General features: G+C 43.9%; 1 protein-coding gene across 5 annotated transcripts; it reads left to right on the top strand.

Annotated features, from left to right (window-relative positions):
• The first annotated feature begins 67,587 nt into the window (after positions 1-67,587).
• On the top strand, positions 67,588-141,995 carry LOC147417797 (uncharacterized). 5 transcript variants are annotated; one of them, XR_015187306.1, is made up of 5 exons: positions 67,597-67,817; positions 67,940-67,997; positions 118,590-118,649; positions 141,445-141,526; positions 141,646-141,995. XR_015187306.1 is itself a non-coding variant. In XM_086507167.1 (3 exons), the coding sequence occupies exon 3, from the start codon at positions 110,559-110,561 to the stop codon at positions 111,429-111,431; it is 873 nt and encodes a 290-aa protein (XP_086363293.1). In that variant the 5' UTR covers positions 67,588-67,817; positions 67,940-67,997; positions 109,113-110,558; the 3' UTR covers positions 111,432-118,583. The 5 variants fall into 5 exon arrangements, 1 of the variants encoding a protein (XP_086363293.1); XR_015187307.1 differs by lacking the exon at positions 118,590-118,649 and having other exon boundaries at positions 67,599-67,817; XR_015187305.1 differs by lacking the exons at positions 141,445-141,526; positions 141,646-141,995 and adding an exon at positions 120,627-121,175 and having other exon boundaries at positions 67,601-67,817.
• Positions 141,996-144,179: the final 2,184 nt, after the last annotated feature.

Below are 144,179 nucleotides of genomic sequence, written 5' to 3'. Positions count from 1 at the left end.
TGTGCAACAGGATCAAGGAACTCATGGAGTTAGATTTAGCTAGTGTGGAGCAAGCTTCATGAGGGTCCTTCTCACTCATGTTTCTTAGTGTTTACAGTTACCTCCATACACATGTAGATCTCGTACATGATGGATTTCATATTTTTTAACATCATTATATGAGACATATTCCACATGTGGAGAATATGTGTCTCTTGGACTAACAATGGACCCTGTTATTCCAACTATGTGTCAAGAGACAGTCCCTAGGTGTTGGTCAAATCCCATTTTGAGCACGTAGTATGAGGAACAATTTAAGTGGCCAAAAATGTGGGATACTTAGAAAGGATTGTTAAGGTTATAATTACTCTTGAACAACATTAGCGGATGGTTGTTAACACATATAGGTTATGTATTGTTAATGAATATGTTTCATTATTGGTACCTAGATGAGCGATTAATTTTCATATTCTACTATGGTCCAAATGTGTTATTAAGGCTTTCAAGTAATTAGAGTGGGAAGTATTTAGTTCTTTTGATGTGTGCTATGAACATAACATTTGCCATAAGAATTGGCAATTATAGTCATGAAAATGCCGGCTCAGGTCAGTTTTTGATAAATGCCTACACACTATGTAGGCCCTAGTGTTTAGCAAAATCAAATTTGGAGCGGCATACAAATTCATGAAATTGATAGCACGTGTGCAATATCTCCATGAGATTATTTGTGGGTCTACCAATCAGCATAAGAAGTTATGGCTTGGTTTGGTGGATGTTTGTAGATAAGTTGACTAAACTTTGTAAAGTTTATATAGACCAATATTCCATCTCTAAAGTTAACCAAGTTGGTTGTTCTTAACATTTTTTATTACTTAACAATGTTCCCAAGTCATTATGCCTCAATTTATGAGTTATTTTTGGAGGATTGTCTATAAACAATTGGCCGGGAAACACAACTTAGTAGTACTGTCAATCATCTAGAGACATATAGGTAGTCTAAGAGTTTTCATCTTGTGCTAGAGAATATGGTAAGAGGGTAGATTATCTAAAATCAATCCAATCTCCTACTATTGGATATGCTAAGAGTGTACGTTAGCAAAAAGAAATCCAATTGGAAGGGTTATACCTCTAGTTGGAGTTTTTTTACCATGATGCAAAGCATGTTGTGACTAGGTTTAGTCCCTTCATGTTTAGGTCAGGTTGTCAACCTTGATCATTACGGTGGGTTGCCTACTGATGAGAAATGCAAGTCAATGATTTAATCTTTGTTAATGACATATGTCATCACGTCACTTTCATGGAAATTTGCGAAGAGATATTCTTGCATGTTCCAGTACCTTCAAAAAGTCTGAAACCTGGTTATTCAAAATATATCTCTTAGTTGTGGTAACTCATTAAAAATACTCACGGAGTTATAAATAAAATTCTATAAACTAATTTAGATACAAGTCGGTCACACCAACGGTTGCAAAGGGACAACAATGTGGAAAATCAAGATGTCTTTTCTTGGTTTCATTGAACCCTCCTACTGAACCGTGTATCAGCTACATGAACAACTAGATCTGTAGGGATGCCACTGTGGAAAACATTAGTCTTTTACAAAGATATCACCACTTTTGTTTTTTAAGGATGAAAATGCTTCTCCAAGGTGGGAGTAATGTAGGCCTAAGATAGGACTGGGTGGCCAAGGGCCGGGATGCACATGTACTTTAGAGGGCTATATTTAACAGGGCAAGGGTCTACATATGACATGGATGGTTGGGAAAGAGCATGCACCGGTTCCCAATCCCTTATATGCTCACTATGGTTCAAACAATATGTGGGTGTGTGGGTGCAATGCTATAAAACTAGTTGAAATGTGAAGCATCGGATTGCAAGAGAAAAAAAATGTCATAAAAATATACTTATAGTCACTAAATCGTATAAAAATGAGATTTAATCTTGGGTTCACGTTTCTCATCAAAAGCTTTTGCTTGCCACCAATACATCAAGTTACATCAATAGCTACCCCATTTTCTCATTGTTCTTTGTATGCATCTTCCACTAGCTAAAGTTATTTAGGTGGAATTTCATTGGCCAATGGCACAAACAAGCACGCATTAGGATTAAGTATTTCAACTTGATAGAACCCTAGCCAAGGCAATTCAGGGATTGAAAAAATGCAAGTCAAACATCTTTTGGTTTAGTCTCCACAGATCATCGATAGCAATTACAAGGAAATCTGGGATGCCCTCCCATTACCACAAGACTACAAAACCCCCGAACCAAGGTAAGAATTTCTCCCTTCCATGGAAAGAGGTGCCTGCTACCAAACCCTACAACCCATCAAAGTAGAAAACAAAGCATCACAGCTAGGGTTCATCACGACATTAAACATCTATACTTTATCTTCAACATCTACAATTGTATCATTCAGTATTAGGTGATTTTGGTGTTGGGTGTGTGTGTGTGTGTGTGTGTGTGTGTGTGTGTGTGTGTGAGATCATCAAATCTTTTTTATTTTTTGCAATACTCTGAAAGAGTGAGTGTTAGTAGTATATTAAAACTCCAAAAAAAATTACATGGGAGATGTGCTCATAGCTAAGCCATCAGGGGGGTCACTATGTAAATTGTGTAAATTGCCTGAGTTCAAGGGTTATTTTTCAAGACTCCTTGTCTGTGATTTTTTGACAAATAAAATACGTCCTTTTTCTATTCAATCTATAAAATAAATTTCCCGTTCCTATTTATGGTATCCTTATGTATGTGAAAATATGAGGAAAAACAAAGCTTAATAACCCCTTTTGCTGCACTCACGTGATAGTCACATAAATATTAAGTGACCCCCCCGACGATAAGCCAAGGTATCAACAATACTAAAGAACATCACACCCAGGTTTCCATACATTGATTGATCAAGGAGCCACCCTGAGCATCAACTGTGACAAAATTGGGAGATCATCAAATCTTACACACACCCAACATGCATGTAAGATATTGGGTGTGTGTAAAATCATCAAACCCTATAGACACCCAATATCATGTTGGAATTAGGGTTGCAGAGAAACACACACAGCTTGGAGAAGACGAGGGAAGCTCAAGGCACACAATAGAGAGTGTATTACTTAGTGTGCAATGGAAATATAGATAGCCCTAGAGTGATGGGCGTATATACAATGCATGGAGGAAAAAACCTAAAGAGGGAAAACATGCCCCGGCGGTCCTAATGTGTTCACACACATCACTACCACATGTATATGGTAACAAATCCCCCCTGGAGTGATGCGGTGAACGAGAGCTAGCACATGAGTAAAGGGAAGTGCCATGCCCTGAGAACAGGATCAGTCCACAAAGGGGAGTAAGACCAAAGCTTTGCGGAAAGCTTCAAGCTTCTCACGAGACAATGCCTTTGTGAAAAGATCTGCAAGGTTGTCATATGTTGGCACATAATCCAAGCTGATCTGTCCTGCTGAGAGCCTCTACCTGACATAGTGGTAATGCACCTCAATGTGCTTTGTGCGAGCATGAAAAATTGGGTTCCTCGCAACTGCCAATGCGCTCTGCCTGTCAGTGTAGATAGTGTTGGCAGTGTCCTGTCCAACACCCAAATCAGCCATAAGGCATCTAAGCTATACAGACTCAACCGTAGCTGTGAAGACTGCCCTATACTCGGCCTCACAACTCGAAGTGGCCATAGTAGGTTGCTTCTTGCTCAACCATGATATACATGAACTGCCAAGCATGAAACAAAAACCACTTGTGGACACTCACGTGTCAAAACAACCAGCCCAATCTGAGTCCGAAAAAGCATGTAAGTCTAGCGGCAATGATCCCCCCTTGGGATAAAACAAGCCAAGATGTAAAGTGCCACTAAGGTAGCGAAAAATCCTCTTGACAGCCTGCCAATGCTTAGACCGTGGGCTATGCATAAATCTGATGACCTGTGAGATTGCAAACTGAATATCTGGCCTCGTGTTGCATACATAAATGAGGCAGCCAAGAGCAGTTTGGTAAAGAGTGACATCAGCAGGATCACCAGCATCATGTAGACTCAACTTCAAACCTGTTTCCATGGGAGTGGCAATAGTTTTGCAACCCTCAAGTCCAAACTTACATAGCAATGTCTCTATGTAACTTTTCTGACACAAGGCAATACCACCATCACATTGCTTAAACTGTATACCCAAGTAATGATGCAACAGCCCCAAATCTTTCATCTTGAAAGTAGCATTCAAATCAGCCTTAAATTCAGCAATATGTCTCTCATTTGGTCCAGTGATTAGCAAATCATCAACATAAAGAATCACAATGAGAAGTACATCACCCTCATGCTTTACATACAATGTGCTTTCTGTTGGACTGTTACGAAATCCTCGTTTAACCAAATGAGTGTCAGCTTTCTCATACCAAGCACGAGGAGATTTCTTCAACCCATACAAAGCCTTCTTACATCTGCACACTTTGTCCTCTTGTCCTTTTATGAAAAAACTGTGAGGCTGCGTTACATAAACTTCCTCAAATATGTCACGATGCAAGAAAGCGGTAACAATGTCTGATTGATGTACATCCCAACCAAAATGAGCTGCCAATGCACATAGAAAACGTACAGTAGTCATACGACAAGTGGGAGCAAAAGTCTCTTCATAATCTATGCCTTTTTGTTGTGCATAACCTTTTGCAACAAGTCGAGCCTTATGGCGATCGATCTCACCATCCGGCTTGCGTTTCAACTTGTAAACCCACTTCGTACCAATGGCCTTTTTTCCAGGAGGCAAATCACATAAAGTCCATGTGTCATTTTCTATAAGTGCATCATATTCTGATTGCATGGCAGCCATCCAATTTTCTGAATTCTGTGCTTCATCAAAAGACAGAGGCTCCTCAACATCATGTAAGCTAGACACAGCCAAAGCATAACAATCTGATGCATAAGATGCATGGCGAGAGCCTGAACGAGTACAACTAGACAAACGTGCATCCAATTTACTGTCACGCAAAGTGTGCATCAGCCATTTTGGCATACTTCTAGCCTGCTCATTTTCAGCCCTTTCCTCATCAAGTACATCATGTACATATGCATCAGTAATAGGCTGATCTAAAACATTTTCAGAAACCCCCATAGGCTGTACATTTGCCTCATTGGAATTTACATTTGTATTTCCACCACTGAAAAGAGGCAAGAAAGTGTCATAAATGTCCTGTGAGCTTACTTTACTGTCTCTAGTACATGACAGCAAGGGTTGAACAGAATCTTCCACAAACACTACATCCCGAGAAACCAGAATACGTTTTTTTTGTGGATGATACAACCTGTAACCTTTGCTTTTAGCACTATAACCAACAAAAATACATTTGACAGCCTTATCATCCAATTTTCTGCGTTGCACTTGTGGCACCAAAGCATATGCCAAACAGCCAAAAACACGCATGTGCTCAATAGAAGGCTTTCTATCATGCCATGCTTCATATGGAGTAATAGACTGCAAAGCTTTCGTAGGACACCTATTAAGTACATAAGTGGCACACATGATGGCCTCAAGCCAAAAAGAATGCGGCAAAGCTTTACTTTTGACCATACATCGTGCCATTTCCGTCAGTGACCTATTTTTCCTCTCAGCAACACCATTTTGCTGAGGTGTATAAGGCACTGTACATTGGTGTTTTATCCCACGACTAGCCAGAAATGCATTAAATTCATGAGACATATACTCCCCCCCTCGATCGGAAGGGAGGGTGCCCATAGTACATTTCGAGACATTTTCAGGCATAGCCAGAAATTGTTTGAAGCACATAAAAACTTCGGACTTCGCTTTAAGCCAAAATACCCATGCATGCCTGGAGTAATCATCAATCAAAGTCACGAAGTACAGGTAATTGCCCAAGGACAGAGTTTGCATGGGCCCACAAACATCACTATGCACAAGCTGCAACCTGCATGTGGCCCGAACTGAACCATCCTTTGGAAATTTAGAACGCTGCATCTTACCCAAAATACAGCCTTCACAAACATGTTTGACAGGTGCTTCAAGAGGCGGCAAAGAAGCAACCATATCAGATTTCTGCAAACGCAGCAAACTAGCAAAATTCAGATGACCAAAACGTGCATGCCAAAGTTTTGCATCTGAAATAGCCCTTGGATCTACAACAGCATTTGCAAAAGTTTGTCCACACTTGTCATACAAAGTGAGCTTATACAGCCCACGGCACAAAAGGCCAGATGCAACAATTTCATCACCAAAACTGAGATCATGAACTGTACATCTGTCATCCACAAATTTGACTACAAGTCCAAGTTTAGCAAGTGCGGATACAAATAAGAGATTCTTCTTGATCCCAGGTACATAAAGTGCATCAACAAGTGTGAAGGAACTGCCATTAGCAGCAGTGAGCACAATCTTTCCAACTCCCTGAACTGGATAAGAGGCGTTGTTGGCACAAATGACTGAATTCCCATGAGGGACAGACTCGAGAGAGGTAAACAATTCACGATGTGACGTAATGTGCTTTGTAGCACCTTTGTCGAAATACCACACATGTGAATCTGTAGCAACTGACAAGCATGCATCATGGACAGCAGGATTGTAAGTGCACTCTGCACTGAAAGCCCATTCTGCATCAACATCAGCAACACAGTCTCCTTTCATAGAAGACTCAACAATGGCTGAATTTGTAGTGGAACCAGCATTTGCAGTGGAACTACCCTCTTTCTTCTTGGCCTCTCTAGCCTTCAACTTAGGACACGACTTGATCAAGTGATCATTGGCTTTACAATAATGGCAACGCATTTTCTTTTTTCCCTTATCACCAGAATTTCCAAACGAATTGCTACCAGCAGAAGCATTAGGAACAGAATTTTTGCCACTCGCAGCAGAACCATAAGAAGTGGCTGCATTGTTGTTACCACCCTTTCTTTGAGAAGCAATAAAAGCATGTTCAACTGCACGCTGTCTAGGGTCCTGTTTTTTCTAGAAAGTGACTTGCAACAGCAATGTGCATAATGCATCAAACTTGACAACTTCTGGATTTCCTTGGGTCATAAGTCTCCAAGTACTAGCAAAAGTCTGGTAAGAATCTGGTAAGGCATCAAGAACAGTCTGCACAAGGGAACTGTCTGAAATAACTTCACCTGCAGAAATAAGTTGCTCATTGATATCCTTGACACTAGCAAGGTAAGTGTCCATATCATCTTCCTCATGCATAATCTTCGACTCCAGCTCTTTACGCAGCAAAGCAATTTTAGCCTCATTGCGGCTTGCATAAAGACCTGCTAGAATATCCCAAGGCTGTTTTGCAGATTTTGCTGAACGGATGTGAGGAACAATGGTGCGCTTCACAGACAACGCAATCAATGCATGAGCCTACGCATCCTTAACATCCCAACGAGCTTGTTCTGCCGTAGGCAAAACAACTCAAACAGCTGCAATCCTTGCAGCAAGACCTGCAACATCCTCAACATCACCTACATCCTCAGAACCAGGACGTACATCAATGCCCTGCACAATGTTCCAGACACCCTTTGACACAAGAACATTTTGCATCATATAAGCCCACATAGGGTAGTTGTCCCCATCCAGCCTGTCCTCAGTAGCAAACATCTTGAACACATCTGTGTTGTTGTTGTCAACCATGGTAAATGTTGCAGCTGATGTGAAAACTACCCGAAAATAGGAGAAACGGAGCGAGAACAACCTGCGCTATATAGCACAAACCGTAGAAGACTATAAGGCACCTGTTATGCAGAAAACGGCACTCGCAGAAATTCTGCACAAAATGAAGAAATAGCCTGTGCAGTACTGCCTGTAGTGGAAACAGAGGCCGAAATGAGCCCAAATCAAAATTCTGAGCAAACATATCAAACTCATCCCACGGATACCTTTGTGGACTCATGTTAATATTGTAGATACTTTAAGAATTTGTGTGCTAATACGGAGGGCTAGGCATTGGCAATTATGCTAAGGGAAATGACTGGGATTGCTAAAGTCTTCTCTCAAGAAGGCCAATGGAAAGGCATGGAGGTACATGACAAGTTGACGACCCCTAGCTAGTCCAACCTTAAGCTGGGAGGATTAACGGGCGATCTTGTTCAAAGATGCTCTAAGAGAGTAGAGACAATAGAATGGGGAGAACTCAACAATAGATAATTCTAGATCTCCATCAATCATTGGTCCCCTTGGAACTCTAAAGTTGGTAACATTCCATTGATCCCTCTTTGGAGGGACACATCCAGAAAGACAAACAATAAAGGTCTAAGTCATGTGGCCCATTTTTGGGATAGAAATAACAAGAGATGGAAAGGTGTTGATCAAATTGGCTCCTCGTTCAAGCTAAGCAGGCCAAAAAGGTTACTGACAGTCAAAGTTTTGGAAGAGTTGGAAAAATGTTGTATGCCAGTGTGCAATTTTGAGCTCAAATGGAAAGCGTGGTGATGGCCCAAAAATAGGCTTTTCAATAAACCAAGAACTAAGGATGTTTATCGTGCTCTGATGGTCTCTATTGATTGGTTCTCTCCCCTAAACAAGGAATGGGGAAAGCATTGGCAAGAAGTAAGATGGAAGGTGGTGGAGGTGAATAACATTTGGACCCCCCAATGACCCATGGCAATGAAGTTCTTTGTATGGAAAGTACTAGTGGGAGCTCTACAGACAGGAGTGAAAGTTCAGGCCTGAGGAAATGAAGTGGCTGCAATTTGGCGTGTTAGGACCTCTCTCACCTCTTCGAGGATTGTCCGGTGTTAGTCTTTTGGAAGAAGTGATTGCACATATGTACATACAGATGCATTGTGCATCAGATAAAGAATTGCCCATTCTCTAGAGCCAGGTGGTTATGTGGGGCCCACATGTGTACAGGTAGGATAGCGTATACATAGTACATCGATTTTCATTATCACTAGTGTTAGTGTGTTTTTTTACAATAATGAGGAGTTGGTGGAGCGTAAAACTTCTCAAGGAAGCTATCAGCAAGTGGATGCCATGAGGTAAGCAGGTGTGAGAGATGGCATCCAGTGGCATCAAGAGATCGAATGGGGTTAATACTTGCACGTGGTAAGCGAGGACACAATGGGGGTGTTTTCTTGTGATGAATTATGCAAAAAAGATCATCATGAGAACTGTATTTGGGGGCCACTTCACATGATTGCGGGATGCATTATTGGAAAAAGTTGAGTGTCAGGTGTGCGGATGGATGTAGAAGGGTAACAAAAACGCACTGCGTGGCCATTTTTTGGCCTGTTCGGGGTCCGTTTGAGGTCAATCAAAAGGCCAAAGGTGACCAAGGGATAAAATGAATTGTGGATACTTAAAAACCTCAAAAAAGACCCAGCAAAATATGGAGAGAAGAGGAGGAACAGTCACAACTTAATTTTTGCTATTTTTGGAGCTTATTTTGGCCATAAATTGCTCATCCGAGGTCGGATTTGAGCACTTTAATATTGTAGAGTGGGGTTTTGGGCCGTTCTGGACGCAATGGAACTATCCTTTTGCCAAATTTCTCATTGTTTGGTTGTTGTTATCATTGTGTAAGTTTCTCTTGTGAGCGAAGCCTCTGCTCAAATTTATAATTGTATCTGGCATATTTCATCCATATTGTGTGAGCTATTTGCCCCATTGGTGTTGGCCCAAGCTTAATTGTATCTTTCCAAGACAATGGCAAGGCCAGGGATTCATGGACGGGCCAAGGGCCGAACTAGGCAATGTGCAAAGGGAATCCTGCTAGGGCAAAGGGGCTAGGAGCTTGGTCTATATAGTGGGAGGTTGGGAGGTGGATTCCAAGCACTAGTCTCCCCTAGTCTTTACACTGGTATCAAGAGCCAAGTTTCTTTTTTGGGGGAAAGGAGGGAGTGGTGTTTCTAAGCCACAAAAGACCTTTGCATGATTGCATGCCGTGGAGCTTGTCTCTTGCTATGGGAAGACGACGAGGTCAAAGGGCGTGTGCAGACTTGGCAAGGGGAGCCGCCGAGTGAAGGTGCACCAAAGCGGTTGCGGGCTGGCTCAATGTGAGCACCCAGGGACCCTGAGAAACTCTCGACACAAGGGCAAGGCCCGCTTCGCATCATCTTCCTCCCCCTCAACCTCCCACTGCTCTCGTGATGTCTGCTCGACGGCTATGGATTTTTGAAGCCTTGTGTTCACATACAAACGCCTAAGGCCCTTGGCCTTAGGACTTAAATTTACCTAAGGGTGATTACGCACACTGCATTTAGCAACAAGCATCGCAGCTTCGAACCCGAACATCGTGACCACAGATTCGGGTTTGCTCGACAAAGGGGTGGCAAGTACATATTTTCCCTGCGTGCTTGTTGCAGAAAATCAGTAAGTCGATAAATTTTCTCAAAAGGATTCATTGGCGACCGTATTTATCAAGTCAACTGCATTTGAAAACAATAACAATCACACCCAATTCGGCTACGACGTGTCCAAGTAGAGTACTTGCACGGCTGGAATTCCGGATTGATTTCAACTTGGACAACTGATGTTGGTGCAGCCAAAGTTGGTCTATGCTAGGAAGTGTGCAATGCAATGATGTGTATGCTGGTAGGCGCATGGCAAAGGGCTAAAGCAGAAATGAAGGCCTTGGGAGAGCATGTCGTGGCAGAAGTGTATGTCTAACGCGGTTTTTTAGGCCAAAAATGGCCCCAGAATGGTCTAGGTGGAAAAGCAGGTAAAGGTGGTCCGGACTAATGTCAGTGCATACATGTGTGAAGCTCGAATTACAGAGCATGCATGTCTTCTTGGATTGCGAATCGGAGCTATGGATAGAAAGTTATGGTTGTTTGAAGATTTTTCAGGGGCCGGGGCTGAGCCCACTTGGCCGCATTGGAGGATGTGTCCTTTTGCATATTTGGGCCTCGTCAAGGTTCTAGTAATAGTGTGCGCTATGTGGAGTCATCACGAGTCGACTGCACGTCAATCGGATACTCGGTCGGTCAAATACAGCGAGATGAAGTTGGGAGCCGTGGGCAGTGAAAGGCCACAGATGATTTTTTTCGTTTTGGGTTGCCACAAATTGCGAGCCTGGAAGAGTCGAGAAGCGATGGTGATTGTGTTGAAGCAAGTCGGCGATGCAAACTTCCATCCGGGCTTTGCGGCTTGGCAGTAGGATATTGCGGCAGGGATAAACTCAATTTTTTTTCTTTTTTGGACGTGTTGTCCGAGGCTAGCGTGACATTGAGTGGTGGACGAGAGCTGGAGTGGAAATTAGTCGGTGAAGTTTCCATGTGGCATGGCCAGAAAAACTCATTTGCTAAATTCAAGCACATAAAAGCACCGATAGCGTGGGAATAAGTGTTAAAATACCCACTTGGTTGTAAATGCAAAGGCTGGAAGGTGACATTAAAAACAAGGGAAAAAAAGGATGGCTGGAGTTTGGGAAAGCAAAAGAGCAAGGTCAAAAGCTAAGGAAAAGAAAAGAGAAAAGGTTTTTTGGTGGAGAGCCAAGGAGCAATAGCTCGCAACGCTATTGCTTGGAGGGGAGATTTTTGGGGAAAAAAAAAAGGAAGGATATAAAAGAAGGGGTTTTCGCCTTCTGAGAGGAGGGTTTTCTCTTTGGGCTTGGAAAAGAAGGAAAAAGAGAGAGCTTCGTGCGCTCGCGATCGGAGGCTGGTATGCGTTGTCTGCGAGGAGGCTCGGAAGGGCGAAAGCTCTATACAAAAGGTAGCCAGCAAGGGCTGTCAAGGGAAGTAGCTGTTCTCGGTATGAAGCGACGATGGCCATGGTGTAGCCTTAAGCATAATTCATGAAGTTTGTATATGGTGTTTTCTTTTGAAGAAGAAGCTTTCACTACTGGTTTTGCAGTCATCCCCCCCCCCCCCCCCCCCCTCCCCCTTTCCCCCCTTTTTTCTTTGCTCGTCTCTAGGTTGTATGGTGCCTGTGTGTGTGAGCATATGCGTCCCCCGGGGCCCCTGTGTGTGTGAGAGAGAAAGAGAGAGAGGTGTTGAGTTGTGGAAGTGCGGAGAGCGGACCAAATCGGTGTGATTGTTGTCCGAGGATTGTGTAGAGTGTTTGTGCGTTGGGCGAAGTACATGCGAGGCCCTATTAGTTTGAGTCGCTTTCTTTGAAGGTGTTTTCGAGAGGACAGGGGTGCTGTGAATACCCTGAGCTATATAGCGGTCATTGCGTGTGTGTCGGGTGTGTTCCCCATTCCCCCTCTCCATCTTCTGGTGCCCCCACTAAGGAGCACACTAATGCTCCTGTTTGAAGACAAAGCGATGATTGAAGGTGTTTTCGAGAGGACAGGGGTGCTGTGAATACCCTGAGCTATATAGGGGTCATTGCGTGTGTGTCGGGTGTGTTCCCCATTCCCCCTCTCCATCTTCTGGTGCCCCCACTAAGGAGCACACTAATGCTCCTGTTTGAAGACAAAGCGATGATTTTGGTGATGCCAAAGTTGCGGCCTTTGAAGAGCAGGTGCTGCTAGAGAAGTAATGGTTTGTACGGGATTTCCCATTTTCACTGGGGTCGAAGATGGAGGAACCTGGCTCCAAGACTATGGGTTGTTCGTGCTGGAAAGTGGTTTGTCGAGGGAAGCAGGTGTGGTACAGGTTTTTCCTCTCCTGGTTCGTGGTAAAGCGAGGCTATGGTTTGATGGCATGCCTAATGAGAAAAAGGTGGATCATGAAGCACTGGAAGCGGCTTTTCGAAGCAAATATGTTGCGGATGCGCAGCTAGATGAAGTAAAGGGAAAGCTGGACACGTTAAGACAGAGCTTGGAAGGGGATTTTCAAGCATTTTTATGGAAATTCGAAGTCCTTTGGGGAAAGTTGATAAAGGTAACTACTGTTGAGAATGTTGGGTTCTTAAAATTGAGCAAGTTTTTGGATTGCCTGAATGAAGAAGTAAAAGACAAGGTGGAGATTGATGGCCCGGTGTCATACAAAGAAGTGGTGGCTCTAGCGAAAGGGCGAACCAAGAAGATTCTCAAGAAGCGTGAAGCTAGACAGGGTTTGCCAGGTGTTGTGATCCCAAAGCAGGTTGATGGAGTGGTAGCTGAGCCAAGGATGGTGCAAAGAGAAGCGCATGTGCGAGAGGAACCGAGGGTTCTTTGGCTACAGAAAGACAGGGTGGTTCCTATGCCGAGGATGCCAGCTAGAGCGCCTCCAATTGTGGAAGATATGCAGGTTGTTCCCGATCATGCAAAGGATGTGCTACCAAGCTCAAGTATGACTGTAAAAGCTCCATCAGAGGGTGGTAAAGGTCAAAGGGTTCGGTTTGTAGATGAGATCGAAACAATGAAGCTAGGGGATATTCCCGAGCTTGAGACAGAGGGTGAGGTTGATCCAAGTGAAAGTAGCTCTTTGGATGTTGACACAAGTTGGGAGACCGACTCGTCTCAGTCAAGGTATGATGAGTTCGATCTCTTGCATGTGAGTAGAGATACGAGGGATGTGTGTGAGGAGCAAGGAGTAGTGCATACCATTATGCTTGATGGAGACCAAATGGAGGAGCCCGAGCCTACATGTGATGATATGCAGATGAAGGTGATGTGCGGTGCCATGTTAATGGCCATGCTGATGAAAGTGGCAGTGGAGTATGCCATGGTAGTGCAATACGTGCAGAGTTTTGCAAAGAAGGATGGAGAAACCTTGCCTATGGGAGAGGACGAGGATAATGCGATAGAGAACGAGTTTCTTTCTTCCTTGATGGAGCATGATGCAACAGTAGAGGAGATGCTTGAAGAGCAGGTGATGAAAGCCGACAAGCAAGTGGTGCTTATCGACCTTGAAGGGCTAGTAGATGAGGAAGAGCTCGACAATGTTGGAATTGAGTGCATGGCAAATGACAAGGGTAGTGCGGAGTCAAAGTTAGAGGTGCTTCCTACGCAGTCAGCGCCCTCTATGACACGTGATGTGGATTCCAAGGCCGTGTCCAAGCTTTCTAAGGAGGTCTGTGAGTGGTGGTTGAAGGGGATGCTGATAAAAGCGGTTGTGCAGTGGGCTGTTGAGCAAGTACAAGATTTGCTGGATGAAGATCTAGCTTTACATGGATGGGAGGGGGGTCAAGTATGTTAGGTCTGTTTGGTACGAGTGATGATGCAAGTATGCGGAGAGTGTTGGTTGAGCACGATAGTGCTCTATTTGATGCGTTTGTAAGTGCTTTGTTGCGAGTGGGCAGTATGCCGTTGGGTGCATGGAGTGGTAGAGTATGTTACTGGCAATTTGGGTATGCAGTTGGCTATGTGCCCTTGTATGGCACTATGCAAGGGTGTTACAGGTGGACGGAAGAGACCAATACAAGGTGTTTAATCCAAGTGGATGGTGGCAGTTAAAGCAGGGGGTTGGGCAACCCGCAGGAGCAAATGTGGCGGGTGACAAATGCCAGGTTTTGTACCTAACTTAGGTGGTTTTGTGGTGTGCAAAGAGTTTGTTTTGGTGTGGCAGTTTTTTAGTGCAATAAGCCTGTTTATGGTTGAACATGAATGTTCAATGAGGGGGTGGCCAATGATGGTGCAGCCAAAGTTGGTCTATGCTAGGAAGTGTGCAATGCAATGATGTGTATTCTGGTAGGCGCATGGCAAAGGGCTAAAGCAGAAATGAAGGCCTTGGGAGAGCATTTCGTGGCAGAAGTGTATGTCTAACGCGGTTTTTTAGGCCAAAAATGGCCCCAAAATGGTATAGGTGGAAAAGCAGGTAAAGGTGGCCCGGACTGATGTCAATGCATACATGTGTACAACTCGAATTACGGAACATGCATGTCTTCTCAGATTGCGAATCGGAGCTATGGATAGAAAGTTATGACCGTTTGAAGATTTTCTGGGGGCCGGGTCTGATCCCACTTGGCCGCATTGGAGGATGTGTCGTTTTGCATATTTTGGGCCTCGCCAAGGTTCTCGGTAATAGTGTGCGCTATGTGGAGTCAGCACGAGTCGACTGCACGTCAATCGGATACTCGGTCGATCAAATACAGCGAGATGAAGTTGGGAGCCGTGGGCAGTGAAAGGCCACAGATGATTTTTTCCATTTTGGGTTGCCACAGATTGTGAGCCTGGAAGAGTCGAGAAGCGATGGTGATTGTGCTGAAGCAAGTCGGCGATGCAAACTTCCATCCGGGCTTTGCGGCTTGGCAGCAGGATATTGCGGCAGGGGTAAACTCAGTTTTTTTTCTTTTTTTGGATGTGTTGTCCGAGGGTAACGTGACATTGAGTGGTGGACGAGAGCTGGAGTGGAAATTAGTTAGTGAAGTTCCCATGCAGTGTGGCCGGAAAAACTCATTTGGTGAATTTAAGCACATAAAAGCACCGATAGCGTGGGAATAAGTGTTAAAATACCCACTTGGTTGTAAATGCAAAGACTGGAAGGTGACATTAAAAACAAGGGAAAAAAAGGATGGTTGGAGTTTGGGAAAGCAAAAGAGCAAGGTCAAAAGCTAAGGAAAAGAAAAGAGAAAAGGTTTTTCGGTGGAGAGCCAAGGAGCAATAGCGCCCTGAGATTTTTTGGAAAAAAAAAGGAAGGATATAAAAGAAGGGGTTTTCGTCCTCCTGGAGGAGGGTTTTCTCTTTGGGCTTGGGAAAGAAGGAAAGAGAGAGAGCTTCGTGCGCTCGCGATCGGAGGCCGGCACGCGTTGTCTGCGAGGAGGCTCGGAAGGGCGAAAGCTCTGTAGAAAAGCTAGCCAGCGAGGGTTGCTAAGGGAAGTAGCTGCTCTCGAAGTGAAGTGAGAGGTGAATTTTAACGTCGACGCGTGTGCCGACGGATTTGGTTTGTCAAAAGAGGTGTGTGCCCCTTTGTATGAAGCGACGATGGCCATGGTGTAGCCTTGAGCACAGTTCATGAAGTTTGTATATGGTGTTTTCTTTTGAAGAAGAAGCTTTCACTACTGGTTTTGGCGCCGTCTCCCCCCTCTTTCTCCCCTTTCTTCTTTGCTCGTCTCCAGGTTGTATGGTGTCGGTGTGTGTGAGCATGTGCGTCCCCCAGGGCCCCTGTGTGTGAGAGAGAGAAAGAGAGAGAGGTGTTGAGTTGTGGAAGTACGGAAAGCGGACCAAATCGGTGTGATCGTTGTCCGAGGATTGTGCAGAGTGTTTGTGCGTTGGGCGAAGTACAGGCGAGGCCCTGTTAGTTTGAGTCGCTTTCTTTGAAGGTGTTTTCGAGAGGACAGGGGTGCTGTGAATACCCTGAGCTATATAGGGGCCATTGCGTGTGTGTCGGGTGTGTTCCCCATTCCCCCTCTCCAACGTAATTAGCACGGCTAATTACCCTTGGCGGTGCCAATTACAACTACGGGATTAATTTTCCTCAACTCAAGATATTTTTTCTTATGTTCCTTCCACTGCATGGTTTGCCATGGATTTAGATATTAATATGACTTTTGATTTCGAGCATCAAACGCTTCATCCTGCCCGTGATGGCTCGCGGCTGGATGCTCTCACGGAGAGTGCTCGCGATGCTACGACGGGTGACAACGCTTATTCATTGCTTTATATTCAAGAATTTTGTGCACTTCAGACACGCATATCAGTCATGGAAGGAAATTTTGCATGTTTAAATGAAAATGTCACTAAATTATCCACGTTAGTGATACAATTTATGAAATAGCAGTCCAAGGGTCCTGCTGACACGCACATGCATGAGCACGTTGCTACACAGGGGCAAAGCCCTTCTTATCATGAACAAGGTCCATCTTTCAATGCTTTGCACACTCTCACTGCAAAAGAGGTGGATGAGTTGTTGAAAAACACCAAACCACCGACTTTTAAGGAAGAAGACTGAAATCGCAATAAGGATGCAGTGAATATCTTTCTCAGCAAGTGGATGGAATCCACGCCTTACGGCATACTCTAGATGCAGACAGAGCACTACAAAGAAGCTTAAATCTGGAAGGCAAGGCCTATAAATGGTGGATGTCTCTCAAGGAGAAGAATATCATACCACAGAGTTGGGCAACCTTTGAAACTATGTTTCGCAAAGAATTCTTGCCTAGAAATGAGGCAGATCGGAATTGGACGGCTTGGGATACATGCTCCATGTGCCAATACCCATCGTTACTTGAATATATATCTCATTATTGGGATTTATCCTCAAGTTGGAAGGACTAGACACCTTTCAGCAAGTACGTGGGTTTATCCGTGGTCTGACGCCAGAGCTTAAGAAGCACGTCAAGACTCAAGACCCTAAAACACTTGAGAAAGCCATAGTGAAAGCACATATTCACGATGATCCAGATGAAAAGAAATCGTATCATAATCACGTGCCTGCTAATACACATGGTAATCCACGTACATAGTACGGGCACAATAAAAGGAAATTTATAGTAGCCAATTCTAAAGCATCAAGAAAACCCAAGGGGTCCAGAGGTCCTCTTTCTCCTGAGGACTTTGATAAGGCTAAGAAAGAGAAATTATGTTTTCAATTCTTGGGAAGCGGTCATGGCAAAAAGGATTGTCCCAAGGAGAAATCTGCTACTCATGACAAGGAGAAAGCAGTGCACACGGTGCAACTACTGCCTCTTGAGTCTTCCTCACGATTCTCTACAGTGGTAGTAACACACACCGAAGTGGTTCATGAATGCTATCTCACATCTTCCATGTGGCAACAGACCTTCGGACCATATGAGTTAGTACATATGCACGGATCTCTGCAAGGGCACAAGGTGCGCATCTTGGTAGATGACGGTGCTACTCACAATTTTATCAATTATAGATTGGTGAAAAACTCACATTGCCTCAAACTCCGAGTACCCACCACTACAAGGTAGCAATGATGAATGGATGTGATGTCAAAGTGTGGGATACTCAAGTTCAAGCTGTACCGTTGAAAGTACAAGGCTACTCCACATCCTTGGATTTTCAGGTTATGAACATGGAGAGGGCAGATGTGGTCCTTGATAGGGAATGGTTGCATAGCCTAGGACATCACTGAAGCGTAGCTATGAGCACAACAGCTTGATGTTTGAATCCCATGGCGCACATGTGTTGTTGTTAGGAGAGAAGGATGTACCTTCTTCACCACTGATATGTACAGCTGATCTTATACATCTCGTTTTTTATAATGAAATAGATCAAGTTTTATTGTGTTACTTGTTGTCTCATTTTCTCTCTAACATTGAATCTGTTGAACATTCCTCAACGCCGCATGCTTCTCTCTCATCTCTTCCACCAATGGCTACTTCCCAACAAGCAAAAGTTGCTAGTGAGTTAAAGAAATTATTAAAGGAATTTCACGATGTTTTTTCTAATGATTTTTCACCAGGATTACTGCCGACACGATCGGTGCAGCATAGCATCGATGTGGTTGCAGGCAACAAACCTGTCAGTAAACCACCCTACTACATGAGTTACTCTGAAGCTGTTGAGGTGGAATGTCAGCTTGTTGACTACCTTAGCAGAGGGTTTATCCAACCCAGTTCTTCACCTTGGGCTTCTCCTATCCTATTAGTGAAGAGAAAAGACAGCAGTATGCGCATCTGCGTAGACTACCGTGGCTTAAATGCGGTTATTGTTAAGAACAAGTATCCATTGTCACGCGTGGATGAGTTGTTCGACAAACTCACTCATGCTCGTGTTTTTACGAGAATAGACTTGCGGTCAGGTTATCACCAAGTACGTATTCAACTTGCTGATATACCCAAAACTGCATTCCGAACAAGGTTTGGACACTACAAGTTTTTGGTTATGTCTTTTGGGTTAACCAATGCTCCGCAACATTCATGACACTTATGGATAGTGTTTTGAAGCCATACTTGGGCAAATTTGTCATCGTTTTTCTCAATGACATTCTGTATACAGTGCTTCTAAAGAAGAACACTTACAAACATCTGAGACAGGTGTTCGAATTGTTACGAACAAATAAATTATATGCCAAGGAATCTAAGTGTGATTTTCTGAAAGAAGAAATTCACTATCTTGGGCATGTTATTTCAGCTACTGGCCTACATATGGATCAACCCATAGTGGATACAATCCGGTAGTGGCCTTCTCCTAAAAATATGGAAGAGTTATATATTTTTTTAGGATTTGCAGGTTTTTTTCGACGGTTCATTAAAAACTATGCTAATATTGTTGTTCCCATGACGGACCAACTGAAAGGCAAAGGCAAAGCTTTTCAGTGGGGACCCACTCAACAGCATAGTTTCGATACACTCAAGGATGCATTATCTACAGCTCCAATACTAGCTATTGTAGATCCTTTGAAACCATTCGTTTTGGAAACGGATGCTAGTGACCATGCTATTGGAGCAGTCATGTTACAAGACGGGCGGCCAATTGCATTTGAAAGCAAGAAGCTTGATGCAGCACAACAGAACTACTCTGCTTATGAACGTAAACTCTATACAATAGTATCTGCCTTAAAAACATGGCGACATTATTTGTATGGTGCTCAGTTTGAGATTGTGTATTTGACGAAAGCATCAAATGGTTTACACAACAAATTGATTTGAAGGTTCGGAAAGCCAGGTGGACTGAGATTCTTCAGGAATATGACGCCAAGCTCCAATATCGTAAAGGACGATACAATGTGGTGGCTAATGCTCGTAGTCGTATGCCGAAGATCAATTCTCTTTTGTTTACGAAACTTCATAGTGAATTTTTGTATTCTCTAAAGGGCAAATATGAGCATGATGGCGCATATTCCAAAGTGTGGAGCCATGTACAAATGAGGGATCCTTCTCACTCCAATGATGTTAGGGTAGTGTTAACCTCCACACATAGTTCTCCTCTATTGAGTGATGAACTACAGGGATGGAAACATTTTACCATCAATAATGGGTACCTGCTCCATAAGGGGAGAGTTTGTGTAACACCGGACACAGACATTCGACGCCAAATTCTTTATGAATGTCATGATAGTCCAAGTGCAGGGCACCCGGGTATAAGAAAGACTTATGCTCTTGTACGATGATAGTTTTACTGGCCAGGTTACATGGCTTTGTTCAAGATTATGTCTTGCATTGCCAAAAATGTCAGGTTAATAAAGCAAAACGCCTGAAAGCGAGAGGACTGAGCACTGGATTTACATGGAGCCGGTCCCCCCTTCACGGTCCCCCCTCCAAAAGGCTTTGTATTATAGGGGAGACATTTTTCAATACAATACTTTGTGTTCCTTCAATAACTTGCTGGTGCAATGAAGATGGAAGCTTCAAGCACCAAGCTCATACTTGTAAAACACAACATCAATTCCCTCACGGTCTCAGACCCAAGACCTCACACACCTTTGAAGATGGTGAGAGCTAGCGGGTTATGAGAGTAGATTGAGAGGAAGAAGGAGTATTCTTACGAGAAATAAGTATATCTTCTCACATAATCACTCATAATAGCTTAGCACAGCTTAGTAACTAGCATGGTGGAGGAGATGAGCATGCATTGGAGCTTGGCTCTTGGTTGGATTTGCATCACAAAGCCAAGAGTTGTTGGTGTAGGCCTCCCTTCTCAGGAGCTTGGAGTAGATGATGAGCTTTCCATTAAAGCTTGAGAAGGAGAGAGAGTCTTCTTTAATTCACACATGAGCTTGTGTGAGTGTGTGTGATAATGCCTAGCCAAAATCAGCCCCCTCTGTCTCTTGGTCGACCCCTCTTGCTTTCTACTCATGTTGGCATCCCATTGGACCCTGAAAAGCTTAGCCAATGATAATTAATAAGCATAAGTGATAGCCTTGTGACATGTGTCCCTTTTCCCTTTTGTGAGAGCTTTAGGTAATTAAATAATGCAATTAAACTCTCATTGGACCCCTTAGTCTTCTGGCCAATAGGAATCAGGCAAGCCATTGGGCTACTTGGACCCCTTGGGAGACTATCCAATAGTCTTCTAGAGAGATTAATTTCTATTGGTTCTTTTATCAAGTGTTTTTTAAATGAATTAAATTAGATTTACTCTACCTAATTCTCATTGGTCCACCTCTATGGCCATCCAATAGGATTTGAATGCACCTTGGGGGCAACTAGGCTAGGGAGTTGACATGTGTCACCTATTCCCTTTGTGTAAAGGGAGCTTGCTAGAGTGTGTATGTTTTTCTCTCATCCCCTACTAAAAGGGCTCGCCCCCTCAAGGATAGGGATGTGGGAAGACTTTTGAGTCTTCCCACAAGCATCCAATTTACCTAGAGTTTGACCATTGAACATAACCTTTGAATTTTGAAACTTTAGCATTTTGGAAGTCTTAATGGGTTGAACCTTAGGGTCTTTGAAGCCCATTGTTGCACATTGCTCTTTTGCAGATGGCCCCCCCTTTGGATCCCTATTTTCCCACCTTTGGATCCCTATTGTCACCGGTCTGCCAGCCTAACCAATATTCTAGATTTTTTTCCCTTGGTACTTCCCCATATTAAATGATCAGTTTAACATGAGAAAATCATTTAGGAGAATTAGATATTAGTTATTATGACAAGTGGTGATACACTACTGTGTTCCACAGTGGCATCCTTCATGGATCCAACTGTTTAGTAGGAGGTTCAATGAAACCAAGACTAACATCTTGATGTTCCACATTGTTGTCCATTTGCAACCATCAAGTGTTACCATCTCCTATCCAATAGTGTGTAAACTCCATTTAGAACGCATACAAGCATGCTAGACAAGTTATCACAACAAAGATGTACCCAAAAGAGTACCTCTTTTCACTTTCCATGAAAGTAACTAGCTAACATAACTTATCAGCAAAATATAAGTCCTTGACTTGCTCTCAAATTTCATTAGTAAACAACCCCACTATAACTAGTGTTCAGGGTTGAGAACCTGACGTAAACATGACAAGACTAAACCTAGTCATAAACATGCTTTAACTTATGGTAAGAAAACACCAACTAGAGCAACTAATTGGATTGTGTGGTGCTAACATACGCACTTTGCATAACCTTTAGCACAAGATTACACTTTGTAATCTACCTATCCCCTTGGATAACAGACAGTATTGAGGTGTTTTTTCCCCACGATTTACAGACAGTCTTCCCAGATGACTGGTAAACGGGGATCATAGGGCCCATAATACCTAGTGTGCATGCATTTAGCAAAAACAGATCCGAACCTGTATATCCATGATCATACTTGCCAATACTTATGTGGAAAATGTGATGCTCCTAACACACATTAAAGAGGAGTGTAAATAGTTTTGAAAAGAAACTAAATACTTCTTGCTACAATCATGTGTAGGCCTTGCTAAAACGTTTGAACCATAATAGAAGGTGAAACAGAAGTCACTTCTAGGTACAAACAATGAAACTTTCTCATTAACAACTTATAGCGTTGCTATATGTAGAAACAACCATCTGTAATGTTGTTTAGCTAAACTTGTATCTTAACAAGTCATTCTAAGTATCTGACAATTGCTGGCCACCAAAGTTGCTCCTTATAAGTCATGCTAAAAATGGTTGAGAAAATAGATTGGACCAGCACGTAGGGACTTTTTTGTGACACATACTTGAAATAGTGGGTGCCAGTGTCAGTCCTAGAGATTCGTATTCTCCACATGTGGAATATGTCTCATGTAAGGATGTCGGAAAAAAAAGAACATCCTTGAAGTACAAAATGTACTTGTGCGTGAAGGTAACTACAAACACTCTACGACGAGAGTGAGAGGGACCCTCATTAGCCTTGCTCCACACTGGCTAAACCGAACTCCTTGAGTTCCTAGACCATGTTGTATCCCATGTGACAATGTGTGCCAAATAACCCTACAAGTGGGTCTATAACTGCATAATGCAGAAACTTATTTTGGACACTACAACCCAAATTTATTGGCTCTTACATGACCTTGTCAATTCTCTTAAGAGCAAAAATGGATGATAACATAGTTTATACATCCTACGTGGAAAAAGCAAACAAAAAGAAATAAAACCAAATCAAATGCGTACCTGAAGGTTGAGAAGAGTATTCATAATGAAAAGGCACCTGCCCAATTTCCCGCCTGCAAAGGCTTAGGAACACTAATTGAAAATGAGTGAATGCAAGTAGTATTGCACATGTAACCTTGGGTGTTGCCTCACATGTAACCTTGGGTGTTGTCAGTTCTCTCAAGAGAAAAAATGGATGATAACATAGTTTGTACATCCTACGTGGAAAAAGCAAACAAAAAGAAACAAAACCAAATCACATGCATACCTGAAGGTTGAACTGGGTGTTCGTAATGAAAAGGAACTTGCCCAAATTTCTTGCCTGCAAGGGCCTAGAAACACTAATTGAAAATGAGTGAATGCAAGTAGTATTGTACATGTAACTTTGGGTGTTGCCTTTGCAATCCACACCCCTTCATTAAAATCAACATTGTCAAACCCCTTGGTTAAACTTTGCAGGGGATAAATGCTCAACTAGCAACCAGACCTTGGCCTATGTCCGTGACCCCCCTTGGAGTTTACCCGTGGCATTACATTCCTTTGGAATTTGAAATTTTTCCACTATCCCTTAGCAGTCTGTGGACTTCTTTTCTTGAAAATGCAAGTGTGAAGGTTCCAAGAATTGACCATCAATCCTTACTAAGTGATTTAGTAATCACGAGCTAGGTCTTACCCCAAAATTGTACTCATATAGGCACTCTTAGTGCTAATCGGAATTCCACTCAAGTGGGAGTCATAATCACAATTGGAATTTTTTCTAAACCCAAAAATCCATAATCTTGGGTTTTTGTGAACAGTCGTGCTATTGAAATATTGGCTTCATCCATACACCTTGGTAGAGACAAGCCTTACGAGTTCAAGACATTCAAGAACTCAACTTGACTTTCACACTTAAAGTGTGTAGTGCTAAAATAATGCCCAAAAAATCAATAATGGATTGCTTGTCCATTATAATCGATGGGTACTCAATTGGATCAAATTGTTCGATCTTGAAATCAATCACTGATGGACTACAAACAGATGGCTTTTAGCCATGCCAAAATAGGTGGTAATAGATGGCTCTTAGCCCTTCCTGTTGGCTCATAAACCGTCCCGTTCACCGTATTGACATAGAAAGATTTCAATAAAACCATGCCTAGTTTCACCTTTCTCGCATAGAAGTTGGGGGGGGGGGGGGGGGGGGGGAGGAGAGAGAGAGAGAGAGAGAGAGAGAGAGAGAGAGAGAGAGAGAGAGAGAGAGAGAGAGAGAGAGAATGCTAGGCTAAAGAAAACCCCTTATTCAAATGTGTTGTATGCCCCTTGCATATAATCTAGTGCAGACCATGTTTGTGTTTTAGCTTATCCGATAAGCATACAACAGTGTACTCGAACCACACCCTCGTAGAGAGAGATACCATAGGCACATCTTGACCCACTTATCGTATATATGCTCTCGTCCTTAGCAGAGTAGCTAGTGCTATAGAGGAATCGTATGCAATGATGGATGTCGTACATTCATCATACTAGTATACCGTGCATACATTGCAAAAAAATGGAATGACAAGCCCTTGGCTTCAATGACAGTCTCAACCATGTGAGCCATTGGTATACGTGCCGTGCATAATTACACTAGCATGGATACATCACAGTGCACCATTGCAAAAACTGTGAGCTTATATCCACATATTGCCAAAGATGTGTACCATTATCATCGATCTGAAGTCAATCAATAATACCTTGGCACGTAAAAGAAGTCGTACTTCACCTGAAGACGGGCAAAGAACTTTTCTTTGTACAATGGCTTCTTATAGGGTCTACCCAAGCACTTTGCTTTGCACAACAGAGAGATCTTTTCCAAAATGAAAAGGAAAACATAAACAAAAACAAAAATAACTTGAAATTGACTAACCTTGTCGCCCACTTGTGGGTAGTTTTCTAGTAGTGCGCTCGCATCTGGCTGATAGCCATATGTTGTATGTCTTAGAGTGAAGCCTTGCTTCTAGATGTCTATCAGTTAAGAAGAGACAAAACTGAGACTAAATGTTCATAGCAAACAGGCACTCTTGTTGAAACACATGTGTCCAAGTAGAGAAGAATCGATCTTGTCAAAGTTTGGTAGAGAATCGGCCTTGTCAAATCATGCAGCGTATTGAGAATCATGGGATTTCCCAATACTGATAAAGATAGCATCTATAGATTAGCTATCAAGAGTCAACTATTGCCAAACACTATTGAGTGCCCTTGGCATCCAAAGTCATGACATCCCATATGTGTAGTGATCGCATTGGATTCAGCTCATAGGCTATGGGTGGATGTCAATGTGTTTACCACTGCTTTGTATACTTATGTTGCTTGCTCCTTGGCAAGCTACAACACCGTTGAAGTGATAGCTTTTTCTCCCATGGCACTTCCCCATATTAAATGATCAATTTAACATGAGAAAATCATTTAGGAGAATTAGATATTGGTTATTATGACATTACCTCTCTCTTGAAATCATAGTCATCCTCGACTATGGGGTAGAGAAGATAAAGCATATTCATTAGTCCTTTTATTAGCCGGTAAAGGATCTCTATGTTACCCTACGACATCGTTCCAGAATGGATGACTAGTCCATTTGGCACTTGAGAGCTAAGCTTCCGCAAGCATGTCTGCACATTAGTCCTATCAATCTTCCATAGTATAGTGACAAGCTCTCCTTGGTGTTTGGGAGATGTCGTCTCCGCAAACTTGATCTAAGCATGCATACTACATTTTTGTGCACAATAAAGAAAAAGAGAGTCGTATAAGACAAAAACTTTGTTCATTTTAAACATTTGTACATTTGCTTACTCTAGGGAAGCATTGTAAGCATTGACAAGGTTTAGGTTATCCTTTAATTGTATGCCTTGCATCCATCTAGCATCTTCAAAAGGATAATTCTTAAACTTAATAAGATATCATTGGATAGTCTTACCGCCTCTTAGTACCTTGTCTTCATGTCGGAGAATGGACATGGACTGCAACACCTCTTCTTGGTCCTCGATCCCCGGTGGGTCTTCAATTGTCGCTTCTTGTGGTGACTCTCCTTTGTAAGTCTTTAGTAGGGTCACATGGAAAGCATTGTGTATGAGCCAATGGTTGGGCAACTTGAGTTGATAGGCCATCTCATTGATTGGCCTAAGAATTTGGAAGGGACCATAGTACCTTTTTGCTAACCTAACATAGTACTTTTGATGTCCCATAGGATTCTTGCCCGTCGTGTGCCTTAATCGACCCTTGGGAAATTTGAGTAAGACCCAATAATATTCTTTAAAGGCTTGGGCTCTTTTGTGCTTGTCAACAACAACCTTTTGCCTTTGCTGTGAGATAGAGATAGCATCCTTAATCTTTTGGAAAGATTCTTGTAGGTCTCGGCTATACTCATCTGCAGCAAAGATCTTCCCATGTACCTTAAGTAGCAAGGGACTTTTTGATCTTCCCTCAATTACCTCAAAAGGTGCTTTTCCCGTGGAAGTATGTACAGTGCTATTGTAGGCATACTCCATTAAGGGTAAGTATTTCTCCCATTGGGATCTTTGATCTACTTCCGTTACATACGCTTTTAGTAGATCGAGAATTTTTAGGTTAGCTATTTCACTTTGGCCATCCGTTTGCGGGTGATAGGCCGAAGAGAAGTTTAGCCTTGTTCCTAAATTCTCAAAGAGATCCTTCCAGAAATTACTGGTCATTCTAGGATCTCTATCCGACACTATAGACATTGGCAAGCCATGGTACTTGAAGATTTGTGAAATGAAGAGGGTTGCCATTTGATGAGCTTTGATAGTCTTTTTGACAGGTATAAAATGAGCTTGTTTACTGAACCTGTCTACTATCGTCCCTATTCCCGTATTCCCATGGATAGACTTAGGCAATCCATGGATATGCTCTCCCATGGTGAATTAGGGATTGGCAAAGGTTGAAGCAATCCAAGTTGCTTCCCTCTATCAAACTTCGTCTTTTGGCATACCACACATTTAGAAACATACTCTTATATGTTTTCTTTCATGGTAGGCCAATAGAAATATGTTTCAATCCCCTTTAGGGTAGACTGAATCCCTCTATGCCCTGCGTAAGGAGGAGCATGAGATTCATACATTACTTTCTCACGTAGTGAGCTAGTAACCCATAGTCTATTGCCCTAGAGAAGATAACCATCTTGTAAAGTAAATGGTTCCTCGTTCTTCCCTAGTGCAAGGGCTGAAATCTCATCTCTAAAATCGGGATCAATAGCATACTCATCTATCATAGAAGATAGATCATTGTGAGTTGCTATGGAAACCGCATTCACTCTCGGCCGTCTTGAGAGTGCATCGGCTACTTGATTATGCTTGCCAGCAATGTGAGCAATATGAAAATGAAATTGCGAAAGGAAATTTTTCCACCTCATTTGTTTTTCGGAGAGCTTGGTCTGCGTCATGAAGTACTTAAGACTTTGGTGATCCGTTCGCAGAATGAAAGGAGTCCCCAATAAATAGTGCTTCCATGTGTCTAAGGCATGTAGAACTACGAGGAGTTCCTTTTCATATATGCCTAGAGCTTTCTCGACAGGGTCGAGCCTTCGACTTTCATAGCCTATGGCGTGCCCTTCTTGAAGCAAAACAGCTCCAACGCAATCACCACAAGCATCGCATTGGACCTCAAATGGCTTTGAGAGATCCGGTAGTTTAAGCACAGGTTGAGAGATAAGCTTTCTTTAAGCTTTTCAAAAGCATTGTTCTCCTTGGCAGACCATGTGTACCTAACATTTTTCTTTGTTAGGTCATGTAATGGTCTTGCTATTAGTGAGAATTTTTCTATGAAGCATCTATAGTATACGCACATTCCTATAAAGCTTCTTAACTCATGAAGATTCCTTGGTTTAGGCCATTACCTCTAACTTTGATGGATCCATTTGGATGCCATCTTGAGAGATAATGTGACCTAAATACTGAATCTCTTGCAAGAAAAATTCACTTTTCTTTTGATTAACATAAAGTTTATTCTCTCTTAAAACTTGAAATATTACCTAGAGGTGTCGCTTATGTTCGTCTAATGAATTAGAGTAGATGATGATATCATCAAAGAACACTCCAATAAAGGTTCGGTGAGGCCTGAATAGCTTCTCCATCAAGCGATCGAATGTGGCTGGTGCATTGGTCAAGCCAAAAGGCATGACAATGTATTCGTAAAGACCAAACGTAGTGCAAAATACGGTCTTTACAATGTCTTGATCAACTATCTTTATTTGATGATAGCCACTTTTTAGGTCAATCCTACTGAAGTAGGTGGACACTTGTAGCTTATCAAATATGTCTTCTACCTATTAAACGAGAAACCTATTTTTGATAGTGATCCTATTTAGTGCTCTATAGTCGACACACATACGATATGTGTCATCTTTATTTTGCTCTAGTAGCACAGGAGAACAAAATGGAGATGAGCTAGGCCTAACCATGCCCTTCTCAACTAGCTCATGCACTTGCCGCATAATCTCCTCTTGTTGAGCTTGAGAAACTCTGTAAGGAGGTTTGTTAGGCGATGAACTTCCTGGAAGAAGTTCAATTTCATGGTCATCATTACCTCGTTTAGGAGGTAGCTCACAAGGGATGTCATCAATAAAGATATCTTGAAACCCCTTGAGAAAATTGGTGTTAGAAGCTGGACACACCCTACGGAAAATGACTGCTCGGCAGATTATTATTTTTGTAATTATTCATTTATTAAGAAAAACCCGACATTTTACCTTGTAAATATTGGGGCTTACAGAAGTTTCCAGATTGTATCACAGTTTTGACATTTAGATTGAGTAGATGGTTAAATTAGAACATTAGGGTTTGAGAATTATAAGGTATTTATACCACTTTTTGACCTTAATGAAAAACCTTTTGTCATTTTTTTTAAAGTTTTGAAGTCTGTGAGTGAGCATACTGTGTACGAGAGAGAGTGAGAGCTTCATCTTGACGCTACGTGCACACCGATGGTCGGAATTGAGTGCGAAGAAGTGCAGCGTGTTGCCCCCAACGAGAGCTACGTGCCGATACCTACATTGCGCGTATACGGTCCGGTTTTGCGAGCTCCATCTACGAGCTTCATTTGGTGATTCGGTGAGCATACGTTGTCTGATTTTGTATTGCAGCATATCCACGCGTTCGCATTGAGTAGAGCTACACATTAGGCACTTTAGATTTCGGAAACGAAGAACTACAAATTTCGGCCAGACATCCTACGTGATTTTGCACCAGGTGTTTTGGGTTGGGGTTTTGGTTCATAGTCCTTAGGGAGAGCGACCTATTGGTGTTAGTAGGGTCTCCTTCAAGTTCTATGGTATTTCCAGATTGTTTGATGGGTATTCGGCTCTAGAAAGCGTTGTAGGAAGTTTCCTCTTATGCACTCTTGAAGGCTGTGACTTAGACATTGGGTAGAGACCTCTGTGGGAATTAGTTAGGAGTCGGTCGAGTGTAGGTTGACACCCTATGCTTGCTTCCATGCGCCTACGGGTCAAGCTTCATTCTTAGCTGACAAATCTTGTTAGGTGAGTTCTCGTTGTGCTGACGTCCATCGCGATGTATCCATCCAACATTGGCGCCGCTGTCGGGGACGAAAACCTTAGGTAGGTGACCGAGACTAGTCTTTGAGGATAGGGATTCTTTGACTTGCCAAGAGTCTCGTTTGTTTAACGGCATCAGGCACACAAAGCGTCAAATAGCTCTCGCGGCCAAACCGCATGTCCGTTTGCCACCAAAATTCACGACGAGCGGCTTTCTTAGACCATCAACAACCAAGTCCTATGGTGGTAGACCACCACAAGTCATCGAAGACATGTAAACGCAACCACGGGTGCTTCTAGAGCGACAAATTGCCAAATGGAGCTCCGGTGAAGCCAAAGTCGACAAAAACCATACGGCAAGGATCCCCAAGGGAACGGGAAGCTATGGAGACCAACATCAAGAAACTTCATCGCCGAAAAGCACACCAAAAGTCAGAAAACGGTCGGAGGCTCTGAAATCCACACAAGGAGTTACTTTCTATCCATTTGACTTTTTTGTTGAAATTAGGCTTAAAAGGGACTCATGGGGACTAAGGGCAGGCACCAGTAGCAGTTTCCATTAAAAAAATCATCAGGAGACATCCTACATGTAGGATGTATCAAGGCCATTTCTGGGCACAGAACCCAAGAACTCTCATCACACACAATTTCTGAATAGCCTTTACATGCTAGCCACCAAGTTTCATCACATTTGGACCAAAATTGACCTCATATGCATGAAAAAATGCAAAGTCAGGGCATAGAGGCAATAATGGGCAATAGACCTACCAAAACTTGTCCAAATCACATGAAACTTGCACACTACATTCATGAGCACATAGCCAACCAATCGGTGTGGTCACTTGCAAAAAAGGATGAAGTAGACATCCTACGTGTAGGATATCTATTTGACATTTTTGGCCTACAGAGGGGGTTTTCCCATTCCAGATATTTTTATATCACCTTCAAGAGCTCATATATCAAGTTAGAAGCCATTCTAATCATTTTTGACCCCCAACACCTTCAAAGTACACTTTTTGAGCCCAGAAACACTACACAGGGTCTTACCAACATCAAATCTTGTCCAAATCAAAATCCAAGAGCATGGCAATGTTCCACATGCCAAGGACTACCCACAGAACAAATCCCAAGCCATTTTGATGAATAGACATCCTACTATCTCCAGCATGTTTTTGAACTTATGTGCAAACAATGACATCATGGGAGCCATTACCATGGTGCAAGGAGCCCATATATCAATTTTCAACCCATTTGCATATCATTTGCCAGCTGTTGTGGACTTTCTACCCAATTGGTGAGCCTAAAGCCTGAATCTGTCCAAAAATCCACTTTCTGATGCCCAAACCCAATTCCAATCACATAGCCATGTTGCACAGGCCAAGGACCACCAACCAGCATGCCAAGTATCACCAAAATCTGATGAAAAAGACATCCTACGTGTAGGATGTCTAAATGAAAATTTTTGGCCAGAATTGTACTGTGAGCACATGCACAGTTTCCCAAGTTTCTTTTAAGTTTTATTTTCAATTTTCAAGTCATTTGGATAGTTAAAAATCAGTTTCTCAGCTGATATGGAAAAAAAACGCTAACTTCGGACTACTGAGTGCAACAGGATCTATGGCGGCCGCAAAGTCACCGGCAAATAAGAAGAGGATGACCATAAAAGATTATTTGGAAGAAGTAGAGCCCTTTGTCATCCTAGAAGGAACTCTAAAGCCAACCAGCATGTGGATCCAAGAGGACTTGCTCAAGTCCAATGATCTAAAGATCTACCAAGGCGTGTTCAAAGACACCAAAGGAAATGTGATAGAGCTACCCATGCTACCGCGGGAGCTCAATGAGTTTGTCAGAAGCAAGATGGCAGAGTACCTGGAGAAGATTGATCTCCACAATTATTTTGAAGCTGTGCCGGCAAGAATCGACATAAAAAGAGTATGGGAGTTTGTGACGACAATCAAAGAAGATGGAGTGGCCTGAGTTACGGATCTACAGAGCAAGCCACGGAGATCGTAATCACAGAGAGAGTAGTGGAAGCCGACTAGATCTCTCCAACAAAGGGGATAGTGTAACCAAAAGAAGAGACGAAGTAAAGGTGTACACGGAAAAGAAAGACAACTACACCTTTTAAGACATTGACAACCCTAAAGTGGCAATCATGACAATCAGTACTTCCATATGTGTACAAAGCGGCCACAAAAGTACAGAATGCCGCGTGGAGCAATTGCCACGACCTTCACTTGGGCAATGCAGAAGAGCAAGCCGAAAGTAATCAACTATGCAGCTTATATACATGACAATCTGGTGAAGATGGGCAACAAGAACCCCACATACATTGTGTCGGGTGAGCTAATCACGAAAGTGATTTATGGGGCATTGCATGCCAAGGGAAGATGGCCCGACCCTCCATCACAAAATGACTGGCTAAGGCTCAAGGAAGATAAGAAAGAGTAACAGCCCAAAGCACCAAGGGTTGCCACGAGGTTGAAATGCCGGTTAGAGATCGTGCAAGAAGAGCAGCCAAAATTGAAAAAAGGAAAGAAGGAATCTGTCCAAGTATCGGTCAAAGAGACGAAATCACAGAAAACGGCACGGCTAGAGCGGCTCATGGAAAGTTTCAGAGCAGAAAGAGCCCTCAGAGGAGATTTGAGCGAGCTTTGGAAGCCGTCTCTAGAAGCAATGTCGGGATCATCCCGAAGGGTGCACAGGGACAGATTTGAAGACTATATTAAGAATTTTGAAATTCTGGATGCCACGGCGGAAAATATCCCACATGTACCATTTACAGAAGCAGAAGTGGAGCAAGTGCGACAGCAACTTCTAGAGGAGCAGGAAGGCCAAGAGAGAGAGAGAGAGAGAGAGAGGAAGACAAAGGCGAATAGGGATTTCAAGAAAAAGCCGACAACTCCACCGTCCAGCCTTGAGTCCAGTCCACTGCCCTCCACAGACTCAACAGAAAGAGGAGCAAGACAAACTTGAAGATCAAGAAGAGTCAAGGCAAGAACAGAGCTAAGAACAAGAGCAAAAAGAAGAAGCTAAGCCCAAAAGTGAGCATCCAGAGCCAAATGAAGCAAGGTATAACACATTTCTAGACCTACTAGCTGCCGGATATTCAAAAGAAGAGGCTGCCATAGTCGCATTTGACTTGGCAAGCACAGGGCCCAAAGAACAATTGCAGAGCCTGCGACTAGTGGAGCTAAAGGAGATGGCCACTGATACAGTGGACTTGCACCCACCCACCAATGATTGGGATGTGGTGATGACCAAGCTAACCGGGCTAAGGGCACAATCATTGGCCACAAAAAGTGAAATGGCTAATCTCAAAGCCACTAAAGTGCATATCAAGCTTGAAGTCAACACTTTACAAAAACAAAGACAAAGGCAGATAGAGAGAGAATCAGAGCTGCAAGCCAGTCTGGCAAAGGCATTGAAAAGATGCCAAGAGGTGGAAAGAGAGAATCAGGAGGCATCTCAAAGACTGCAAGGAGCCGAAGAGGAATATAGAAAACTTAGCAAGTCATTGACAGATGCAGAGACGGAAAGGGATAACCTAACCCTACAACTTGCTGAGGAGTCCAAGGAAGTGGAAACCATGCGGAATGCCAAAGAGAAGGCAGAAATAGAGCAGGAGGCTAGCCAGGATGAGGTCATTGAGCTCAAGGACCAGCTTAAAGTTAAATATCAAACCATCCAGCGGCTACGGGCATCTCCTGCCAGAGTCAGAGCTACTAGCTCGACTCACACCACTTCAGAGCGCCAGCTATATGAGGAACAAATGAAAGAGCTCCAGAAGGAGTTGACTTTAGAGAAGAAGCAAAGGTGATGATGGCCGAGGGGTCAGTGGTCATGCAAACCCGCATGGAAGAAGAGCAAAAGGCAATGCAAGATGAGCTAGAAAACATCAAGAGAAAGATCGAGGTGGCGGAGAAGATCAATTTCGATTTGAACGACCTCCTCGTGAATATGGGAGAACAAGCAGAAGCAGAGAAACAGACATTCCAAAAGCAGATAGAAGAGCTGAGAGACCAGCAGGCAGAAGAGCAGGCAAGCACAGGGCCAGCAGCCATGGAAGGAATAAACATGGAAAATGTGGCAGATCCTGTGGACACACCAATGCAAGAGGACATCCTTGTAGGACCCTCTCAAGAGCCACAAGATCTGACACAAGAAGAAGAAGAGAAGCTGTGAAAGGCAATAGAAGCGGAAATCAGAGAAACGGCCTAAGAAGCCTTGGAATGGGAACAAAGGGTTTTTAAATCCATGACCATTCAGAAGATAGACGCCAGCAACCTTCGACGTGAATGGCTACAGCCCTCTCTCCCATATCCTTTTCTAAAGTACGAAGCCACTACAATCAACAAGAGAATCAGAGAAGAGCCAGCAATGCCACTGTACATAGCAGATATCTCCAAGCGTGAAGGGGTAAAGTTGATAGTCGACTCCCAGCCCAGGTGGAGAAAGGCATGGCTAACAAAGTATCCACAGTACCTAATCCATTTGGTAGAGGCACCCAAAGTCATCAGAGATAACCTAAGCTTCTGCCCTCTACCAAGGATCCGGACGTGGAAGGCCCATGAGCTACTGGAAAGAAGCCAACCCACTTGGCTAAACTATCCGAAGCTGCCAGGCTTGAAGGCAGGCGAGAGAATAAGTGTTCAATACATGGTGAAAAAGGCTAACGGGCGCCATCAAATTGTTCACCTATCTTGCATTATGATGAGGAAGATCTGCAAAACCCTTTTGGCAGTCTTCGAGACGTTCAAACCGGGCCAAGTGACAGACAGTATCTTCTTCTTTCAAGATACATACAGATGTGCATACGATCTGTCTGGTCAGCCTTCCAAGGAGGTGATACATGCATTGTATCAAAGGATCATGTTTTTGCCATCCTATCACCTTCAAGACTTTGAAGAAGCTTTCTACACCGGCTTCTTTACCATTAGCACCGACATATTCGACCCAACACTACTGGCTCAACATGCAAGATACGAGTCACTGCTCAAGATGCGAGAAACCCTAAGATGACGAAGCAGCTCAATAGCCATGTCGGGAACGACATGAGCAAGGTGGGGGGGAGTGTTAGAAGCTGGACACACCCTACGAAAAATGACTGCTCGGCATATTATTATTTTTTGTAATTATTCATTTATTGAGAAAAACCCGACATTTCACCTTGTAAATATTGGGGCTTACAGAAGTTTCCATATTGTATCCCAATTTTGACATTTAGATTGAGTAGATGGTTAAATTGGAACATTAGGGTTTGAGAATTGTAAGGTATTTATACCACTTTTTGACCTTAACAAAAAACCTTTTGTCATTTTTAAAAAAGTTTTGAAGTTTGTGAGTGAGCGTATTGTGTACGAGAGAGAGTGAGAGCTTCATCTTGACGCTATGCGCGCACCGGTGGTCAGAATCGAGTGCGGAGAAGTGCAATGTGTTGCCCCCGATGAGAGCTACGTGCCGATACCTACATTGCACGTGTACGGTCCGATTTTGCGAGCTCCATCTACGAGCTTCATCTGGTGATTCGGTGAGCATACGTTGTCCGATTTTGCATTGCAGCATATCCACGTGTTCACATTGAGTAGAGCTACACATTAGGCACTTTAGATTTTGGAAACGAAGACCTGCAAATTTCGGTCAGACATCCTACGTGATTTTGCCCCAGGTGTTTTGGGTTGGGGTTTTGGTTCATAGTCCTTAGGGAGAGCGACCTATTGGTGTTAGTAGGGTCTCCTTCAAGCTCTATGGTGTTTCGAGATTGTTTGATGGGTATTCGGCTCTAGAAAGCGTTGTAGGAAGTTTCCTCTTATGCACTCTTGAAGGCTGTGACTTAGACATTGGGTAGAGACCTCTGTAGGAATTAGTTAGGAGTCGGTCAAGTGTAGGTTGACACCCTATGCTTGCTTCCATGCGCCTGCGGGTCGAGCTTCGTCCTTAGCTGACAAATCTTGTTAGGTGAGTTCTCGTTGTGCTGACGTACTTTGCGGCGTATCCGTCCAACAATTGGATAACTCTAATTCCTTTTGATTGTGTATATTTTCTTTTGCTAAAACATTAGGTTCATCTTAACCATGGTGCCCTTAGGATTACATCCTCATGCTTGAGAGGAGAGATAAAGGAGTCCTCTTTGTCCACATAGCTTTGGACATGGAGCCTCAATTTCCCGATTAAGGGAGTGATTGAAGCACCATCTCCCATCTCATAGGCTTGTATACCTAGCTTGGTGGCCAACTCTATAGATATAAAAATTGTGAGTAGAACCAAGGTCAAGAGAATAAAAACATCATGTTCTCTTACCTTTCCCCAAGCATGGCATAGAGGAGATCCTTTGTGGTGAGTTTCCTCCTCTTGGATTTCGACCAAGGTAGCTCTAGGAGGATCATGGTGGTTGTTCTTTTGGAGACAAGCGCAGTACACATGCACTTGTTGGCTACACTTGAAACACCACTTATCCTTGCGATAACGCTCAAGCTCCTCAGGAGAGAGTTTATTTTTGCCTTTGTAAACTCCCTTCTCCTTAGCTTTGTTGGAATTGCCCTTAGGAGACTTTTGGACATTGTCCTTCTCCTTAGGCTCATTGGAACCCTTGTTTTCAAGGGGCTTAGAATTCCTTTTAGCCCCTGTTTGGAAATTGACTCGAGAGGCCACCATATTATGATGTATTACCGCCGATATGGTGCATGGCCTTTGGGAGTTGACATACTCTGCCATTTGTTCGGTTAAGCCCGCACAAAATTGCTGCTTTTGCTCTCCGAAATCCAACTTTTTGAAGAAAGTGGCTTTGAGTTGTAGGCCCCAAAACTTGTCTACATATTTGTGGATGGATTCATAGGGAGAGAGCTTCAAGCTTCGCCATTCGGTGAGTATTTTGTCTTTGCCATCGGTGGCCAAAAACTGCTTCATAATGGAAGCTCTTAAAGCTTTCCATGTTCGTGGAGCTTCACCGTTGGCCTGTAGGCTAGACCACCATTGTCTGGCGGACTTGTGAAAGTGCATAGCTACATGGTGTAGCTTAGAGGATTCCGTGAAGCCCTCATCTCCAAACGCCGCATCGAATTGTTGGATAAAGGCCAAGACTTTGTCCGTAGCACCAAAAGTGCCATTGTAGGTAAGGAAAGAGATGCTCTTCCCTCCCTCTTTGAACTTCTTGAGCTTGGATGACCTCTTCCACGCGGCATAGGATTTGCTATGGCCTCTTCTTTTTGATGGTTCAAAGGTTGCACCATCACTTTCTTCAGAACATAAAGAATTTGAGGAAGATGGAGAAGAGGGTGACCTCTTTCTCGCCTTTTTCTTGCCTTGATCTTTGTTGTCTTCACCATCACTTTCATAAGTGGAAGAGGATGAAGAAGATGGAGAAGAGGGTGTCCTCTTTCTCGCATTTTTCTTCTCTTGCTTTTTGTCATCCCTCTTTGAAGTATGGTGTAGAGAAGTATGCGATGATCTTCTCCTTTTTGGAGGTGATGGAGAGCGTTTAGCCCGCCGTCTTCGTGGAGCCATCTCCATCGAGGTGGCAGGAGACTCACTTATTTCTTGTTCTCCTTCGGTGGAGGCTCTTGAGTTCTCCTTTGAGAAGGAGAGGCGTCATCAAAGAGCAAATTTCTGAGCCCTTCATAGGGATCCTCTTCTTCTTCCCGCATCGGAGAGAGACCCCTTTTGGAAGTCTCGCAAGGAGGCTTCCTAGGTGTTCTCTCGTCATGGTGGGGAGCTTGAAGAATATCATGAGCACGAAGCTGCCATTGCACATCACTTTGGAGGGATGGATTGCCCATAGCTTGTTGAATCTTAGAAACAAGATAGTTAACAAGCATCGGGGTATCATTAGTAGCTTGCTCATTAGAAAAATTAAAGTTATCAACATTAATTTCACTCTCTTTACTATTGTCAGCCATTCTAACAACTTTTAGGTGTACTTTGGCACTTCAAGCCCTAGTTGCTACTCCTCTTTACCCCTTTAGAAAAAGCACTCAAGCTACTCTACCCGTGGCTTGGATACCATTAATTACAAGGAATAGAAGAGAGGGTCGTTCAACACCAAAACAGCACCGGCTCCTGTCAAGCTTCGAATAGCTCAATAGTGGTTAAGCCGTAGGCAAGCCCCGTAGGACTCCACTATTAAGACCATATCTCTCAACGGTGATGGCCCGTTAACTACACAAAGGCAGGCGCACTACAAGGCTAAAAAATCCCTATTCTACTTACTCACATGCAAGTAAAAGTACCAACCATTTATATCTAGCTTGAGGACCTCCCTTCTTGAGCAAGAAAAGAGAAACCCTGTGCTCTTATACCAATGTAACATTTAATGATCTAGTAACTTGTGTGTAGCGGAAAATAGCATGAACTTAGTGAGCATTTCATTAGAATAGATTCCTAATGAGAATAACAAGAGTGCTTGGGTGGAGAGAGCAACAAAAAGCATAACACCTAGTTAAATAGCATGAACAATACTTCAAAAGAGAGAGAAATTAAGCAACTCACAACAGTTGAGGACCAGATTTGCATGGAGCCGGTCCCCCCTCCAAAAGGCTTTGTATTATGGTTTCTCCCATCAAGAGAGACATTTTACGATACAATTTCTTGTGTTCCTTCAATACTAGCTAGTACAATGAAGATGGAAACTTCATGCACCAAGAAAAACACTTATCAAACACAACATCAATTCCCTCACGGTCTCCAACCCAAGACCTCACACACCTTCGGAGATGGTGAGAGCTAGCGGGGTATGAGAGTAGATTGAGAGGAAGAAGGAGTATTCTTACGAGAAAGATGTACATCTCCTCACATAATCACTCATATTAGCATAGCTTAGCTTAGTAATTAGCATGGTAGAGGAGATAAGCATGCATTGAAGCTTGGCTCTTGGTTGGATTTGCATCACAAAGCCAAGAATTGTTGGTGTAGGCCTCCCTTCTCACAAGCTTAGAGTAGGTGGTAAGCTTTCCATTAAAGCTTGAGAAGGAGAGAGAGTCTTCTTTACTTCACACATGAGATTGTGTGAGTGTGTGTGTGTGTGTGATAATGCCTTGCAAAAATCAGCCCCCTCTCTCTCTTGGTCAACCCCCCTTCCAATTTTCTCTTGCTACAGTCCTATTGGACCTCCCCAAGCCTAGCCAATGGGAATTAAGCAGTATAAGTGATAGCCTTCTGACATGTGTCCCCCTTTCCCCTTTTGTGAGAGCTTTAGGTAATTAATAAATGCAACTAAACTCTCATTGGGCCCCTTTTCCTCCTCGCCAATAGGAATCAGGCAAGCCATTGGGCTGATGAATGCTCATTGGTCCCCTTGGGAGACTGTCCCAATAGCCTTCTAGAGAGCTTAATTCTTATTGGTTCTTTTATTAAGTGTTTTTTAAATTAATTAAACTAGATTTACTCTAACTTAATTCTCATTGGTCCACCTCCAAGGCCATCCAATAGGAATTGGGTACACCTTGTGGGCATCTGGGCTATGGAGCTGACATGTGTCCCTCATTCCCTTTGTGTAAACGGAGCTTGTGTGTGTGTGTGTGTGTGTGTGTGTGTGTTTCTCTCTCATCCCCTACTTGCAAGGCTCGCCCCCTCCTATGTAGGGATTGACAAAGAGTTTTTGTGACACACACTAAGCATCCAATTTCCCTAGTGTTTGGCCTTTGGACACAACCTTTGAATTTTGGAACCTTAGCATTTTGGAAGTCTTAATGGGCTGAACCTTTAAGCCCATTGTTGCACATTGCTCTTTTGCAGATGGTCCCCCCTTTGGATCCCTATTGTAGCCGGTCTGCTAGCTTAACCAATATTCTAGCTTTTTCTCCCCTAGCAGTTCCCCATATTAAATGATCAGTTTAACATGAGAAAATCATTTAGGAGAATTAGATATTGATTATTATGACATTGATTTACTCTAGCTTAATTCTCATTGGTCCACCTCCAAGGCCATCCAATAGGAATTGGGTACACCTTGTGGGCATCTGGGCTAGGGAGCTGACATGTGTCCCTCATTCCCTTTGTGTAAAGGGAGCATGTGTGTGTGTGTGTGTGTTTCTCTCTCATCCCCTACTTGCAAGGCTCACCCCCTCCTATGTAGGGATTGACAAAGACTTTTTGTGACACACACTAAGCATCCAATTTCCCTATTGTTTGGCCTTTGGACACAAACTTTGAATTTTGGAACCTTGGCATTTTGGAAGTCTTAATGGGCTGAACCTTAGGGTCTTTTAAGCCCATTGTTGCACATTGCTCTTTTGCAGTTGGCCCCCCCTTTGGATCCCTATTTTCCCTCCTTTGGATCCCATTGTGGCCGGTCTGCTAGCTTAACCAATATTCTAGCTTTTTCTCCCCTGGCACTTCCCCATATTAAATGATCAGTTTAACATGAGAAAATCATTTAGGAGAATTAGATATTGATCATTATGACATTACCTCTCTCTTGAAATCATAGTCGTCCTCGATTACGGTGTAGAGAAGATAAAGCATATTTATTAGTCCTTTTCTTAGCGGGTAGAGGATCCCTATGCCCTACGACATCGTTCGAAAATGGATGACTAGTCCATTTGGCGCTTGAGAGCCTAAGCTGCTACAAGCATGTCTGCACATTAGTTCTATCAATCTTCCATAGTAGAGTGACAAGCTCTCCTTGGTGTTTGGGAGACGTCGTCTCCGCAAACTTGATCTAAGCATGCATACTACTTCATTTTTGTGCACAATAAAGAAAAAGAGAGTCTTATAAGACAAAAACTTTGTTCGTTTAAACATTTGTACATTTGCTTACTCTAGGGAAGCATTGTAAGCATTGACAAGGTTTAGGTTATCCTTTAATTGTATGCTTTACATCCATCTAGCATCTTCAAAAGGATAATTCTTAAACTTAATAAGATATCATCGCATAGTCTTACCACCTCTTAGTACCTTGTCTTCATCTGTTTGGCCTTTGGACACAACCTTTGAATTTTGGAACCTTAGCATTTTGAAAGTCTTAATGGGTTGAACCTTAGGGTCTTTAAAGCCCATTGTTGCACATTGCTCTTTTGCAAATGGACCCCCCTTTGGATCCCTATTTTCCCTCCTTTGGACCCCTACTATGGCCAGTGTGCTAGCTTAACCAATATTCTAGCTTTTTCTCCCCTGGCACTTCCCCATATTAAGTGATCAGTTTAACATGAGAAAATCGTTTAGGAGAATTAGATATTGATTATTATGACATCAATTTGCTTAGAGCTAGTTGCTTGGGGCTAGTTTATTAGGATTATCATTTTAGGTTTAGTGGTTTTTGGTTTGGCCGCTAATAGTTGGCCGTGTTTGGCCGCTTAGCGTTGGCAATGTAAAGCCGCTTAAGGTTGGCCATGTAAAGCCGCTTAAGTTTGGCCGCTCTAAATTGGGTCAGGGTAGCATTTTGCCATTTTTATAACCGCTTAGGGCTAGTTGCTTAGGGCTAGAAGCTTTTGGTTTGGCCACTAGGAGTTGGCGGATAAATCCGCTTAGGGTTGGCCATGTAAAGTCGCTTAACATTGGCCATCTTAGGGCCTTTTTGGTTTGGTTGTTTCAATCAGCTGAGAGCTAGCCTCTTAGGGCTAGCGGTTTATAGTTTGGCCACTAGCAGTTGCCCGTGTAAAGTTGCTTACAAAAATATTTTCTTACGGCCTAGCCGCTTAGGGCTAGCTACTTTTGGTTTGGCTAGTAGGAGTTGGCTGGGTAAAGCTGCTTAGGGTTGGCTCTGCAAAGCTGCTTAAGGTTGGCGAGCTTAGGGCCTCTTTGGTTTGGTTGTTTTATTTGACTGAGAACTAGCTGCTTAGGGCTAGCGTCTTATAGTTTGGCCACTAGAAGTTGGCCGTGTAAAGAAGCTTACAATAGAGATCACGGTTTACAAATAAATCAGAAGGAAAATTGGTTTTTCCCACTACATGCATTGTCATGTAGAAGTGGGTGTGCACGTATGTCGCACCCACAAATATAGGCATTGACTAATAAAGATGAGATGATAGCCAGTGGTCTTGATCTCTGTGAACCTATAGACCGAGGTATCCGGCAATCGAACATGGCTAGAGAATGTAAGGCAGTTTACACTATGTCAATGTAGAAGCTCTAAAGGTTTGCTGCTCTAAATCGGATTATGGATGCATTGGTTTTGTTGTTTCAGTATGTTTAGGGCTAGCCTCTTAGGGATACCGGCTTCTGGTTTGGATGCTAATAGATGGCGGTATTTGGCCACTTAGGTTTAGGTTTGGCCACTATAAATCAGTTCATCGAAATGCATTAAATTGTTATATATTGTTGTTAAACTTATCGTGTAATCTATAGATTAATAATGGACGATAGGATGGCATATTCTTGTCTGCTTTGTAAGCATCGAATCTTTCAAAAATAAAGGATCTGTGATCAACATATATACAAGAACGATCTTTTTCCCACATAGCAACTACAAAATCTGAGTTATCAATCTTATGGTTAGGAGACAATAGGTCAACCCCCACTCTTAGATATTGCTCCAATCTCATTACATGTAATGGAAATGGCCTATGAACTTTGAGAGTAGAGGAATTAGGAAATTAGATAAAGCACTTTTGTGAGATTACTTTGTGAGCATAGTGGATGAACTTAATTGATGGTAGCAACATAAACATGGTACTTAGTTAACTTGGCATGAACAATACTTTTGCAAGAGAGAGATTTTAGAGAACATGACAATAGTCTAGGACCGGATTCATACGGAGTGGGTCCCCCCTCCAATAGGCATTTGTATTATAGTTTCTCCCATCAAGAGAGACTTATTACAATACAATCTTTGTGTTCCTTGTGACCTAGGTGATGCAATGAAGATGGAAAGCTTCATGAGTCACAAACATAACATAAACTTTGTAGAGAGCATTAACTATCCCAAGCCTCAGTCCCAAGGCCTCAAAAACCTTCGAAGGTGGAGAGAGCTAGCGGGGAATGAGGGTAGGGAAGAGGAAGAAGAAACATTCCATAGGAGAAAGAAATAGTTCCTCACTTATCATCACTCTTCTTGCTAGCATACATAATAGCATAGTAATGAAGATGGAGAAGATAGCAAGCTTAAGCATTGAAGCATGGCTCTTGGTTGGATTTGCATTCCATAGCCAAGAGTGTTGGTGTAGGCTCTCACTTCTCACAAGCTTGGAGAAGGAGGTGGAGTTCCTCAACTTTCACCAAGTGAGAACGCCTCCACAAAATGAGTGTGTGTGTGTGTGTGGTGTATACCCCCCAACACCCCCCTTGCTTGCTTGGGGCGAGTTCTAGCCTTTCCACATGCTTCAATCTCATTGAACCCCTCTCCCCTTAGCCAATCACATGCAGCATGCATTCAAGTACATGGGTAGTCTTTGGACAAGTGTCCTCCTTACCCCTTATAGAGAGAGAGCTTGAAAATATCTAGATATTTGTTGGATGGAACTAGAAGCTCATTGGACCCCTCTTTAGCCCAACCAATAGCATTCAAGCACACCATGTGGCTAAGCATAGGGAGAGTCTGACATGTGTCCCATGTGCCCCTTGAGAAAAGGGGTGCCCCTTGGGTGAGTGGGAGGTTAAGTCAAAGCTTCCCCTAACTTTGGGACTTTCCCCTTCCTTTGTAGGATCTCTTTTTGACTCAAACACCTTACCCCCCATGCATGGGAAGCTTCTCAAGCACCTTCCTCATTAAGTTTGTAGGGTCTCTTTTTGACTCAAGCACCTTACCCCCCATGCATGAGAAGCTTCTCAAGCACCTTCCTCATTAAGTATGACAAGCACCTCAAGTACCTTAGTCATCAAGCACGACAAGCACCTCAAGCACCTTAGTCATCAAGCATGACAAGCACCTCAAGCTTAGGTTGGGTTCCCACCTCAAGCTCAGCCCTAGCGTACCTAAGGTGAAAGTACTTTTGACACTAACTATTGGAGGTCTTTTATGAAGCTAACCCTAAGGTCTTTTAAGCTCCATTAGATGCACGTTGCTCTTTGATAGACTACCTCCTTTTGGACCCATATTGAGATCTAACCATCTCTCCTCTTGGTCCCCTATTGAGATAAGTCTAGAAGCACTTATTGCACATTGCTCTTTGGTAGACTGTCTCCTTTTGGACCCTATTGAGATGCAACCATCTCTCCTTTTGGTCCCCTACTAAGATAGGTCTAGAAGCACATGTCTCTATTCTAACTCTTGGTTCCGCTTATTCTCCCACATTAAATGATCAATCCAATATGAGGAAATCATTTGGGTTAGTTAGGTATTAGATTTTATCAAATTACCTCTATCTTGAAATCACAGTTGTCCTTGGCTATGAGGTAGAGAAGATAAAGCGTAGTCATTAGTCCATGTTTCTTAGCGGGTAGAGGATCCCTTTTTACCTTACAACATCATTCCAAGATGGATGGCTAATCCATTTGGTGCTTGGGAGACATAGTTGCTGCAAGCATGTCTGCTCTTTAGTCCATATCATACTTCCAAAGTAGAGTGACAAGTTCTACTTGGTGTTTGGGAGACGTCATCACCACAAACATGATTCTAAGCATGCATATTTTTTAAATTTGTGCACAATAAAAAGAGAACTAGTCTTATAAGACAAAAATATTTTTCATTTAAAATGCATTTCCATATGCTTACTCTAGTGAAACATTGTAAGCCTTGACAAGGTTCATATTATCCTTAAGCTAGGTTCTTTGCATCCATCTAGCATCTTTATAAGAATAATTCTTAAAATTAATAAGATATCGTCAGATAATCTTACCGTTTCTCAATATCTTGTCTTCATGTCATAGGATGGACTCAAGTTGAAGTACTTCTTCTTGATCTTCGATTTTTAGAGGGTCTGCAACAACTATTTCTTCTTCTGGTGGCGCTCCTTTGTAAGGCTTATGTAGGTTCTCATGGAAAACATTGTGCATGAGCCAATGGTTGGGCAAATTCAATTGATAAGCCATCTCATTGACTGGCTTAAGAATTTTAAGGACCATAGTATCTTTTTGCTAGTTTAGCATCATACTCTTGGTGGTCCGTAGGAATCTTGCCCGTAGTATGAGCCTTGAAAAACTTTAGCAAGACCCAATCATTAAAGGCTAAGGCTCTTCTGTGCTCCGTAGGAATTTTGCCCGTAGTATGCCTCAGATGAGCCTTGAGAAACTTTAGCAAGACCCAATCATTAAAGGCTAAGGCTCTTTTGTGCTTATTAGCAGCATCCCTTTTTGCCTTTGTTTTGAGATGGATGTAATCTCTTTAATCTTTAGACAAGATTCTTGTGAGTCTTGGCTATATTCATCAGTAGAGAAGATCTTCCCATGTACTTTAAGTACTAAGGGACATTTGGATCTTCCCTCTTTAACCTAGAAGGGTGCTTTCCCCATAGAAGTATGTACAATGTCATTGTATGCATACTCTATAAGAGGTAGGTACTTCTCTAATTAATAAGAACGTTGATCTACGTCCATGACATAGGCTTTTAGTAGATTCAAGAATCATTAGATTAGTTATTTCACTTTGGTCATCCGTTTGTGGATGATAGGCCGAAAGAGAGATTTTGATCTACTTCCCAGGTTCTCAAAGAGACCCCTCCAAAAATTATTGGTCATTCTAGGATCTTTGTCCGACACTATGGATGTTGACAAGCCATGATACTTGAAAATTTGAGATCTGAAGAGGATTGCCATTTGATGTGCCTTGATAGTCTTTTTGACAGGCATAGAGTGTGTTTTCTTGTTAGGCCTGTCGACTGAAACAATCCAAGTTGCTTTGCTCGATCAAATTTCAACTTTTGGTATACCACGCATTTTGAAACATACTCTTGTATGTTTACTTTTCATGGTAGACCAACAGAAATACATTTCTACTCCTTGAAGAGTAGATTATGGATTCCCTTTTTGCCCCGCATAAGGAGAAGTATGGGATTCAAACTTGACTTTCTTATTGTACGGGTGAGTAACACATAGCGTATTGCCGTTTGGAGGATAACCATCCTTCAAGGTGAATGGTTCTTTTTTCTTCCCTAATGCAAAGGCTATAATTACATACTTAAAGTCTCGGTCAGTAGCATACTCATCTATCATAAAAGATAGATCATTGTGCGTTTCTACAGACACCACATTTACCCTTGGTTGTTGTGAAAGTGCATCTACCACTTGATTGTTCTTGCCAACAATGTGAGCAATATGAAATTTAAATTGCAAAAGAAAATTTGCCCACCTCATTTGTTTGTCGGAGAGCTTGGTTTACATCATGAAGTTCTTTAGGCTTTGTGATCCATTTATAGGAAATGGAGTCCCCAAGAGATAGTGTTTCCACATGTTTAGGGAATATAGAATAGCTAGTAGCTCTTTTTCGTATTTGCCCAATACTCAATTATCAAAGTTGAGTCTTTGACTCTCATATGCTATGGCATGCCCTTCTTGAAGCAAAATATCTCCAAGGCAATTACCACAAGCATCACATTGGACCTCAAATGGCTTTCATAGATCTAGTAGTGTGAGCACACGTTGAGAGATAAGATTCTCCTTAAGCTTCTTCAAAAGCTTCTTGCACTTTTGCAGTCCTTAACGTTCTTTTTTGTTAAGTCATGTAATGGGCTTGCTATTAGCGAGAACTTTTTTAATGAAGCATCTACAATATGCACACATACCTATGAAGCTTCGTACCTCCTATAGATTCCTTGGATTAGACCATCCTTTTATCATCTCTAACTTTGTTGGATCCATGCAGGTGCCATCTTTAGAGCTAATGTGACCTAAATATTGAATCTCTTGTACGAAAAATTCACTTTCTTTTGATTAATGAAAAGCTTATTCTATCTCACAACTTGAAAGATTACGTGGAGGTGTCGTTTGTTCTGTTCAAGAGAATTTGAATGACCTGAAGATTTTTGTCCATCATGAGTTTGAATGCATGTGGAGCATTTGTCAAGACAAAACTTGTAAAGTATCAAATAGATCTTTTACCCGCGGCACAGGAAATCTATTTTTGATAGTGATCTTATTTAGTGCTCTATAGTCCACACACATGTGATATGTGTTGTCTTTCATTTGCACTAAAAGAAATGGTGAACAAAATGGAGAGAAGCTAGACCTCACCATCCCTTTTTCCACCAATTCATGCACTTGCCTCATGATCTCCTCTTGTTGAGCTTGTGAAACTCGATAAGGAGGCTTGTTAGGCACTGAGCTTCTTGGTAGGAGCTCAATTGCATGGTTGTCATCCCTTATTTTAGAGGTAGCTCGCTAGGGATGTCATCAATGAAAAAATGTTGGGATCCATTTAGGAGATTAGACAACTCTAATTTCTCTTTATTCCCTTTATTGCAAGGATATGGTGTTCCCCGACTCATTACCATCTATGTACATGCTCTCTTCCCTGTGAAGAAGTAGATTCTCCTTTCAGGGAACTTCATGTTGGAAGCCATGCGGTTAAACCATGGTACCCCAAAAATAACATCGTCATGTTTGCGAGGGGAGATGAAGAAATCCTTTTTGTCCACATAGCTTTGGACATGAAGCCTTAATTTTCCAATTAAGGAAGTAACTGAGACGTCTTGTCCCTTGATAGCTCCATTGTTTTTCAATGCATTTCCCATTTCGTGGGCTTGTATGCCTAGCTTAGTGGTCAAGTCCGTGGATATGAAGTTGTGAGTTGAACCGGGGTCAAACAAAATAAAGGCATCATGCTCTTCCATCTTTTCTTGAGCATAGGAAAGGAGAAATCCTTGGCAATGAGCATCCACTTTTGGAGATTCAAACATAGAGGCTCTGGGAGTCTCATTGCGGGCAATTCTCTTGGGGCAAGGACGATAACAATGGCCTTGCTCCCCACACTTAAAACATTTGTGGTCCTTACGAAAAGCTTCTAGCTCTTTACGAGAGAGTTTAAAATAGCCTTGGTAAGAATTTTGGGCATTGGTTTTCCTCTTGGCATCACTTTTGTCTTTATTTTCTATGGGCTTGACATTCTGTCTATCCGCTTGCTGAAATTTGATGCGTGAAGCAACCATGGTGTGGTGGATTACTTCGATGATAGAACCAGGCCATTGAGAGTGACATACTTGGCCAACTCTTTGGGTAATCCTACACAGAATTGTTGCTTTTGCTCGACAAAGTCTATCTTTTGAAAGACAATAGCCTTGAGATATAAATCCCAAAACTTGTCCACATATTTATGGATAGACTTATGAGAGAGAAGCTTTAAACTTCACCATTTGGTAAGCTCTTTTTCCTTTGCATCACTTGCAAGGAGTTGCTGCATGATGGAAACTCGTAGAGTTTTCCATGTCTTTGGGGCTTCGTTGTTTCCATGAAGGCTAGCCCACCATTACCGAGCCAACTTTTGGAAGTGCATAGCTACATGGCATAGCTTGGACGACTCCGTGAAGCCCTCGTCTCTAAAGGCTGCATCAAATTGTTGGATGAAGGCCAATACTTTGTAAGTAGCACCAAAGGTGCCATCATAGGTGAGAAAAGAGATACTCTTTCCTCCCTCTTTGAACTTCTTTAGCTTTTGTGACCTTCGCCATGCAAGGTAAGATTTGCGATGTCCTCCTCTCTTGTATTCTCTAGGAGAATTGCTATAGCTTTCATCGGTAGAGGAGGAAGGTGAAGAAGAAGGAGAAGAGGGTGCCTCTTTCTTGCCCTTTTCTTCCTTTGTTTCCTCTCTTCCCTTTTGGAGTGATGAGGAGAAGGGCTATGGGTTCACCATTTCCTCTTGCGAGGAGTTGGCGATCGTTTAGTTCGCCTTCTTCGTGGAGCCGCATCTTCAGAGGAATTTAGGGATTCATTACTTTCTTGATCTTTGGATTCCTCGTCTTGTATGGGAGAGAGTCTTCTTTTGGGGGTCTCATCAAGAGGCCTCCTAAGCTCTCTCTCCTCTTGGAGAGGAAAGGAAATCCTATAAGCACGAAGTTGTTGAGTAACTTCAGCTTGCAAAGCGGGGTTGCCCATAGCTTGTTGCAACCTAGTGACATGATAATTAATAAACATGGGGGCATCATCATTAGCACCTTCATGTGCAAAATCAAAGTTATCAATGTTCATTCTACTCTCTTGGTTATTGTCAGCCATGTTAATTAAACTTATGTGTTTACTTAGTGTATGCTTTGGCAATTCAAAACCTTAGTTGCTACTCCTCTTAGCCTTTGAAAATAGACACTTAAATATCTACACCCACGACTTGAATTGGTTAATTATAGAGAGTAGTGGAGTGAGTCTAACAAAGCAAAGTTGCCGAGGGATAGCTCCTTTTGAACTTCTTATGGCTCAATAATGGTAAATCCATAGGCAAGTCTAAAAAGACTCAATTATTAAGACCAAAGCTCCCGAGGTGTGCACCATATCCCACATAGTGGGCTCAACAAAACTGATAATAGATCCCAAACCCACTTACCCTAATATAATTAACAAAATCAACCATTAATAGGCTACTTAAGGACCTCTCTTCTTAAGCAAGAAAAGAGAAACCATATGATATGATACCAATTAATGGAAATGGCCTATGAATTTTGAGAGTAGAGGAATTAGGAAATTAGATAAAGCACTTTTGTGAGATTACTTTGTGAGCATAGCGGGTGAACTTAATTGATGGTAGAAACATAAAAATGGTACTTAGTTAACTTGATAGAGAGAGAGTTTAGAGAACATGACAATCGTTGAGGACCGGATTCATACGGAGCCGGTCCCCCCTCCAATAGGCATTTGTAATATAGTTTCTCCCATTAAGAGAGACTTGGTACAATACAATCTTTGTGTTCTTGTGACCTAGGTGATGCAATGAAGATGGAAATCTTCATGCATCACAAACATAACATAAACTTTGTAGAAAGCATTAACTATCCCAATCCTCAGTCCCAAGGCCTCAAACACCTTTGAAGGTGGAGAGAGCTAGCGGGGAATGAGGGTAGGGAAGAGAAAGAAGAAATATTCCATAGGAGAAAGAAATAGTTCCTCAATTATCATCACTCTTCTTGCTAGCATACATAATAGCATAGTAATGAACATGGAGAAGATGGAAAGCTTAAGCATTGAAGCATGGCTCTTGGTTGGATTTGCATTCCTAGCCAAGAGTGTTGGTGTAGGCTCTCACTTCTCACAAGCTTGGAGAAGGAGGTGGAGTTCCTCAACTTTCACCAAGTGAGAACGCCTCCACAAAATGAGTGTGTGTGTGTGTGTGGGTGTGTGTGTGTGTGTGGTGTATACCCCCCAACACCCCCCTTGCTTGCTTGGGGCGAGTTCTAGCCTTTCCACATGCTTCAAGCTCATTGGACCCCTCTCCACATAGCCAATCTCATGCAGCATGCATTCAAGTACATGGGTAGTATTTGGACAAGTGTCCTCCTTACCCCTTAGAGAGAGAGAGCTTGAAAATATCTAGATGTTTGTTGGATGGAACTAGAAGCACATTGGACTCCTCTTTAGCTCAACCAATAGCATTCAAGCACATCATGTGGCTAAGCATAGGGAGAGTCTGACATGTGTCCCATGTGGCCCTTGAGAAAAAGGGTGCCCTTTGGGTGAGTGGGAGGTTAAGTCAAAGATTCCCCTAACTTTGAGACTTTCCCCCTCCTTTGTAGGGTCTCTTTTTGACTCAAGCACCTTACCCCCCAATGCATGGGAAGCTTCTCAAGCACCTTCCTCATTAAGTTTGTAGGGTCTCTTTTTGACTCAAGCACCTTACCCCCCATGCATGGGAAGCTTCTCAAGCACCTTCCTCATTAAGTATGACAAGCACCTCAAGTACCTTAGTCATCAAGCAGGACAAGCACCTCAAGCACCTTAGTCATCAAGCACGACAAGCACCTCAAGCACCTTAGTCATCAAGCATGCACTACAACATAATACCCAGCTTTCAACGCACCACATTTCGATGCACCGTACCTTTCCACGCGCCTTTCGACGGGCATACTGTTCGTCGATATACGCGTCGATAGAGGCGTGGAAATACGCGTGGCAATGCCTGTCGATAGGTAATTGTTTGTACACGTATTTCCACACGTATATCGATGGAAAAAATTTGGGAAAAAAAAACCAAATCCGCGCGGAGGCGATCATTTTCGCCTGCGAGCGCGCGCACAGATCTACCCTTGGAAACCTGCAGCGTAGCTATTATTGATCTCTCCCCCCCCCCCCCCCCCCAACACTCTCTCTCTCTCTCTCTCTCTCTCTCACACACACACACACACACACACACACTAGCTACATCGTGTGTGTGTGTGTGTGTGTGTAGAGAGAGAGAGAGAGAGAGAGAGAGAGAGAGGTGTGTGTGTGTAGGAAAGAGAGAGAGAAGTGTGTGTATGTGTAGGAGAGAGAGAGAGAGAGAGAGAGAGAGAGAGAGAGAAATGTGTGTGTGTGTGTGTGTGTAGGAAACTAAAGAGAGAAATGTGTGTATGTGTGTGTGTGTAAGAAATTAAAAAGAGAGAGAGAGAGAGAGAGAGAGATAGATAGATAGATAGATTTTATTATCGTCCTCAGAGGTCAAATATGACCTATGGGACCAAAGTTACATGTGATGAAGTATGTGTATGGCTGATGAGTGACTCTCGATGCTCCAAAATTGTAGTGATGAGAGTCGCAATGGAGAGCCCACACTTTGGCTGGGAGAGGAAAGTGTGCAGGTCTAAGTTATGGCTGAAAATGTGAGAGAAGCAAGTTCGGATGTGATCAAAAGCTGAGCACTCTAGTAGTGTGTGGTACTCAAACTCTCGAACTTGCAGTGAGCATAATGTGCACAATCGATTTGACTCTTCTCCATTGCCCCAACGCCCTATCTCGCATCGAAGGAAATGGGAGCTAAGCCGAATTGCTGCGATAGTGCGTATCGCGGACAAGGGAATAGGCTCAAGCATGTAAGTGTGAGTACGGTTTCCTCTCTCAGCGAAGAACATGGTTTTGTAGTTGGGGGCAATATAGGTGGTGTAATGTATGAAGCGTGACCCACCGGATTTCTCCCAAGCCGTAATACATTGGCGTTGTAGAAAAGCTTCATTCACTTGAGAGTCAATTGAAGCATCATGTAGCAAGTGTAATGCATCCCATCTGCCAAACCACTTCTTTATGTCTTGCATCCATCCCGTGCTCAAGATCTTGCTTTTATGCGTCTTTTGAACTTTTTTGCTTGCTTCCCATGCAATTGTAGGAAGTCGATGTGAGGGGTTTTGACGCATCTTTATCATGTACTCCACAACCCTTTCCATGCCCATAACCTCAATTGGAAGAGATCCCGACTCAAGAAGTAGGAGCATATATGGTGTTTGTGTCTTAACTTGGAGAAAGTTTGTAAGAAAACGCTTTTGGACATTCTCAAACTCTTTCCAAGTAGACTTTGAGATGCTCCCGCCCCACACTTCAACTCCATAAAGAAGAACTGGTGTCACCAATGCATCAAAAAGATACTTCTTGAGAACCCAACACTTGATGTTTCCCGCATTACACATGTTCTCAAATGCATAATATGCTCTCTTTCCCGCTTCCAAACGACGCATAGCACATTCATGCCACTTGTGATTGGATGGAACCTCAAGGCCAAGGTACTTAAAGCTCTCAACAACTTCAAGTGTCTCGTTGTTGTACACAATGCATGGCTTCTCCTTATGGTTGGTTTTCACAAGCATAACCTTTGTTTTGGATTCATTTACAATCAGCCCACTATGCAAGCAAAAGTTCTCAAGGACAACCATAAGCTTTTGTGCATCTTCTAAAGTGTGTGCTAGAAGCACTACATCATCCGCATACAACAAAAGCATGATTACCGCATTGCAAATAGAGACCTCTTCAATGCCTTCTTCTTGCATAAAGTCAAGTACCATTTGTTCCAATTGATTGATGTATAGACCAAAGAGAGTTGGTGACAATGGACATCCTTGTTTAACCCCAATAGTGCTTACAAAAATTTCTGAAATTTCTCTTCCCATGCGCAATTGACAAATCACCTTCTCATAGATTCGAGAAACCGCAAGCATAAACTCACTTGGCACTTGGAGTTCTTCCATCCTTCTCCACAAATTGTTACGTGGAATCATATCAAAGGCTTTCTTAAAGTCCACAAAACAACAATACAATCGCTTGCCTTTCAACCGACTTTCCTCCATGAGAACACGAAGAGTGACAAGATGATCAATGGTGCTATGGCATCGACGAAAACCCGCTTGTCCCTTTGCACGCTTGTCATTCTCTTCAGCCCAATCACTCAATTTCATCTCCATTATGCACCCAAACAACTTTGCCATAAGAGACCCAATCATTATAGTCCGGTAGTTGCTTACATTCTTTACATCCCCTCCTTTATGCAAAGGCTTAATCCAATTAGTACTCCAATCATAAGGCATACCATGTTGAAGTGCAAGGTTGAACATATCACACATCCACTCATGGGTAAAATCTCCCGTCCATTTGATCATCTCCGGCTTGATACCTTGAAGATCTCCCGCTTTGCGAGTGGACAACTTTTCAAGCCCACCGCATACATCCTCAATAGTAAAAAAAGACGGCATACATGGGAGTGAACCATAAAATGGCATTTTTTCAGTATTTGCTTGCTCATATAATTGCCTACAATGTGTGTACATATCCACTAGACTCAAGTTACCAAAATTCTCAACCTGCTTGCCTCTCAAGTTTCTCCAAAATCTTCCACATGCATGTGCCTTTTCTTGGACTTGAAATTCTTGTTGCTTTACTTCCCATCTTCTTCTCTTCTTTTGAATCAATGCCTTGTATGTATGCAAATGACTTTGATAGTTGTCTTTGTCCATAGTTGCATCAAGCTTTATCAAGGACTTTCGAGCATCTTGACATTCTTTATCAAACCACCTTTTGCGTGATCTATCTTTGTTGATACCATGGAGATGCTTTATGGCAAAGCATTCTTCTGCACAAGAACAAATAGCTTTCTTGAAAGCTTCCCATTTAGTTTCCAATGGTGCATCACATTGAAGCTTTGCCATCCATAATTTTTGCTCAACCATTTCAATGTACATTGGTGCCCGTTTGAAATCCATACATAGTGATAACTTCTCTTTCCTTTGGCTGAGATTATCATGCTTAGTTGTTTCTCCACATGAAAGGTCAATACATAAGGTGCGATGGTCGGATTCCGGGGTCCATTGACCAAACATAAAACTCTTTATGCGATACATGATGGCTTCAGAGAGTAGCATATAGTCAATCACACTATCCCCATTATGTCTCCTACATGTAAATCCATTGGTTCCACTCCACAAAGATACACCATTGGCAATGAGCATACCCGTGTTATTACACATGTGTAAAAGTAACTTTCCATAGTGATCCGGCTCTTTCTCATCCATTGAAGTACGATCATACAAGTGAACTTCCTCCAACTCCCTTGAAATGTATGGCATATCAAATTGTTGAGTATCATGTCGCAATGTTTTTGTGCGAGCATTCATATCCCCAAATACAATAACATCACCTTCACCTTTGAAATAAGCAATGTCTTCTTCCAAATCAGAAAATGGTTGATCTCTATCCATGCATGCATAAAAGGGAGAATCATGATGAGGAATGTAGCAACCGGCTACAAAAATGGGTGCTCTTTTTGGTGTCATAATTTTCAGCCATACATAACGTTTGTACTTGTCATCTTTCACAATTGATACAAAATCTTCCAATCCTTTCTTAACCATACATGCTAACCCTCCTTGTCCTCTTCGTTGCTTGAGATTCTTTGACCACATCAATGAATGTACATTGTAATCCTCCAAGACGTTGATCCTTTGTGTATCATGCTCCCAAGTTTCAACAAGAAGTACAACATCGGCTTTGCTTGTTAGTTCATCAATGCCAACCCCCGCATTCCATGGGTATCCATTACAATTCCAAAAGCATATTTTCAATTGTAACTCGGTCTCATAGGTCACGCATCCCTATTTGCTTGAGAGACTTGCCTCCTCCTTGGGCACATTTTCTTCATGAGAGATCTCCTTGTTTTTATTATTCTTTTCCTCATATGCCTTGCGACGCATATTTTGTTGCTTAATAGTGCGATCTTCACATACGAAAAATTTTGTATCCCTCAAATAGATCCAACTATTATCAAGGATAATCTTTCGCTTGGTCTCATCCGGCATGGTGCATACAATTGGCCGTTCTCCTGAGCGAGGAGCTCCTTGCTTCCCCACTCTATGTGCTCCATAGACCATAACTCCGAACATGCCAAAGTGGGTTTTGAAGAAATCTTCAATAACAATGGCAAGAGAAGGAGGTGTCTCTAACTTGTCTTCGGGAATTCCACGAATAACAATGTTCTTGGAACGTCGCTCCCGTTCCTTCAACTCCTCCACATCCACATTCTCAACATTCTTTGATTGAACCATAGCTTGCATGAGTGAGGAATTAGAAACCACATTGCTACCACATACATCAGCCCAAGACTTGTTTGTGCATACATTTTTCATGTCGCATACATCCCGGCTCATAGTGTCAAATTTCTCCTCTTTCAATACATGGTCATGCTCTACTTTGCTCATCCGCTCCTTCAAAGCATTCAAGTCCACAAGAGAGCGTTTACATTCCTTGACTTCCTCTTCAAGTTGCATCAAACGTGTTGTTTGCATCTCAAGTGTCCTCTTGAGATTCTCATTCTCAACCACAAGTACCCTTAGTGTGCCATTCTCCATTGCAAGTGCTCGTAAGTCTTCGCCTTGTTTGTTTACGGTCTCTTGCAATGATACCAAGTACGCCATGATCATGGTTTCCGATGTCGTTGGTTGGGTGGTTGTGTTGCTATCTCCACACTTAGGAGATTTTGGATCATTTTCCACAATGGTTGTGGACCTTGTTGAAGAAGAAGAACCCTTGCGAGTGCCGGAAGACATTGTATGTAAAATAGGAGATGAGAATCAATTTTGTTGAACCTGTTCACTTCGGAAATGCTGCTACAGAAACGCCTTCCATAATTCTGAAAATTTTTGTCTTTACATCAATGCGGAGAGGACTTTGTGCTCTTCGATTGAGGCTATAGATCACCCAAATCAGAGTTCGGATGAAGAAGTTATGATCAAAAGAGTGGACTGCTGTCTACTAGGTCAAAAAACGGCTGCGTTCTTTGAGAGAGAGAGAGAGAGAGAGAGAGAGAGAGAGAGAGAGAGAGAGAGAGAGATAGGGAAGAAGAGAGAGAGAGAGAGAGAGAGAGAGAGAGATAGGGAAATAGAGAGAGAGAGAGAGAGAGGAAAATAGAGAGTGATATATATATATATATATATATATATATAGAGAGAGAGAGAGAGAGAGAGAGAGAGAGAGAGAGAGAGAGAGAGAAGGAGAAAGAGAGATAGCGAGAGCGAGATCGAGAGAGAGAGAAAGAGAAAGAGAGAGAGAGAGAGAGAGAGAGAGAGAGAGAGAGAGAGATAGGGTACGTAGAGAGAAAGAGAAATAGAGAGAGAGAGAGAGAGAGAGCAAGAGATAGAGGTAGAGAAAGAGAGAGAATTAACTAGAGATAGCTACGGAGATGGATAGAGAGAGAGAGAGAGAGATAGTAGTAGATAGAGAAAGTCGGCGTGAAAAAGTTAGCTTGGCTGACCAATTGTGTGAAAAGGACAGAAACTCTCTCTATCTCTCTAGAAGAAACTATGGAACTAAAAGAGACAAAGGGGTTTTGCCCGCTACATGCATTGTCATGTACACCTGGGAGAGCACGTATGTGTCTACCCATATAGGATTTGACCAATAAAGACGAGATTTTGACCCGGTGGTCCTGATCTCCGTACACCTCTAGACCGAGGTGTGCGGAGATCGGGCAAGGCTAGAGAATGCGAGGTAGTTTACATTGTGAGGAGTATATATATTAAAACAACATTCATAATCATTGTAGATGGCAACGTCATCAACTAACATGGAGGAAAAGATTGCATGCTCGTGCACGCTCTGCAAATATCATATCCTGCGCAAGCATAGGATATGTAATGAACATGTGCAGAAGTACGGAGAGTTTGCTAGAGAAACCATACAGAATCTACGATACGACTCCTACGGAACGGGCATTGATTTTCGCGACATAACACCTACATCTGAGAGAGAGAGAGAGAGAGAGAGAGAGAGAGAGAGAGAGAGAGAGAGAGAGAGAGAGAGAGAGAGAGAGAGAGGATTATGCGTGAAGGTCCGACCAATCTAGAGCCAAGGATGGAAGCAGAGGAGGACTTACAAACAGAAGACGACGGCATGGAGGAGATGTTGGATGCCTTCTTCCAGACAAGCGAGGAGAACGCTAACGAAGCAGCACCAGAAGTCGTGCGCCTATCTCCTGAAGACATGTTGAGAAAGTTGGCATGTTAACCAATCTATGAAGGCGCCAAAATATTTGTGCTTCGTACTTGTCTGTCGTTTTTGAATCTGCAATCAGTGTACGGGTGGTCAGATGCAAGTGTCAGTGCTTTCTTTAGGTACGTAACTTACAAAAGAGATTTTTCGATTGCAACGGTGATGTGCTTGGGGAGCTTTTAATTTAATGTGGCTTAAACAGGTTGTTGCGGGAGCAACTTCTCCCGGCTGGCAATGAAATGCCCCCCTCCAGGGCAGACGCGAAGCGACTATTGACCTCAGTTGGCTTGGACTACAACAAGATTCATGCGTGTCCAAATGATTGTATTCTTTTTCGTAACAAATTTGCAGATTGTCTATCATGTCCTAAGTGCGGAGCAATGCGCTACAAACAAGATGCGGTCCATAGATGCTTAGACCCCTCCTCGCTCACGACCCCCGTCCTACCCAGGCACACCTCTCGACACACCTCTTAGCACACCTCGGACACCTTGGGGGGCACACAATCCTAGTGCCTCCAAGGTCTATACTGTATGGACATATGGTTCTGTTCACATGGATAGAGTCGGGACTGAGATGAGACAGCGGGTTTGCCAGCTCGCGGAGCTGCAGTTTTCGACTAGCATTATGACGCCTTGGCCTGATCAGGATCGCAGCAAATTCAATTATATAGTGGAGACCATCATGAGAGAGTATCAACTTGCTCTGGGTTCAGAGGAGCTTCCGAGGAGGTGGATCAAGGGTGTTGCACGGGACACCGTGAAACATCGTCGAGATGCAGCTCGTCGGGCTTTCAAAACCGGCTCGTCGAAGCCTTCGGGCATCTCACACGAGACGTGGCAGCAGATCAGGGAGGATGAGCAGACAGCGGACATGCAGTTCAGATAGCAGCGTCAGGCCGCGGAGGTACAACAGATGACCAGGGGTACATCTCATCTTGGCAGCGGAGGCTTCGACACCTTTCGCTATGAGTTTGTGAGTTTCCAATCCAATCCTAGCTATGGCATTTTTCTTAAAACATGATGAATCATGTATTCTTAATTACTTTGGTTTTTGTATAAACGCAGAATCTTGCAATGCACCGAGCCCCGACACGCCAGGAGGAGACAAATGGATATCGGACAGGAATTTATGAAGTATTGAATGATCTTGCTGCCGCGCAGGAGAGCCTGTAGACTAGGAGGCCTTAGAGTCTCGCTGATCGATTGAGGTGAGACGTTAATATGTGTGAGTTGATTTAATTAATTAAGTATATGTGAAGTAATATCAATACTAATTTTGTGACTTGTCCTTTTATGTGCAGGTTGTGACGCGGAGTACTCATCAGTGGATTTCTATATATGTTTATAAGACACAGACACATCTCTGTGTTTCTTTTTTGTATAGACATGGTTATGGTTATTGTTTTGTTTATGGTTATGTTTAACTTTATGGTTATGGTTATTGTTTTGTTTATGGTTATGGTTATCATTATGGTTTTGATCAATATGGTTATGGTTATGGTTTTAATTTGGTTATGGTTTTGCACAACGTTCGTTTCATTTCTTTCATTTGTCTTAAATCTCATGTGAGATCCTACATGATATCCATGTAGGAGGCATATACATATGGTTTTTTTTTTAAAGTTTATGTTAAAATGAAGGGAACTCTGCCGAAATTTCTACAGGAGCACGGTTGATTTTGGTGCTGCTAGCTTTCTTGGGCAGAGGACAGGCAGTCTGGCTGTGGCTGTGTCCATCTTTTCACTGGGCACAGGCCAGGCTGCCTGTCCTCTACCCAAGAAATTTTTTGTCTGATATGGTCGTCGAAATACGTGTCGATAGGGACGTCGAAATACGTGTTGAAAACAATGCATTTTGACACAGATATCGATGCGTATTTTGACGGTTTTACAGGGACGAATATTTCGACGTATAACGTCGAAATGTGCGTCGAAGGTACCTTTTTTTGTTGTAGTGATGACAAGCACCTCAAGCTTAGGTCAGGTTCCCACCTCAAGCTCAGCCCTAGCTTGCCTAAGGTCAAAGTACTTTTAACACTAACTATTGGAGGTCTTTAATGAAGCTAACCCTAAGATCTTTTAAGCTCCATTAGATGCACGTTGCTCTTTGATAGACTACCTCCTTTTGGACCCATATTGAGATGTAACCATCTCTTCTCTTGGTTGTTAGGAATTATGACGTAGCTAAGTAGATAATTGAGTAGATTTACTTAATAGAGAGAGATAATTCTCACACACAATAGATTATAGAGTAGAGAGAGAGAGAGAGAGAGAGAGAGAGAGAGAGTACACTTGATATACATGGTTCACGCAATGTGGGCTACGTCCATGGGAAAACAGCCACTCAATGGCTTTAGTACTTCAAAACAAGAAGTAGGTTACAAAGGGATTATACCCTTTTGGAGCTCCCGCTCCCACCTTGCTTCACTCTCACCACCTCACACCCACCTTGTTGCATCAACTTCACACTGTGTAATGTGTGTAGAAATGGCCTCCTTTTATAGGCCAAAAGAGCTGCCCTCTCTCATGAGAGGCAGCCATGTGTAGCCGCCCTTGTGTAGATCAGTCCAAATCGGACCCTCCAATCAGCCCATGTGTGGCCTCCCTTGAGAAGACAAATCCGCTTTTGAATTCGGCCACCGGCCATTGAATTTGACCACCAGCCCACCGGCCAACCGGCCAACTGTTTTTCGACCACTTTTTGGCCGCCATTCGGCCATTCGGCCATAATATTTAGGCAAAAAGGAATATTCCGGCTAGGCGTGAAAAAATTGATTTCCGGCAAGTGATTTTATTTTTAGCGAGTTATTTTTCTTCACGCACGATGGCTTCTCCTCATAATGGGGGCCTTACAAATGTGCGTTTTTAACACAAAAAAATACAAGGGTAAATCAGGCTTCATATTTAACAATCTCTCACTTGGAGATTGATCTCCAAACCAAACATGTGACTGCTTTCCATCCTGGGTTCTTATCCTTGAATGCCGATTGAAGATGAGCAAAAGCTCAACTTCCTTGTTGACCACCTTTATAAACATGTCTGTAGGATTTTCACTTGTATATGCACCTTTCCTAGCTTTAGCTGTCCCTCTTCCAAAAGAGTGTGTATGAAGTGATATCTCACCTCAATGTGCTTTGTCCTTGAATGAAAGGCTGAGTTCTTCACAAGATGGATAGCGCTTTGGCTATCACTGTACAAGACACAATTGTCTTGTTTGAATCCAAGCGCTTCTAAGAATCTGTGAAGCCACATAATTTCTTTGCTTGCCTCCAACATTGCAACGTACTCTAATTCTGGTAGAAAGTGAGACCACTTTTTGCAGCTTTGAAGCCCAGCTTACTGTTGTGCCTCCAACCGTGAAGACATAGCCAGTAGTGCTCCTTTGAGTATCTTTGTCACCTGCCATATCTGCATCAGCATACCCTTCTAGAAAAATATCAATTCCTCCAAAATACAAAGCATTAGTTGGTCCCTTTTAGATACCTAAGTATCCACTTCACAGCTTTCCAGTGCTCTTTACCTGGGTTGTCCATGAACCTACTTACAACTCCCACTGCATGTGCAATATCTAGCCTTGTCCATACCATAGTATACATACGAGAACCTACCACTGCAGCATATGGAACTTTAGACATATAGACTATCTCCTCTTGTGTCTTGGACACGTATCCTTGGTTAGTTTAAAGTGACTAGCCAAAGGTGTAGAAACCGTTTTTGCATTTTGCATTGCAAACCTTTCTAGTATCTTCTTGATGTAATCCTCTTGAGATAGATTTATTGTCTTCTTCATCCTGTCCCTTGATATATTCATACCAAGTATCCTCTTTGTGGCACCTAAATCTTTCATTGAAAAAGATTTAGACAGCTCCTCTTTTAGGCCTTTGATGTCCTGCATGTTAGCACTTGCAATCAGCATGTCATCAACATACAACATTAGGATGATGAGCTTCCCATCTCCCAAATTCTTTGTGTAAACGCAGTGATCCGAGTTGCATCTTGTGAATCCATGATCCAACATCCATCGATCGAACTTCAAGTACCATTCTCTTGATGCTTGCTTTAAACCATACAAGCTCTTCTTTAATCTGCAAACCATTTTCTCCTTACCTTTTAATTCATACCCCTTTGGTTGAAGCATGTAAATTTCCTCCTCTAAGTCACCGTGAGGGAATGCCGTATTTACATCCATTTGTTCAAGATTTAGATCATGAGTAGCCACAAGGCTTAAGACAAGCCTAATTGAGTTCATTTTTACAACAGGAGAAAATATTTCATTGAAGTCAATACCTTTCTTTTGAGAAAACCCTTTTACCACAATCCTAGACTTGTACCTTTTCTTCCCACCTTCTTCTTCCTTCAGCTTGTACACCCATTTTTTGAAGTGCCCGCTTACCTATAGGCAACTCAACCAACTCCCATGTTTGGTTGCGATGTAGTGAGTCCATCTCCACTTGCATGCTCTTCATCCATTCTTCTTTGGATTCAAGATGCATAGCTTCTTTGTATGATTCTGACTCTCCAGAATCTGAGATCAAGAGATGGTTCAAGGATGGAACGAAGCTTTCTGGAGGTCTACTTGTTCTTGTAGATCTTTGGGGAATAGGTTGAGGCTCCTCATTTGGTTGACATTGTTGCACATTGTCACTATTTGCTGTCCTTGAGTCTTCATCGTCCTCAAGCTCCATGTACTCATCACCTGTTTCTTTTGTTTGTTTTCTTTCTAAGTAATCTTTGTACATATTTTGTTCGTTAAAAATTACATCCCTACTCCTAAAGATTTTACCATCTTCAGGATTCCATAGGCGATACCCAAAGTCACCTTCTCCAAAGCCAATGAAGAAACACTTTTTGGACTTTGCATCTAGCTTTGATCTTAGGCTTCTATCTATGTGCATGAAAGCCTCACACCCAAACACTTTCAAAAATGCATAATTCACCGGTTTACCTGTCCATGCCTCTTCTGGAACTCCCCCATCCAATGTCGTTGAGGGTGACCGGTTGATTAAGTACACAGACGTACTTACAGCTTCCGTCTAAAGCTCAAGCGGTAGGCCTGTATGTAGCCACATGCTTCGTGCTTGCTCAATGATTGTTCTGTTCATCCTTTCAAAAATGCCGTTTTGTTGAGGTGTCCTTGGGGTTGTTCTTTGCCTCCGAATGCCATTGCTAGCACAAACGCTTTCAAAAGCTTGGCTGCAATATTCGCCTCCATTGTCGGATCTAAGGCATGATCTAAGGTATTTAACCTTAGTACCTGTTTCATTCTCCACAAAGGATTTTCACATTTGAAATATGAAAAACACATCGGATTTATTCTTCATTACATAACCCCATGTTTTCCTAGTCGCATCGTCTATGAATGTTACATAGTACAATGAGCCACCAAGTGATGGTGTACTTGCAGGACCCCAAACATCAGAATGAACCAACTCAAGTTTTTTATTTTTTCTTTCATTTCTTGATTTTTGAAATTTTACCATCTTTTGTTTACCATAAACACAATCTTCACAGTATTGTAAGTCTCCTTCTGGTAGAGATAGTCTTCAATCTGCATCTTCCAATGTTGGTAGTTTTTGCCGTTGAACTTCTCAATCTTGATCTTCCCTTCCTCCGTCATTACTCCCACTCAATTCAAGGAATCTTTTCCTTGAGATAATTTAGCTACGAGAAAACCTTGCTCTGATACCAGTTGTTAGGAAATATGACGTAGCTAAGTGGATAATTGAGTAGATTACTTAATGGAGAGAGATAATTTTCATACACAAGAGATTACAGAGTGGAGAGAGAGAGAGAGAGAGAGAGAGAGAGAGAGAGAGAGAGAGACAGAGGGAGAGTACATACGATATACGTGGTTCACCCAATGTGGGCTATGTCCACGGGAAAACAACCACTCAATGGCTTTAGTACTTCAAAACAAGAAGTAGGTTACAAAGGGATTATACCCTTTTGGAGCTCCCACCTTGCTTCACTCTCACCACCTCACACCCACCTTGTTGCATCAACTTCACACTGTGTAATGTGTGTAGAAATGGCCTCCTTTTATAGGCCAAAAGGGCTGCCCTCTCTCATGAGAGGCAGCCATGTGTAGCCACCCTTGTGTAGATAAGTCCAAATCGGACCCTCCAATCCGCCCATGTGTGGCTGCCCTTGAGAAGACAAGTCCGCTTTTGAATTTGGCCACTGGCCATTGAATTCGACCACCGACCCCGGCTATCGGCCAACCTTCCAACCAATCGATCATTTTCCGACCACTTTCCGACCACCGTCCGGCCATAATATTCCGGCGAAAAGAAATATTTTGACCGGACGTGAAAATTTTGATTTTCAGCGAGTGATTTTATTTTCTAGCGAGTTATTTTTCTTCACGCACGATGGCTTCTCCTCATAATGGGGGCCTTACAAATGTACGTTTTTAACACAAAAACTTACAAGGGTAAATTAGGCTCCATACTTAACATTGGTCCCCTGTTGAGATAAGTCTAGAAGCACTTATTGCACATTGCTCTTTGGTAGACCGTCTCCTTTTGGACCCTATTGAGATGCAACCATCTCTCCTTTTGGTCCCTTGCTGAGATATGTCTAGAAGCACATGTCTCTATTCTAACTCTTGTTCCCGTTTATTCTCCCACATTAAATGATCAGTTTAATATGAGAAAATCATTTGGGTTAGATAGGTATTAGATTTTATGACATTACATACACAACAAAGGAAGAGAGTATCAAATGAGCCGCCATAAATGGACTCTACCCAAGCAATATACCACACTCCTAGAAGTTGAGATGGAACAAATGTTGGATGTCTTCTTTGACATGGACCCCATCATTGAAAGCCAAGGTGGAGAAAGCATTCAAGGCAACACTACCTCACAACCTCAATCATCCCATCCACTTTACATAGATGGTGCTTGGTCAATGCTTGATGCTCCTTCTTTTTTATTTTAAGGTTTTGAGCCACTCGACTAATCATGCATGTCTGCTATGTGGTCCTTGATAGTGATTGGAAGAACATGTGCAAGAATTGGGAAATTTTATGCCACCCAATATGAAAGACTCTATTTTTCCATGACTTTCCATATTGGAGTGACTTACTTATCAATCATTTGTTGGACTTGATGCATATTTTTAAGAATGTGAGATCCTATGGAAGACTATTACTGGAAACAGGGATTGCAAGGCCCAAAGATGTCTTTGATGCATCAATTCTCATAGAAGATGAGAAATTGACTAGTGATTTTTGTTAAGAACTCTCTTATAATGTCTACTTATGGTTAATGGATTTTAATTATGGTCCAACAGTGAATATATAGTGATTTGTGTTGCATATTCTTTTGATAGTTATTTGCATTGCTTTAGTCACTCATTTATGGTTAAGTGAATTAACATATTGCATATGTGTTTTCAAATTAGTTTTTGTAGCCATGGCCAATGACAAAGAGCCATACTCTCCGAGATTCAATTATCCTGCTGTCCTCTAGCCGGCATGTCCCCTGAGTAGATGGCAACATTTTTTTCACAGTTTTCCCCTAAGCATCGTGCATACGCTCACGCTTTTTAGAGAGTTGATTCTTTCAGACCAGATACAATCTCTCCAACTCCTGTGACAAGTGTGCTAGTTACCTCGAAAAGTGGTGCCACACCTACGACAAAGGTGCCAGTTACATCGATGGGTCAAGCTACACTAGATAATGCGCTCTCTTGTTCTTCTTCGGGACAACGCAGGCCTCGTCGGTGTTCTTGTGGCGATGGTTGTTGCAATAGTGGCCCTACCAATGCGTTCGCACCATTGAGAAAACATCCACCTCCCTTTTTAGTAGAGAGTATACCACTTAGCACACCACGTATACCTTGGAAATCACATGAGCATGATCCTAGCAAGGTGTACAATACCAGGGGTGGGGTAGTTATTATGAAAAGGACCACAAAGGCCGTGCGATAGAGGATTTGACAGCTTTGTATCATGCAGATTGGGCACTCTGTGATGGAGCATTGGGATGCTCAAGATCTAGAGAGAAAGAATTATATCATTGAGGCCATTCACGGGGAGTACATGCCGATGAACGAGTATGATCCAGTCTCCATGTCCAATTTGTCAAGAAGAAAAGTATGGATACAAGCATGGATTGTCAGCTCTTCTCTGCCAGCTTTAGGATGAGGGTGAGGCCGCCAACTGGGAGGCATTACCTTAATGAGTATGGTTCATGTATATGTTTTCATTGAGTATGGTTCATATATAGTTAGTTATGGCTATACTTTTGGTCCATGCACACTTAGACGGCGGTTAAGGTTCTAATATGTTTTCATTGAGCTATGTTCATGTATACTCAAGTTTTGGTTTTGGTTATGATTATGAACACTATTATGGTTATGATTGTGGTCATGGTTATGGGATTGCTCTGTGGTTATGGATATGGTTTTGAAATCATGTTACGATTATGGTCTTGGAATCATGTTATGGTTATGGTTATGAAATCTTATGATATTTATGGCTATGGTTTTGGAATCATGTTATGGTCATAGTTATGGTTTGAGAATCTTGATATGGTTACGGTTTGCAAATCTTGTTATGGTTATGGTTTGCGAATGTTGTTATGGTTTTCATTTGCAAATCTTGTTATGGTTATGGTTTTGGAGTCTTGTTATGGTTATGTTTTGCGAATCTTGTTACGATTATGGTTCTATTATGGTAATGGTTATGGTGCTAATGTCTGTACTCACTGTACTACTCAGTTTTCAGCCAAAATGCCGGTGGAGTGCGGTTGCTTTTGCACTCTTCCGTTCAAGCAAAGAGGGTTGGTTTTTGGTGCTGCAGTACATGCAACACCAACTGCCAATCCTTTTTGCTCAAAAAAAGATTGTAGGTTTTGGCATCGGTATGGGCGTTGATATGAGCGTCATTATAGGCCCATGAAATTTCCAACGATTATTTGGACGCTTATTACAACATTTATTTCAGCACCTATACCTACGCTTATACTATTGACATCAATGTCGATGGTATAATTTCCACGTTTATACCGACGCCTTTGAATTTTAAACCCCGATTATTTGCATCAATGTATGTGTTGATTATTGTGCGACGTATTGTAGTGTTTACTTCACATCGCTATCATGATGAAGATGGTTGAGGTTGTTGTTGGTGGATCCTTTTTCTTCTCTTCCATTTACTAAATTTTATTTCTCACTTTTCCTTAGATCTTGTTGCTACTCACTTGTTGAAGGTTTATTCGTGAAACAATCTTTAATTGGATAACCAATTTTCCGACATTAATTGTAATTCGTTGTGCGATTGTATGAGGATGCTACATTGGTGGTGCTTACTTGATGAAGATTTTGCATAGGCTCATCCCCTTGAGCTTGTGAGTGCTCATAAATTCTTTAAGTACTTTCCTTATCCTTGTAAGGATGTTGTGGATCTTTTCTCTCGTAGAATAATAGGAATGTTATCGCAAGAGTCAAGCATGATACCTTCATGCTTGGTGCTTAATTTGATGAAGAGTTTGTATAGGCTTATCCCTTGAGCTTGCTCCATAATTATTTAGTTACTTTCCTTATTCCTCTAAAAAGTAATGGCATCTTGTAAGAATGGTGCATACTTTTTCTCTCGTAGGATAGTAATAGTGACAATGTTGTTTTAGGAGTAAAGCAAAGCTTTTAGAAGTATAGCTATCCTGTCTTCTTCTATTAATTTGAGAGAAGGAAAGCGGAGATTCTACTACTTGGCTGCATTATAGATCTTGGGTTGTTTTATCCCACGGGGGAATTGTTGCTGCCAAATTTACATGTTTTTTTGGACTCAGGTTGGGATGGTTGCTACTTTGACACACAAGTATCCACTTGTGGTTTTTGTTTCATGCTTGGATTGGGCTAATTGCTATGGCACATGTGTCCACTAGTGGTTAGTGTTTCATGCTCGATAGCTTCTGTATATGCTGGCTGAGCAAGAAGCAACCTATAGTGGCCATTTCTAGCTATGAGGCTGAGTACTCGGGGGGTGCACTAATCAGTATCTCTTGTATAACATGCGTTCACATGGTAATTAAAAAACTCCTTCTTTATTATGGTTCCATGAGAGAATCTTCCAAGATATATGGAGAAACTCCAAGTGCCAAGTTGATAAATGCTTATGATATCTTACATTTACAGCAAGAAGGAGGTGTGTCAAGTGCACATGGGAGAGGGAATTTTAGAATCCCTCTTGAGCACTATTGGTGCCAAGCAAGGATACTCACTTGCACTCACTTTGTTTAGGCTAATCATTGATGAATTGGAACACATATGAGTTTATGCAACAAGAAGGCATTATAGAGGTTGTGATTTGGAATGCTGTGATCATGCTTCAATTGTATGCAGATGTTGTAGTGCTTTTAGTCCAAATTTTAGAAGATGCACAAAAGTTTATGATTGTCTTGGAAACTGTTGCTTGCATAGTGGGTTGATTGTGAATGGCTCTAAAACAAAGGTTATGCTTGTAAAAACAGCCGACAAGGAGAAGCCATGTATCGTGTACAACAAAGAGCCTCTTGAAGTGGTAGAGAGATTCACGTTATCGAGCTAAGTTTGGAGTCAGATAGCTTTCACACAAGGGAGCTACGACCTCCGTTTTGCATAGCCAGAGGGGCGGCCAATAGGTTTGAGCCTTTGCAGAGGCAATTGGGAAGCGTGAGGTAGGGAATAGCCCATTGCTGGCGGGCGCAAAAAGCAAGCAAGCAATGTGGCAACTTGTGAGTTCATTGGAGGAAGAGGCCCCTCGTCTATATCTCACACGGGCATGGAAGGAGATGGGATCTACGGTGGGATGATTGAGTACCGTAGATCTCGAGATTTCGTGGACAATGTAAACTCAGGTACACTGGGTACTCGAGTTTACTCCCCCCCCCCCCTCCCCCCCCCCAAAGAGGCTCAAACCCACAACCTGGGGTATGAGAGCCATTTGGCCTAACCACATCGCCCGCACACGTCACTTGTGGAATGTAGACATTTCCATGGAGTTTTGACATGCAAATGTATCGAGACATAAAAAAGTAAATTGGGTATTTTTGTAAACTCAGATACTCGAGTTTGCTTTCGCGACAAGATCTACGACGACGCCTAATGTCGGGGCCCAAAATTGATGGGAGCGTTTGATCCCATCTCCCATGCCCGTGTTAGATATAGCTGAGGGAAGAGGCACTTGGAACTTTCTCGGCCAACGGCCAGCCAAAATGTGTTCGCCACGTCACGAATCTGCTGGCTTGTGCTCATTAGAGGAGTCGGAGTCGGTCTGCACAAACGAGCCTTGGGAATTGGGCGTGCGTGCCTGCATGCATGCATTTCTCTGGTCGAGTCAAGTGGGCATGCACAACATGCATATACGTATGCTCCCACACGTAATCTCTCTCTCTCTCTCTCTCTCTCTCTCTCACACAAACACACACACCCCCCCACCCCAAAACCACAGTTGTCCGTTAAGAGCTCGTGTTAAATCCCAGTTTAATGTGCTCTATGCCAGGCAACAATCTGACCACTTAAGCTGAGGCGCAGCAGCACTCAATTATTTCAACATGAAGGTGAGGGATCTCGTTCCTCACTCAGAATTGGCTACCATGGGCATACAAATCTCTGTATAAAGTGACTAATATCTCTGATATTTGTTGTTTCGATATGAGGGTTCTCTTCATATTCTCTTTACTTGGCACTGAGAAATCCCTTTTTGTCTTAGTGCTTGAAAAAAGAAACCCGAGTAATCAACAATTGGAATTTACCGTCAAACTTGAAATAAATAGCTCATATAACCCAGAAATCTTGAACGAAGTTTGTGTGAAAACATATAGTCTGGTTATCTATATATTTTTTCTTGCAATGAGTGTCCTCTTTCAGCACATGTGATGGCGCTATTGTTCATATAGGTATTATATGTCAACAGGCTTTGAAGTGAGTGGTACTTATAAGCTCGAACCATTCTAGAGTATTTCATGGATGTAGATGTTCAATACTTCACTGAATTGTGATTTCTAGTGTACCCGGCTCTCTATCAGGATGAGATGAGTAGATACTGATCTTCGTGCATCAAAAGTTTCTGAAGGATGAGATGGCTAGATAGTGATCTTGGTGCATCAAGAGTTTTGGATTAGATGAGATGTATAGATTAGTTACTTGGCTGGCCTAATGCCTTTTTCGGCATTTAGGCCTCCAGACATGGCCGCTTGGCATGATCTCGGCCGTTGCCCTTGAGCCAAATTGCACAGTCAAGGGCCTCAAGCTTGCTTTTAATAATCACGCCACACCTTCTTTTATTGTTATCGTTGAAATGCAACATGCAGAATGACGATGATGGGTTAAAAGCTTTAAAGCCTCATTGGGACCAGTGATCAACAAATCATCCACATAAAGAACAATAATGAAAAGTACATTGCCCTCACGCTTGACATACATGTGCTTTCTGTTGGACTGTTACGAAAGCCTCGTTTGACCAAATGAGTGTCAACTTTCTTATACCAAGCACGAGGAGATTGCTTCAATCCATACAAAGCCTTTTTACATCTGCACACTTTGTCCTCTTGTCCTTTCTTGACAAAACCGCAAGGTTGCGTTACATAAACTTCCTCAAATATGTCACCATTCAAGAAAGCAGCAGTAACAATGTTTGACTAACAATGTTTGACTGATGTACATCCCAACCAAAATGAGCTGGCAATGCACATAGAAAACGAATAGTAGTCATACGACAAGTCGGAGCAAAAGTTTCTTCATAATCTATGTCTTTTTGCTGCGCATAGCCTTTTGCAACAAGTCGAGTCTTACGGCGATCAACCTCACCATCCGGCATGCGTTTCAACTTGTAAACCCACTTTGTACCAATGGCCTTTTTGCTAGGAGGCAAATCACATAAAGTCCATGTGTCATTTTCTATAAGTGCATCATATTCTGATTGCATAGCAGCCATCCAATTGTCTAAATTCTATGCTTCATCAAAAGATAGAGGTTCCTCAACATCATGTAGGTTAGACACAGCCAAAGCATAACAATCTGATGCATAAGATGCATGGCGAGAACCTGAATGAGTACGACTAGACAAAGGTGCATCCAATTTACTGTCACGCAATGTATGCACCAGCCATTTTGGCATACCAGGTTGATCTGTAACATTTTTTGAAATCCCCATAGGCTGTACATTTTCCTCATCGGAATTTACGTTCGTACTTCCACCATTGAATAAATGTCTTGTGAGCTTACATTACTGTCTCTAGTACATGACAACAAGGGCTGAACAGAATCTTCCACAAACACAACATCTTGTGAAACCAGAATATGCTTTGTTTGTGGATGATATAACATGTAACCTTTGCTTTCACTACTGTAACCAGCAAAAATACATTTGACAGCCTTATCATCCAATTTTTTGCGCTGTGTTTGTGGCACCAAAGCATATGCCAAACAACCAAAAACACACATGTACTCAATAGAAGGCTTTCTATCATGCCATGCTTCATATGGAGTAATAGACTGCAAAGCTTTCGTAGGAGACCTGTTAAGTCATAAGTGGCACACATGATGACCTCAAGCCAAAAAGAATGTGGCAAAGCTTGACTCTTGACCATAGATCTTGCCATTTCGTAAGAGACACGTTTTTCCTCTCAGCAACACCATTTTGTTGAGGCGTATACGGCATTGTACATTGGTTTATCCCACAACTAGCCAGAAATGTCACGTGACACATCCCAGCGCTATGAGTCCGTGGACAAGCTACAGCATGATCAGGATTCAGTCAGTCCGGTCAGTCTAGATTTAGAAGTGATCTGGCACTTTTGTGAGTCTATTCGTAGACCGTGCATGCCCAGTCACTTGGTATAGATGCATATCCTCTGGTTGCACACAGCATGATCATCAGTATTCCCTTCAGAATCCATGGGAATTTTTTAGTGCATTTAGCCTATTTTTTCTATTTTTGGTATTTTTCACTTATTATTTTTAAGTGACTTTCCAACAAAAGTAGGTAGGGCAATTTTGCTAAGTTAATATATAAGCAAACCCAAGTTAGCACTTTCTGGCAGAAGAGGCAACAGGAGCTCCCCACTCAACAGGCAACTTAAGAGTGACCATTTCCCTCTTGCACGTATTTGTTATATAGATTTCTTGAATGGTCAAATTGGTTACAAACTGGCCAGTCGGACATAATTGGCTAAAGCTCATAAAGAGCACTAGAATAATCAAATATACATAAAATGTAATATCCTTCTGCATAATTCATTATCTGCTGCTGATGCTTTTGCCACCTGTCAACTGCAAGAGATAATAAAATATCAATTCTATAACACTGATCTCTCCTACTAAGAGCCTCTCCTTGACATAGTGCTAATGCACTTCAATGTGCTTTGTGCGAGCATTAAAATCTGGGTTCCTCACAACTGCCAATGCGCTCTGATTGTAATAAATATAGATAGTGCTGGCTATGAAGACTACCCGTAGTACCCTCAGCACCCGCAGTACCTCAGCAACCCCTTGGCGTTTTTGGTTCCCCCATCCAGTGCATTTAGCCTATTTTCCCTATTTTTGGTATTTTTCACTTATTATTTTTAAGTGACTTTTCAACAAAAGTAGGTAGGGCAATTTTGCTAAGTTTTTTTTTTTTTTTTTCGAGAAAAAGATCCTTCTATAGTTAATGAAAACGGCCCATAGGGCTACAACCACCTCTGCAAGAGAGGGCTACAACAAACATGATGGGGAGACTCTCCCAATGAAAAAACAGCATATATACAATGAGGCTAAATCAAGAGATGGGAGGAGGGAAGAGCCACACAGGTGGACGGTAGTGCCATCTGAGCACACCCTGGACTATGGTGTAGAAAGGCCCAGGGCGCCAGAGTCGAAGGAAAGCCTCGCGCCGCTCCCTCATGCGGTCGGAGCTGCCCTGTAGTCCCTCAAGCTCTCCTCTGAGAGTATGGATCAGCTCTAGCCAAAAGTCACGAACAGTCTCTGCTGGTGGCACAGGGCAAGCCTCAAAGATGCGGAAACAGCGGGCCCGCCAGATGAACCAAAGTGTCAGGCCACTGATGAGCTCCCAACATTCCTCTCTCACTGCACCACTCCTGTGGAGTAAGCTCTGTAGCAGGCTGGAGTGTAGGTTGCCCCCCTTGCATCACTATCATCCTGCTGGTGGAAGATAGCTTAAACTGAAGTGCCGGGTCCGTGAGGGTGGACCAAGCTGCTGCCCCCCAAGTGTACTGTCGAGCCGTGGAGAGAGCAGGCATCAGCCGAAGAACTCGTAGCCACACCTGCTGGGCCGAGGGACAGCCTCAAAGACAGTGACGCTGACTCTCCACCAAACAAGGTTGGATCAAAACGTACATACTGATCCGTTCCGTACCGTATTGACGTTATGTACAGATCCGTACCGTACGGAACGATCCGTACGTCTTTTTTTTTTTTTTGGGTGTGTGGGAAGCCCGTACAATGCTGATTTAAAATAAAAATCCAAATCTCTTGCAATAGTTACACAGTATATGGTTGTCTTGTAAAACGTGTCTTTGAATGTCTCTATAAGTTGTTGGCTTCTCTCTTGTTTTTTATTGGAAATGTCCTAGAAAATTTAGTACTTTGCGGTTTTTTTACAAGAGTACGTATTTTTACGTACGTAAAAAATTTTCCTGTATGGAACAATGTACAGTACGTACATATACGCCAGGTACAGTACGTTTGGTACCACCTTGCCACCAAATGGTCACAAGCTGCACATGCGGCCGAGAGACCACTATGCACTAGCTAGCTCTCTACTGCTGTAGCTCTATGTGCGACCAGCCACTGAAACAAGGTGACTCGCCTCGGCTGTCTGGAGTCCCACAACCTCTCCCAAAAGGCTGCCAAGAACTCGATTGTGAGACCCTCCTCCTGCCAATGACGTGCTGCAGCGGGGCGGGCCTCTCTCTGTGCTGCTAGTATATGACGTCCTAGTCGAATAGTGTACTGAAAGAATGGGACTCCTGGGTGGCTTGCAGAAGAGAAGGGGTCCCTCCATAGCCACTCACCAGGATCCCATTGTACTCATGTCAGTGGACGACACTCCCAAGCCCACAGCCTCCAGTGTCCAGTCTCAAGAGCTGCTGGGTTAGGGTCTATGACGCAAGTCCTCCCACAGATGCCCACTACTCGGATCCTCTGAAAACAGCACTCTGCTACCTGCGGGGCCTCTATTGCAACTCGCTGTAGTCGTCCCCCACCTTGAAGCTCGAAGAAAAGGCCTGGGACAGTCTCCGAGCAGGCCCTGACTGAGATGAGAACCTCCAGATGTGTGAAGGCCCCTATCCACCGGGGTGCTACTGGCTCGAGAGGCATGAGCCACTCAGCTGGAACTGACTCTGAGATGTCCTGATACATTTTCTGCATCCCTCTCATGCCTTGTAGCTGGAACCCCTGCACCTCCTCTGACAAACCTGTGAACTCTAGCCAGTCACCTAGAGAGCGTGCTGGACCTGCTGCCATGGGACCCTAGGAAACATGAGGCCGACTACTAACCAAGTGGCCTCTCTGAGTGCTAACCATGGGGTTCCAGACGAGGGGCTACCGTAGGCGCTCCTCCGTGCACGTCGGCTGTCTCTGCTCCAGGCCTCGCCGTAAGAGCTCCCAAGATCGAAGCAAACTCACATCGAAGCGGTCCTCTAGTCTCCTGCTCAAACCAACTTTGCGCATCTCTGTAAAGATCCATCTGGTCGAAGGTTGCCAAGGGTGTCACCAGGAGGTGTATTTTTCCTGTTGTCTTTCGTAAATAAGTACTATATATTTTTATTTATTTTATTTTTACTTGTTTTCCCCGGAACCCTTGAAAAGGTGCAAGTGGACATTGCATGGCCAGTGTGAAACGGCTGCGGCCGAATAGGTTTCTCACAGCGAGAGTATGGGTCGGTCAGTCTGGGACTGGTCGGGCCAGCTGCCAGTTAGCACTGAATTCTGATGAGTATGGAAGCCTGTGTGCGCCAAATGAAGTCTGGGCCACTCGGAAAGTCACTTATAAATTTATAAGTCAGTGGGAACTAGAGAATTAACTCAAAAGGGGCAAACTGGACACATGGCGGCTCCAGGCAGTTTTGCCACTTCCAGCATGAAGAGGGGGCGTCCAATTTGAGAGAGGAGGCTGATTTTTGATCATAAGTGAGCTACAGTGTGTGTGTGAGTAGTGGGTGCAGGTCTACAGCTTTAATGGAAATCTTGCCTTCTCCTCTGTCTCATGTAGCGCGATGATTTGCTCTCGTGCATCTCTCTCTCCCATTTGGCACATATGGTAATACCCCCCTAGTTGGGCTACTCAGATGAACATGTACAATTCTGGGGGTTTATGCGCGTTTGCCAAGGCAAGAGCCTTCTGAACAGGAACCGGGGTCCGGATTAGCTAATTGCTAATCCCCCACAGTAGGCACAGTTCGATCACGAAAGATTGCAAGTTCGGAGAGTTTTCTCGGGTGAAAACTTGTCCAATTCACAGGGGAACTATCCCATTGCGTGCGGGAGCCCTTGGGACACGCGTAGGCGTGTTCGCTCCGCTAAAAACGATCCGAAATAGCAGGTTTAGGGTTTCGCACCTAAACTGCAAGGGAACACCGGGGGAGCCTCGTGAGAGCCTCGGGATGCATGTACAGGCTTTTGGGCACCCGGCAGTGAAAAACAGGGAATTACAGCCCGCTGAATTTCTGTGACAGCTCACCAGAAAGCTTCCAGATAGCGAGGGAATCCGTCCTAGACAGGTGTTTTTGACCTATAGGGGTTTTTGCGCCGTTATGTTGCCAAAATCAGGTCGAAAACCTGCGTTTTCAGCCCTCGCCAGGTTTGGACTGCTTTGTGAAAGCTTGTGCGAAGTGGTTGGATCGTCTACCTTAATTTGAATAAAGAAATACCGAAAGGGGCACCAGTCTTTGGGGCCTACAGGGTGTCGGTCTCATGTGCGCAGTGACATTCTAGTCGCTGGACGCAACTGTGTTCTCTTCCCTTCTCAGTGCTCTGTATAATGTTAACAGGTAATTGAAATAGTACCGCCCTCTACGTTGTACAGGCCGGTTATATGGTTCCATCGACGGGATAGTCACTTTTTCTTCAAAAAGTGCAGCGTGGATTGTTGTGGGTGAAAGCAACACAGAGCTTGTCGTTATGGCAGAGAAGAGAGACCAAGTACCTGAAGAGGGATCTTCCTCACATGGCACGGAGAAAGTTCCTTCAACTCTTCAAGAAGAGGACAGGTTGTTTAGAACTCAACTGCGTTGCTGCATGGACATGTTTCAGCAGTTGGCGAACAACCCAAGGATGCAGGAGTTCTTACAGGCTCCGACACAGGGTTTTTAGCCTCCTACACAGGGCATGACTGAGCCGTTGCAAGAAAAGGAGATTTCCAATGCGCAGAGGACTCATGATGCTCAAGGGAAAGCCCATGTGGTTGAGCAACTAGCGGTGTCCAATGATCCAAAGCAACTTGCTTTAGCTGGACAAGAACCGTTTGTGAATGGTCAAGGGAGTAATGAACACGCTATGCGTCAGACCCTTCCATTACCTAATACTTATCCTGGTTATTTTGGAGGTGGTTCAGTGTTTCAAGCTATGGCTGGACCTTCCACAGGTTATATGCCAGGGAATGTGTTCGGGACAATGCAAACAGGCATGGGTAACCCTATGTACGCGAACATGGGTGTCCAACCAGGTTTTCAGGGTGCCTATGGCCAGTTTCGAGTGCCTGGAACACAATTTGGTATGGCTGGTTTTTCGCAGCCATACGTACAAAATGCAGATATGATAGGGAAAACAGTTGATGCGAGTGCTGGAATGAACACTCATGGAGCACCACTGTTACAGGCACCTGTTTATGATAATGTGGCTCCTTTGAGTCAGCTTAAGGATTACAAGGAAGGTGGGCAGGGACTGAAGTTTGAAACTTTCAGAGGAACTGAGGATCAATTGAAGGCTTTGACCTTCATACAACAGTTCGATGCAGCTTATGCTGGAGGAAACTTCACGGAATCTTCAAAGATACGCAAGGCTGCCACTTTCTTGAGAGTGAATGCGCTCCAATGGTGGACCGCATTGTTGAACCAGGGTCAAGCCCCAACAACGTGGGTCCAATTCAAACAGCTTTTTGCACCTGCATGGTTGACAAACACTTTTGAAGTGGATGTGATGATAGAATGGCACGAGTTGAATGCTAAACAGTGTGCGAATCTGGAAGAGTACAATAAACAGTTTTGGGCCGCACTATTGACAGTCACCTCTTACAGGTTTGTGCCATTGTCAGAACAAATTGAGAAGTACTGTTGCGGATTGCCCAAGAAAATCAGGGACTATTGCACAAAGACTACTGTCATGAATATGTTTCAGTTGATAGAGAATGCAAGAGTGGCCAGCAATCTGTCGAAGGGAGATTCCGATGGATTTAATAGCCACAAGAAAGGGTCCCAGGGCAAACAGTTTTCAGCCAAGGGCAATGTTGCAACAAAGCCTTCTGAGCCTCCCACAAAGAAGCCCTCCACTGAAGAAGGTGATACGTCCAAGAAGCAGTCTAAGTCTTCTTCGGGACGAGGACAAGGACAAAAGAGGCATTTTTCTGGCAAAACTTTTGAAGAACGGAAAGCTCTTAGGGAGGCCAAGAAATGCTACATTTGTGAACAGGAAGGACATTTTGCAAATGAATGCCCACAGAAGAAGTCACAGGATAAGGATGACAAGTCAGACCATAAAGGGAAGAAGCCGAAGCCAAAGCCAAGTGCAAGACTTGTTCCAGATTTGGTTGGAGACCAGCCAAACACAGATGCCACGGAGCTGTGCAGAGCTTGGGGCAAAGTTAGAGACCAGACAGTGCTGGTTTTCTTTGATCCAGGAGCCCGTGCAAATTTCATATCACCAGAATTGGCATCAAAGTTGGGCATTCGTGCAGAGGAGATGGGTATGACAAGGGAAGCAGGTTTGGCATGCCCAAGTCATTCAGAGCCCGTTACTCCCATTTTGGGAAAGCTTCGTCTCCACATTCAGAGCTATGTGGATGCAGAAGAATTTCATATTATGCCACTTGAGGGCTGTGATGTGTTACTGGGTATCCCATGGTGTTACAGGTTGCATGCTATGGTGGATACTTACAACAAAAAGATTACCCTTGTACATAGAGGAAAGACTCATGTCCTTGATGTAAAGCTTAAAGGCGAGTCTGTTCAAGTTGTTTCTGCTTCTGCTATTGCATCTGTAATAAAGAATCATCTTTCTGCGTACTTGATCTTTGCAAAAGAAGTACCTCAAGTTGTATCTAATTTGTCTACCTTAGATAAAGACAGGTCAACTTTTTTGAGTGGTTTCAGTGATTGTTTTTCGGACTCTTTGCCAGGGGAGTTACCTCTTGAGAGACCTGAGGATCATACTATAGATCTTGTGCCAGGTTCTAGTCCACCGAATAGACCACCATACAGGGTTAGTGCAGCTCAGCAGAAAGAGATTATGAGTCAGGTCAACGAGCTTTTAGAGAAGGGGCTGATTCAGTCCAGTTCATCCCCTTTTTGTTCGCCTGTACTCTTAGTGCAGAAGAAGGATGGTTCATGGCGCATGTGCATTGACTATCGCGCCTTGAATAAGAATACCATCAAGAACAGGTTCCCCATACCGAGGATAGATGACATTCTTGATCGGCTTGAGGGAGCGCCATTGTTTATAAGGATAGACCTAAAGAGTGGCTACCATCAGATACGCATTAGGCCAGAAGATGTCCATAAGACTGCGTTCAGGACAACATTTGGTCTCTATGAGTTTCTTGTTATGCCATTTGGTCTCACAAATGCTCCTGCCACGTTTAATAGAATGATGGACATAATTTTTAGACCACAGAAACTTCGTGGGTACCTTCTTTGATGACATGATTGTCTATTCGAAGTCTGAAGAGGAGCATAGGGATCACTTGACTGCAGTTTTCAACGAGTTACGTACGAACAAGCTACTCATTAATGCGAAGAAGAGTGAATTCTTTTTGCAAGAGATTCACTTGCTTGGGCACATTGTTTCAAAGGATGGGGTACGCATGGATCCTGCTAAAGTGGAAGCAATTAGGTCATGGCCAGACTTGAAGTCCGTACATGACATTCGAAGCTTTCTAGGCTTATGTTCCTACTATAGGAGGTTCATCTGAAATTTTGATGAGATTGCTTCTCCACTCCATGCACTACAAGGAAAAGGAGTTACTTTCAAGTGGACAGCCAAGGAAATTTTAGCGTTCAAACACTTGAAAGAGAAGCTGACTTTAGATCCGGTAATCATTTTGCCAGATCTTTCGAAACCTTTTGTGGTTCAGTGTGATGCGTGTGGCCATAGTCTTGGTGCAGTTCTAATGCAGAATGGCCGAGTAGTCGCATATGAGAGCATAATTCTTTTGAAGACTGAAAGGAACTTGCAAGTCTATGAGAAAGAATTGCTGGCAGTAATTCATGCTCTCACTAGTTGGAAACACTATCTGCTAGGGGCTGATTTTGTTGGCCAAACGGATCATCAAACCTTGCGATATTTTCTCACACAGACGAAGATGTCTGAGAAGCACATGCGATGGGCAAACATCTTGTCAATGTTCCATTTTCAAATTGTGCATGTGCAAGGGAAAAAGAACGTGGTGGCTGATGCGTTGTCACGAAAGCCCCAAATTTCAGCAGTGTCAATTCCGTACCATTGTGAACTAGACGAAATGAAGACACAGTATGCTAAAGATTCAGATTTTGCAAGGATTTATGACCAGCTTGTTGATGGGCAACATCATGAGCACTATATGCTTAAGAATGACTTTCTCATGATGCATGGAAAGTTATGCGTTACCAAACGGTTACGGCCCAAGATTTTGATGGAAAGTCATGCTCCACCTTATGCTGGGCATCGTGGAATTGATGCGACAATGAAAGGGGTTGAGGCATTCTTCTATTGGCCAACTGTACGTCAAGATGTTGACACATTTGTAAGATCATGCTTAGTATGCCAAAAAGTCAAATTTGATAGACAAAAGCAACCGGGATTGTTGCAGCCATTGCCGATCCCTGATAGGCCATGGGAAAGCATAGCAATGGACTTTATCTTTGATGTTCCAAGGACGCAAACAGGCAATGATGGGATTTGGACTATCATTTGTAGGTTCAGTAAGCAGGCCCATTTCATTCCTGTGAGGAAGAAGATAAAGCCAGAACACATGGTCAAGATATTTATGAGCAATATCTTTAAATATCACGGGATGCCTCAGTCAATTGTCAGTGACAGGGATCCACGTATGACGAGTCTTTTCTGGAAGGCATTGTTTGAGAACATGGGCACTATGCTAAAGTTCTCTTCTTCGTTTCATCCGCAAACTGATGGACAGTCAGAAGAGGCAAATTCTACAGTCTTGGACCTGCTCAAATGTTATGTGTCAGAGCACAAGGCAACTTGGGAACACCATCTTCCATTGGTTGAATATGCTTACAATAACACTGTGCATACGTCAACAGGTAAGGCACCATTTGAGATAGTGGAAGGAGGGAAGAAAGTCCCGCCCATTTTGCAGACTAAGGACAAGATTTTTGAGGCAGACAAGTATGTGCAAGATATGGATGAAACATACAGGAAGATAAAGATTGCTCTTGAGAAGACTCAGGCTAAGCAAAAGAAAGTTGCTGATCGTCACCGTCGTGAACTTGTATTTTCACTTGGTGATTGGGTGCTTTTGCGCTTTGAAAAGGCCAGGTTAAGGAAAAGGAAAGGCAAGAAACGCTTGTTTCCTAAGCTCAGTGTGCGATATTATGGTCCTTTTCAGATTTCAGAAAAGATCAGCGATGTAGCTTACAGGTTAAAGCTACCAGAAGGCTGGAAAATACATAATGCTTTTCATGTCTGCCTTCTAAGACCCTTTGTCGGTGATGTGCCAGAGAATATGCTTGATGAGGAACAACCCGAAGTGGAAGAATTGGATGAAATCCTTGTTCCTGAACAGATATTGGCACGTAAAGAAAGAAAGGTTAGAGGAAAGGTTGCAAGACGCTATTTGGTGAAGTTCAAGAACTATCCATCGTTGGATGCCAAATGGATGGAAGAGTCTGAATTGGTTGATTTACCTCAGCTATTGCAATTGTATCTTGAAGCCTTTCAGATGGAACCCACAGTGACTTGATGTAGCCTTTTTTGGAGCAAGGCAAGAGCATGGTTCATGATGCTCAAGAGAGTAGTTAAGCAATTGTATCTACTCTTTCCATACAGAATTTAGCTAGAGAAGTTTGTGCTTGAGAGTACACTGGAAGACTTCTATGCTTGATATATGTGTCGTAGCCAGGTTGGTGGGATTGTTTAATCGTCCAACGCTACATTTCCGGAAGCATGTATATCTTGGATTCCCATCATAGAATATATGTGATATTAGGAGATACTGCATGTATTATTGGCATGCAAGCGAGGTCGCTTGCAGTATTTCAAGGGTGGGGTGTGTCACCAGGAGGTGTATTTTTCCTATTGTCTTCCGTAAATAAGTACTAGATATTTTTATTTATTTTATTTTTACTTGTTTTCCCCGGAACCCTTGAAAAGGTGCAAGTGGACATTGCATGGCCAGTGTGAAACGGCTGCGGCCGAATAGGTTTCTCACAGCGGGAGTCTGGGTCGGTTAGTCTGGGACTGGTCGGGCTAGTTAGCACTGAATTTTGATGAGTATGGAAGCCTGTGTGCGCCAAATGAAGTCTGGGCCACTCGGAAAGTCACTTATAAATTTATAAGTCAGTGGGAACTAGAGAATTAACTCAAAAGGGGCAAACTGGACACATGGCGGCTCCAGGCAGTTTTGCCACTTCCAGCATGAAGAGGGGGCGCCCAATTTGAGAGAGGAGGCTGATTTTTGATCACAAGTGAGCTACAGTGTGTGTGTGAGTAGTGGGTGCAGGTCTACAGCTTTAATGGAAAGCTTGCCTTCTCCTCTGTCTCTTGTAGCGCGATGATTTGCTCTCTTGCATCTCTCTCACCCCTTTGGTACATATGGTAATGCCCCACTAGTTGGGCTACGCAGATGAACATGTACAATTCTGGGGGTTTATGCGCGTCTGCCAAGGCAAGAGCCTTCTGAACAGGAACCGGATTAGCTAATTGCTAATCCCCCACAGTACGCACAGTTCCATCGCGAAAGATTGCAAGTTCGGAGAGTTTTCTCGCGTGAAAACTCGTCCAATTCACAGGGGAACTGTCCCATTGCGTGCGGGAGCCCTTGGGACACGCGTAGGCGTGTTCGCTCCGCTAAAAACGATCCGAAACAGCGAATTACAGCCTGCTGTGTTTTTCTGCAGGTTTAGGGTTTCGCACCTAAACTGCAAGGGAACACTGGGGGAGCCTCGTGAGAACCTTGGGATGCATGTACAGGCTTTTGGGCACCCGGCAGTGAAAAACAGGGAATTACAGCCCGCTGAATTTCTGTGACAGCTCACCAGAAAGCTTCCAGATAGTGAGGGAATCCGTCTTAGACAGGTGTTTTTGATCTACAAGGGTTTTTACGCCGTTATGTTGCCAAAATCAGGTCGAAAACCTGCGATTTCAGCCCTCGCCAGGTTTGGACAGCTTTGTGAAAGCTTGTGCGAAGTGGTTGGATCGTCTACCTTAATTTGAATAAAGAAATACCGAAAGGGGCGCCAGTCTTTGGGGCCTACAGGGTGTCGGTCTCTTGTGCGCAGTGACATTCTAGTCGGTGGACGCAACTGTGTTCTCTTCCCTTCTCAGTGCTCTGTATAAAGTTAACAGGTAATTGAAATAGTACCGCCCTCTACGTTGTACAGGCGGGTTATAAAGGGCCTCCTGACTGAGGCACCCTGGCACGAAGTCGTTGTAGCAAGAACTCCTTCCAGGGCTCCTCACCTCGAAGAAGTCTTCCGACGATGAACTTCCCAAGAAGGGCTCTGCTCTGCTGTGCTGGATCAATGATCCCAAGCCCTCCTTGAGAACAAGGAAGCGTGATGACCTGCCAAGCCACCTTGACTCGGGCTATCTGAGTGTCACGTCCTGACCAAAGGAAGTTCTTGATCAGCCTCTCTACCTGGCTGATACAAGAACTCGAGAAGATCCAGCAGGAAGTGATGTACCACATAGTCGCCAACAACACCTGGTTGGCAACTACTACTCTACCAGCCAGAGAAAGTCATGCTGAGCTCCAATGTAACAACTTTCTCCTGATAGACAGGAGAAGGGGAGCAATCTGCTGCTCGGCAGACAAGTCCAAACCAACCTGACAACCCAAGTACCGAACTGCAGTCCCTGGGGAATCCACCTGAAACCCTCTCCTGGCATCCAATCTGGCAAAGGAGCACTACCAACCGAGAAAGCCACTGTCTTTATCCAGTTGATTAGTGCGTCCGATGCACAACAAAAGGTCTCCAAAGCCTGCTCACATCTGTGAAGATTGGCCTCCTGGCCATCTTAAGGACAAGGCTGAGTCATCGGCAAACTCAGCGTCCAGTAGCTCATCTCCCCGAATAGGGAGTGCTAAGCCCCGTAGACCAACCTGCTGTGACACCAAAAATCTGCTCATCGCCTCCGCATAGAACAGAAAGAGAAAGGGGGCAAGGGGACAACCCTGTCTGATCGAGCGTGTAAGCATGAAGCGATCACCTCTACCTCCTGCCAAAAGTACCTGACTGTGAGCCTGTCTGTACAAGGCTGACACCCCTCTGATCCAAGCATCTGAGAAGCCCATCCTGCGTAGAGTGTCCTCTAGGAAGTCCCAGTCAACTTTGTCGTATGCCTTCTCAAAATCGAGAAGAAGAATCACGAGGTCCTCACCACGGAGCCGTGCTAGGGCAGAAGCCTCCCAAAAAGTAAAGATGTTGTCAAGGATACTGCGTTCCTTGACAAAACCTGTCTGAGTCCCATGTATAAGGCTCTCTAAAAGTGGCTGAATCCTCAAACTCAGAGCCTTGGCAAGAATTTTGTAGACTGAGTTGAGGATGGTGATGGGGCGCCACTGTCGAATCTCATCCAAGGAGCCACCCTCCTTGGGAATGAGGTAGATTAGGCCCTCACACATGCTGTCAGGCATCACTCCTGTGTGCAAAATGTACTGAAAAGCACTACAGAGATCTGGGCCAAGCAGGTCCCAGTACTCCAAGAAAAAGCTGGGAGTCAACCCATCCTCACCTGGACAGCTACCACGGGGGAGGGCCCTAAGAGCCGTGTGCAGCTCCTCAAGCTGAAGTGGCATCTCTAGCCTCTGACGCATCTCCTTAGTCACAAGACAGGGCATCTGTGCCCAAACTTGCTCCCTGCATGCATCCTGCCGCTCTGACTGGGGCTCTGCAGACAGTAACTCACGGTAGAAGTCAGTAGCAACTGCACGCATATACTCGGGCTCACAAGCAATTGACCCGTCGGGCCTCCTCAACTGACTGACCTTGGCATGCGAGTGCCGAGGTCCCACTGTCTCAAAGAAAGCACCAGTCACTCTGTCACCCACCTGAGTTCACTGAGATGCCTGTCGATGGAAAGCAAACTCATGTCGCCTCTCCTCTGTGCTAGCAAGCTCCTGTCGAGCCTGCTGTAACTGCTCCTCCAACCAAGGACTATCTGGATGCTGCTCTTGCATCCTCTGTAATGAAGCAATGTCCCGTCTGAGACGCTGCTCTGCCTCTCTCGCTGCGGCCCGGCGAGCCAGAGACTCCTAAAGGAAAAAATGGCTAATCTGAGCTAGGCCTGAGGCCACTCTGTCAGCAGGAGAATCCTGTCTGTCCATGCCCTCTGTCCAGAGAGCCTCTACCCTCTCTCTGAGTGCTGAGTCCAACAAGACCCTCTCTGGGATGCGAAGCATCGTGCTCCCACTCCTCTGCATGTCTGCCACTGTGAGGATTACTGGTGCATGGTCCGAGAAGGAGGTCCCTGCCAGGATGCACACTGATCCTCCCAAGTCACTAAAGTGGTCACTAGTGTAGAAGCGATCTATCCGCGATAGATTCACTCCTCCCACTCTGCGGTCCGAACGAGAGAAGGCAAGACTTTCTGGGGACCTCACAAAACGAGAGTGCGGCCATGTATCAGAGACCCTCAGAGTCATACAAAACCTCTCCCAAGCTGCCAACTCGACTCCATGCACAGTAGCATGGCTGCCACCAATCCTGTCAGAAGGGTCCTCCAACATGTTGAAGTCCCCTCCTATGCACCAATGATCTGCCTGTGACAGAGACTCAACAATCTGTGACCAAAACTCTGCACGAGCACTCACCACATTGGGCGCATAGATGTTCAGGAAACCCACAAGGCCACCCTGAACCTGCATAGTAATCCACTGAGCCCTGCCTGGCACAATAATCCCTCTGCCCACAATGGCCTGCTGCAATGAGTCCGCAATAGTCATACATACCCCACCCTGGATGTCTCTAGGTGCAAAAGCAGCCGACCAAAAAGTATCATAGCGTCCACGCAAAAGCTGACCACATCGCCGAATGCGGCTCTTACACAGATGGTGCTCCTGAAGCATAAGGAGATCAATCTCTCCTCCCACAAGGCAACGCTGAAGCTCTTGACGCAAACGGCCCCGCTGACACTGAAACTGGGGCCCACCTAGTCCCTGCACGTTCCATGAGACGATCCTCATGGGGAGCGAGAGATAACAGATGCTGCCGCATCAGCTAGACGGGCTATCTTCGAGACTGGCTTGGATGGGGAGTAATCTGCATCCGAGCATCCTCTAGATAGGCGTGACTGCAGTGAGTGCCTAGCCCAAGCCCAAGCAGAGCGAGCCGTGCGTAAAGCAACCTCCTCTGTCCAGGTGTCCTCATGAATGTATACATAGCATAGCAAACACTGCGTATCAGCAAAGAAGTAAACCACAATGTGCCTACATCTTGCTGAATTTGGGGGTGTCACCGCAAACTTGGCCAATGGCCACAAAGTCTGTAGCATGTCTGTAACTCCTAGTTCTCCCATGTGGTGAGAGAACTCTAGGATCTGTGTATGCAACCATCCCAACACTGAGTCGAGAGTCCACTCTGTCTCGGCCTTGCCGCAAAGAGGGAAGGAGAAACCAACTGTTGAGTCCAAGGCCTCTGTCCCCCTAGCGGCAAGGAACAGAGCATGGACCCTGAAGCAGGCTGCCTCATGGTCTGCTGAGGGATCGCCGAGAAAACGAGTGAAGCGTAGTCGAAGAAGTCCCAGCGGCGTCGGATGTCAATGCTCGTCAGACCACGAGGGGTAGCTGCAAGGGAAGATGTCTGTACCTGCAGAGGGGGCCGTAAGAAAGGTTGACCCTCTCTCGCTAGGCGACTCGTGGCAAAGGCGCTGCCAAGAGATCTCCTACCCGTCGGAGAAGGCCTTGCCCCCTGGGTCGACTGTGGAACTGGAGTAAGAGGGGGGGGGAGAAGGAGCTGGGGGAAGCGGTGGAGAAGAGGGGCGACAGAGGTAGAGGGGCGAGGTGAAGAGGCGACGGGAGCAGAAGGCGGGGGGGAGGATGAGGAAGAGGGGGGGAACTCGGGTCGGGGGGGGGGAGAGGCTGTCGAGGGTGAAGCTGGGGTGGGGGCAGGGGCAGGAACCTCCTCCTGCTCAAGAGGACCAAAGCTGTTCCCCGTGGGAACCCACTGCTACTGTGTAGGCGTCTGAGGGCCACTCTGAGTGCCAGGCTGACGCTGTGGCCACTGTTGTCGTCTACCACGGGCCTGCTGCCATCCCTCCTCCGCTGGAGCCCTAGGCTCGGAGGGTGGCTCTGCATGTGTGCGTTGTGTCTCTGGCTGTGGGTGCGGGCCAGCCCTGGCAGGCTGGGGCTGAGGCTGAGGCTGTGGTGCAAGTCGAGGCCTCCTCCGTGGATAGGCCTTCGCTAGATGGCCCATTTGTCGACAAATGAAGCACTCGTTCGGGAGGCCCGAGTACTCCACACTCTGTCTAAACCAATCCCCACTCACCCGAGGCAAAAGAATAACCTTCGGGAGCGTGTGGGTGTCTCTGACCAAAACTTGAACTGAGGGAATGCCAACCGCCTTGGCAACTACTGATGCTGCCGTACGAGGTGTCTCCAGGACAGTCCCAATGGTTGAGCCAATCCTGGATAGAAGTGGTAAGTACTCCCTCCGTAAACCCGGAAAGCAGACCGAGATGGGGATGTCTGCCTCCTCTATTGCAACATCCGAAGCCGGGTCAAAACCATGTCTCCACTGTCGAAAGTGGACACGTACTGCTCGGATGGTCAGTGGACTCATGGCGATGACCTTGGACGCCATCTCGAAGGTCTCAAACTCGATCTGATAGTAACCCCGTCCGAGAATCTGTACATCCAAGATCTTGCCCACCTCTAGGAGAAGGCGGGCCTGGAGAAGGTCATGCAGCTCTCCTCTGCTAGGTCGGGTGCCGAGAATCTTGCAGATGACCGAAGTCGCCTGCAATCGCTCTACCTCTGTGGCAAGGCTCTCTTGCTCTGTCGGCGAAAGAGCAAGTCGGATGGTGGGCTCAGCGGGGTCGGACGAGGGGGCTTCAGGCGAGTCCCTCTCTGGCGAAGCTGGAGCCTCCATCTGTGCTGCTGTGGCGTAAGAAGAGGGCGGCGGGAGGATTCTGCAACTTGGCGCGCAGAGAACTGCCCCAAAAAAGACGAGTGCTGGAGGAGCCGACTTGCAGGAGGCTATCGGGAGGAAAGAAAGCAGGTGGGGGGGGGGGGGGGGGGGGGGGGGGGGGGGGGGGGGGCTATGGCGGGAGCGCTGGCAGCAGCGGGCGGGGGCGGTAGAGGCGGGAACGGTTGCAACAGGGGGGGGGGGGGGTGGCGGCGGCAGTGGCGGGCGGGGGCGACAGTAGCGGACGGCAGAGGCGCGAACTGCTGTGACAGGGGGGGCAGTGCGCGGACGAGCAGGGGAGGCGCGAGGGCAGGCAGGGCAGCGGGGGGGGGGGGGGGGCAGCGAGGGCTGGCGGGTAGCGCTGGGGGGGGGGGGGGGGGGGGGGGGGGGACTCGATGGCACAGAGAGGGGGGAACAGCAGCAGCGAGCGGGTCCTTGCTAAGTTAATATATAAGCAAACCCAAATGTAGTAAAGCTTGACTTTTGACCATACATCTTGCCATTTTTGTAAGAGACGTTTTTCCTCTCAGCAACACCATTTTGTTGCGGCGTATACGGCACTGTACATTGGTTTATCCCACGACTAGCCAGAAATGCATTAAATCCATGAGATATATACTCCCCCACTCGATCAGAAAGGAGGGTGTCCATAGTACATTTCGAGACATTTTCAGCCATAATAATAAATTGCTTTAAGCCCATGAACACTTCGGACTTAGCTTTCAACTGATATATCCATGCATGCCTGGAGTAGTCATCAATGAAAGTCACGAAGTACAAGTAATTTCCCAAGGACGGAGTTTGCATAGGCCCACAAACATCACTATGCACAAGTTGCAATCTGCATGTAGCATGAACTGACCCATCCTTTAGAAACTTAGCACGCTATATTTTACCCAAAATACAGCCGTCACAAACATGTGTGACAGGTGCTTCAAGAGGCGGTAAAGAAGCAACCATATTAGATTTCTGAAAACGCAGCAAACTGGCAAATACAAATGACCAAAAAGTGTATGCCAAAGTTTTGTATCTAAATAGCCTTTGAATCCAAAACTGCATTTGCAAAATTCTGCCCACATTTGTCATACAAAGTGAGCTTATACAGCCCACGGCATAAAATGCCAGATGCAACAATTTCATCACCGAAACTGAGATCATGTACTGTACATCTGTCATCCACAAATTTGACTACGCATCAACAAGTGTGAAAGACCTACCATTTGCAGTAGTAAGCACAATCTTTTCAACTCCATGAACCGGATAAGAGGCATTCTTGGCACAAGTGACTGAATTCCCATGAGGGACAGACTCGAGAGAGGTGAATAATTCACGATGTGAGGTAATGTGCTTTGGAGCACTACTGTCGAAATACCACACATGTGAATGTGCAGCAACTGACATGCATGCATCATGGACAACAGTATTGTAATTGCACTCTGCATTAAAAGCCATTCTGCATCAACATCAGCATCGCAGTTTCCTTTCACAGAAGACTTAACAATGGTTGCATTTGTAGTGGAACCAGCATTTGCAGTGGAACCACCTTCTTTCTTCTTAGCCTTAAAGCCTTCAACTTAGGACACTGCTTGATCAAGTGATCATTAGCTTTACAATAATGGCAACGCATCTTCTTTTTGCCCTTATCACCAGAATTTCCAGACGAGTTGCTGCCAGCAGAAGCATTAGGAACAGGTGTTTTTCCACTCGCAGAAGAACCATAAGAAGTGGCTGCATTGTTGTTACCACCCTTTCTTTGAGCAACAATAAAAGCCTGTTCAACTGCACGTCTAGTGGTGTTTTTTCTGGAAAGTGACTCTTGCAACAGCAATGTGCACGATACATCAAACTTGACAACTTCAGGATTTTGTTGGGTCATAAGTCTCCAAGTACTAGCAAAAGTCTGGTAAGAGTCTGACAAGGCATCAAGAACAGTCTGCACAAGGGAACTGTTTGAAATGACTTCACCTGTAGAAATAAGTTGCTCATTGATATCCTTGACACCAGCAAGGGAAGTGTTCATATCATCTTTCTCATGCATAATCTTCGACTCTAGCTCTTTACGCAGCAATGCAATTTTTGCCTCATTGCGGCTTGCATAGAGACCAACCAGAATATCCCAAGCTTGTTTTGCAGATTCGCTGAACGAATGTGAGGAGTAATGGTGCGCTTCACAAACAGCGCAATCAATGCATGAGCCTGTGCATCCTTTACATCCCAACGAGCTTGTTCTGTCGTAGGCAAAACAACACTAATAACAACAATCCTTGCAGCAATACCTGCAACATCCTCAACATCGCCTACATCCTCAGAACCAGGACGTACATCAATGCCCTGTGTAATATTCCAGACACCCTTTGACACAAGAACATGTTGCATTATGTAAGCCCACATACGGTAATTGTCCCCATCCAATCTGTCCTCAACAGCAAACATCTTAAACACATCTGTGTTGTTGTCAGTCATAATAAATGCTGCACCTGATGTGAAAACTGTCCGAAAAGAGGATAAAAAAAGCGGGAACAACATGTGCTATATAGCACAAACCGTAGAAGACTGTAAGAGACCTGTTATGCAGAAAACGACACTGACAAAAAATTTGCACAAAATGACGAAACAGTCTGTGTAGTACTGCCTGTAGTGGAGCAAGACTAAGCTCAACGAGCTTTCTGGAAACTTTTGCCGACCTGTGAATGCTCACCAAAGCTCACTGAAATCGAAGAAAGTGAGCAGGCATGCGCTGGAGCTGCTGGCGACTAAGCCCCGGAGGACGCAACCTGCTCTGGTACCAATTGTTGGAATTAGGGTTGCAAGAAAACACACATCTTGGAGAAGACAAAGGAAGCTTAAGGCACACAACAGAGTGTATTACTTAGTGTGCAATGGAAAGATAGACACCCCTAGAATGAATGGGCGTATATACAATGCACGGGGGAAGAAACCTCCTAGAGAGGGAAAAAATACCCGGGCGGTCCTAAGTGTGTTCACACACATCACTACCACATGTATATGGTAACAAGGAATGGATTAAAACCCTAGCTCTTCAAAAGTGCATCAATCATAAGAACTTCAGTTGCTCAATGGTTATTGAGGTAGAGTTTCACATGTCATGGATCATGACTGCTTTGTGCAGCTTGCAGGCTTTCATTATTGAAAGGAAGAGATTTTCATGTGTCGCAAATTGCCACACGAACGATTTCTAATGCAAAAGATGTCGTGAAGAGAGATCAAGAGGAATGGGCTAAGGTTTTTACCATGGCTAGGAATAAAATTAGCCTTTCCATGAAGGATGTGGACCAAATGATAGGGCAAGATCTTCTATAGATGAAAAGAAGCTTCTTGGATGAGGAATTTAATCCTCTAGTATGCATCAGATTTCAAAAGGTCGCAAAGGGATTTCGATTATCATCACATTGGAGGATGAAAATGGCTCTTTTAGGCAATCCCCAAAGAGAATGATCTACACTTGAGAGCTGGAAAGCTAAGTAGCTAGTAGCATCTGTGGTCTACCCCAATTATGATGCTGATGGATTTGGACTCTTGTATCAGACGAAGGAGTTACGCTTAGCATCTGCGGTCTTGGATGTGAGGGATTACCTCATTATGATGTTGAATGATCTAGACTCTTGTATAAAGACGAAGGCGTGCTTGAAATTGAGCTTAATGAGGATTTTGGGATTATCACATAGGAGGATGAAAATGGCTCTTCTAGGCCACCCTAAAGAGAATGAGTTCACGTGAGAGCTGGAAAGCAAAGATGCCAACACTGTCTGGGGTCTTGGATGTGAGGGATTACCCCAATTATGATGCTGATGGATCTGGACTCTTGTACCAAGACGAAGGTGCCAAAGAGGAGCTTGAAATTGAGCTCAATGAGAAAGGCACAACCTTCTTTAGAGGGAAAACAAGGTACTCCATTCATGTGTCATTTGTGAAAATCGTAAGAAAGAGCAAAGAGAGGAGAGGGTTGTGAGAGCAGCAGCAAAGGACCATGCTTGACAAAGGATCTGAGTTGTCCTTTGGGAAGATCCCACATCAAAAAACAAGAGAGCGGCATTTTGCGCAAGAACTTTGTCGTCTAGGACTCTTTGGGTATGGCATGCCGAAATGGAAGAACAATGCATTTGGTAAGGCTCCCACATTTGGCCCATGGTCAAAGTTATCAATAGGGGAGCAAAGACAAAGTCTTACCATTTACAAGGTGAAAAATGAGCTGGTTAGAGCAATCCATGAGAGTGAGGTTTTAGTAGTGATTGGAGAAACTGGTGCAGAGAAAGCAATATAGGTTACACAATATCTATCAGAAGTAGGGAACACAACAAAAAGAATGATTGATTGCACACAACCTTGAAGAGTGGACGAATGTTTGTAGCCAAGAGGGTTGCCGAAGAATTTGGTTGCAGGCTTGGTGAAGAGTTTGGTTATGCGATTAGGTTTGAGGATACCACATTCTTATACCTTGGCAGGTCCTAGCACTCAAGGAAAGGAAAGTGAAGTGTAAGTCAGTCCCAAAATACTTGGTCAAGTTCAAGAACTACCATGCTGTTGATTTGTTGTTAGTGCAAGGAGGTATAGCAAGTGTAGTAGTAGGAACAAGAAGAGTGGGTGTAGGAAGAAGAGGTGCAGTGTTGGAAGAAGAGATGCAATGTTGGAAGAAGAGGGAGCATTGGCAAAAGTAAGCTTTTTGACCATCACCTTGTAACTAGCTATTGCATGATCCATTAGTAACTCTTGCATGGTAGAAATTTAATACTAAGGTGGTACACTTGCAATGGGGAAGGAAGTCCACAACATTACCTATTTGCACTGATCTGCCAAAGAATATTCTTTGAAGATTGAGGTAGGTGGATAAGTGTCAGGTGCAAAGGAAGAGAATAAGGATTTCGTCGGATCTAGTACTCCGCACACAAAAACAAGGGACACTTTACTTCACTTGAAGGAACTGAACTGAACTGAAAGAAAGAGAGAGAAAAGAGACGACACAGGGATGTTGGGTCCCACCCTCAAGGGCCCCCTTGCTCTATTGCAGAGCAAGTACTTTCTTTATTCTTGCACAAATGCGACTACAATGATGCTGATGCTAAATGGTATTGATGCTACTGATGCTGAAGATTAGTATGTCGAAGACGATGATGTCGACGACGGGTATTGTAAATTCTATGTCGAAGATGGGGAGGCCGACGCGAGGTCTATGTCGAAGACGATGAAGTCGACGACGAGGTACTAAGGGTCTTTGTCGATGATGGTGAAGTCAACGGCGGTTCTGTGTCGAAGACGGTGAAGTCGATGACGGTTCTGTGTCGAAGACGGCGATGTCGACGATGGGTATTGCTCATCCCTGTCGACGACGACGACGATGGTGACTGTGACGATGACGACGATGGTGTCGTCGTCAAGTCCGGGACTGCGATGACGATGACGAAGGTGTCGTCGTCAAGATAGGGATCTATGATGACGATGATGAAGATGTCGTCGTCAAGATAGGGATCTGCGATGATGATGTCGACGATGACAATGTTGTCAACGACAACGATGTCAAGGCTGAAAACTGAAAACGATAGATGCACTGCTGGGGATCTGCTACTGCGGCGATATTGCAGCTTGGATCTGCAACCACTTCGCAGGGCTAGGACTGAAATGCAAAAACGCTGGCTGATCTGGCTGAAATCTGAAAACGCTGGCTGATCTGCTGAATTCTGCAAACGCTAGGCTGATACGGTGCTAGATGGGAAATCTGACGAGGATTTGCAACCGGGTGGGAGCGGGTTCTCGCGAGGCTAAAGCTGAAAACTGAAACGCTGGTGGTAATGGCTGAAAACGTTGATCTTCTTCTTCTTGAGAAAACGCTAGGGCTCCTGCTGAGGTGCTGCCTGACTGTTGGGTGCTTGCCTCCTTGTGTCCCTACTTCTTTTGCTTCTACTGAGTGCCCAAAGGGTTTCTTTTATAGATCTTGAGCAATTTGCCCTACCTACTTTTTCAACAAACTTACAAAAAGAATTCCAAAAGTCACTTTAAATAAAATGACTTATAAGAGGTGGTTCATGCGGTAAAATGCTTGCATGATGGCTCACAAAGGTGCCAGGCTCAGCCCTAAGCTAAGACTGACGCTAGACTATGGCAGAAGCATGTCCACGTGGCGCAAGTGAAGTGCGCACATGACATCCCCCCCTGTTAAAAGTGAGACACAGCTGCTGAACTTCTATCTGTACTTCTGATGCTGACTGATGAATGCTTCTGATACAGTGGATGCACAAACCAGTGCAGATTCCTCCGAAACCAGGGACTGATGTTCTACGGGTGCTACGGGTACTGCTGGCGACGCAAACACTGTAAGGGTCACTGTCCAGCCTTACTACGATTGCCGAATATCAGCCTGGGCTCTATACCAGATAGTGTTGACTCTGCCTGCTGTAGCAAGAGCTGTCCCCTAAACACTGACTATGGTGAAAACATGTGGTGAAAACATTACTGGTGCTGATGGACTGAGGTTTGGTTCCGGAGTCCTTTCCAAAGGCTCAATGACGAGGGAAATGGATGCACGCTACATGCGAATGCGAATGCAGAAGGGACCTTGTTTCCAACTCCTTTCATATCCGCATACAAAGCTAGGAGATCTTGGTACTAAAGATATGGGTTTTTGTGTATCCGATGTCGATCTTCCTTCAAAGACATGGCAATGAAAATGGGATCTGGTAAGTCCATGGTTGGGACTCAAAGATTCTTCAAGAAAAAAAATTTGGGAGAGGTGCCTTGGGTTCTTGGGGATCTTGGTTCTTGGTGGTTCTTCCCTTGAGTTCGAGAAACCGAAGCACACAGAGCTCTGATACCAATGTCAGGTGCAGCGGAAGTGAATGTTGAACCTTGCTCAAGATAGCCATGACATTTTCTTTCCCAGGTTGGTATTGAACAGTGGGCTGAAAACCGTCTTTTTTGCAAGAAAAAGATTCTTCCATTAGATAAGAAAGTCATATACAGTCTCCGCTGGTGGGACGGGTTGAGCATTGAACATGTGGAAGAATCGGGCTCGCGAGATGAACCAGTGTCAGGCTGCAGATGAGCTCCCAACAAAACTCTCTATCTCTGCTCCACTCCTGAGGTACAAGCTTTAGGGCAGGCCAGCCCCCCTCTATCACAATCATATGACTAAAGCCATCTCCGTTTTTAGTGAAAATTTTTAGGATTTTTATCGGCTTTTACACTAAATTCTCCAAATTTAGCCGGTTTCCATCAAGGTGACCCTCCAAACTGGCAAGGAGTTTTAATTTTAATACACTTAAGGCCGGTTTTCTGTGAGCACTGCTCAAAGCGAAGTGCTGGGCCTGTGAGAGTGGATCAAGCTGCAACACCTTAACTGCAGTAGCTAGCTATAGAAAGTGTAGGTGTAACAGACTTGGACACCCCAAGTCGAGAATTTGGCACGACACACGTAAGAGCAACTGAAAACCACTTTATAATTTTTAATCTCAATGGAGAGAAACGAAACGGCCCGGCGTAGTTCTGTGCCCAGAGGTATTGGCCCCAAAGTCTGGTGCCCCTTTCGGTATTTCTTTTTATATTAATTCTGAGCAAAGTACAATATTCGAGGGTCCTCTCTCTGCTCAGTGCTCCCAAGCCAATCTGAGGGAGAGAGGCCCTGGCAACTCTTATAAAGGCCTCAAGCCCAAAAGCAGTACATAAAAGCTTCAAGTTCCAAAAGCACTGGCCCCATAGCCACCAGCGCTACATGCGTAAACGTCGCAAATCGCGGAAATTCCGTACAACTGTGCCACGTCAGTAGTCAGCGTGATTCGCGGGTTTCCGTATAGCTTGCCATGTCAGAAGCTCCTACGCAGTCTAGGATCCTTCCTTTATTTTAAATGCCTTGTGTCCCTTGGGCCCCATCGGGCGGGGCCTCATAAGTTGGAACAACTTAAATCATTTTATCTCAAAAATTCCGTGGGGTTTGTTCGGGTACACATGCCACGTCATCTTTTGTGACATACCCCCCTCTTGAAAGATTTGTAATCGCCCTCAATTACGCCTGCAAAATCAAACATAAGCCAGAAACAGTTCAATAGACACTGACTCTAAGCATTGACCCACTAGACAACACATATCCAGTACTTGCACAAAGACGACAGTCACTGAGAACATTTCAATTACATTCACATCACTACTTCCATCGAGATCTTGGATGAGAATCATGATCAATCGGTAACGTATTTAGCAATCACACCTAGATCTATCAAAGATCTCCACAAATGTCCCCTCTTGTGCAATCTCATATGCACCAGATTCAACCTGCTGATCTCCGGGATACTCTCGGGATAGTCGAAGCTAGACTGAATGCCTCAAGGTAAAGTTCGAGTATCCGAGGAGTATTTGCTAGGTCCTCCTCCTCCATCCACTTCGCATCCAATGCTGGATAGTTCTTGAATTTAACCAAGAACCTCCGTATCACTTTACCTTTCAATTTCCTTTCCTTGTGAGCCAGTATTTGTGCTGGAACAAGAATTTCCTCGCTCTCTTCCACTTCAGGTTGCTCCTGAGGCTCCCTGTCCACTGGTACCTCACCTTTGAAAGGCTTCAACAGACTTACATGAGAAGCATTGTGAATCTTCCAAGTATCTGGTAACTTCACTTTGAAGGATACATCATTGATCTTTTTTTGAATCTGGAAAGGGCCATAGTATCGCATACTTAGCTTTGGAAAAAGCCTCTCCTTCCCCTTTCGTTTCCTTAGGCGTGCCTTCTTAACCGTAAGAGCACCCAATCACAGTTGCAAGTCGCGTCGATGCTCGTCAACTGCCTTTTTATGTCGTGCTTGAGACTTCTCAAGAGCCTCATGAACCTTGGCAAAAGAAGTGTCCAAATCTCGTGTGTATTAATCTGCTTCAAAAATCTTATCTTCGGTGCTTAGAAACGGTCGACCTTCTTAGCACCCTCGATTACCTCAAATGGCGCCTTCCCCGTGATAAATGAACTGTGTTGTTGTAGGCAAACTCCACCAAGGGTAAATATTTTTCCCATTGAGTCTTTTGATCCAAAATGTAAGACTTCAACAAATTCAAAACCACTAAGTTTGGCTATCTCAAATTGCTGGTCTGTCTGTGGGTGGAACGAGGACGAGAACTGCAACTGTGTGCCAATGTTCTCAATCACGGATATCCCTCCAAAACAAACTAGTAAATCGGGGATCGCTGTTCGAAACAATGGACTTAGGCATACCATGTAATCGGAAAATGTGTGAAACAAACAGTTTCGCAAATGATCGGGCTTAACGGTCTTCTTTACCGGAATGAAGTGAGCTTGCTTAATGAATGTGTCGATGATTGTCCAAATGCCATCATGCCCACTTTGAGTCTTGGGAAGATAAAAAATAAAACCCATAGCAATGCTTTTCCAGGGACAGGAAGGTATGGATAAAGGCTATAGGAGTCCTGGTGCCTTATGCCTATCAAACTTGATCTTTTGGCATACCAAGCAATTGCGAACAAACTCGTCCACATCCTTTTTGTACCTCGACTAGTAGAAGTAACGCTCAACCCCCTTCAAGGTGGTATCTATGCCGCGGTGGCCCAAAAAAGGTGGACAATGCACTTTGTAAAAACCTTTTTGCTATAGGTTGTGGAACACAACATCATTTTCCGCATGAAAGAGCCATCGCATATGGAATAGCCCACAACTGTCTCCCCACTATAACCAGTTAAAGATGTCTGCAAAATTAGGATCGGTGGCGTATTGATCTACCATATCCTCAAAGCTTCTATTGATGGATTGCAGAAATAGCTAGAATCAAGGGCTTGTGAGACAATGCATTTGCCACTAAATTTTTCCGTCCTTGAACATCGACAATCTGGAAATGAAATTGTGACAAAATGTTAGCCCACCTCATGTGCTTTTTTGAAAGTTGCTTTTGAGACAAGAAATAAACTCTGATGATCTGTGAACACAGTAAAGTCGGCTCCAAGTAGAAAATGTCGCCACTATGTAAGAGCATGGATAACTGCCAAAAGCTCTTTCTCATAAATCTGTGCAACCCGTTTTCACATCCTGCCCTAGTAAGCTATGACATGGCCTTCTTGCATCAAAACTGCTCCCAAACTGCGACCGCATGCGTCACGGTAAGCATCAAAGGGCTTTTGCAAGTCTAGCAAAGCCAATATTGGTCCCGTTGTCAACTTTTCCTTGAGAGTTTGAAAGGCTGCAATCTATGACGGTCTGTAACCGGCCTGTTCAATCCAAAAAGGGCGGTAGACTTTACTTTAAACCTTGATTTAGCTTTCACCCATTATTAGTCGTCTATTTTACCTGTACTTTCAAGACACAACAAAGGGGAGAGGGATACAGGTTGCTAGATTGCACCTGTATGAGTAGACCGACACCAGATTGGCCCCTAACTTAGGCGCCCCTTTCGGTATTTCTTTATTGTTCAAAAGAGGGAATTAACGCTGTGGATCCCTACAAGCTGCCCCGCACAAACTCGGCTGAATTTCCACTGTTCCGGCCTGATTTCGGCAGCATAACTGTACTAGGACACTTCACAGTCAGTATCCCCACGCATTGACTGACTTTCCCGACGCATACAGGCACTTTGCAAAACCTGGCGAGAATCTGCAGCACGCTGAATTCTCTGTTTTCAGCCCTGAAAATGCGCCAGATCACCTGTACAGCGGTCCCCTTGCGTCCTCGAACCTCCTGGGGGTATTAGGGTCCGTTTAGGGCCAGAACCCTAAACCTGCAAAAATACACAGCAGGCTGTAATTCACTGTTTCGGGCTCCGTTTCGCGTGCCGGTCGCATCTGTAGCAAGTCCTCGAGCTCCCGCACCTGTAGGGCTACTTGCCCTTTGAATCGGACGAGATTTCTGGCGTGAAACCTCTCCGAATTCACCTGTACCTGTGCAAGAGGCTCTTGCCTCGGCAATCGCGCATGAATCCACACAACTGTACATTGGTGAAATGAAGAGCCCACTAGGGGCATAACATACTGCCAAAGGGGAGAGAGAGGGCAGTGCGTAGCGTGCAGGGCATCACTCCTGGCACCGCACTGTACATAGGAGGGAAAGCAAGCACTCCATAGCTCTTAACCTGTGACAAAAGCTGCAAATGAGTCTCTCCCAGCTTAAAATTCAGCGCCAACTCTCTCTTGCATTAGAAACTGCACCAGAATGTGCCACTTGGCACATTTATAAGCATTTTCCCGTTTCGGGGTTGCCGTCTAAAAATATCCCAACCGGTTGCCCAGTTGACTTCACGGCAGAGTAAGAAAATGTTCCCCTTGTCATTCCGGAGATAATGACGTCAACACATTTTCAGGTCCCAAAATAGCAGTTCCCTAAATTTTAGGAGATGCTGCCATTGTATCTTTCTAGGTCATCCGACCCTCTTTGTACACTGCGGCCACATCCAGAATTGAAATGTAGCCTCTGTAGCAAAGGATTCCACTTTGGTTAGTCAATGACCCCACTTGGCTAACCATAGTCCTTGTCCAACCTTAGTGCTCTCTTGCCCTCAGGCATGGACTCCCTCTGGACAGTTCCACACTAGCTATGCAATGCAGGGCAGTTAGATTTCCCAAGGGGTGTTTCCAAAAAGTGAAAGTAAATAGATAATAAGAAAGAAATCAACAAAAAGGATAGATAGTAGTCACACGCTGGTGACATACCCCCCTCTTGAAATCTCAAACGTCCTCGTTTGCATCTATGTCGTACATGCTTACTGTCAACACTGATGTTTTCAAGACTTGTCGACACATATACGACACATACATGCTCATTGTCAACCCTGGTGTATTCAACACCTCGTCGACTCATGTATTGCCTGCGTGTGAACCCTGTCCTAATGACGTAGTGGTAGCTTCGCACTCTGCCATTGCTTTGAGTCACTAACTTTCCAATGACAAAATGGTAGCTGCACATTTTGCCACTGTCTTATAGTACACGTTGGATCCCGTAACACTTTCGAGCATACCCAAACCGACAATTTAAGAATGCAGTTACACATGTACTCTTCAATAGAAGCAATCACCTTTATCCTTGACAAACTGACAAGAAATACTCACTTCTATAGCACTAACCAAACTTTTGGACATTCCATAAGAGCAATTGCCAAACTGACAATCTGTACAGCTTTAACATTCATGTAATAGGTATTTGATTTGAGCTCACTTTAAATACCATGTACATCATTTGTTTCAGAAGCCATTGTCACACTGACAATCCATTTAGCTTTGAAACTCAAGGGGTCAAGGTAGGTTGCAAATCGAAGGCTTCCAGGTAAAGTGATAACACAGTTGGTGACTCTGCAAGTTCACCTTCTTCCATCCACTTAGCATCCATTGGTGGATAGTTTCTGAACTTTACCAAGTAACGCCTAGCAACCTTGCCTTTCACTTTCCTTTCTTTGTGTGCCAAAATCTGTTCCGGGACCAAGATCTCGTCAAGTTCCTCGACTTCCGGCTGATCTTCAGCTGGCATATCTTCTGGCACATCACCCACATAGGGTCTGAGAAGACTCACATGAAACGCATTGTGAATCTTCCAACTGTCAGGCAATTTCAGCCTATATGCAACATCACTGATTATGTCGCACACTTGAAAAGGCCCATAGTAACGCATGTTGAGCTTTGGAAACAGTCTTTCCTTGCCCTTCATCTTCTTTAACCTTGCCTTCTCAAAGCGTAAAAGCACCCAATCACCAAGTGAATATACCACTTCACGACGGTGACGATCAGCTGCTTTCTTTTGCTTTGCCTGAGTCCTTTCTAAGGCCACTTTGACCTTGTACATTTCATCCATGTCCTGAACATACTTATCTGCTTCAAATATCTTGTCCTTTGTATGCAGTATGGGAGGAACTTTCTTGCCACCTTCAACTATCTCAAAGGGTGCCTTGCCAGTTGATGAATGCACTGTATTATTGTATGCATACTCCACCAATGGCAAATACTGCTCCCACTTTCCTTTATGCTCTGACACATAACACTTCAGCAGATCTAGGACAGTAGAATTTGCCTCTTCTGACTGCCCATTTGTTTGAGGATGAAATGACGAAGAGAATTTGAGCGTGGTGCCCATATTCTCAAACAAGCCTCTCCAGAACAAACTTGTCATGCGTGGATCACGGTCGCTAACAATCGACTGTGGCATGCCATGATACTTGAAAATATTGCTCATAAACAAGCGTGCCATCTGATCTGGCTTTATCTTCTTCCTGACAGGAATAAAATGAGCCTATTTGCTGAATCTGCAAATAATGGTCCAAATACCATCGTTTCCTGTCTGCGTTCTCGGAAGATCAAAGATAAAATCCATAGCAATACTTTCCCATGGTTTATCTGGAATAGGTAGTGGTTGCAATAACCCTGGTGCCTTTTGCCTGTCAAACTTGACCTTTTGGCATATTAGGCATTCTCGCACAAAGGCATCCACATCTCTTCTCAATGTAGGCCAATAGAAGAATGTCTCAACCGCTTTAACTGTAGCATCGATACCACGATGCCCTGCAGACGGTGGGACATGACTCTCTTCCATAACTTTGCGTCGCAATGGCTTTGTGACACACAATCTGCCATGCATCATCGTGAACCCGTCTTTAAGAAGATAGTGTTCATGACGTTGTCCTTGCATTAGCTGCTCGAAGACCCTTGCAAAATCTTCTTCATTTTCATACTGTTCTCTCATATCATCAAGTTCATGATGATAAGGAATCGACACAGCTGAAATTTGTGGCTTCCTTGACAAGGCATCAGCCACAACGTTCTTCTTGCCTTCCACATGCACAATCTGAAAATGGAACATGGACAAGATATTTGCCCATCGCATATGCTTCTCAGATAACTTTGTCTGTGTCAAGAAGTATCGCAAGGTCTGATGGTCCGTTTGGACAACAAAGTCTGCTCCTAGCAGGTAGTGTTTCCAACTTAAGAGCGCATGAATCACAGCCAGTAACTCTTTCTCATAGACCTGCATGGTCATCTCTGGCCCTTGCAAAATTCTGCTCTCATAGGCTACTACCCTGCCATCTTGCATTAGCACTGCACCAATGCTACTACCGCAGGCATCACACTGGACCACAAATGACTTCCTAAGATCTGGCAACACAATGACTGGATCCGAAGTCATCTTTTCCTTTAAGAGATTAAAAGCTGAAATCTCTTTCTGTGTCCATCTAAAGGTGACTGCCTTCTTTTGAAGAGCATGTAAAGGTGAAGCAATCTCAGCGAAATTTCGGATAAACCTTCTGTAATAGGAGCATAGTCCCAAAAAGCTTCGGACATCATGCACCGTCTTCAAATTTGGCCATGACTTGATCGCTTCAACTTTTGCAGATCCATTCTGACACCATCCTTTGAGACAATGTGTCCCAGAAAGTGAATCTCTTCCAGAAAAAACTCACTTTTCTTTGCATTGATGAGCAACCTATGACTGCGTAGCTCTTTGAACACAATGGCCAAGTGATGCCTATGCTCCTCTTCATTCTTTGAGTAGACTATCATGTCATCAAAGAATGTACCAACAAACTGCTGGTGTGGACGGAAAATTCTGTCCATCATCCTATTGAACGTAGCAGGAGCATTTGTGAGACCAAAGGGCATCACTAAAAATTTGTAAAGGCCAAACGTCGTTCTAAAAGCAGTCTTGTGCACATCCTCTGATCTAATGCGGATCTGATGGTACCCACTCTTTAGATCTATCCTACTAAACATAGCTGCTCCTTCTAATTTGTCCATAATATCATCAATTCTAGGTATAGGAAACCTATTCTTGATGGTATTCTTGTTCAGTGCACGGTAGTCGATGCACATACGCCATGAGCCATCCTTTTTCTGCACCAACACTGGAGAGCAGAATGGAGATGAACTGGGCTGAATCAGCCCCTTTTCTAACAGCTCCTGTACTTGGCCCATTATCTCTTTCTGCTGAGCCGCACTAACCCTGTACGGAGGCTTATTTGGTGGGCTACTGCCTGGCACCAAATCTATCGCATGGTCCTCGGGTCTCTCTGGCGGTAATTGAGACGGTAATGAATCGGAAAAACAGTCACTATACTGTTGTAAAAACATTGACCTTTCTTTATCTAGCACAGATAAATTTGATTCATCACAATCTAACACTTCACGTGCAAAAACCAAGTACGCAGAAAGATGCTTTTTCATTACAGAAGTAATAGCAGAAGCTGATACAGTAGGAATAGACTCCCCTTTAAGCTTTACATCCAGAATGTGAGTCTTTCCCCTGCTCTGTACAGTGATCTTTTTGTTGTAGGCATCCATAATTCCTTGTACACGAAATAACCAAGGAATACCTAACAACACATCACATCCGTCCAGTGGCATGATGTAAAATTCTTCAGCATCTACATAGGATTGGATATGTAGACGCAACTTTCCAATGATGGGTGTCACAGCCTCTGTATGGCCAGGACATGCCAAACCTGCCTCTGTTGTATACCCCATCTCTTCAGGTCTGATTCCCAACTTTGAAGCCAATTCTGGGGAAATGAAGTTGGCTTTGGCACCTGGATCAAAGAAGATAAGCACTGTTTGATCCCTGACCTTTCCCCATGCTCTGCAAATCTCACTTGCATCTGAATTTGGCTTATCGCCCACCATATCTGGCACTAGACCAGCCATGGGCTTCTTTCCTTTCCTGTCTTCTTTGTCATCAGAATCAACTGGCCTTTTCTTTGTAGGACAATTGTAAGCAATGTGGCCAGGCTGCTCACATATAAAGCATTTGTTCTCTGTCCTCAAGACCTTCTTTTGCTCTTCTGACTTGCAAGGAAAATGTCTTTTCCATTTCTTTGCTGGTCCTTTTTCTGATTGAGCCGTAATTTTATCTTTCCCTGCGTTGGCTGACTCCTGAGTTCCTTTAGGAGCCTCATTGGGAACGTGCTTCTTGGCTGAATTTTTCTTGCCTGATCCTGTCTTGACGCCAGTGTTAAATTCACAATCTTCTCCCTTGAGCAAACCATTGCCAGTGTTTGCTACCTCGATGAGCTGCGTCAAAGTAGTGACTTTTGTCTTCGTGCAGTATTTTCTCAATCCTTTGGGTAGGCCACAACAGTATTTTTCAATCTATTCTGTCAATGGCACAAACCTATAGGAAGTTACTGGAAGTAGAGCTTTCCAAAACTTCCGATTGTAATCATCCAGATTTCTGCAAGTGGCAGCATTAAGCTGGTGCCATTCTGTCATGACATCTGCTTCAAAGTCATCAGATAACCATGCTGCTGCAAAAATCTGCTTAAAGTAAATCCATGTGGACGGAGCTTGCCCTTGAAGCAATAAAGTTGTCCACCATTGTCCCGCATTCCCTGTCAAGAAAGTGGCTGCCTTGCGGACCTTTGAAGCCTCTGTAAAGTTTCCCCCTGCATAGGCCTTGTCAAACTGCTGGAGGAATGAAAGAGCCTTCTTCCTGTCATCAAACCCTGTAAAGGTCGTGAATGACACACCTTTGCCACCTTCTTTGTACGGAGTTGACCTCTCCAGCGGCGTTAAATTGTCATATGGAAGTTACTGAAACATGGGAACACTATTAGGGTTCATCTGTGTTCCTTGGCCGCTATTAACTTGACCTGGAAATGCCATATTTGGCTGCTGATTTGTAATTCCAGCCATACCAAAATTTGCCTGTGGCATCCCAAATTGGCCCTGAGTGCTTTGAAAACCTGGTAGCATGCCCGTGACACCATACATGGGGTTAGGCATCATCGTTTGAGCACCCCCGAACACTGTTCCTGGCGTGTAAAACTGATTTCCAGGTGCATGACCAGCCATGCTCTGGAATACCAATCCACCTCCAAAATAGCCAGGGTGTACTGAAGGTGGTGGGAAGACCTGTTGCATAGCCTTTAGGTTGCTTCCCTGCCCATTAGAACCAGCTATAGGCTGTTGAAAGGTGGTGGGCTGAACTGGTACAGCCTGAAAGACTGGCATCTCAGCCACCTGTTCTTGCACCTTAGGCATAAGTTGTGGAGACTGCATGTTCTCCGTCAAGTGTACAGGTGTTTCCATTGATTGTGCGGTATGAATCACCTGTGCTCGAGCCTTAACAGGCTTTTGAATATGATCCAGTGACCCAACTTGCTGAGACGGAACAGGAGGTTGCAGAAAGGCTAAAAACCTCGGGTTCTGCATTACTTGTGTGAACATAGCCACAGCAGTAGCCAACTGGGTCCTGAATATATCGTCATCTGTCTGTGGTGGTCTTGAGGACTCACCCACTTCATGTGTCTGTTGACCCTGTGAAGAGGAAACCTCTTCAGTCACATCATCTGGTTTGTCAGCCATAATTGCAATTCCCTGTGTCTGGTCTATGATCCCCTGTGTCTTCAAGCCCAATCTGACCAAGGCTCACTTCTATGGGAAAAAGTGATTTAATCCCGTCGATGGAACCATGTAACCGGCCTGTTCAATCCAAAAAGGGCGGTAGACTTTACTTTAAACCTTGATTTAGCTTTCACCCATTATTAGTCGTCTATTTTACCTGTACTTTCAAGACACAACAAAGGGGAGAGGGATACAGGCTGCTAGATTGCACCTGTATGAGTAGACCGACACCAGATTGGCCCCTAACTTAGGCGCCCCTTTCGGTATTTCTTTATTGTTCAAAAGAGGGAATTAACGCTGTGGATCCCTACAAGCTGCCCCGCACAAACTCGGCTGAATTTCCACTGTTCCGGCCTGATTTCGGCAACATAACTGTACTAGGACACTTCACAGTGAGTATCCCCACGCATTGACTGACTTTCCCGACGCATACAGGCACTTTGCAAAACCTGGCGAGAATCTGCAGCACGCTGAATTCTCTGTTTTCAGCCCTGAAAATGCGCCAGATCACCTGTACAGCGGTCCCCTTGCGTCCCCGAACCTCCTGGGGGTATTAGGGTCCGTTTAGGACCAAAACCCTAAACCTGCAAAAATACACAGCAGGCTGTAATTCACTGTTTCGGGCTCCGTTTCGCGTGCCGGTCGCATCCGTAGCAAGTCCTCGAGCTCCCACACCTGTAGGGCTACTTGCCCTTTGAATCGGATGAGATTTCTGGCGTGAAACCTCTCCGAATTCACCTGTACCTGCAAGAGGCTCTTGCCTCGGCAATCGCGCATGAACCCACACAACTATACATTGGTGAAATGAAGAGCCCACTAGAGGGGCATAACATACTGCCAAAGGGGAGAGAGAGGGCATCGCGTAGCGTGCAGGGCATCACTCCTGGCACCGCACTGTACATAGGAGGGAAAGCAAGCACTCCATAGCTCTTAACCTGTGACAAAAGCTGCAAATGAGCCTCTCCCAGCTTAAAATTCAGCGCCAACTCTCTCTTGCATTAGAAACTGCACCAGAATGTGCCACTTGGCACATTTATAAGCATTTTCCCGTTTCGGGGTTGCCGTCTAAAAATATCCCAACCGGTTGCCCAGTTGACTTCACGGCAGAGTAAGAAAATGTTCCCCTTGTCATTCCGGAGATAATGACGTCAATACATTTTCAGGTCCCAAAATAGCAGTTCCCTAAATTTTAGGAGATGCTGCCATTGTATCTTTCTAGGTCATCTGACCCTCTTTGTACACTGCGGCCACATCCAGAATTGAAATGTAGCCTCTGTAGCAAAGGATTCCACTTTGGCTAGTCAATGACCCCACTTGGCTAACCATAGTCCTTGTCCAACCTTAGTGCTCTCTTGCCCTCAGGCATGGACTCCCTCTGGACAGTTCCACACTAGCTATGCAATGCAGGGCAGTTAGATTTCCCGAGGGGTGTTTCCAAAAAGTGAAAGTAAATAGATAGTAAGAAAGAAATCAACAAAAAGGATAGATAGTAGTCACACGCTGGTGACACGGTCCCCAAGTAAAAGAACCCCTTTCTAAGTCAACACATGCAAAGGAGAAGCTATCTCTACACATTTTCGAATTAACCGCCGATAATATGAGTACAAACCCAAAAAGCTTCGAACTTCATGAACATTCTTCAGATGGGGCCAATCACGAATGGTCTCAACTTTGGCTGGGTCCATCTTTACACTTTCTGATGAGACGATGTGTCCCAAAAAATGTATCTCTGACAAGAAAAACTCACTCTTTTTCGCAGTTACTACCAATCTATGTTGCCGTAGTGCCTAGAAAACCTGTAATAAATGGAGTCTGTGCTCTGCCTCACTCTTGCAGAAGACAATGATGTCGTCAAAGAAAGTGCCCACAAATGATTGGTACTTGTATCAGGGCTACAGTGTCACTGGCACGGGACAGGCAATTAGTCACAGTTGGCCCGGGTTTCACACTAGATGGACTCTCTTACCGGGTCGATGACACGTGGCAGGGATACGGGTGGTGGTCCGGTCGACACCGTGGCAAGTGCACCACCACCAAAGTTCAGAAGGGCTTAGCTAGAGTGGATATTTTGCAGTCGTTGGTGGCTCTTCATGTTTATATATATCCGTAGTGGGTTTGGATCAATAGCTACTTTTATGTGGTTAGTAGTCTGGAGTCTATTATCTTGAGTTCATTCAGAGCACGTCTTCACGTCTTCCCTGCACAACTGAGCCTCGACACCCCCATTGTACCATGAGTTCTGGGCTGGAGTTGAGTGTGCTGCCATGCCAGAGTCTGTATTGGTTTCTTTCAGTTAGTCGATGTTCATACTGTTCAGGTTTCACCACTGAGTCTTGCTACTGCTGTTTTGTTCTTCATTGCCGTCTGTGTTTCCATTCTGTGGAGTGAGATCTCACGCACACTGCACTGAGGAGCACCCACTATAGAGAGCATGACACATTATCTCCACTACAGGTGCTCTCATTTTTGGCACGCCCGATGAGACCTCAACTGAAATCTGACTCCGTGTAGAGAGCAGAGTCAAGTCGAGGAGCTGCTGGATTTAGCTCTCTACCTGTCTTGCTCTATTGGGTTTGACTGGGTCGCCTTAGTGTTAGTTCTAGACCTGCTGGTCTAGTCTCTTGTCGTGTTCTAGTCACTCTGGTTCCACCCAAGTGGTCCAGTCACTCGCCTTGGTCTAGTCTCTCTCGTCCAGGTCCAGCCAAGTGGTTCAGTCTCTCTAAGGCCTTGGTCTAGTGGCGATTGCCTAAGCGTTGCCTGCTTCATGTGATCACAAAGCTGGAGTCCAAGGAAAGGCATGGTCACTTGCATCCGACCACTGCGCCGTTCATATCCTGCATCCCCTTAGCGCGAAGGAAATTTTTCTCATCCAAACTCACAAACGTGCAGAGGCAACTATGGTTGGATGTGGGCGTCGAGGACTCGAGGTCTTGGAAGCTTTTTTTAGTTTCCACTTGCCACATTTGTGACCTAATTGGATGATTTTCTCACCCTCTTTTCTTGCACGTGTTGCACCGCAATTGGTCTACTTTTGTGAGGGTCATAAGAAGAACTGCTTGAGCATTTGCTTCACAGCAGCAACAACAAGAGAGAAAGAAATACACCCGCAATAAGAGAAAAAATGGTTATGGAAGCAATGCTATTGAACAATGATTAATCAAAGAGTTTTGGCTAAGGACAACTAGCATGGCATGTGGTGTGGACGGCCATTGTGGTTGCATTTGATAAGTTGATATTTGGAGCCAGGGCGCCTCGATCCAATTTTCAGCAAGTTAAAGGTCTTCATGCCCAAAGCTTGGGTGGGCTTTTGGTTACTGCATGACACATACAAGGACATTGAGACAACAATTCTGTGAAGCTTTCAAACCTACTACATTCTATATTGCTATGTGCTCCCGTTTGTGACAGCAAGAGGCGGCTCAGTCTTCAACCTCTGTTGCACCCTCACTAGCGACACCTCCGGACCCGGTCAAAGAAGTCAACGTAGGTGACCTTGACGACCCTCAGCACATCCTCCTGGTTATGGGATCATCCCGTGCTATTCGATCAGGTAGTCTCATTTATGCACTCCTTTAAAGATGTATTTGCCTGGTCTTACAAGGATTTGGAAGGAATCTCACCAGAATTGGGTGTCCATACTATACCTCTGGTTGAAGGGGCCAAGCCAGTCAGAGGCCGGGCTTACAAGCTCAACCCAAAGTATGCCGAAGCTGTCAAGAAAGACCTAGAAAAGATGCAAGAAGCAGGGATCATTGTGCCTGTGGAGACTCTAAGTGGCTATCACCCCCATGGTCATTCCGCCTAAAAAACAATCCAATAAAATCCGCGTGTGCGTCGTTAACCGTGCGCTAAACAAGGTAATTATCCAAGATGGTTTCCCCACCCCCTTCACTGAGCGTGTGCTTGTAGATGTGGCAGGGCACGTACGGTACGATTTCATAGATGGCTTCAGTGGTTACAATCAGTTAGGCATCCATCCGGGTGATCAGATCAAAACGGCTTTTGTGACTCCATGGGGCATTTGTATTTACACCCAAATGTCTTTTGGGCTAAAAAATGCTCTGCCCTCCTTCAACCGCACAAAATATCTCATCTTCTATTCTTTTCTTACGGATCATCTTCGCATCTTCATGGACGATTTTCCAACCTTCTCGGGTGCTCAATGTTTGACCGCAGTGGAGAATCTAGAAGAACCCCTCGCCCAGCTCTCTGCCGTCTTCCTCAAGTGCAGGGAGGCCCGTTTAAAGCTCAATCCTAATAAATGTCACTTTTTGGTCACTGAAGGTACATTGTTGGGCCATGTGGTATCTGCTAAAGACTTAGCGCCAGACCTAGAGAAGATAGTAGCTATATTGAGGTTGCCTCCTCCCATCAATCCTAAAGGTGTTCAAAGCTTTGTAGGCCATACAGGCTATCATCGCCGATTTATTAGGATTTATGCTGATGTTGTCCAACCCAAGACCCGCCTGACTACTTCTTTGTTTGAGCTTTCTGAGAAGATATTACAAGATTCCAGCCATCATATAGCTAGGAATAGAGCAGTTAGCGGCTACACACCAGCGTCACTTCGCTACATACGCAGCTATGGAGGGATCTCTGCGAGTCGCTGAGAGCGCCATCGTCGATCGGGATGCTACTATTTTCGTATTGCAGCAAGCCTTGAAGATAAAGTCCCAAATGATTGATGACCTTAAAGAATAGGTACAAGGATTTTGAGAAATGCTTCTACATGGAAATAGGTCTACCCAAGCGCCGGTAAGCGTGGGGTATGGATGGACTGGATCAGGTATACCATTGTAGATTGCTGCAACAGGTCCTTCTCAGCAATTTATGGGACTCTACACACAGCCTTTAGTTTAGTACTATAATCAACATTATCCTCAGGGGTTTCAATCGTCGCCATTGCCCCACATGCAAAACGTTCCTTGCTGCGACGGTGTTGCTGGTGCACACCGCCATGGCTGTGTTACTCGACGCCCTCAGTACACTACCGGACAAGTGCTACCCTCTGCCTTGCAGCAAGTGCCTGCTCCTTTCGCAGGCGGCCTAGTTATGGACAGCAGAGCCCAGTAGCCTCTGGACGAGCAGCAGGGTTCTACCATTGATTTGATGGCTCCACCCCAGAGACTGATACTCCGGTCCCCCGGGTGCGGCTGTGGCGACTACTCTTTCTCTTGGGTGATTGGATGACAATCTTTTCACCATGGCAGTGTAGTGCAGTAGTGGTTTCTCGCTTGGAGTGTCCAAGCGTGTAATAGTGGTATCAAAGCTCAGGCAATTCTTCTTCTACCGAGGATCCGATCCTTTCTGCAACACACATGGTTCTAGCAGTGAATCCGACAGAGACGACACCCCTCTGACTACTCATCTGCGGGGAGATGAAAACCCAAATCCTAGTGGGGGAACAAAAGAAACCAACGGGGATTCCAACGGACGCTTGGGTTGTATGGTGTAAGCATTATTTTCAGCTTATACGGTTTATTGAGTGATGAGTCATCTGCCACAGTAGATGTCAAAAAGCCGACGCCCTCTTTCTTGCTGTAACTGACAACAGGCGACCTCTCTCTCTCTTCTCTGGTGTAGCAAACCAGATGTTGGAAAAAAAAAGTACCTTCAGAGATCATGTCCATCGTGACAAGCTTCTGTTTTTCTCTATTTTCAGCCCATAAACGTCCTACGCAGGGCTGATTCACGAAAAGGGACCCGAGAACAGACCTCGTTTGTGTGTAGGATTGGAAGAGAGGGTTTGTACATGGAGATCTCTATTGGGAAATTGCTTTTCGAGAACCGAGTTGCTTTCCGAGTTTTGAGTTTTCACAGGTGATGCTTTTCATGTTTTGATCTTTTGAGTGTTTGTTTGCAGGTGCAGTTACTTTGCACGAGGAAGTAGGTGCAGAGGATGGCATGAGCCTTTGTAGGAGAAAAGCGTTCTGTGGGAACAAAGCCAGATCAGGCCAAGTGTTTCGCACCCCAGGTTTCAAAGTAGTTCTGTGGATCTGAGAATGGTATACTCTCCAGTTGGGATCAAGGAGTAGAGATTCCCAAAGAAAGACTTCGTGTTCAAGATAGCAAAGTTGATGCTAAGATCTCTACAGAAGGGGACTCTAGAAATGGAGTCAAATAGAGTTATAGGGATGCCATGCCTTGAGACTGGAAGGTGAGTTCGAGAGGTGAGAACCTTGGCTCTCAAGGATTCTGATTAAGGAATTTTTTCCCTGAGGTTAGGAAGCAGAGGCTTCCGACTACCATGGAGTCTGTCATCTGAGATTTAGAACGGAAGTGGGAATACGTATGGTTCCAGTTCTTGTATGATGACTTCTCCCCAGTAATAAAAATACTATTTACGGGGAGAAGGGGGGGTAGACATCTTCTTCTGGTCCCTGGTACTCTCTCTCTCTCTCTCTCTCTCTCTCTGTGTGTGTGTGTGTGTGTGTGTGTGTGTGTGAAAGTTCCTGGCGTGAGAAGTTCCTGCTCTGTCGCGAACATTCCTGCGCGTTGCTGCAGCCCACTACACCTGCGCCAGCGGGTGTGTGTGTGTGTGTGTGTGCGTGTGTGGGCAAGAAATTCCTGCGCGTTCCTCAGCTTTTGGGCGCCCCTCAGACTGCGTGGCCTGCTCGTCCGTGACCTGCTGCAGCAGTTTGCACTCAGCACAGCAGTATGCCCCTGCGCAGCTTAATCCTATTGTGGGCTCGCCCCCTGTCAGCCCTTGTGCGACCTGCTGCATCCTCAGCGCCAGGCGTACTACTGTCAGTGCAACCAGTGCAGTTCGTAACAATTACGATTTCACAGGCTCTAAAATTTGCACAGTTTGCACTTGTACATGCTTTTACCTTGCAAGATGTATATCTTCTGTGGCTGATGTATACATCTCTGCGGCCTTTGTGAACAGATAAAAAACAATAATACAAAAAATCTTTCGTTTTGGTTTGGAACGTGATCCGGTTGCTGCATGTCAGAGTTCCAGTGTGTTTTTAAGCGTCGTAAAGCCATGATTAACGTTTCAGAGAGTGCTTCTAAAATCAAAAGCTGTCTGTATGAAGACTTCGAAGAAGCTCGAAAAGCCTGGAATGGTCAGGCATCTGCCCTTGAGGTGCGAATTCCAGTACAGGACCTTACGGATCCGGTAGCACAATACGCCAAGAATGCGGTCATCTTGTTTTTCCCGGGCAAAATGCCAATTGCGTAGGATGTCGGACAATGGGTTGATTTCCTTCTTAAACGCCAGGCTGTCCAAGGCGTTTATTTTGGTGCTCGGGGTTTCTTTGAGGTTTTACTGGCAGACACTGAAGCTAGAAACCTTTTGCTGGAGATGTCTCCGCTCTTTTCTGGCACGCAGATGACTCATGTTCTACCGTGGTCACTTACGAAGGACTGTCAAAGTCTTATTCGTCACAAATGTCCAGTGTGGGTGGAAATAGTTGATTTCCCTCGCACGTTGAGGCATTTTCTTCCGTTTTTGGCTGCTCAACTTGGCAAGGTAATTTGCCCTCCGAAATTGGATGCGAATACCAATAGGTTTTGCATTCTTTGGGATACGGACAAGCATACCCCGGATGAAATTATGGTGGATTCAGGGGATCCATGGGTTGGCAAGCGTCCTTTTAAACTCAAATGGGGAAAATTTGCAAACTCCTGTTTTCTATGTGGTAGATTTGGTCACATGCAATCTGAATGTCCTGAACCAGTTCTACTGCCTCCTCTTTCGGCTGTTCCTGCTTCTGCCTTTGCCCTTGTAGGCAAATTTGTTGGTGAAGCTAAATTGAATAAGGTTTCTACTATGAAGGTGATTCTCAATGTAGACAAAGGGAAAAACAAAAATCCGCAGTCTTTTGATGTTGGTAATGTAAATGCAGGGAAAGGCAAGAATGTTGGGTCAGGTGATGTTAGCTTAGGGGCGGTGCCCAAAAAGACAGTGAAAATTCGTACTCCAACCCCCTCCCGTAATTACGTTCCTCTGGTTAATGCCAACAAGAATGTATTGTTTAAGCAGCTTCCTTGCAATGACAATCGCACGTTGATTGATGCTTGGGAAAAAGCGATGCATTTGTATAAGGATGTGCTTTTGGGTGAGGCTTCCACCTCTCAGGCAGATCCTATGGACAAGTTTCTTGTTTTCACTGAGCGAATGGGTTCTGGTATGGATGTGGGGAATGGAGATGTCCATATGGGCATCTCGACTTGATCCTTGTGTCTCTCGCCGATGTACATATGATTTTCTAATGCACAGTTCCATTAAATGCATTACATACAATGTGCGTGGGTTATGTAACCTTGACAATGACAATTGACCTGGCACTATGTACATACATGTAGGGCAGATATAGTAGTTTTGCAAGAACACAATCAGCATGAATTTGCTGGTTAGTGTTCTTATTTTGCTAGTTATTGGATTGCATATGTTGGTTTGCAAGACTATTCAGGTTTATTGATACTGGTTCGGCATGAGCTTTAGCCAGCCCTCTTATACAATGATCCACAGGGCCGCTGGATGGTAGTTTAATGCCTGATGAATGGTCAGGTTTATGAATTTGGAGGTGTTTATGCGCATAGAGCATATGGGCAAAGGGTTGCTCTATGGTGAGACACCTCTTCTTGTTTATGGCCTTCAAATGCATTCCTTTGTGGTGATTTTAATAATACCCCTGCGATGGATGATAGCACCACAGGTATTTCACACATGTTGTCTACGGAAAGGCTAGAATGGGATAATCTGTTTGGCTGCTACTCCGATGATTGATTTATGGCGGCATTTGCACCCTGAATGCCCCTGGATTTACTTTTCAGCATGTTGCTCACTCTTCTTATAGAGCGCGGTTGGATTGATGATATTTGCTTAATCTGCAACAATATGAGGATTTTGTATGTGAGGTCAGCATCGATTACACTTTACAGTTATCTGATCATTATCCTGTTTTGTTGAATGTGAGTTTTGGGCAGTCTCGTTGTGATCGACCTCTTTCTAGGAAACGTCTGCTACATATTAACAATGCTCATCTCACTCATGCGGCCTTTCGTGACATGATTTCTGATATTATTCCCCCGCTTCTTGCTCACATGCATTTTGATCTTGATGCTGCGTGGTATCGCTTTGTTATGAGGGTGCAAAGTGTCATTTATGACTATGGCACGCATTACATGCAGTGCACTCGGGGGGATGTTAAGGATGCGAAGCAAGCTTGTCAACAGTTGCAAATGTTGGTTGATTTGCGGCCTTTGTCTGACACTGAGATGTCGGAGTTGTGCGAAGCCTGTGTGTGTATTCAGCATAATGACAAGCGTAACCTTGCTAAATGGCAGACGCATAGGCTTTCATGGATAAAGGCTGTGCTTCGAAGCAATTTTTCAAGCATTTGCATCATGCGAGGGTCTCGCAAGCAATCAAGCGGTTATGCTTTCCCTAGGTGTTTGGACTTCTTCAAAGCAAGAACTTGCTGATGCCATGGCTTTGCATTATCGACATGTATTTGCTGCTCCTCCTCGAGCATCCTCGGTTGCTTGCCATGCGCGTCAATTGATGCTTTCCTTTGTTCATCCGATCATATCCTCACAGGATGCATCTTGCCTTGAGGACTCGTTCACTACCTCGGAATTGCATAGTGCGTTACTTGCTTTGGGCCGTTGGCGGTCTCCCGGTTGGGATGGACTTACTGTGGAATTCTTCCTCTCCTTTTGGGAGGATCTTGAATTTCCATTGCTTTTCATGATTAATGCAGCATGGCAGAAACAAGATTTGCTTCTATCTTGGAAAGAAGGTTTACTTAAATTGCTGCATAAGCAAGCGCTTTGCGAGCGATTCTCTCACTGGCGCCCGATTACTTTGATGCCGGTGATTTACAAGAAATTGGCTAAGATGTTGGTGCACCGCATTAAGGACCATCTTTTTGTCGGACTCCATCAGGCTGAATATGGTTTCATTCCACGTCGTCAGATTTTGGACAATTTGGCTAATGTTATGATCGGCATGGAGTATGCTAAGTATACTCATCGATGTGCTGGTTATGCAAGTTGATATTGAAAAGGCCTTTGACACTGTACAATGGGATTTCATTGCTGCCACAATGAGGTGCCTAGGGTTTGGTCCTAAAATTGCCAATGTGGTTTATTTCTTGTATGCATGTAGTACGTCTTCGGGAATCTGGAAGGTGAATTAACAGAATCTTGGCCTCTTGGTTGTTCGGTCAGGCAGGGTTGCCCCCTTAGTGCTTTGTTGTATGCTACAGCCCCTCACCCATTGTTGATTTATCTTGGTTTGCAGTTACCTTCGGGTCGTACCTTTGTTGGCCAGGCTTATGCAGATGATTCGTTGTTTATGCCTCGTAATCAGAAGGTTGATGTCAAAGTGATTATGAAAGCATTGGAACTTTTTGGCATTGCGACGGGGCTTAAAGTCAACTTTTGTAAATCGAAGCTTCTGCCTCTTCGTTCTTGTGATTGGCACAGTCTATTGTGGCCAGGTGAGATTATTTCTCCAAACGTGATCACTAGGCATTTGGGTTATCCAATTGGATGGAATGTCACTCATTCTCAGAAAGTAGATTGGGTTATGCAACGATTGAAACTCAAATTGCACTGCTGAAAGTTATCCACTTGGCCATCGCATGTTCGTCTGCGAACTGTTCAGAATATCCCGTTGGCTTACGTTCAGTTCTTTTTACCACTAATGCATTGGCCTCGTCGTTGCCTTGATTCTCTTATGTCGGACATTATGTCCCATTTCTGGCGGACCCATGCATAGAAAAAAGGTTTGCGCTTGATATCTATGGGAAAGCTTTGCACTCTTAAACGCCTGGGTGGCCTTAACATTTTGGATTTGTGCAGGCATGTTCTTGCTTGAAAAGCTATGTTGTTGCCTACACTTACGCAACAAATTCAGCCTTGGACTCTTATGTTTGCACACCTTGGTCAGCATGCTGTTACTTCCTCATTTGGCCATTGGAAACCATCTATCTGGGAGGTGGTTTTCGGCAAGATGGAAGGGTACATTCTTGGATGTCCTCTTGCTTCCACTTTAGTGTCTACCTGGAAAGAGGTTACGGTTCATCTTTCATGGAATCCTCAGCAGGAAGGTGATTCGATTCGTTTGGAGAGTCTCCATTGGAGCCGAGCATTTTCTCTTACTTTGGTCGACCGCTCCCCTCACCAGGCTTATTTTCTCGCTGGCCGTGGCATTCGTATGGTTGAGGATGTAGTCGATGAGGCTGGATATACTTTTGAGTTCCCCTTCGCCGCTCGCTGTTTTGGATTGGGCATGCATTATCGTTAGTTTTGGAGAGAACTTCAAAGTATGTTGCATGACTTTTTGCCAGTTTCACTTTTACCTGATGGTGATCGCATGTCTGATTGGGCTTTTTGGGATACGCCTTTTCGGGATATTTCTGTGGGTCGAATTTATGCTCTTTTGCTACCACTATCTTGGCTTGCTGATCATTGCAATGCCCTTTGGCACATGCACAAATCTGATCTTTGGTGGAGGAAGCTTCTCTATGCCTTGTAGAAAAGCCACTTGCCGTTGAAGGAGCGACTCTTTGGCGTTGTTTGCTTGGAGTGCTTCCCGTTGGCACTTTTCTTAGGGCGCGTCATATTCACTCCTCCTCTTGCGTCCGTTGCTCCACTGCAGAAGAGGATACTTATCATTTGTTGTGGGACTGCTGCATTTCGCCGCGTATCGGCCTGTATGCGGCTCTGCGCCGACACTACAGCGTTTTGCGGTCTTCTTTATGTGGATCAGATATGGGCTTATTGGACCCTGTGGAGTCAGCGTAATGCTTACATGTTTCATCGTACTCATGCAGACCCGTTCCCACTCTTCAAGCTTTCCCTTCGGCAATCGTTACAGTTTGCCTTGGAAGTTGGTGATATCACTGCAGAGATACATTGGCTTTCCTATGAATGTTTCTAGCTACTCTATACAAATGAGTAGTTCTGTGTTCTTTCCCTTGTATATTACCCTTTTGGTGGGTTTTCCTCGCTTTGAGGTTTCCCACTAGTAAATTAATCAAATAGATTTACAAAAAAAGTGTGTGTGTGTGTGGTGGAGGTAGGCTCTTACTGCAATCTGGAAGTCTCGCTTGCCTCTTAAGGAGCGTTTGTTTCTTTGGCGTTGTTTGTTGGGAGTCCTTCCAGTTGGAACACTCCTTGCGGCGCGTCGTATTAGCTCCTCTCGTTGCGCCGGTTGCTCTGCTCTGCTGATGAGACTGTCAGACATCTGCTTTGGGAGTGTCGCTGCACCAGGGCTTTCCTTTGCTGTGTTTCTGCTTGTTTGCACCTTCGATATTCCTCAATGGTCTTCCACAAGCGATTCTGGCTTTTTGACATTCTTCCGAATTACCTCCAGCAATATGCCATTTTCTTCGCATGGGTCAGATTTTGGTTGCTATAAGCCTTGTGGCACCGCCGCAATCTCTTCATGTTTCACCAGCATGATGTAGATCCTTTTTCATCGTTCAAGTTTTCGCTGAGGCATTCGTTACATTTTGCCTTTGACATTGGGGACATATCCTTGGAAACCTTGCAGCTCTTCTATGTTTGCTTAGCGCTTTTGTATCGCAGAGCACTTTAGTGTTCTTCCCTTTGTATATGATCTTTTTGGTGGGTTTTCCTCGCCTTGAGGTTTCCCACAGGTAAATTAATCAAAACAGATTTACAAAAAAAACGTGTGTGTAAATGTATATATATATACACACACACACATATATATAGATATGTAAGTCTATTTATTGGTGATAATTAACAAATACAATTGTGAACCAACAGTGGCAATGCTGATTGAAAAAAAGTTGGTAACCAAACAGCAATAGGACGCGCCAAAAAAATCATAACCAGAGAAAAAAAAGGGCACAATTATAATTCTGCCGGTCTTATGTTTGTCATCAGCTTCCTAGGGGGTCCCGAAATGTGATAGCAACTGTGACTGATAATGCCTCCAACTACATGGGTGCACGCCCTCCTCTCTATATGACATGCCACGAATATTGAGTGGATCAAGGGTGGGGGTGTATTTGATGGGCACGGGCGAAATTGGGACCGTGGATCTGGAGACCTGAATTTACTAAATTTTCTGAGGTAAATTCTCCAAACCCGAATTTACCAAATTTAATTCCTGAATTTACAAGGGCCTACATTTACAAAACCATGCTGACTTCCACAATTTCCAAGAAGCATGCATGGATGAGTGGTTAGGGCATCGTGCTGCCAAGTGAGGTGTAACAGGTTCAAGTCTCGGGGTGAGGGAGGGGGGCTCGGACCCAAATTTACATTTTAAATTTTCCGAATTTACAACGTTCGCATCTGTCGGCCCGATTTTTCCTGTAGTTGCGAGATGCAACCCCACCCTTGATCCCCTCAATATTCTAGTGTGTCAAATAGAGAAAAAAGGTGCAAACCTCACTATTGAGAAATTGCGTGTTGAGTAACTTTGCTTCTCAATGGTGACAAAAAGCTACAAAGTTTTGCCATGCTTGTGCTGGGTAAATCTCAAAGGAAATGTGGGAAGCAGTGTTCGGGAAAAATTGTTACTTGGTGAGCCAAAGGCTCTTTTTGCAGTATCTGACGTAGAAGCCACCACGTGTCATTAGATTTAAAGTGGTGGCTTTAGATTTAAATTTAAAAAAAAAACATCACTGCCATGAAAAGTTCTAAAAAAAACTTCGCGCGAAAAGCTACCAAGTGAATAAAATAAAAAAACCACTCTGCGTTGCTCAATTGCTCTCGTACAGAAGCAGTTCAATCTTCTCCACAAGCAGTTCGCAGGTTCCCCAGAAGCAGCTCGGAGCTTTGTTTGCAGGTTTGTCTCTGCCCACTCTTTGAGAGAGAGAGAGAGAGAGAGAGAGAGAGAGAGAGAGAGAGAGAGAGAGAGAGAGAGAGAGAGAGAATATATAGGCTATGATGCTAGTAGCATCTTTTGCCGCTCCTCCTTTCAACCAAAGCTATCATCGCAGCACGTTCCAATTTCCAGACAGAGTCAAATGTTTGCAGCAAGCTCACTGTGGGTAAAGAATCCTTGACTCCCCGTGAGTAATTACTACTCACATGAGTAATTGCTACAGGAAGTTGCGACTTCTTTCTAGCTAGTAGTGCAGGAAGATGACAAGCATTGTTGGACATGGGTCTGCAGATTAACCTTCTCTTTCCATGCTTTTCTTTGTGCTCCAGAATAGCTCGCATTTGCCCTACGCTTAAGCAGCTTATTAGGAGGCTAATTAGCAGCTGATTGATTAATGCCCCTAACCACGCTTTGAGCAGATCGGGCAGATTTTACTCACATATGAAGTCATAGGGAAAGCAATGGAGACAAAAGTTTAAAGTACTTGCTTGCGCATGAGCTTTAATGGAACCATCAAACACGGACCCTACTGCCTTCTCATCCTCTGATCTATGGTGCTTGAAGTGGCAGCGCCCATCTATGTGTTGGAAGTGGCAACGCCCAGCTAGCTATACTGGCACCTTATACATGTTCACATGAAAGCGAAGAGCCATGAAGAAAAGCCTACCTCGTCGTCATGGTGAGAGCATTCTTCAGTAACGTAGAGTTTGTAGGCCAAGCTCCTCCCTATTCATTCCAGCAATACAAGGTCGACAATGTCACTGTTTGCCCCATCAGCATATTGGAATCGGCCTTCTTTTGCAGTGAAGCCTCAATACCTAATTATAAGCCTACTTGCACTTTCCCCACGTAGCGATCATAGCAGCTTTGTGTGCAACAAGACCCAGTGGCTAGCTGAACAGTATGTCTTGCTTCAACTACCTTACTCAGCTCGTTTTTGCAAGCGCAACTAGTTATGGACAGCATTATGCCGCTCCAAGTATATAATCTCATGAGATTCAACAACCCTGTGCCCTCGGCCATCCTTCAATATTCATGGAAATGATATGCAGCAGGTCCCTATGCCTAATTCTTAAGATTCACACCAATTCTTTCTGTGCAGTTTGCCTATGCAGCAGTAAGCCGGGCAGAACCGGAAAGGAGTACCAGACACCTTTCAAACCCTGGTTATATTTCGTAGATCATCAAGTTGGAGGGTTCCGACGTGATGAGAATTCTCAAAGATCAGATATTTCGTGCGATCAACCAATGATAGATGTCTGTTCTAGTGCTACTGAAACAGAAGATATCAGATTTCAATCGATGATCGGTTGGCCTAATCTGGAGTCGAACCACCAAAACTCATTGCCTTTGCAAGCCCGTTCAACACATTTTTTTGCTGATGCTATCAGGGTGTTGGCAATGCAGACGGAAGAGGCACCTCTGTATGACGTGCACAATATACTTTGCACTTTCAATTTCAATGTGACGTTTCATTGCAAGATGATATGTTTAAATATTCACATTGCTTTTTTGTAGCTAGACTCACATATTGGTATGTAGATTGGACAATCAAAAAGCAGGAGTACAACATTGCAGGTCAGTAAAGCACCTCATTTATTGTCGCAGTTCATTCATGCTTTATCTATTTGCTTGTTTTAGACTATGCTAGGTCATGGTTTGAAATCACTGCATTGTATAAAGATTGGAGCATGCAATGTGACATCTTCGCTCACAATCTAGAAGTATGTCTCTGCGGCGCGGGGGCATACCTCACATATATAGCGATAAAGGAGGTCGACAGATAAATGAAGGCGCTTTGTCATCGGAGCGGCAACAACAAGGCTTAGCAACATTGTATCTACAATCCAACATACCAACCACGAATCAACATTATCCTCTCTCTATTCATGAGACCGATGAGCGCTATTTGGACATAATAGAGGCAGATATTATAATTATAGACGAGCTATCCATGTTAACCCAAACGACTTTTGACCTTATCGTAAGACAAAATGTCAATGTAACAAGCAGTAAATTGGCAGATCTCTTCAACAACAAATGTGTTCTCTTGCTCGGTGATCTTGCCCAACTACCCCCAATTTGTAGTCACGCACGGGAGCTTTGTAACACATGCCATATCACAAGCTCGGTCCATTGGCTACATGCAATTTTGTACAAGATGTCATGCTCTATAAGACATGCAACAGACCCTGAATTGCTTCAGTCCTTTACCATTTTTCGTGAAAGAAAACGAGTCGTAGATGAGATCAATTGTACCTTGGGTGCATGTATTATAGATGAAGCGCATGTGCATGACTACGTCAACAACTCTACTACGATAATCTATACTCACATGTCGGACGTCCAACACTATAACAACCTTGCCTTGAATAAATTGTACAATCAAACTGACATTACAAAACTTGAAATGAAGACGAACGCGAGTAACATAAATGTCCTTCAGTAGTGGCTCCTAGACCCTAAGTTCAATGAGCTGGATTCGATCGCAATTTGCGTGCATTGCATGATCACTGAAAATATGGACTTGACAATCGGTGCGGCAAACGGTGCAGCATGCATTGTCGATGCCATAACACAGAACACAGAAGGTGAAGTAACATGTATCATTGTCCTTATTCATTGTATTGGGAATAACTACAAAAGAAGAAAGGCAAAACACAAACAACTAAAAAAGAAGAAAGGCAAAACACACTCGAAACCCACCTTTAAAAATGTGAGCCGACGTACTACTGCGCTACCAACCATTCAATGAAAAATTTCTTTTTGAAATACTTTTCGTTTGCAAGAATTTACATGTAGCATGTATACTAGAAAAAACATTTATCTGTAGACATAGTAGTACAACCTCGCTTGGATATAATCTCAACTGTAACCACCCCTATAATCTCTAATAATTGATGCACTTAACTTTGTCTCCTCCCATAAACATTATAGCATTTTTCAAGTGTATATTCCTTTCACGCAATGCCGCCCTTCCCAAATTAGTCTTGCTCTTGTTCCCTTGAGTGCTAGCTTGTCCTGTTATATTCTATAGATGTTATATAGCAAGGCCCACCAAGCAAGACTAGTTTTCCTAACCATACACAATTCCTCTCTATGCTTTTTCAAGAGGAAATTTTAAAATATTGACCTATTTTTTTCACCTTTATACACTGTTTTTGTTAAATTTAAAGGGAATAGTTCTTTTTCCTCTTGCGTTTAAGCGGCATTATTGAATTTTCAAGTGGCATGATTGTAAAAGCTGAGACACACTCTTCCCCATGTGAGAAGGGTTGCAATTTTCAACCTTGTTCGGTTTGAACTTTGTGAGTCTAGATTTCAATTGAGAGAGCTTCTTTGTCTCTTGGGTGTTTCAATGTTTATTTGAACTCATTCAAAGATGACCGTTGAATGTGATTCCTTTGGAATCTGTCAAGAGTATCTCTCTCTAAGAGAGTATACTCCAATTCAAACTTTGGATCAAAGTAATTACAATGCAGCAAAGCTACTAATTGTACATATTTACAATGTCATTTGTAGCCAGTTCTGAGGGGGCATTTTTGTCTTTTGCAGTTATTTTTGTATGGTGCTATAGGTGATCGATATACTCATTAGATCCTGCACAAAACCCATCTGCGACGCATGGATCAAATCCGGTAAGAAAAGCCGAAGCCTAGCGAGCCGCAAACAGTGAATTCTGACTACAACACAGATACATGTCTCTGCTAGCATGTGTTGTTGCCAAGTTCTCTATGTTTGCATATCTTGCAAGGCCAGGTCTGTGTATAGAAGCTCATCAAGAATGGTGACAATGACTGAAGCAATTTGCTTGGATGCGTGGTTATTTTTCAAGTTGGGTGCCTACTAGTTTGTATTGATACTAGGGTAAAGGAGCCGGTTCAGGGACGCATTCAAATCGTATGGCCCAATTTAAGGAAATTCAAATCTTTACAACTTGATCTTGTATGATATTCCATGATTTTCAATCAGATTTATGTTGAAAGATATCCATGTGAAAATCTTTACATACAAAAATATCCACCTCATCAAGCATTGGAGTAACGGAAAAGATACAATGAATTAATTCAGATCTTGTCCCAGTTTTGGAACCCGTTCTCTTATTGCGCCCAAGCTTGTTGAAACCCCCCCTCCCTCCCCCCCCCCCCGCCCGGTTGGGTGCTACCATTCAGTTTTGATACTAAAGCTTGTTAAAGTCGATGCATCCTTGATCAAGCAAAAAGCTTTATTGATATTGGGGTAAAACCTTAAAAGGTCCATACTAATGATGCACAACCTTGGCATAGTACTGCTTTTAGTGATTAATTTTCTCTCCTTTCCAAAGTATGTCGGTGATTCCATAGGAGGAACGCCCTGAAAGGTTCCAACAATCTTATATGAAAGCATGCCATGTAGGAAGCAACTTAAGCTTGTAAACTGTTTCATTGTTATTGTGTAAATCCCAAAAAGGTCCATGATTACAATGCGCAAGCTTAGCATACTACTTTTATTGATTGACTCCTCTCCTTGAAAATTCTTGCCCAAAATATGTCACATGCAAGCCTTTGGAAAATGGAGCAAAACCCAATCAGTGAGAAGAAAATGATCGTGGCTCTCGTTTATTTAATTAACAACATTAAGGCTTTGATATGTAAATTAGCATGACTGTATGTGGATGAATCTGTAGTATACATCGATGTAAAGATTGTAAATACTAATGTCCACAACAGGCAATGTATACAGTTTCTGATAGGCCTCCAAAGCATGGTCTGCATCAGAACATTGTCTGCACCTCCACAATTGAATCAAAGGACCATTCCCTCTTTTTGCAAGTTACAATTCCTAAATTCCTTTCTCCTTCCTTTTGGTCATGCCTGAGTTTACTCCTCTTCTATCCATTAACCAAAAAGTGAATATCCATTTTTTGCTTCTTGAATTCAATATGGCTTTTTTATCGGATTGTTCATGTGGCCTTTTCTATTAATGCACAATCTATGTTATTGCATACAAGTTATGTCCAATTGCTATTTAACTTAGCCACCTTTCAAACTCGATAAACCTCCCCACCGCCTTGATGGATGTAGTAAGGCCTACGCTCTCTCTCTCTCTCTCTCTCTCTCTCTCTCTCTCTCTCTCTCTCTCTATATATATATATATATATATATATATATATATATATATATATATATATATATATATATATATATATGTATATATATCATGGCTCTATAGAGGTCAATAGTGGGGCATGTATGCACTCCAGAGGGGATTTCTGATTTGGCTCACTCCACTATCGGGGTGAAACAGGGATGCCCGCTATCTCCTACACTATTTGGTGGATGAGATTGTTGACTACATTGAGAGGGATGGTGATAGAGGAGCACAGTTGGCAGGGACATGGATCCCACTATTGTTATATGCCAATGATATTGTGTTGATTTCTGACTCCCTGGAGGAGATGCAACGTCATTTAGATTCTTTGTACACATTTTCCTACAGTAGGTGCAACGATTTGTGAAAAAAAAAGTACGAGGCGAATCTTGGCAAATGTGCAGAATAGCGAGACTGGCGCCGTGGAGGAGAGAGAGAGGGGGGAGTGTAAGGTGGGTGTTGGGCGACAGAGCGCGCGGAGGCAGAGAGAGAGAGAGAGAGAGAGAGAGAGAGAGAGAGAGAGAGAGAGAGAGAGAGAGAGAGAGAGAGGCGTACGGCGTGTGTCCGGCGGCGTAGCAAGCAGGGGCGACGGGCAGATACGAAAGCAAAGTTGTATTTTTCTAAAGATATGATTCGCCCTAAAGAGAAAGTTTACTTGCTCGCTGAAGTGGTTATGGGAGCATCTGGAAGGTTAATCTTGGTTACGTGGGTTCGAATCCGCATTACCCTTTTGTGAGGGTAGTGAATCATTCGCTTGAGAGGAGAGAGAAGGAATTTCAGTGAGCATCTCAAGAAGCAATGAATAAAATAAAAGTAGAGCGAGTAGAGGAGTAAGAAAATGAATAGTGGATTGTATGCTAACCTAGGGTAAACCAAGGTTATGGTGTTTAACACCACATCACATTGGGTCAGGAGGTCAGCACCCACATTTACATATGGCTAGGAGACACTGGAGTATACAAATTGACGAGAGCAACAAAGACTAGATTGACGAGAGCTTATGTAGCCTTGGGAGGATTGGAGAAGATGTGTTTGCAGGTTCAGTTTTAGGAACCTCGAACAAAGCTGTGCCTTTTTGACACTCTAGTGGCTTAAGCTATGCTTTTACGGGGTTCAGATTTAGGGACTCTCAGTGGACCACCATGGCAGATATGGTAGCAATAATGGATGGAGATGTATGGAGAGGCCCCTCTCTATGATTTCTCGTATGATTCGGGCTAAGGCCTCAGTGCCACATGAGATTATTCGAGCCGAGTTGGCTGCCCCACCTCTCATGGTCGAGACCCTTACTAGATCAATACCCTTCATGCATAATTTATGGGACCTCCCAAGAGATAGATATGCTTGGCTAGCCCTTGAGTCATCCCGACAACTAGCACTACAAGGGAACACAACATGTTGGTATGGACAGATGACATCATGGTTTTAGTCACATGGCCTCAGCATGGATAGACTACCTCTATTCCAGTACTCCTTGGATGCACGCTCCGTATCTCTCACACGCACAGAGATCATTAGACTCATACGTCAACATTTGATTCAGGAGCACATGGATACAACCGATACAAGAGCTGGGCACGAAGATGGCTTTCTATAGAGAGCATCTTCTCCAACTAACAGAGGATGGATATGTGATCACACGGGCCTATATGGACACTCATTTATCTTATGGGATACGATGTCGTATTGGTCAGGTGCACACATCATCGCATTAGCTAGAGATTGAGCCTGCATATTTAGGAGAGTACTAGCGGAGGCCAGGATATGCACGTTGTGCCATATAGAGCCAGAGAGAGAGTTACATCACATTTGTCATTGTCCGGTATACTATGAGATACGACATTGTCTATTCAGAAGGGGCTTTGGACCGTTCGCTAAAGTCATGAGATATCAATCTCAGAGATGCCTCGGTTTGTTTTTTCTAGAGTTGCGCAAACACAGGGAGAGTCTCCTGAGGAGATCACGCAGTGGGAGACATTCACAGAGGGAGATAACTGACTTCTTTAGAGCAGGGACTCAACAGCCAAATTAGCATGCTTCACAACAGACTTCAGAGCCCACTTATACCAGAGGTATATTAGTTGACAAAGCCATTGAGCTCGGAAGAGCTAGACGGCCACGACATCTATGGAGGCTTCATCAAAGAAATAGGATTATTCTAGCACGACATGGGAAACGCCCAGTATGACTATTTACAGAGGCGGACATTGATGAAGCTCTTTAGTGATCGATGCAATACTCTCTCGGACGAGGCACGATGCCAGCCATCCTCAAGCATTGATGATGATGATGATGATTTTAGGTTTTCACTTTACGTAATTTTTATTTTTGTACCCAGACATTGTATTAGATTCCCCAAGATTGTATCAGTTTGGCATCATAGGTCATTTTGGCCTTTTGAAGACGTTTAATATAACATTTCATATCTCTCTCTCTCTCTCTCTCTCTCTCTCTCTCTCTCTCTCTCTCTCTCTCTCTCTCTCTCTCACACACACACACACACACACACACACACACACACACACACACACACACACACACGTGCGCTAATTTTATATGTGTATGTGTATATATATGTATATATGGACATAAGACGGGATCAAACTGGACGTCTTGCCTTCGAGCATTGCCTCCTTTTATGGTAGTAGCTACTATATTCCAAGGTGATGTTTACAATGAGTAAGACTCAATGCATTTTTAGTGGAATTAAGGGACTGGGCTACACAAGAACACATGCAACACATGGATTTAGTACGATTGTTGGGGGGGGGGGGGGGGGGGGGGGGGGGGGCAGGGGGAGGGGCTAATTCTACTTGTGTGCATCATGTGAAGGCAAGGCATGCATCTCTCTAGGTTACTATCCCAATGTGGGTGGTTTCGTACATGAGCAACAACTCGATTGCATCATACCGGCAAAGACATGATGGGTTTGTGATATACATCCATTCCAAATTGAAGACTATGCTAAAGAAACCAAACTCAAAGAAACTTTGAAGTGTGAATCACCATAGCCCAAACTAGCATAAAAAGAGTATTTTTGACCCTACTATTGCTGAGAATTTTGCAACCATCTTGCAAACGCAAAGTTTAGTTGATACATTCCGTTTCATTCTTCTCCAAATGCTCATTGCACCATGAGTTGGGATGACAAAGAGCAGCCAAAACAATGCCCGAGATAAGGATGGCGTAGTAGACCGTTGCTTAAAGAGGAAGTTATGGCTTTCTTGCTCTCCGACAGGCTGTTTTGATGAAAGACTGAGCACATCTTTTACTTTCTTATCTTCTAGAACAGCCTCCTAAGCTCCTCTCTTTGCAAATAGGTTAACTTTACCTGCAATGTTCTTAGTGTGTAGCTTTTGCTGTAAACACGTTACTGGCAAGGGCCGGTCACCAGGTGCCGTGCCCATTCGATTCTCTCAAAACCATTCCGCAGTTGCCTATATCCACCGTGCAGAAGTGCAATTGTATGTCAGTCTTTCTGATTACAGTACACGAAGGCCATCTCTCCTTGTTTCGTGTGTATTTGCCATTTCGTACGAGGGAGGTGCACAACACATGCACATTCGCACAGTAGTTTGGCATGTATGAGTAGTCCCTCAGCGCATACCCGGTGACAGCAGAGATAATGAGCTGCCGAGTCGCATGCATTTAAGGGTGACGATAAGTCGTGAGCTCAATGTCAAAGCCTAAAGAATGGAGCCGAATAAGTAAAAGAAGAAGTCCTACCAATTGATGTGGGGAGCCCGTTCGATGGAACCCCAAGTGACATAAAGGAAGAAAATAAAGTAGAATCGGGACATACGCAAAAATTGATGATGTGGCAGATTTTTAAAAATTGCACTGGCATGATGATGTGGTAGGTTGTACGGATTTTTGCGTTTTGCGTTGGTTGATGACGTGGCAAATTGTACGGATTTTCGTAAATTACGTTGCCAGCTTGTGGCATTGCTTTTTGGAGATTAAAGGCTTTTTACTGCAATTGCTTTTCAGGCCCAGGACCTTTAAATATGAGGCTAGGGCTCATTCTTGGACATGCTTCCTCGAGAAGGTCCAGAGTCTGGAGTACCAGCTTGTACTGTCTTGATGCAATTTAAAGAAATACCGATAGGGGCGCCAAGGTTTGGGGCCAATACTCTTTGGGGTGGAATTCCATCACTCCGTGTCGCGTGTTGTCTCTCTCTTGTAGTTCAGTTATTATTGAAGTGCTAAAAGTCTGTTCAGTCTGTTCTTTTCTATTGGCAGTGGTGCCCGTCTTGTGACATAAGCTAACTCCTTGATCAAAACAGCCGAAAGGAGAAGCTAACTCCTTGATCAAAAGAGCATAAAGGAGAAGCTAACTCTTTAATAAAAAGAGAAAACTGATTGTTCCTCACATTGTTCTTCAAAAAAATTTGAGTTAACTTGAGTTGTTTTGCAGATATGCTGTAATCGTGGACGACTACTCTCTTTCAAGAAGGGGAGATGTAACACCTTGCTGACGTGTCAAAGCCTAAAGAATGGAGCCAAGTTACAGATGCCGGCCGAAGGGCCTAAACCCTAAGAAGAACAAGTAACAGAAGAAGTCTTCCCAACTTATGGGGACCCCGTCGGATGGGGCCCCAAGTGAAAAATAAAGCAGGACCCGCACACACGCAAAAACTGATGACGTTGTGAGCGGGATGGAAACACATAGAACGCCTCTATAATGACCCGACACACACTCTTGGGATGATTCACACACACACACACACACACACACACACACTATGGGGCACCACTTGGCTTACACAATCCACTTGGCCGAGACAGGGAACACACCTATGGAGTGAGAGGAGAGAGACTACCTATTTACCCACTCCACACAAAGAGAGAGCCACACACACACACACACACACACACCAAAAAACTCAGTTCAAAAGAGGAGAATTTCTGATGTTTAGATACAATTGAGCTTGGGCCAACACCAATGGAGCAAATAGCTCACACAATATGGGTAAAATATGCCAGATACAATAAAACATTGGAGCAGAAGCTTCGCTCATAGGAGAAACATACACAGCCAAAACAGCAGAAAAACAGTGAGAAATTTGGCAAAATGGATAGCGCCATCACGTCTGGAACGGCCCAAAACCCCACTCTACAATGTCAAAGTGCTCAAATCCGACCTCGGATGAGCAGTTTATGGCCAAAACAGGCTCCAAAAACAGCGAAAACACAGTTGCGGCTGTTCCTCCTCTTCTCTCCACGTTTTTTCTGGTCTTCTCTCTAGTTTTTCAGTTCCCACACGTAGCTTTATTACTTGGGCACCCTTGGCCTTTTAGTTGACCTCAAACGGACCCCGAACATGCAAAAACCTGACCTCGTAGTGCATAGTTATCACCCTGCTGCATCCGTCCGCACACCTAGAACTCAACTTTTTTCCATAATGCATCCCGCCACCACGTGAAGTGTCCCAAAAAGATGGTCCTCATGATGACATTTTTGCATAATCATCACAAGAAAACACCCACGTTGTGGCCGTACTTATCCACGTGCAAGTATTGACCCCATTCGACTTCCTGACGCCACTAGATGCCATCTGACGCACCTGCTTATCTCATGTCATCGGCCCGTGGATAGCTCCTCGATAATTTTTACGCGCTATCAACTCCTCATTATTATAGAGAAAACACATTGATACTGGTGACGATGAAAATCGATGCACTATATACATGTTGTCCTACCTGTACACATGTGGGTCCCACGTAACCACCTGGCTCTGGAAAATGGGCAATCCTTTATTCGATGCACCATGCATATGTATGTACATATGCGCAATCCCTTGCTCCAAAAAACTCATGATATAATTTGCCATCTCCTAGCTTGCTAGATCATTCATGATCAGCAGCAACAAAAAGAGATATGAGACTCGCCGCGTCACGGGTCTCCTCATCCCTCACCAACATTACTTGCTCCACAGACAGCTCATCTTGCTCCACCATCATTAACCTAGCATGATATAATTTAAGACGCAATCCATTTACCCTTGACTTATGTAAAATCCCATCCAGGTTAGCCAACTGATATGTACCATTTGGAAAACACTCAACCACCTTAAAAGGGCCTTCCCACTTAATTTGAAACTTATTTTGGAAGGTGTTGTCCAGCTTACTATTGTAGCACAAAACCAACTCATGCTTCTTGATACCTTTACTTTTGATCTTTTCATTTATCTTGCCAAAGACTTATCTTGCATCTGCCCATAATGCTCCAATGCGCTCATCCTATCCAACTGAACCTCTTGTAATTGTGAGCCTCTCTTTGAATACATCACTAAGCGGCCCAAGCAACTTCTCTAACATCTCAACTTCTCTAACATCTTGACTGCAGGGAACTCTACCTCCACAGGCAATAGTGCTTCCTTTCCATATACCAAATGAAATGGAGTAACCCTGTACCTGTCTTCACCGAAGTACGGTAAGCCCATAATGCACTAGGCAATTCCAAATCCCAATTCTTTCCTTGGTGCTCTGTCACTTTTGAAAGAATTTGTACCAACTCACCATTGAATCTTTCATTTAAGCCATTACATTGCTAGTAATAAGGAGTGGTATGCTGATGCCTAATCTTCATCTTCGCGCATAAAAAGTCTAGCAGTTTAGCTCTAAATCCTGGCCCCTTATCTGAAAGTAGCTCCAATGGCACCCCAAACTTGCAACATATTTCATCATACACAAATTTTGCCACATCCTTTGTAGTGATCTGTTTTGTTGCTATAGCCTCTGCCCATCTAGAGAGATAGTCCATTGCAATCAAAATATAGCTTTTGCCCCTACTTGTGATAGGTAATGGGCCTATTGCATCAATCTCCCACTTTTCAAACACATCAAATGCCATAATGGTTTTTCGTAGCTCTGGCTTCAACACTCTCTTCCCAAATGCTGGACACCCTATTGCAAGACCTACACCAATGGTGAACATCCTTGTGCAAACTAGGCCATACATACCCCTCTTGCAAGATCTTATGCAAGGTGATCTTTAGAGCAAAATGTCCGCCACATGCACCTTCATGATTCTCTTCCAACACTCTGTAAAGCTCCTCCCGCCAAGGTACACGTCTCAACACAAGATGCCCCTTTCATGTATAAGACATCACCAATCAATTTGTACCTGTATGCTCTACGCACAAAACCATACTTCTTAGACTTCTGAATGTCCTTTGGAATGATTCCTGCTAGCAAAAACTCCTCTTCTTGAGCTAAACTTTCCCGGCCATGATAAAGGGGTAAATTGGTCCTCAACACAAATAGCTCCCCAATCATGCTTTGAGTTGCTTCATGTGCTTTTCCATTTAGGGCACGTTCAATATGTTTGATGCTCCCCGCTTTGAACTTTTTTAACAGGCCTTTAATTCTGAAGCACATTTCCTTCAATGAGGTGTTCTTGCTCTTCCACACACCCAACACTTGCTTCACAACCAACAAGGAATCACCTTTTATGCTCAATCTTTTAATCCCATGCTTCAAACAAATGTGTAATCCAACTTCCCATGTAGCATATTCAGCCTCATTGTTACTACGCGCATCCAATTTGAACCCTCTCTTGCATACTAGCTTCCCCTATGGATCATAAACTGCTATACGATCATAAACTGCTATACCCCCTGAGCTGCATCATGGCTCTTTCTGTATGAGCCATCAAATAACAAAACATGTGCATTGCTAATCTGTGGCACTTCTTCAACTACCTTTCTCACCACCTCTTCCTTAACAATAAGGGGATTCACCTTGTAGGTCAACAAATCGGCTAGGGTAGCTCTTGTACTATCTTCCACTAGAAAAGAGAACTCAAACTCTTGCAACTCAATTACCCATTTCTTGACCACATTTGACATGTTAGCGCCATTAATTAACTGTGGCAATACGACATAACTCATCAAGAAAACAAAAGGTCGTGGTAGCAAGTAATGACGAAATCGTCGACAAGCAAATATTACACTGGCCATCACTAGCTCTACTTCCGAGAACTTTCTCTCTGCTACCAACTTCACTCGGCTTGCACAATACAGTGGCCTCATGTAATCGTTGCCCTTCCCCTTTTGCAATAGCATGGCTCCAATGGCATCATCTCCTACTGATGGATTTATATAAAACTTTCTCCCAATCAAGAGCGTGATGGCTGACAACCCCCCTAAAACCTCTTTCACCTCTTGAAACACTTCTTCACACTTGTCATCCCATTGCAATGGATCATGCTTTACCACTTGTTGTAATGGATAAAGGAGATGTGAAGACAATGGAATAAACCGTGCCATGTACTTTACTTTGTATATAAAGGTTGCCAGTTGCTTTGTACTCGTAGGTGATGGAAGAAGAATAATAGACTTAACCTTGTCGGGATCTGCCTCAATGCCATTTTCTGACACCATATGGCCCATAACTTCACCCTTGGCTGTGCTAGATGACATTTCTTTGGATTAAGTTGTCCTCCACATTCATCTTATCGAGCCAATACCATCTGCAGCTTCTCATGGTATTCAACCCTACTGCTGTAGACACAGAAGTCGTCCATAAAAGCTTTAACACAACTGCAATGAATGGTTCCAATACCCAATTTGCTCTCTCTTGATAGAAATATGGTCCATTTGACAACCCAAATGGCAATACCGTGTAGCAATAGCAACCCCATGGCGTAATGAAAGTTGTCTTTGTTCGGTCTTTAAGAGAAATCTTCAATTGAAAATAGCCTGAAAAGCCATCACAGACATTGTACCTCTCATAACCTGCCACTGAATCCAAGATCTGATCAATGAATGGAAGAGGATATGGGTTCTTCTTAGTGGCTACATTTAAGGGTTTAAAATCTACACAAATCCTCCACTTTCCATCCTTCTTTGGGCTGACTACTACTGGACTCACCCATTCTGTGGTCTCCACTGGGACTATGAACCCTACCTTCAATAACTTGTCCACCTCTTCCCGCAAGGCTTCCATCTGCTCTTGACCCATCCTTCTCAGCCTTTGCCGCACTGACTTAGCACCTTCTTTCAGCTCTATATGCATCTCTTCTCCTTTGAACCTCTGATCTCTTCATATGAAGTAATGAACAAATCAAGAAAACTAGCTAGCATGTGCAAATATATCTCCTTCTCCATAGCTGAGAGGTCTCCACTGATCATTTGTGTCATCAATTCTTGCTTCTTTGACAATTCAACCTTGGTTTGCATCGGCCCTTCAATCAGTTCATAACGTCCTTCACTTTCATCCTCAACTTCATTCGCAAATGCAACTAAACTAGACTCCTGGATTTCTTTGTCCATCAAAAGAAATGCAACATCGGCATCCTCAGCACTGCTGTTAGTACTATCACTGTCCTCATTAGACACTGTGGAATAGTCTTCATCACTAGACTCATCCTCATCCTCATAAAGCTCCTCCAATCGTTTTCTTGTGTCCATATTATATAGCTTCTTGGCACCTGTCTTTCCATAGAGGCTAATCGTACCACATCTCCAATCTTGAACAACTCCCACTGCACGTAACCATGGTCTGTCCAATATAATAGGATATAACCCCGCTGGCATCACATGAAAATCAACCACTGCCTTTGCATCATACGCCTCCACTTCTAAGATCTTTACAACACCCAAACATTTTACTTTTTGATGGTTTGTCAATCTGATCCGAAAGCCTGACACCCCAGTCACTGCAAAACCCATCTTCTCAACGCATGAGTGTGTTATGACGCATATTTGGGCTCCACCATCCACATAACTTTGTCCCAGATTTTTTCTTTTGAGCCACACATCTACTATTGGACAAATGTCTGGTAGCTCATTCATTGCCAACACCTTTACTGAACCTCTCTCTGGTTCTTTCTCCATTGGGTTAACCATCCTCTTCCATTGTCGCTTTAGCTTAAGCACCATCTCTATAAGCTTCCCAAAAGTGACATCTGCCTTCCTGTTTGTTAGATCCTCCTTCAAGTCATAGCTTAATTGCCCATCCCCTAGTGGAAAATCTGAAACATGAAACTTGCGACAAGCCCTCCTTTTCCTCTTGGCCTTGACATCCTCGCCTTCATGGCTCTTTCCCTTCTTCTTACTAGGACCTGGGGTACTTCTTCCTTCCTTGTCCTCTGTGGTCCTCTTCTCAATAGGCATCACTAATGTATCCTCTAGCTTTGATGCCTTCTCCAAGGTAACCACACTTATCACTTTTGTCGTTCCCTTTTCCTCCTGGGTTAACCCACATGTTCCTTCTTCTCCCTTAATTTCAATGCCATAATCATTGGACCTAGTTAGCACCTGTCTTGGCAATGGATACATGTCTCTCCCCATCCTTGGTGGCTTATCACATTGCGGGCTGATGTGTCCCAATTCTCCACAATTATAACATGTGGGTGTCTGCCTCCAGAACCTACCATTGCTTTGTCCAACACCATTCCTAGGTCTTTCTTCACCTCTTGGCTGATTTGCAAACCTCCCTCGACCTCGATTATTTCCCACTTGACCTAGCATGTTTAGGCTGAGATTCTTCATCAAATCTACCACTTGCCTCATGTCTTGCCTTACCCATCATCTTGCACTGTTGTAGTGACCACTGCTTCCATAACTTGAGGAGTAACGAAAACCATTGGTTCATGATGAACCCCTGGCATGCGACCTTGTAAAGAGTCCATAGGCTGAAATTCATACCTCATGGGCAAAGAATCCACCCCTAACTGGCTCATTTTCCTCAGCTTCCACTCTTTGTTCCTTGCTACCTCTAGTGCATCTTCATATGTCCTAAGCTTCTTTAGCTCCACTCTCCAACATATATTCTCCCAAAGACCAGCCAAGAACCTGTCCTTCTTCATCATGTCAGGTGGGGCTACTTGTGGTGCTAAGGCCTTGCACATCCGCTCCCATGCCAATGAAAACTTACGTATGTACGCATCTACTGGCTCACCTTCCTTTTGCACCAAACCTTGTACTTCTTGCCACACTTTGTCAGGATCTTCTGTCTTCACAAACTCCACTTCCAGTCGATGCCGTGGATTATCCCAACTTAATCTTACAGGTGGATCGGCCACACGCAACTCCTCTTCAAATGCTTTGGACCAAACTTGTGCATCACTCTTTAAAAAAATTTGGAGAAGACGTAACATTTGCGCCTGGTCATGGATCTGGTTGCTAATGTAGGCAACCTCCATCTTTTTCAAAAATTATTCTACATCTTCATCAGTTCTTCCGTGAAACTCCGGATAAGAGAAAGCCATGGCTACCCAAGTTACGATGCTTCGAGAACCCCTTCGAACACACGTGCAAGAACCCAAAACTTTTTACTGACTCAATTTCCAAAAACATCAATGGAGCTCAACTTTAGATAAGGACAAACACATGCACATCAAATGAGTTTTCATAGTTAACCATCGGAATTACAACAGGCAAAGGGCATTCCAGTATCTCTCTCAATCTTCTTGGCCCGAACATAAAGACTATGTGCTGCTAGAAAAAAATCTTCCTGGACACATGAACATTTATCTGGATTCTTTGATTTAAATGTAAAGGAGTGAATTGAGGGCCATTTTGATCATCCATTAAAGTCAACCATGCAGCTCCCAAGAAGTCACACATGTCTTATTCTCTGATTTTACCAAAATTTCAGCAGCATAACAACATAAATGCATTAAAAGACCAAAAAACCAGCCATCATAACTTGGAAAAATTTTGATAAAGTTTCCCTAGAAGTAGAGCAGTAAGAACCCAAAATAAAGACTGTATATGTATGCATAAACTGCCAACAATAGAACCCGAGCATCAAGTAGGAATCACTAGGACATAGCCTATGGCGAGGTCAAGAAAAGGGTGCTCCAACCACCTGTATTACCGAAAGGATCTCACATTTGAGAATCCCCCAGCTCAATAAAACCTCACGCTATCGACCCTCTCATGAAGGCTTATGCAAATCTCGTATAGTCAAGTCTCAGAAATGACTATCTCCCAGACCGAGTCTCAGAAATAGCTGGGACTGCCAAATAAAACCAAGTATGGCTCCACAAAGGCGTACAATGGCAGTTTCCACAAGTAACGTACAATACCAACAGACAATGCGCTCAAACAGGCGCCAAATGATGCATACCCACGGCAACTACAAGTGACTCCCACTGACGAGTGTATCACTCTACTCCAGCTACCTCTACCTATGTGAATCACGTGTACCTATCCCTGTAACCTGTAACCTGTAGTCTCTAACCTGGAATCCTGAATCTCGAAGCTTGAAGCTTGAAGCAGAAGGTACTTGAAGAAGATCCTCAGTGGGAGCACCAAAAGAATGTGAGCGGAATAGAAACACACAGAACGCCTCTATAATGACCCGACACACACTCTTGCGATGATACACACACACACACACACTATGGGGCACCAATCGTCTTACACAACCCACCTGGTCGAGACAGGGAACACACCTATGGAGTGAGAGGAGAGAGACTACCCATTTACCCACTCCACACAGACAGATACACACACACACACACACCCAAAAAACTCAGCCCTGAGATTTAGATACAATTGAACTTGGGCCAACACCAATGGGGCAAATAGCTCACACAATATGGGTAAAATATGCCAAATACAATCACAAATTGGAGCAGAAGCTTCGCTCATAGGAGAAACATACACATCCAAAAAAATAGAAAAACAGTGAGGAATTTGGAAAAATGGACAGCGCCATCGCATCCGGAACGGCCCAAAACGCTAGTCTAAAATGTCAAAGTGCTCAAATCCGACTTCGGATGAGCAGTTTATGGCCAAAACAGGCTCCAAAAACAGCGAAAACACAGTTGTGGCTGTTCCTCCTCTTCTCTCCACGTTTTTTCTGGTCTTCTCTCTAGTTTTTCAGTTCCCACACTTAGCGTTATTACTTGGGCACCCTTGGCCTTTTAGTTGACCTCAAACAGACCCCAAACATGCCAAAAACTGACCTCGCAGTGCATAGTTGTCACCCTGTTGCATCCATCCGCACACCTGGCACTCAACTTTTTCCCATAATGCATCCCGCCACCACGTGAAGTGGCCCCAAAATATGGTCCTCATGATGACCTTTTTGCATAATCATCACAAGAAAACACCCACGTTGTGTCTGTATTTATCCACGTGCAAGTATTGACCCCATTCGACCTCCTGACGCCACTAGATGTCATCTGGCGCACCTGCTTACCTCATGTCGTCGGCCCGCGGATAGATTCCTTGAGAAGTTTTACGCGCTACCAACTCCTCATTATTATAAAGAAAACACACTGATACTGGTGACGATGAAAATCGATGCACTATGTACATGTTGTCTTACCTGTACACATGTGGACCCCACGTAACCATCTGGCTGTGGAAAATGGGCAATCCTTTATTCGATGCACCATGCACGTGTATGTACATATGTGAAATTCCTTGCTCCAAAAAACTCATGACAACGTGATAGATTTTCAAAAATTGCGCTGGCATAAGGACGTGGCAGATGGTTGGTTTTCCGCGTTTTGCGATGCCGTGGCAGCTGTACGGATTTCTGTGATTTACGCTGGTAGATTTTTGGCTTTGCTTTTGGACCAAATTCTTTTGAGTTTGAAGGCTTTTCACTGTAATTGCTTTTTAGGCCAAGGGCCTTTAAATATGAGGTTAGGGCTCATTCTCTGGCATGCTTCCTGGAGAAGGTGCAGAGTTTTAGGTACCGGCTTGTACTTTGATGATGCAATATAAAGAAATACCGTAAGGGGCGCCAAGGTTTGGGGCCAATACTCTCTGGGTAGAATTTCGCCACTCCGTGTCGTGTGTCGTCTCTCTTTTTCAGTTCAGTTGTTGTTGAAGTGCTAAAAGTCTGTTCAGTCTATTCTTTTCTATTGACACGTGGTGCCCGTCTTGTGACAACTCTGGAAATAGAGTCGGAATAGAGTTATATGGATGCCATGCCCTGAGACTGGAAGGTGAGTTCCAAAGGTGAGAACCTTGGTTCTCGAGGATCTTGATTTAAGGAATAGAGGTTCCTAGGACTAGGGATTTTCCATGAGGTGAGTTCCAAAGGTGAGAACCTTGGTTCTCGAGGATCTTGATTTAAGGAATAGAGGTTCCTAGGACTAGGGATTTTCCATGAGGTTAGGAAGCAGAGGCTTCCGAGTACCATGGAGTTTGTCATCTGAGATCTAGAACGGAAGTGGGAATACGCATGGTTTCAGTTCTTGTATGATGACTTCTCCCCAATAATAAAGATACTCTTTACGGGGAGAAGGGGGGTAGCCATCTTCTGGTCCCTGGTACTGTTCTCTGTGTGTGTGTGTGTGTCTATTTATTGGTGATGATCAACAAATACAATTGTGAACCAACAGTGGCAATGCTGATTGGAAAAAAGTTGGTAACCAAACAGCAATAGGACGCGCCAAAAAAATCCTAATCAGAGAAAAAACCGGCACAATTATAATTATGTCATTCTTATGTTTGTGATCGGCTTCCTAGGGAGTCCCAAAATGTGAGAGCAATTGTGGCTGATAATGCCTCAACTACATGGGTGCACGCCCTCCTCTCTATATGACACGCCACGAATATTGAGTGGATCAAGGGTGGGGGTGTATTTGAGGGGCGTGGGCGAAATTGGGACCGTCGATCTGGAGACCTGAATTTACTAAATTTTCTGAGGTAAATTCTCCAGACCCAAATTTACCAAATTTCCCAAGGTAAATTCTTGAATTTACAAGGGCGTGCATTTACAAAACCATGCAAACTTCCATAATATCCAAGAAGCATGGATGAGTGGTTAGGGCATCGGGCTGCCAAGTGAGGTGTAACGGGTTCAAGTCTCGGGGTAAGGGAGGGGAAGCTCGGACCCAATTTTACATTTCAAATTTTCTGTATTTACAACATTCACATATGATAGCCCGATTTTGCTTGTAGTTGCTAGATGCACCCCCACCCTTGATCCCTCAAATATTCTGGTGTGTCAAATAGAAAAAAGCGATGCAGACCTCACTATTGAGAAATTGCGTGTTGAGTAACTTTGATTCTCAATGGTGACAAAAGCTACAAAATTTTGCCATGCTTGTGCTGGGTAAATCTCAAAGGAAAGGTGGGAAGCAATGTTCGGGAAAAATCGTTACTTGGTGAGCCAAAGGCTCTTTTTGCAGTATCCGTACGTAGAAGCCACCACGTGGCATTATATTTAAATTATAAAAAAACATCACTACCATGAAAAGCTCTAAAAAAATTCTGCGCGAAAAGCTACGAATTGAATAAAATTAAAAAATCTACTCTGCGTTGCTCAATTGCTCTCATACAGAAGCAGTTCAATCTTCTCCACAAGCAGTTCGCAGGTTCCCCAGAAGCAGCTCGGAGCTTTGTCTGCAGGTTTGTCTTTGGCCATTCTTTGCGAGAGAGAGAGAGAGAGAGAGAGAGAGAGAGAGAGAGAGAGAGAGAGAGAGAGAGAGAGAGAGTAGGCTATGATGCTAGTAGCATCTTTTGCCGCTCCTCCTTTCAACCAAAGCCATCATCGCAACACGTTCCAATTTCCGTGCACACAGTCAAATGTTTGCGGCAAGTTCACTGTGGGTAAAGAATCCTTGACTCCTTGTGAGTAATTACTACTCACATGAGTAATTGCTACGGCTTCGACTTCTTTCTAGCTAGTAGTGTAGGAAGATGACAAGCATTGCTGGACGTGGGTCTGGAGATTATAACCTTCTCTTTCCATGCTTTTCTTTTGTGCTCCAGAATAGCTCGCAATTTCCCTGCGCTTAAGCAGCTTATTAGGAGGCTAATTAGTAACTAATTAATTAATGCCCTGACCACGCTTTAAGTAGATCAAGCAGATTTTAATCACATATGAAGTCATAGGAAAAGCAATGGAGACAAAAGTTTAAAGTACTTGCTCGTGCATGAGCTTTAATGGAACCATCAAACGCGGACCCTACTGCCTTCTTGTCCTCTGCTCTATGGTGCTGGAAGTGGCAATGCCCATCTATGGTGTTGGAAGTGGCAACGCCCAGCTTGTACTGGCACCTTATACTTGTTCACATGGAAGCGAAGAGCCATGAAGAAAAGCCTACCTTGTCGACCTGGCGAGAGCATTCTTCAATAACATAGAGTCTGTAGGCCAAGCTCCTCCCTATTCATTCCAGCAGTACAAGGTCGACAATGTCACTGTTTGCCCCATCGGCATATTGGAATCGTCCTTCTTTTGCAGTGAAGCCTCAATACCTAATTATAAGCCTACTTCTGCCTTCCCCTTGTAGCGAGCATAGCAGCTTTATGTGCAACAAGACCCAGTGGCTACATTAGGAAGAGAATGGGGTCTAGGAGGGCCTCTGTATTTGGCAATTTAAGGAAGTCAAACCTTTTGTATTCAGAAAGTGATCAAAGGACAGCTTTTGAATTTAAACATGCAAAACGGCTAGTTTATTTGAATTCAAAGTTTCCCACCAAAATGGAATCTAAAATTTAGTGGGTAAAACCATATCATGTAGCATATCTATGGAAAGAGCTCAATGCGTAGATTGTAGATGATCTTCGCTCAAATCGGAGATCATATATGGGAGTTATGGAAGGCTAAAAATCATAAAATTGTCCACCTCCCCAAATATTTGGGGGGAAAAGTGCATCCTTTGACCATTCTTACACATCTCTTACACACCCACCATTCTTGCACACATGGCATATATCTATTTGTCAAAATGTAAATCACCTCCATAAGCTCATGGAAAATAAAGAGGCCCTCCTACACCCCATTCTCTTCCTAATGAGTTGAACAGTATGTCCAAATTCAACTACCTTACTCAGCTCGTTTTTGCATATGGACAGCATTATGCCGCTCCAAGTATATAATTTCATGTCGATTCAACAACCCTGTGCCCTCAGACATTCTTCAATGCTCATGGAAATGATATGCAGCAGGTCCCCATGCCTAATTCTCAAGATTCACACCAATTCTTTTCCGCACAGTTTGCCTGTGCAGTAGTAAGACGGGCAGAACCGGAAAGGAGTACAGAGACTTTTCAAACCCTGATTATATATTTCTTAGATCATCAAGCTGGAGGGTACTTCGGATGCTTACCGACGTGATGAGCATCTCAAAGATCAGATATTTCGTACGATCAACCAATGGCAAAGGTCTATTCTAGTGCAACTGAAATAGAAGATATCAGATTTCAATCGATGATCACTTGGCCTAATCTGGAGTCGAATCACCAAAACTCATTGCCTTCGCAGGCCCGTTCAACACATTTTTCTGTTGATGTTATCAGCGTGTTGGCGATGTAGACAGAAGAGGCCAAAGAAATGGAAAGAATAAACATCGAAGTGGACATGAGGGTAGAAAAGCTTAGCAGGATCGATCACACCGAAGCTTATGATAGTTATCCTCAAGTAATTAAGCCAGCAGCTTCAGTGCTAGCTGCTTGCGCTTTTAGCATAGAGTGTGAGGGGATTAGTGGTAGACAGCTCAATGTCGAGGGAAAGGCATTGGGGAATATTGCCACTAGTGCAAGTCATGTTCTGATGAGCTGTTGACTTCAGTTGCACTCCTCGTCGAATAGCCTATCTGAAAATTTGATGAGGCAAGCATTTCAGAACGATCTGCAGACAAACAAAAAAATCTCTCATGACCAATTCAACGTAGAATATGGTGTCCGTGGGATATGGTTAATGTGTAGCTCCAAGGAAATGCAGCAGCATTGCAGCGGAAGTCAAGTAATCAATCATGCATGTGCCTATACTGCCGACCAGGATCAAAAGAATAGTCAAAGAGCATAAGCGGAAGCTATTTCTTTTTTCCACACAAAGAGTTTTGATGCTGGAGAAGCCAAAGAACAAGGACTGCGGAGGGAATGGCATTTCTAGAGACATGCATACTAATATGTCAGCACCTATTAGCCTCTAGCAGTAGTTCACTGCTGGCCATTCAACATCTGGGTGGGATAGCGGAAATTTTACAGAGAATATGGCCAATATTGCGGCTTGTAAAGAGATTCTCTTTCTAAACCGCGTGCAGGTGGCAGCCAATGCGGCCGCAATTGAGAATGGCAACAATAGTATATTGCAGCGTTGCTCTTTAGCAGATGCATACGAAGTAGGGAATCTTGGTGGTGTGGATTTGAACGCATAGCAGTTACTGCTTCGGAGCCCCCTTCTTGCCAATAACCACGATTCGATGGCAGATCCTATGAGCAAAGGTTCATGTACGCAGCAGCTATCGGATCAAGTTCAGATGGTTGTAGATGCAAACATCAATTTGGTATCGATACATAACGGAGGTTAGTCAGCAAGGAGGCAAGAAGACATAATTGCTGACCGAAGCAGCTTACAACAGAATTGTGTCTGGGTGCATGTATTATAGATGAAGCGCATGTACATGACTACATCAACAACTCTACCTCGATAATCTGTACTCACATGTCGGACGTCCAACACTATGACAACCTTGCCTTGAATAATTTCTACAATCAAACTGACATTACAAAACTTGAAATGAAGACGAGCGCGGGTAACATAAATGTCCTTCAGTAGTTGCTCCTAGACCCTAAGTTCAATGAGCTGGACTCGATTGCAATTTGCATGCACTGCATGATCATTGAAAATATCGACTTGACAATCAGTGCGGCAAACGGTGCAACATGCATTGTCGATGCCATAACACAGAACACAGAAGGTGAAGTTACATGTATCATTGTCCTCATTCATTGTACTGGGAATAACTACAAAAGAAGAAAGGCAAAACACACTCGAAATCCACCTTCAAAAATGCGAGCCGACATGCTGCACTACAAACCATTCAATGAAAAATTTCTTTTTGAAATACTTTACGTTTGCAAGAATTTACATGTAGCATGTATAATAGTACAACCTCGCTTGGATATAATCTCAACTTTAACCGCCCCTATAATCTCTAATAATTGATGCACTTAACTTTGTCTCCTCCCATTTCAAGTGTATATTCCTTTCACGCAATGCCGCCCTTCCCAAATTAGTCTTGCTCTTGTTCCGCGGCATTATTGAATTTTCAAGCGGCATGATTGTAAAAGCTGAGACACGCTCTTCCCCATGTGAGAAGGGTTGCCTATTTTGGGGTTTGAACTTTGTGAGTCTAGATTTCAATTGAGAGAGCTTCTTTGTCTCTTTGTTTATTTGAATTCATTCAAAGATGACCGTTGAATGTAATTCTTTGGAATCTGTCAAGAGCGTCTCTCTTTGGCAGCAAAGCTACTATTTGTACAATATTCACAATGTCATTTGTAGCCAGTTCTGAGGGGGCTTTTTTGTCTTTTGCAGTTATTTATGTATGGTGCTATAGGTGATCAATACACTCATTAGATCCTGCACAAAACCATCTGCGACGCATGGATCAAATCTGGTAAGAAAAGCCGAAATCTAACGAGCCGCAAATAGTGAGTTCTGACTACAACACAGATATATGTCTCTGCTAGCATGTGTTGTTGATGCCAAGTTCTCTATGTTTGCATATCTTGCAAGGCCATCTCTGTATATAGAAGCTCATCAAGAATGGTGACGATTACTGAAGCATTTGCTTGGATGCGCGGTTATTTTCCAAGTTGGGTGCTCCAATTTTGTAATGATTCTAGGGAAGAGGAGCCGGTTCAGGGATGCATTCAAAGTGTATGGCCCAATTTAAGGAAATTCAAATCTTCACAACTTGATCTTGTATGATATTCCATGATTTTCAATCAAATTTATGTTGAAAGATATCCATGTGAAAATCTTTACATACAAAATATCCACCTCATTAAGCATTGGAGTAATGGAAAAGATACAATGGATTATTTCAGATCTTATCCAGTTTCGGGACCTGTTCTCTTATTGCCCCCAAGCTTGTTGAAGCCCCCCCCCCCCCCAAACACAGGTTGGGTGCTACCATTCAGTTTTGATACAAAAGCATGCCATGTAGGAAGCAACCTAAGCTTGTAAACTGTTTCATTGTTATTGTGTAAATTCCGAAAAGGTCCATGATTATGATGCGCAAGCTTAGCATACTACTTTTAGTGATTGCTTCCTCTCCTTGAAAATTCTTGCCCAAAGTATGTCACATGCAAGCCTTTTGAAAACGGAGCAAAACCCAATCAGTGAGAAGAAAATGATCGTGGCTCTCGTTTATATCTTTAATTAACAACATTAAGGCTTTGATACGTAAATTAGCATGATTGTATGTGGATGAATCTGTAGTATACATCGATGTAAAGATTATAAATACTAATGTCCACAACAGGCAATGTATACAGTTTCTGATGGGCCTCCAAAGCATGGTCTGCATCAGAACATTGTTTGCACCTCCGCAATTGAATCAAAGGACCATTCCCTCTTTTTGCAAGTTACAATTCCTAAATTCCTTTCTCCTTCCTTTTGGTCATGCCTGAATTTACTCCTCTTCTATCAACTAACCAAAAAGTGAATATCCATTTTTTGCTTCTTGAATTCAATATGGCTTTTTTATCGGAGTGTTCATGTGGCCTTCTCTATTAATCACAATCTATGTGACTGCATACAAGTTATGTCCAATTCCTATTGAACTTAGCCACCTTTCAAACTCGACACACACCTCTCCCCACCGCCTTGATGGATGTAGTAAGGCCTACGCTCTCTCTCTCTCTCTCTCTCTCTCTCTCTCTCTCTCTCTCTCTCTCGATATATATATATATATATATATATATATCATGGATCTATAGAGGTCAATAGTGGGGCATGTACGCACTCCAGAGGGGATTTCTAATTTGGTTCACTCCACTATCGGGGTGAAACAGGGATGCACGCTATCTCCTACACTATTTGGTGGATGAGATTGTTGACTACATTGAGAGGGATGGTGATAGAGGAGCACAGTTGGCAGGGACATGGATCCCACTATTGTTATATGCTAATGATATTGTGTTGATTTCTGGGACCTCCCAAGAGAGGGATATGCTTGGCTAGCCCTTGAGTAATCCCGACAACTAGCACTACAAGGGAACACAACATGTTGGTATGGGCAGATGACATCATGGTTTCAGTCACATGGCCTCAGCATGGATAGACTACCTCTGTTCCAGTACTCCTTGGATGCACGCTCCCTATCTCTCACACGCACAGAGATCATTAGACTCATACGTCAAGATTTGATTCAGGAGCACATGGATACAGCCGATACAGAAGCTGGACACGAAGATGGCTTTCTATAGAGAGCATCTTCTCCAACTGACAGAGTATGGATATGTGATCACACGGGCCTATATGGACACTCATTTATCTTATGGGATACGATGTCCTATTGGTTCGGTGCGCACATCATCGCATCAGCTAGAGATTGAGCCTGCATATTTAGGAGAGTCCTAGTGGAGGCCATGCAGGATATGCCTGTTGTGTCATATAGAGCCAGAGAGAGAGTTACATCACATTTTTCATTGTCCGGTATACTATGAGATACGAGGCCGCTTTCATTGTCTATTCAGAAGGGGCTTTGGACCGTTGGCTAAAGTCATGAGATATCAAGCTTAGAGATGCCTCGATTTGTTTTTGCTAGAGTTGCGCAAACACAAGGAGACTAGTCTCCTGAGGAGATCACGCAGTGGGAGACATTCACAGAGGGAGATGACTGACTTCTTTAGAGCAGGGACTCAACAGCCAGATTAGCATGCTTCACAACAGACTTTGGAGCCCACTTATACCAGAGGTATATTAGTTGACAAAGCCATTGAGCTCGGAAGAGCTAGACGGCCACGACATCTATGGAGGCTTCATCAAAGAAATAGGATTATTCTAGCACGACATGGGAAACGCCCAGTATGACTATTTACAGAGGCGGACATTGATGAAGCTCTTTAGTGACCGATGCAATACTCTCTCGGACGAGGCACGATGCCAGCCATCCTCAAGCATTGATGATGATGATGATGATTTTAGTTTTTCACTTTAAGTAATTTTTATTTTTGTACCTAGACATTGTATTAGATTCCCCAAGATTGTATCAGTTTGGCATCATAGGTCATTTTGGCCTTTTGAAAACGTTTAATATAACA

Source organism: Adiantum capillus-veneris, chromosome 30 (assembly GCF_014529385.1).
Source record: "Adiantum capillus-veneris isolate H3 chromosome 30, ASM1452938v2, whole genome shotgun sequence".
Lineage (NCBI taxonomy): Eukaryota > Viridiplantae > Streptophyta > Polypodiopsida > Polypodiales > Pteridaceae > Adiantum > Adiantum capillus-veneris.
Note: the sequence above shows the minus strand (reverse complement) of the source record. Positions and strands in the feature narration are given on the sequence as shown.

What these genes read in the sequence shown, in the direction of transcription:
- LOC147417797 (XM_086507167.1), top strand. Translation starts at nt 110,559, where the DNA reads ATGTCTCCGCTCTTTTCTGGCACGCAGATGACTCATGTTCTACCGTGG.